A 131,746-nucleotide genomic window follows, 5' to 3' on the forward strand; every position below is an offset into this window, starting at 1 on the left:
CTTTATTCACAGCATGTTGGATATCTGGTCGAGTGAACGTGAGATATTGGAGGGCACCAACAATGCTTCTGTAGTATGTTGCATCCACAAGTGTATTATCGGAAATATGAGATTTATCCTTAAGAACCATAGGAGTAGAAGTAGGGGCACAATTAGTCATGCCGGTGCGATCAAGAAGGTCTTTAATATATTTGCCTTGTGACAAGGTGACGCCTCCTGTGAAGGGACTGATTTCGACACCAAGGAAGAAGCGTAGCAGACCAAGGTCCTTCATAGAAAATTCAGAACTCAGGTGAGATATCAATTGAGATACAAATGAGTCATTATTTCCGGTCACCAAAATATCATCTACATATATAAGAAGCAACACTGTGAATGAACTTTGACGATAAACAAACAGAGATGAATCAGCCTTACTGCAATAAAACCCGAGATGTAAAAGAAATCGAGACAATCTATCAAACCAAGCACGAGGGGCTTGTTTTAATCCATAAAGAGACTTATGTAAAAGACATACATGATCGGGTTTATTGCTATTAACAAAACCTGGGGGTTGCTCCATGTAAACAGTCTCTTTCAGGCTTCCGTGCAAGAAGGCATTCTTTACGTCAAGTTGTCGAATGCACCAATTTTGTGAAGTAGAAATAGCAATAACAAGTCGAATGGTAGTATGGCGAATGACAGGGCTGTACGTCTCATCAAAATCAATACCAGAAATTTGGGTGAAACCTCGAGCAACAAGACGAGCCTTCAGTCTATCTATCGAGCCATCTTCTCGGTGTTTAATTCGAAAGACCCATTTCGACCCAACAACATTCACATCTGAAGGGCGAGGAACGAGCGACCATGTCTTATTTAAGTGAAGAGCATTTACTTCTTCTTCCATGGCTGCTGTCCAACGTGAATCCTTGAGAGCTTGACGATGGTTCCGTGGTTCCACAAGTGACATGTCTTGAGTCAAGTAGCATTGGTAGTCCTGCAAATGCTTTGGAGGGTGTCGATTTCGTTGTGGATGAACTCTGACATCATTTGAGTTGTCAACGATATTATCGACATGACATATTACATCATTTGGCAAAGTAGCAGCTTGTATATCTGTAGGTTCAATGGTGGGTAATGCTTCATCATTTTGCAGCTCTTCCACGCCATGAGTAGTATCATGCTCAGAGTTTGAGGCTGACTCGTCAATAATTGCGCCGTTATCTGTATCACAACAAGTATCAGTATTTATAATAGAAGGTTGAACCGCTGATTGTATTACAGATTGAGTTTGTGTATTAACATCAGGTGTGATGTTAAACCACTCATCTAAACTTGGGAATTCAGCGAGCTCCAATTTTCTTGAATCTGGTTCTGCGGAAGCTTGTTGATAGAGAAATCTGCCTTCATCGAAAACAACATGTCTTGAGATGTAAACTCTCTTTGTTTGAGGTTCATAACATCGATATCCCTTGTGAATAGGACTATAGCCAATAAAAACACATGGATATGTCTTTTTGGTAAATTTATGTCCTCCTTGATATCTTAAAGAAGGAAAGCATAAGCATCCGAACACTCGCAAGCTTGTATAATCGGGCTCTCTCTGATATAGCTTGAAATATGGAGATTGATTGTGTAGAATTAAGGACGGCATCCTATTAATTAAATAGGTAGCTGCAAGAACAGATTCAACCCATAAGAATGCTGGTAAATTAGCATGAAATAACATGGTTAAACCTGTCTCGACAATGTGTCGGTGCTTCCGTTCGGCGACGCCATTTTGCTCCGGTGTACCGGGACATGAGACCTGTAACTGAATTCCACAATCACCAATAAGTTTGAGAAAAGCAATAGAGTTGAATTCTCCACCCCCATCACATTGAAAAACTTTAATCTTTCTATCAAACTGATTTTCTACAAGTTGTTGAAACTTGAGAAAGCAAGAATAAAAGTCTGACTTTTTCTTTAGAGGGTATAACCACGTGAACCTTGAAAAATCATCTATAAAAATAACATAGAACCGAAAACCTTGATTTGAAGCAACAGGGGCTGGTCCCCAAAGATCACAATGCACCTTTTGTAAAGGAAATTCAGAAATTTTATTATTCAAACTAAAGGGTTGTTTGCAACTTTTTCCAATTTGACAACTAGCACAAACGGAAAGCTTAGTTTGCCAATTTGTGACATCAATAACTTTTCTTCCTTTGAGCAGAGATATAATCCTCGCACTCGGATGTCCAAGACGTTGGTGCCACACCGAAGATGAGTTGCTTCCCTTTATTGCGGATAAAGCTTCATGATAGATAGAATCCAAAGCATATAGCTGGTTATGCTTACGCCCCTTCCCTATTGTTTTCTTGTTTCGATCCTTAATAACAAAATCAGATGAAGTGAACTCAACAGTACATGAATTATCAGCAGTTATTTTGCTTACAGAAATTAAGTTCTTCTTTAGTTTAGGAACAACAAGAACATTTTTTAAATTTAGATTGCCAACACTTGTATCACCAATGTGTGTAATACCCAATTTATTTCCGTTTCCAACATAAATAACATCATTACCTTTATATGGTTTTGGATCAGGCAACATACCTGTATCGTTTGTCATATGTGTTGTTGCTCCGGAATCCATATAAAGAGAAGAGTCATTGTTGTTCATGGTAAGCGCAGCTAAAGCCTGAGGCATGTCATCTGATTGATAAGAATAATCAAACCGATACCAGCAATCAAGAGCGGCATGATTTTTCTTTCCACAAATTTGACATACTGGTTTATCTTCCTTCTCTTGGTATTGTCTGACTCCTTTGGTTTCTTCTCTCATAGAGCTATTTGAAAAGGAGCCGTTATTGTAACGTCCCGCTGGGGTAAAACCTCTGCCTCTAGAGCTAAAGCCACCTCTAGAGCTAAAACCACCTCGATTTCCTCTGTTGGTTCGGCCGCGTCCACGTTGACCAAAGAAGGCGTGGTTGTGTTCAATGTAACCATTTTCTTCTTCCTTCTCGGTGGTATGCGTCAACTCGTATCCCTGAAGAGCAAGCAAAAATTGGTTAAAAGTGGGATAAGGTGGTTTTGTTATCATAGCTAGCCGAAAGTTTTCATATTTCTGTCCTAATCCTCGAGCAAATTGAAAAACTTTGTCGAGATCAGGTACTGGTTTCTTGATTGCTCCAAGATTTTCACATATCGATTTGAATTCTTTGATATAATCATCCAAGGGTTTTGATCCCTTTTTGATAGTCATTAACATATTTTTGAGAAGGCCCTCCTTTTCAATTGTAGTGGGCAGCAACTGTTCTTCTAATGAACTCCAGACATCGTGTGCAGTGGCATCTTCTGCAATAGATGGCTGAAATTCCTCCTTCATTGTGCCGAGTAGCCATGAAATGAGAAGTCCATCATTTGCCAGCCACAAGGAATATGTCGGGTTCTCTTTTCCATCTTCGAGCATGGCCTGGGGTTTTTCACCATCTTTTTGCAAGTGATGAAGCACGCCGAGACTGCGAGTTAGATGAAGAATTTGTGATCTCCAACTCAAATAATTGTTGGAGCCTAGTTTGACCGATATCAAACTGGAGCATTGATGAAAGGATTGAATTGTAAGCTTGGGTTCTTCCATAGCCGGATAAAAGGGAATGGAGAGAAGAATTGATTTTAAGCTTTGCGAGTTTCAAGGCTCTGATACCATGAAAAACTTCAAAGAACTTTGTATGTTTTTCTTTTCATGTTTTAAAATGAATACAGATACATATATTTATACAGGGCATATAAGAACTGAAAAGGTAATTAGCTCAATCATACAATATCTTTATATAGCTGCAATCTTCTTTGATTTTCATCTGTTTCCTTATTATGGTGTGGCTGTAATAATCTTTCTTTGACTTGCATGATTTTGATTATTCCATGCCATATTTAACTCTTGAGTAATGCTCCTTTGATTTGCTTCCTTATCACTAACTAACTTAATATACAACGATCTAATAATATTGTTGTTCCTTAATTGTAGTTTAATTACGAGCAACAAATGCATGATCATGTTATGAAGAATGTTGGAACTCGAAAGCAGACAGAAGGGCGTAATTGGCTAAACAATTGGCATATTCACCCCAGACAACGCTCCAATGGTAAAACTGATAAGGTATTAAATTGTTTTGTAACAATTAAACCGAACCATTCGGTTCAACCGATTCTATTGTGAATCAGATGTAATTAGTTCGGTGCGGTTTTCTATAAAAATTGGAATTATTGAACTATTTTAAAAGTTGTGAAAATAAAAAATATAGAACTTGGTAAATCGTAAATCTAACTAATTTTTGTGTTAAAATTATAGATATATTTATTCTACAATTAAAATATACATATTGTATATGTGTATTTTATTTTTGTTTAAGTACTTGAACCAGTAATTGCTGTAGGTTTTTAAAACATTGATATTTATTTCTTCATACTAGAGTTGCTGATTAATTATAGCAAATGATTAAAAATTGAAAATCACATTACTAAAAGAATGACATTGTGCAGTACTTTTACCACAAGGAAACCAATGTTATGTGTCGATCATTGGTGGAGGTTGATAACTATGAAATTCATGGGATTCGGCCAAGGCAAACTAAAAGGAAAAAACAAGAGCTTGGGAATCTAAATCAATTTGTAAGTTCTTATTTATGTTTTGTTTTTAATTAATTATCGTATTAATTCATATAATACTATTTTTACCGGTAGGTTATGCCTTGACACATAATAATAATGATAAATTTCTTGAAATGATGAATTACATCTTATTAAGCATTACATTTTATTAAGTCTAAAGAAAATTCTTGGATATATTTTTTTTGAAAGGAAAAGAAATTAAAATTAGTGCTTAAAATATTAATTTCTTGTATTGTATGGTTGCGTGATGTGTGAACCACTATTTTCAAAACCGAACTAGTACCTGAATTGGTGCGGGCATCAATTTTTGGTTTAATCAGTTCAACTGATCAAATATATTATATTAAAAAAATTCTTTTAGGCATAATGGTTTACGGTCTAACCAGTTGAACTGCCAGTTCAGCTGGATCAGCCAACGGCTTAATCGTCAATTTAGTTCAGATCAACCGGTTCAATCTATTCAAACCTGGTTGGAGTGGATTTTTGATTTTTAAGTTCCGTTGGTCGAGCTTCAATAGTCAATTTGATGACTTATCACCCAACTTGAATTCTATTGAACTCATAAATCTTTTTAAAAATTTATCGAATTTATCGAGATTTAAAAAAAACACGTTGTTTGAAATTTTCTATCGATCTGACAAAAAATTTAAGAGTTTAAAGAGTGAAATTGGATTCCACCTGGCCACATGTTACCAGATGACCGTCACTTCAGGTGTCATATCCTAAAATTAACATTATCAAAAGAATTCACATTGGGACTGCATTTGAACTATACAGTTTTAAAAAAATAGTTACCGGCGTTCATTTATAATATTTTGATAACTCAACTAATATTTAAAAAAAATACATGATGTTGTCCGCTCATTTGAATTTGGTTTTTGCTTATGTGGTAATTTATTTGATTATTTTTTATTGATTTTTTCTTACGTGGAAGGTTACCATGTTTCATATTAAGTAACAAGTCGTTAATTTGAAATGAATGAATTCCCTCAATTTCATAAATAACATTAGATGAGTTATAAAAATTATACTTCTATATTTTTAAATGTAATATTTGTTTGGTTAAAAGTGCGTAGTTCGGTAACCGTAAAAATCTTAACCCGTAAAATACTCCAATGTTTTAAATGTAATATATCATGTGCCAATTGAATAATTTTGAAGATTGGATTAAAATTGAAACAGATTTGCTTTTAATTTTTAAAATTAAACTAATTAGTAGTGTAAAATAGTCAAAATTTAAAATATTTATTTAATTTTGGTTATGTTGAATTTCTAGTTGAGTCATGTAATTATAGAATTTTATGATGGCAGCCAATAGGTTCAGTTTCTTCTGAAGGGTCTAAAAAGGCCTCGATGAAAATGAAAGGGATGATTTCTGAAAACAATGTGGATAATTTAACCACTTCCAAAGCCGAAATGCAAAAATATGTTGAGGATTTTCTAAGAGAAGCACATGAAAATCAGCTCAACCAAACTTCAAATGCACCAACCAGTACGTATTTATTTTCTATTTTTTCCAGTTATTTCAAGTTTCTTGAGATTTGCCTTCGATTTCTAGTTCAATTTAGTATTCAATCCGTCATGTGGTATTAAACACTTATTTTTATTTCGAGGGTACGTAGTACGTATTTCATCACTTTTTCCGATATGATGGCAACCGAGTGAATATATTCTTCGAATATATTGATATACCGGTCGCCATGTTGTGACATCTTAGATAAATGTATGTTTCTAGAATAGATTAAATAATTTCTTTATAGTCAAAAGTTGCAAAATAACTGTCATTTTTTTGGTTTTGTACAAATATCACTCCGTAGTAAAAAAATAGCATATTAACACCTGTATTTCAATTTTTTTGGTACAAATAAACATTGACGCTAACGGAGAATTAACTTTCATTCTTTTCAAAATGAACAAATATCACCCTTTAATGAAAAAAAAATATATTCAACTTTATTTATTGTTCGTGCTATTAAACTCACATCTTAATGAAGACAAATATTCCTTAAAATTTTAATAAAATTTCATAAATGTTAATATATATATATATATATATATATATATATATATTAACTTAACTTTATTAAGGCGAGAATATAATTGTCAAAAAAAAAATATAAGGTTTAATATATTGTTTTTTTTAGGGTTAAATTTTCTCTTTCTAAAAAGTATAATGGTCTTTTTATTACATTATTCATTAGCATCATGGTTTATTTGTACCAAAACAATTTAGTATGTGTTAATATGTTCATTTTTTACTACGGAGTGATATTTATACGAAATAAAAAGTATGATGGTTTTTTTAATATTTTTTTACCTTTTTTATATTTATTAATTTTAATCATTTTATCAATCCATAAAAAATAATAGTTTTCATATTTGTAAAACCTTGATACAATTCATACTTTTAATCCTTACCTAGGAATATATGGACAAAACATACTTTTATAAGTGCTTTTCATTTTCAGTTGAGACAAATTTTTTTTTCTTTTTTTTTTAAAGGTGAACGAACTCTAATAAGTGATGATGGCGAAAGAAACATTGGCAGCACTTATAGACAGAACCAGGACCAGGAAGATCTGCTTATGGAAATTCCCATCGACTTGGATTTTTCATATATCTGATTAATACACATTTTACTAATGAATTATAACTCAAATGGTATAAGCGCTCAGCAGCAAACTGTTTAATTTATGAGTTTAATTTTTTTCATAAATATTTTTCCATCCTCAGTTATCAAAAAAAATTAATATAAATTTTTATTTATAAATGTAATAATAATTAAATAATTTTTTTTTATAATTGAGGAAAAAGATATTAGAACAACTCAGCATCCAGCTGATCAACATCAATTCAAGTTCAGCACAAATCAGCATTCAGCTCAGCATCAATTCAAACTCAGCATAAATCAACATCCAGCTTAGGATCAATTCAAGCTCAACACAAATCAATTATATTGTTAAGTTAGTTAGATTGTCAAATCAGTTAATTAGTTAGGTTTGACTGATAGTTGGTTAGTTTAAGTTTGTCATCTTTCTGTTAAATACTTAACAGAATAGAAGTTACTGTTATGTATTTAACTCTGTTAGAATAGACAATATGGCCGTTAGAGTTAAAACTCTATATAAAGCTGCAAGTGAAGTTTAACATTTCTTTAATGAGAATTTCTCATAATTTCTTCAATCTATTCTTTACAATCTTTTCTTTGTAATCTTCTTCTTCAATCAAATACTTTCTTTATTCATAAATCTAATTTAAAAAATGCTTGTAGAAGGAAACGAATCCACGACCTAACAGATTTAATTTCTCAAAAAATCATGTTTGGAAACATTGGACTGATTTTCAAGGCTTATGTTTGACAATCCTAATTTGTTAGGACATGCAAAAATTAAATAAAATCATTCTACATGCTTACCACGTATTAGATTTATTATCACTAGATCTCAAGTATATTTACAATGTAAATATTCATAATTCACCGCTTAATGTATCCTTTAATTGTATATATCTTGAGATTGGTTGAATTAATAATTAATTTAATTATTAATGTATTTTTAATACATATATAAGCAACTAAATGGTATCATGAATAGATATAATTTTTTTTATTAAAATACCATCTTTCATATAGTTGCAACCTTTCTTTGATTATATTGCACCCTTACAATTCAAACCCATATATTTATTTCGGGTCAATTCGTCATGGGCGACCCAACTACATACTAGACCTGGCAATTTTAGACACGACACGATTAAATGATACGACACGACACGAAGTTAAACGGGTTTGGGTTTGATGTAAATGGGTTTGGGTCATAAACGGGTTATACACGCCTAACCCGTTTAAATACGTTTAAACACGATTAACTAATTTTAATTAAATATTGTTTATTTGTATAGTTTAAATATTATTAAATTCTTAATTTTAATTAAATTTTATATATCATATATAATTAAAATAATATTTATCTCAAAATATAATAACAATTCTTTTAATATTATATTAAATAAAGCTAAAAAAGTATTTAAATAATTAAATGAGTTTAAACGTGTCACTTTTAACGAGTTGATTTGTTAACACATTTAGATAAACATGTTTATACGTGTCGTGTCGTTTAACTCCTGTAATGTTCGTGTCGTGTTTGGGTTTTGTATATCAAACCCGTTTAATAATCATGTCGTGTTTAAGCTAATCGTGTTCGTGTCTAAACATGTCTGACCCGTTTATGACCCGCAGACACGAATTGCCAGGTCTACTAAATACCAGCATCCCCCATTTTTACATGACGGGTTAGATCTCATTACGAGATTCTTACTCTTTAAAAATAAATCATAATTATTCTTGCGGTATTCTATACTTATTCTTTTTAAAGGATAAACTTTAATCCCTTTTAGAGTATGTTAAAAAGCACATATACTTGTGTATTCATAATTAAATTATTTTCTTCAAAAAATTGACAAGATTGGCCCGGCAATGAAAACACTAAATCAAATCTTAATTTCTCAATCAAAATTTACAATTTTACACATAACTGCTTTTCTAGACATGTTCCATAGGTAGAATCATAACAGTAGGTTTCAAGTTAAGATAACAAACGCCATGAATAAAATATAAATAGTATTAAAAAGTATGACAATACAATCATAAACTAAACGGAATGGAGAAGTTCCGGTAGCCGATTTTTGGGAAGTTCTATTCGCTCAAACTACCTCATAGAGGATGTGATACCACTATCTTGGGTTACTTTCAATCATTTTGGACAAACAATGCTTTATTGATTTTAACTAATTTAAAAAATTAACTAAATTTTATGTTAAAGAAGAAATACAAATATAAATGAGTTTATAAGTATGAAGGTTCAACCATCTATTATGTAATACCCCGTAAGCTGTTACGATACTTTTAAGATACTAGGACATGCCACTTGTCCGAAATTAAGAAAGTTAGGATATGAAGATCGGGAATGAGAATCAAAATGAGAAGTGTTGTCGGAATAAGTATATTAACTGGATCGCGAAATAATAATTTTTAAGCGAAAATTACTATTCGGAGCAATTATTAGCGTGACTAAGGTAAAGTTAAAGTAATTAAAATAAAATAAAGTATAAGTCTCTGGCTAAAACATTTCACGGCAAGGTTCGTGATATATTTTTAAGAAATTATAGAAAAAATTTCATAATTTTTGGATATCGTTTAGATAAGCACGATGGTTAATTGAGAAGTTGAGTTAAAGTGCAAATTAGCCACTTTAAGAACTAAAGTGGACTTTTGACCATAAACTTCCGAAGGAAGTTGTGTTTTACTCTATTTTCTTAAGATAAGAAAATAATAACCATAAAATAATTATCGATAATCATTAAAATGAAATATTGGATGACATAGTGCAAGTTAGCTCAAAATGGAAATTTGAACGTTTTGACCATAATTATCGATAATCATTAAAATGAAATATTGGAAAGTGATATTATAAGATATGGGACTAATATTATTTATTTGAAAATAAATAATATAGAATTAATCGGACCTAAAAGTGTTCGGTGGATGAAATTGGACGAAAGAAAAGTTATGTATTAAGAAATAAGGAGGTGGCAAATTTAAAGACTAAAGTGGATATAAGCCAACAACTTGTTGAGTAAGTGATTGAGTGGCATAATTTCCAGAAATATTCATTGCTCATTCATTCATTAGCAAAGAAATAAGAAGAAAGAAAGAAAAGATGGAGAAGAAGGAAGAAAAGAGAAAATGGAGAGGTCATGCCAAAATCAAGTTTCGGAACTCGTTTGTCGACCAAATTCGATGCTTTCGGTGGCTATGGCTTCAGGATTCAATCCTCTACTCAGGGTAAGCATCAATTTCAATTTTTGTTGGTTAAATTTGGACGAATTGGGTTGATAAAGTGTTAGGTTTTTTTCGGCAATTTCATGAATTCGTGGTTGAATGTGTATTTGATGATTGTGGATGATTATAAGTTTTGAATTAGGTGTTTTTATGATGGAATTGTGAGTAATTATGGTTGTTATAATGAATAAGTGTTGAGGCCGAAATTTTGAAATTTTAAGTGATTAAATTGGATGAGAAATGGAAGATGAAATGGATAGTGATTTATGACAATTTTAATGATTTCATGTGTTTGAATGCTTGTTTGATGGTGATGAGATTTGATTATGAGTTTCATGAATAATTGGTGGCTGAGTTAGTTTAAGATAAACTAAAGAATAATGGCTAGGGTTTGTGGTAGAAGAATTGTTTGAATTGAATGATGATTTGTGATATGTATCTTAAAGCGGAAATGGATGTTTGTTCAATAATGATGAAACATTGAGCGTTTTGCTTCCTAGGTTCGGCAAATTTATCGACCAGCCATGCCCTTCCCCTACTAGGAGAGGAATGTAGACCTTAGGAGCCTTGTGAGAAGTTCTTACGCAACGAGAATAGAAGCATTCATCATTAGTTTAAACTCGACGAGCAACGGGTCGAGGTAAGTTTAAGGATTATAGTTCGATGTCTCCAGTTAAGTGATTGAATTGAACTTAGGTATGGTAAATGTTCAAGGCATTTGGCCCCTAGGCTAATATAATGGTGTATGATTAATTGCTAAGGTCTTAGGTCCCGATAAGTTATAAGTTACGAGATAAGTTTACGCAAACTAGTAGGATGTTATGCAGAAAACTATTATACAAAACAGCCCTGTTGCAAAGGCCATATCTCAAGCTATATAATTCCAAATTAAATTCCATTTGTTGGTACCAGTGTTTTAAAAACCGGACCGGACCGGCCGGTCGGACCGGTTGAATCGCGAACCGCCCAGTGGTCCGGTCTGAAACTATGAAAAACCGGATCTTTTGGTTGGACCGGATTGAACCGGTTGAACCGGATTCAACCGGTAAAAAATCGGATGTTGAACCGGATCAGACCGGATTGAACCGGTAAAAAACCGGTGAATCAGAATTTTTTTAAAATTTATTAAACCGGTTGAACCGGAAACCGGTGGCCTCACCGGTTCGGCCACCGGTTCGGTTTTAAAACACTGGTTGGTACGGAAACTTAAGGACATTATCTAAATATGTCTAAGTATAAGTTTATGCAAAATCGGAATCTAAGATGTTCATTTTGGACTGAACATTTTATTGTGCAGTCTACCCTGCACTTGTAATCAGCTTTACGGAAATGACTTCCGAGCTAATTTCCGACACCTTCGGGTGCTAATCGCAGTCCGAGACCTAAACGAATATTGTAAGAGACATTCTAAACTTTAAGAATGTTAAGTTTTTTATAGGTCGAACTGTTTTAAATGAGCGGTTTTGATAGCCGAAATTGGCTAGAAATTATGTTTTGGATATTTAGCTATAGTTAGAATGTTAATAATTTAGGTTATTATCAAATTTTTGTAGACTCATCGAGGCGAATACTAACGGGACACGGAACGTGACGAACGATATTGCTTTATTAATTCTAGAAGATTTTAGATAGGAAGTGGTGAGTTTACAACTTACTTTTGTGTGTTATTAATAAAAGCTATTTATGTTATGATTATTATTATTACAACTGCATCACATAAAGTATTATTATTTATAATGATTATTATTTTCATTGAATGTTTATTCTTTATAACATAAAACTAGTATAGTGATCCGAGGAAACGAGCTACCTATTGGGCGTCAATAGGCTGTGTGATCACTAGTGTTTGGGTCAGTCATAGAATTAGTTTCGATAGATGTTTGTATTTAAAAATATTTAATATGATCTCGTTACATGATGAATATGTTTGAGAATCGAAAGGAGGATTATGTTTTTAGTATATATGAGGTTAACTCGGTTGAACTATCTTGGGACTATGCCACATGGTAGCGGTTAACTCGGTTGAACTATCTCGGGACCGTACCATTTGGATTAAAATGATTTGTTACATGTCACGACCCAAAATCGAGGGCCGCGACCGGCGCTAGGGAATGGGAATTTTGGTTCCGAAACCCGTAGCAAGCCTAAATTTACCTAAAAAAATTTCGCTTTTCAAAATCATTATAATACTTAATAAAACCATTTTCGAAAAATCGGCAATATAACGCCTGTAAACTTAACAAACCACACCTGTGAAAACTCACAAACCACTCTGTATAAAATACCAATTAACCATATATTAAATCCCTGGATAATTCATTTTCCCAAAATACATCATTTTAGCAGGGCATAATATAAACATAAATCGTCTGCTACTAGCTAGGTCTACTATCATGACTATTGCAGCTCTAAGAAGAATAAGACCTCCCATAACTGAGACTTCCGAAACAATGAATGGAAGCTCGACCACATCGTCATATGTTAATCCTGAAAGAAAACACTGTTGGGGGGTCAGACAACGCTGAGTGAGTTCACAATTTACTAACGGTATTGTACTTAAAAATAAGGTCGCATTAATAATAAAATATACTTTGCTTTATGATCAATCAATAACTTAAAATTAAACATAATTCGATAATAATGATAGATTAAACATACTCGATGATAAACATAAAATATAATTAATAGTTTCCAATATCGGATCCGTTCGAAACCCTAAACCCAAGAGCTACGGACTTATTTGACATAATCGACGATCACTGTTTTTTTAATCATATTGTCCGAGTGGCCGGGTCCCGAGATAGTTCGACCGAGTTACCCGCTACCACGTGGCATAGTCCCGAGATAGTTCAACCGAGTTACATCATGCCACTACTTAATCTCAAGTTGTGGGTCCCGAGATAGTTCGACCGAATTACCCACTAGACACAGGTCTCGAGATAGTTCAACCGAGTTACCTTGTGTCTATCACATTTCTTTTTATCCTCCTTAATCCATTAATCGATCGATAATCATAATTTATTATTTCAAATTATTGACCATAGACGCCTAGACTCGTATCAGTACTGGTGATCACACAGCCTATTGACGCCCAATAGGTAGCTCGTTTCCCCCGGATCACTTATTGGGTTTAAAATATAAATCCGCAAGACAAACGATTTATAGTTCTTAAAATAAACATACATATAGCGAAGCTATTAAAATAACAAGTACTATAATAAAATTCTCAAATTCTCTATACTAATATACATGCTTAAAGGTATTAAAAGAATAAAGAGCATTAACTAAATAATACATGCTATTTTCAAATAAACGATGCTATTTCAAAGGCGATCTCACGATCTAGCCATCATCAACTATATATCGCATTATCCATAATAAAAATCAAAGTCGAGTATCAAACATTTTTTTCAATATATTTCAAACTCAATTTATGCGACCTTTAATAAAGTGTAATATATTTTATTCGTTTATAGCATAAAATAAACTATTAATAAAAGTCATAAACTTATTATTTAAAATATTTTAATGAAGCTCTATTAATATCAATATGAGTTCTATAAACAAATATATAAGTTTAAAACTAAAACATTCAATCAAATACATGTATCTATTTATAAATAAAAATAATAATACTCGAAAGTAAATCGCGAACTCACCTCGATCGCTTAATCCAATTTTTAAAAGTAAATATAAAATATCTCGTTGCTTAACCCTCCAAATTCTCTACTTCTCCAATCCAAATACGCGTACGATCTATAATACAAATAAATACTAAATTAACATCTTAATTCGTAGCTACTTTACTTTTAAAATTTCGCGTTTATATTCAAGCGTTCAAGCTTGAATTGGTTTTAAGTCCATTTCTTTTATTCTTTCCTCCTTAAGGACTTATTTAACCAATTCGACTTTCCACTTAACAAATCCCTTAAACCAACCATTTTAACTCTTAAATTTTAACACTTAACTAATTTCAAACTTTATTTTAAACTTTACCTTAAATATTCTAAATCATTTTGAATCCATTCATTCTACTCACAAAATATCTTAATCCCTCTTAAAAACACTTTAAATTTTATATTCAAGCACTTAGGCTTGAATTTGATTTATGCCATAATCTCTTTTATCTTCCCATTTGAAAATCACTTGTTAAAATCTAAAAATTTCCATTTTCAGCTTTTGTTTTTATACTTAACCCAATTTATTTAAATTTCCAAAAACACTATATTTTAGACAAAATTATTCGGCGACACGAGGACCCGGAGCGACTGGCTGGTCTGCTCATGGCTGAGCAGACACGGGTCTGCTCAGAAGAGCAGACCGTAGTCTGCTCAACTTGAGCAGACTGGTCAGGCCAAATGGCCTGACCGATCTTCTCCCCGGCCTCCACTCTCCGCTCCTAGCCCGACTCCAACTCCGGTTCTCCAAAAATCATATTTTAGCAACAATTGAAAAATTTCCAGCTTTTGGTTCTTAACTTTCCTTAACAAAAGTGATTGCTTAAACCCATCATCAATTCATAGCTTAATTGACCTTAAACTTCAAGAATTAACCAATAAACATCAATTTAACTATATGCAAGTTAAGACCTAATTGAATCACCATATATCCTAACTCTTATATTCAAAATTAGCTATGGATTAGAGAACAATTACCTCCAATTTTAGCTCCAAGTTTGATGGCAATTGATGGGTTCAATCTTCTTTAGGATTATTTGCTTGAAATTGAGTCAAACACTAAGTCCAACTTTTCTCCATATTTTTGAGCGTGATGTGAAGAAGATGAGATGGGAGAAGAAGTTATCTGGATTGTTCCTCTTGCCTAAGTTTAAAAGAAAATGATTTAGGCTTTCTAAATTAAAATGGGCCAACTTTAATCTAATCCTTTTCTTTTAATTACTCTAAAAAACCCATAACAATTAATCTCACGATTAACCACATCGTTGTTATGTCGGGCTAAAATCCAATTTTTATTAAACGACTATAAATTATACGGAGTCCCTTTTACTAATCCAAAATATTAATTATTGCCTTTTTCCTTTAAATTTTTATTATTTAACCGTATAATTCACTTGTCGTGCTTAAACCCGTATTTAAAAATAATATTCCAATTATTTATGGATTCTCTTATAATAATCCAAATAATAAAATTTGCGGATATTATTTAAATATCCATTTTAAAATCATTTATTTTATTTAATGGAAATTTCTCCAAATTTCCCATTAAATCCTAACAAGCTTATCTCAATATCAAAATATGAGATAAATTTTAATTCCGATTAATTTAATCTAATAGCATAATCAATCTTTATTAAATTTAATCGCTCGATAAAATTCTATTTTCCGTCTTATTTACAGAAATTCTCTTATTTTAGCTCCAATTGGCTAAAATAATATAATTAATCCAATTAAATACTTTTCCAAAAATATGGGGTATTACATTACAATATGAATGGATACAATATGAGTAGAATACGTATACGAAATAGTATGAATTAAGATTAAGGTTTCGATCAAATCTAATATTTGGTGTATACTATGTTCATATATATATGTTTTGTTTTAGATGCGATGCTATTTTACACAACACAATCAGTAAACGTAAACAAACAGTATTTCCCAAAATATTGACCCCCTCACAGTGTGTCATTTCAGGGTCATTATACTTCTATCCTTGTTCCAAAAGTTCGGAGTTTGTACAGAATCAGTAGTGCTGCAGTAGTCGAGTCCTAGTAAGCTTGTAATGGTTTGTCAAACGGTTTTGAATATATAAACTATACTCTGATATGTATGATAGATTTTGAAACTGCGCTTTTAAATCGTTTGTCAAAGGTGGAGCAGGCTGTGCTGGATGTGAAATATCGCATTATAAGACCCGTGCTCCTATGTAATGTTTTAAGGATTTTAGCTAGACGTTTGTATACGTCAAGAATGAAAAGGCTTTCATGAAAATGTTTTTGTATATGATTATGGTTTGTTTTATCAATTCATTCGCGAAACATTTATAGTCGTCTTAGGCTTGCTACGGTTTCGGAGCTAGCACTCCCATTTCCTAGCGCCGGTCGCGGTTCGAGATTTCGGGTCGTGAAATATTAAGTAGTTCTAGTTATTAGGTCATGATTGAACTTAAGCACATTTCATAAGCATGTGGGCTGTTACATTCTCACCAATTTATTATCAGTTATTCCTACCAATTAATCAAAATAATATTTCTAATATGGTATTAAAGCGGGTCTGGCCCGAAATCTTAATTACCCGGTTATCCGTCTGGATGTCCAATCCCAACGGCCCGGTCTGGTGTTGCCGTTGTGTATCACATCACAATTACAGTTTTTTTGGGGAGTTTTAGTTTCAAGTGACAACTGGATGCCCAGTCCCCGGTTGCACTTGAGGAAGGGTGTTAAAAATAATTATGTATTGCTTACAAGAAAAAATATAGATGAGTTTATAAGTGTGTTTCAACCACCTATTAACTATAGTTCTAGTTATTAGGTCATGGTTGAATCTAAGCACATTTCATATGCATGTGGGTTGTCACATTCTCACCTATATAAAATTAATTACTCCCACAAATATTTCTAATATGATATTAGAGCGGCTCTGGCCCGGATTCTTAATTTGTCGGTTGTCCGTCTGGATGTTCATTTTCAGCGGCCAGGTTTGGTGTTGCCGCTGCATCTTAATACAAAATTCAGTTTCAGAGGGAGTCAATTTCAAGTGACAAGTGGATGTACAGTCCCGGTTGCACTTGAGAGGGAGTGTTAAAGATAATCCCACATTGTTAAGAAATACAAATATAAATGAGTTTATAAGTATGAAGGTCCAACTACCTATGACATAGTTCTAATTATTAGGTTATGGTTGAATTTAAGCACATTTTATAAGCATGTGTGTTGATACATGATTACCAGTTTATAATCAATTATTCCTACCAATTAATCAAAATAATATTTCTAATATGGAACTAGAGCGAGTCTGGTCCAAAATTTTAACTATCCGGTTGTCCGTCTGGATGTTCAGTTCCAGCGGCCCGGTCCGGTGTTGCCGCTGAGTATCACATCACAATTACAGTTTCAGAGGGAGTTTCAGTTTCAAGTGACAATTAGATATTCAATCCCGGTTGCATTTGAGGAGGAGTGTTAAAGATAATCCCACATTATTTAGGAGAATAAATATAAATAAGTTTATAAGTGTGAATGTTCAACCACCAATTATCTAGTTTTAGTTATTATGTCATGGTTAGATCTAAGCATATTTCATATGCATGTGAGTTGTTACATTCTCACCTATATAAAATTAATTACTCCAATAAATATTTCTAATATTTTATATGCATAATAAGTATAACTAAATTTAAAAGAGAATTTTCTACACTACACATTTTCCTATTTTATTTACAACTTAATACTGTTTTTATTTTTCTAACTTTTTTTTTACAAAAAATACCTTCTTCTTTTTTTAATTTCATAAATATGTTTTTCACTTTTTGATGATCTATTCTTTTTTTCTTAGACTTTTTGCAAGTATGACTTTTTTTTTTATCATATGTTTAGTATAACTATGGTGTATAATAATATATCTATTATGTTTTTTTAGTGTAACTATGGTGTTTTTATAGTGCAACAAAAGTGTATATATAATGTATCTATAGTGCTTTTGTAGTATTTTTATGGTGTATACCATAAAAATACTGCAAATACAACATAAACATTGCAAATGCACCACATATATACTGCAAAAATGCCAGAAATACACCAAAAAAACATAAATACACTGAAAAACACCAGAAATATACTATAAATATACCAAAAATAATATAACGTAAATACATTATAAAAATACTACAAATACACCATAAATCAATTCGTTCTTTATAAAATCAGTAATATTAAAATAAATAAACAAATCTATAAATAAAAGAATGACAAAGTAATTATATGAATAATAGAACAATTTTATAAATAAAAAAAATCATAGATCTATAATAATTTAATTATAAAATATTTAAATCATCACAAAAACATTAAAAAATTATAAAAAATTTAAAACGATGTCGAGAAATCCATAGCGCGAACGAAAGAGACGAACGAAAAAGCGCGAACGGAAGAGACGAATGGAAAAACGAACGGAATAGATGAGAAATCCATCGAAAGTGGACGGACGGAAGGGCGAACAGAAAAGCGAACGAAATTGACGAGCGGAAAAGCAACCGAAAAGACAAACGGAAAATCAAACGGAAAAGAATAAAAAAAGAAGAGAGAATTTTGAGAGAGAGAGAGAGAGAAAAAGAGAGAAAAGAAACTGTGGCTAAGTAAAGTTTTAACATAAAACGAGATAAGACTTATATATATAATAGATATTTTATAAATATATTTATTATTAGTGTAGAGTGGGAAATTATGAAAAGATGAATAAATTTGTTGTAAATATATTTTAACCTTGTAGCAAAGGGTATTCCTCAAGCAGTATGTCGAAAATATTGTGTGCAGCTGCTCCTCCAATAAGTTTGACGTCGGCAGTATGTTTCAAGCAGGTTTGGAAGTCCGAAACTCCGCCAAAAATTAAATTCTTCTTATGGACAGCAATTCATAAAAGAATTCCATCTCTTTCGTTTCTTGCATCTAGAAGAATCATTTTAAATGACAATGTGGGATGTGGTATTTGTGGAAAAATTGAAACTCAAGATCACATTTTGCTTCATTGCTCATTCGCAAGAAAAGTTTGGTATGATTTGTTTAAGAAATTGGGTTTAGCTTGGGTTTTGCCTAAATCATTGGAAGACTTTTTCATCCAATAGATTGGTTTCATGCCGAATAGAGGAGGTTCTTCTCTCTGGACTACAACTTTTATCATCTTCATTTGGGAAATATGGAAGTGTCGGAATAAGAAAATTTTTCGGCAAAAGAATTCTTTCTCAGAGGATGTAATTTTCAGATATTTACATAGCATAGTTTTCTTCTATAAATGTAAACACCCTTCATTCGTTTATTCGGGTTCAGATATGTATAGGAATCCGGATAGCGTTTTATTGCTCTAGGATGTTTTCTTTTTGAGTTGTGTTTGTTTGGCCACTCCTTGTGGCCCTTAATAAAGCTTATATTCATAAAAAAAATAAGGTGTTTTGAAAATAATCCCTAAATTTTATAGAAACACAATATTGAGTGTAAATTACTAAATTCTAAATCTAATAAATAAAAATAATAAATTGAGTAATTTACTAAAAAAATGATAAATCAGAAAGATTTGGACAGAAAAAGACAAAAAGGAAGAAAAGAGATAGAAAAAAGCTATACATCTAAAAAATGTGAGTTTACATTCATTGAAAAATAAAAATATTTTAATTTTTTTTAGAGAAAATTAGGTAAAACACTCTATTTTTTAAAATAATAGTAAATTATACTTCAACAAGGAAAACATAGAGAAAATACCTCATCTTTTTAGCACTTTTATTTTTTTACTCTATAGTCTTTTTTTATTATAATAATACTTATTTCTTATTATTATTTATTCTAAATTTACTCTAACATATATATCTTTTTTTTGTTCAGATCTCTCTCTCTCTCTCTCTCTCTCTCTCTCTCCATTTTTTCTTTTTCTTCATTTTTTTCTTTCTTTATCACGCCGTCGTCGTTCCTTCAACGATCTGCCATCATTCCGCTGTTGCTCCGCCTTCGCTTTATCTTCGCTCCGCCGTCGATTCATCGTTCTTCCATATTTTAGCGATTTTTTTCTTAACTCGTGGTGATTATTACGATTTATTTTAACTCTCAGATCTAAAAAAATTGTTCTTGAATTTTTTCAGTTTGAGATCTGAAAATCTGCATTAAAAACGATTTTTAGATGAAAAAAACGATTTTCTGCAAAAAAACGATTTTTTTGCTGAAAACAGCGCCTGATTATCATATCGTTATCACTATGACGTTATCATATCATTATCATAACACTGTAAAGAAAAACGATTTTCTGTCAAAAAATATATTTGATTATCATATCGGTATCATTAACGTTAGCATGTCTTTATCATAACGTTATCATATCAGTATCATAATATTATACGATTATGATAATAGTATGATAAGGTTTATGATAATAGTATGATAATGTTATGGTATAGTAATGATAAAGTACGTTGTGATAATGTTATAATAATATTTTATGATATTCTTATGATACAGTTTATTATGATAATGTTATGATAATAGTATGATAAGGTTAATGATAAAAGGTTACGATACATCTATGATAAAGTACGTCATGATAATACTATGATAATATTTTTATGATACTGTTATGATAAAGTATATTATGATAATGTTATGATAATTTTTATAAAAACAGATGATAATAGTATGACAAAGTTAACGATAATAATATGATAAAGTACGAAAAATAATTTTTTTACAGAAATATTATGATACCGAGACGATAATGTCACTGCTGCTTTTATGATAATATTATGAAAAAATTTGTGATACCGATATGATAATATCACTGCTGCTTTTTTAGATCTAGATCTGAAATATCAAATTGCGAGATAAAAAATAATGATACATAAATAATTGAAAATTTTTAAAATAAAATTACAAGATTGAAGATGACGGAAAATTTAAAAAAAAAAAGTGAAAGTGAAAAATGCAGGAAGTGGAAGAAGAGGGGAAAAAGGAAGAAAGAAAAAAAAGAAAAATGGAAGAAGAGAGAAAAAAAGAAAAAAACTGGAAAGAGAAAAAAAGATAGAAAAGAAAAAAAGTGTCAGGTCATATATTTCATGTGTTAGAGTAAAATCATTAACTTTTTGCCACGTAGAGTAAAAATACAATATCTAGAAAGTTGTGATGTAATTTTCATAACTTTTCAGTGTTGAGATATATTATCCTATTATTCTTGTTTTTGAGGTAAATTTGTAAGGAGCCCTTTTTTTTATAATGCACTAGGCAATGTGCATCTAAGAGCCAAATACTTATTTTCTCTCTCTTTAGTTGGGAAAAGCTGAAAATTATTTAAATTAGAAAAAATAATTACAAAAATCCGGATGTTTTTTATTTATTGGGGTCAACAATTTAAAAAAAGAAAAATTGCTGCATTACTTAATTTTCAAAAATAATAACATCCAACACGTATCAATATTTTTCTCAAGATCTAGGAAGACCGGATACGGTCCCGGCGGCAGAAAATTAAAGAAGGCGACCCAAGCAGCAGAAGCTCAAAGGAAATAGTCGGCAGCAGCAAATCGGCGGACGAGGTCCAAGGCATCATCAGTTAAAAGAAGACGGTTCAGGAGGTAGTAGATCGGAGAAGGGATCACATGCTTTTGCGGTGAGCGGAAAATTATTTGGATATGACAGTGGTTTTTTATTGAAGCGTGGCAAAAGAGGACAAGATTGAACAATTTGAAGATTCAAATGCACTCGAAGAGAAGGTTAAGTAATTGAGAATCAAGCGTGGTAGTTGGAAAAGAAGACAGGTGGTGGGTTGAGAAGGTTGGTGATGATTATGATAAGAAGATGTTGAATCTTTATAATGTTGATAATACAATTAATGTTATGTTATGGCACTTGCAATCGTATTCCATTACAAAATCAATCCCAATTGCAATCTTTCATCAAAAACAGCTCAGCCAAACTATTGGTTAATTTATTTTAAAACTACAAAATATATATAAAGTCAAAGTATATATAAAAAATACACAAAATATACTTATTATTTTCTAAAAATAATATAATGCGTACATAGATATATACATAGCCTATATTTTTTTTATAAAATATACACAAAATATACATATAACATAACTATTATTATTTATAAAATATACACAAAATGTAATTATTTGCAAAAAAATACCAGATATATTAAAAAATATATCAAAATTAATTATTTTAAAATTGAAAAGTATACACAAAATATACATAAAATATATTATTATTTTAAAAAATTTAAAGTATACAAAAAGTATACAAAAAATATATATATATTAATTTATATACACATCATATAGTTATTATTTTAAAATTAAAAAATACACACAAAAGATACACAAAGAATACACAAAGTGTATTTATTATTTAAAAATAAAAAAATATACACAAAATATAAATAAAGTATACTTATTTTTTTTCAAAAAACAATATACACAAACATATTATTTTTAAATAAAAAAATTAAAATTTAAAAGTATACAAAAAGTATAGACAAAATATATTTATTAATTTATATACACATAATATAGTTATTATTTTAAAATTGAAAAATACACACAAAATATACACGAATAATACATAAGGTGTACTTATTATTTTAAAATAAAAAAGTATACACAAAATATAAACAAAGTATACTTATTTTTTTTAAATATACTTATTATTAAACAAATGTATACAAAAATATATTAAAACTAATTATTTTGGCGTTATAAAGTATGCACAAAATATATATAAAGTATATTTATTATTTTTTATAAAGTATACATAAAACATATACAAAATATACATAAAGTATATTCATTAATTTTCTATAAGAGAATATATCAAAACTAATTGTTTTGACGTTATAAAGTATACACAAAGTGTACATAGAGTATACTTATTTTTTTATACAATATACAAAAAAAAAATATAAAATATACATAGAGTATATTCATTGTTTTCTATAATGTATACAAAAATATATCAAAACTAATTGTTATGACGTTATAAAGTATACACAAAGTATACATAGAGTATATTTATTATTTTTTATAAAGTATACACAAAATATATATAGAGTATATTTATTATTTTCTACAAAGTATACAAAAAGTATACACGAACCATACATAAAATATGTGATTTCATTGTTGGTCTAATTCCTAGTTGCTTCATCTCTTCGAATACAGCTTGTTCATCTTAATATATATATATATATATATATATATATATATATATATATATATATATATATATATATATATATATATGGTAAATTTTATTAAAAATATAAAAGAGCACACATTACATATTAAAAAAGTGCCAGAAACAATTTTTTAAAGAACTGTATTGGATTTATGGCATATATTAATAAATAATATAAACTAATAAATTAAATTAAATATAAGATATGTATATATTTGGCATATAGAAAAATGTACACATTGTTTACTAAAAAAATGTATTAAATTTAATTATTTATATCTCATAATATATCAAAAGTATTTGTATTGAATAGCTGAAATATAAATAAAATATAATAAAAGATCAGTCTCTATTTTGTTACACCATTTTTAAATTTTTAGTGTAATTTTAATATACCGTCGTAGAATTTCAGTATAATTCTATATCAATCAAATACAAATAAACCAACTCTTCATTTCATCACCTTCTCCCACTTGTGACCATCTTATCATTGCACCTAATTATCTGAAACCACTTTAATATTTTTGTCTTCTTTCACCCTTTGTTTTTTTCATCCATTCATGCCCATAAAATAGAAAACACAAATTGATTAGAAATATGAAATTGCATATTTATACTTGATGAGGTAGAAATCTAACGACCACGTTAAATACTCGTTTAATGTCTACTACCGTCCAATCAAACAAAAAACAATAATGAAGAGGGCATGTTTTATTTTATCCAGCTCATAAAAAAATATAATAGCATAATTTTTATATTCTTGGTATTACTATCCTTTTATCATAGTATATAATAGATTTATTTGTATATTTTTAGTATATTATCTGTATATTTTTTGTTTATAATTTATATATTTTTTATGTATATAATTACTATTCAGCGCTGTACCATTTGAATTATGCCTCATTGGTATTGAAATGCAATTAATTAATTTATATGTTCAATACTTAACTTCTACAGGAAAAAATATATTTATTTTCAATTATACAATGATATATTATTTTAATTATAAGATCTGTGTGCTTTCAGTATACCGTAAACTTGTATTATAAATTTTTGAGAAAATTAGATTATTTAATTATTGAAAATAATTTCAAATTTATAAATTATTAAAAGATCCATCATCAAAATAGAAATCCAACTGATATGTTGATCTACTTATATTTTTGGTTAATGATGTAGTGGGGGTCATAATTTATTAATGCAGGTGGTGGCCAATATGGTCTTATTAGGGTGTTTGACTGGCAAGAGAGAGCAATCAGGTGCGGACAGATTTTAGTTTTGGGAATGAAAATGCCATGAAGCAACAAGGCAAGCAGAAGAAAGCTTTTAGAATGGCCATTACGTGTTGGATGTAAATTATTAAAGCCCATTACGTGTTGCAACAAAACTAAAACATTAAATGCAAATAATTAAACCATTACGTATTTATCAAATTATTTTATAAAATTAAGTGGTAGATATAATTTCCTCTTTTTCTTATCCTGTTTATTTCTTTTAATAAAATTAATTAAATTTAAAAAAATTATTTTCAACAAATATACCACTATACCCTCGTTCATTTTCACTTGAATGGTAACTTTTTTATTGTCAATAATATTATCAATTGTTTTCTAAATAATCCTTTACAAGTAATTTCTCTAAAAAGAGAAATATTAAATCAAAAATAGTATAACAATAAATTTCAAATCTGAAAGGATTTGAAAAGATACAGGGAACGAAAAGAAAACAAGCAAAACACAGTATACTTTTTTCTTAGAAAATGTCAAACTAATTAGAAAAATAAAACCACTTTAAATGTTTTTTTTGCCAATACATTAGACAGTATGCATGCATTAACCGACAATTTTTAAAAAAAATATACGCCTCTCTTTGTCATTCTTCACTGATTACTTTTTTTTTTTAATTCAACTTAACAAATTTAAAAATCCTCTTCAATAAATATGTCATTATCTACACTCACTAACTCACACTTAAACAATAACAACTTTTATTATTATCATTATTAATAATTATATTATCAAATAATTTTTAAAATCAAGTAATTTTTTCCAAAAAAAAAGAAGTTTAAAATCTCCATTTGACTCAAAAAGAGAAGAGAAAACAATTCTTCAGATTTACCAATTTTGCTACTAAAACGAATCAAGAAAATGATGTTTTGCTTGTAATTCTCAAATGTCTTATCATAGTATATACAAAGAGTTACCATGGATAATGTTTTTCTTAATTCCTCTGTTTATTCAGTTTTTTAATTTTTAAAATATATGCATAACTACAATTTGATAATCAAATTAAAAAAAAATTAAATTTGGTAACCATACTAAAACAAATCAAAGTTTTGTCACCAAAATAAAAAAAAAGTGATAATTTGGATACCTCTGAGATTAATTGCGTACTAGACTATATAGACTATATATGCATATGATTAATATCACTAAATTTAAAAAGAAAGACAATGTTAAATCGATAATAGTAAAGCAATACATACTAAATCCAAAAAAAATGGAAAGAAAAAGGAAATTAGAAGAAAACGAGGCAAAAACCTTTTTAAAGAATATCAATTTAAATTCACTAAAAAATTGATTTAAATGGTTTCTTTTTGCAATGGACTAGGCAATTTACATGCATGAACCAATAACAATTGTTAAATTATTTCTTCTTTTCTTATCTTTCTTCACTCATTTTTTTTATTCAATAAAATAAATTCAGAAAAATCATTTTAATAAATCTCTTGTAATCTATACTCACTCATTTTCAACTGAATGCAAAGATATTTTCTTTTGTTAATTGTATTATCAAATTTATTTCTAAAATCATGAACTATTATTGATAATTTCTCCAAAAAAAGTATGTATTAGTAAACTATCGTCAAACCTTCTAATCTTGGTTATTTATAATTCAATAATTTACGGTCTCTATCAGCCTCAAGAAAAGAAGAGAAATAAACTCTACAGGTCTACCAATTTTGCTGCGTCTCGAGAAAAGAAGAGAAATAAATGATACAGGTATACCAATCTTTGCTGTTAAAACCGTTTCAAAACGATATTTTGTCTAAAATTCATAAGTACTTTTTATCAAACTATATACAAAACATTATAAGGGGGAATGTTTTTACTTAATTCCTTTTTTTTTTCTATCAAAATGTATGCATAATCATATATATATAAAAGAAAATTATATCTTTTTTCATAGATTTATATTTTTCATATTTTGTTAAAATTTATTCACTGAATTTTGTTATGTTATTATTCAGGCATTGACATAATATATATATAAAATTATTTTTGTTTTATAGATACCTTTTTCACTTTATTGAAGTATAGAAGAAGAGTTTATAAATGATGAATCATGACATATACAATTGATATATTTATTTAATTTAGCATGAATCGAATTTTTTATTGTTGCAGAAACAGTTAAAATATTGCAGATTTGGATCCAACAGTAAGGAATTGGATTGAATGTGCATGGCGAAAGCTGATGAATCTTTCAGACTTGATGATATGGTACATTTTTTTTACACAATCTTCTTTCTTTTACATTTTTCACAATAATTCATTCATGTTCATGTTTATAGAGTTATACATAAAACATCCACAATTAATGAAGTATATCCCTAAAGGAATAGCTATTTTTTGACACTAAGTATATAATTTAGAAGACCGTAAATTCAGTATAAAAATTTCAAATGAGAGAATAGTTTATTAAATGTTGAAACATTATAAATTAACATGTTTTAAAATATGGGTTAATTACATATAAAATTATGACGTTTGCGCCAAGTTTCAAAAATAACATAACCGTTGAAACGTGTCAGTTATAGACACTACCTTTCATTTTTTTTCTAAAATAACATCAGCAATTTTTAGTGGCATTTTTGCTGACGTAGCATGACACGTGGCAGACTCATTGGCTGTCCAAGTCAGCAAAATTTCACCAAAAATATCCCCATGATAAACTTGAAAAAAAATGAAAAGTGGTGTCTATAACTGACACGTTTTAAAGGTAATGTTATTTTTGAAACTTGGTGCAAAAGTCATGATTTTATATGTAATTAATCCTAAAAATATTTTAATGAGTAATATACTATATGCATTTGAAAAATAATAGGATTGATGACACGTAAACATCACTAAGAGTTCAATCTATCAATTCAAAATGAGATTGATATTCAATATAATAAAATAATACGACCTTATATGTTTCAAATATTTTGATGGGTAATGATAGATTATAGATGCTATGGTATTGCACACGACATAAATTGTTCAACATGTTGCCTTCCTTATCTTATAATTATTAATTAATTTACGTACAATATAAAAAAAAAATCATGAATTTTATATGTTTTTTCATTTTAATCACGTAATTCAAAATTGTGTCATTTTAATCACAAACAACCACTTTTTAATTTAATATATTTTGATGCCACTAATTTTTTTATGAACGTTTCCGACATTAAAACCGGCTTCGGCCACGATCTAGCCCTCCACCAACCCTAGGACTCGTCCATCTCTGACCCGGAAACGGTTCGTCTTTCCCATGAGGAAGACAAACTGAGCTTCATGAGAGACGAACCCAGATCTGGGATTCGTTTTTCAGTTCCGGGTCAGAGGTAGCGGTTTTAAGGTCAGAAGTCGACAGTTGCGGGATGGTCAGAGGCGTTTTAATGCCGGATGAGTTTGACATTTTTTTATTTTTAATAAAATTTTAAAAAATTAATTGTGTATACTTTAGTTTTAATTAAATTATAATTTTTAATTAGTTTTTAAAGATAAACGATTTATTTATATTTTTTTGAATGGAAAATAATATAATTTTACCTTTATACTTAATGATTAGAATGATTTCATTCTTGAAATAAAAAAATTATTTTAAAATCAAAAATTTAGGTACAATTAAAATATGAAAATGTGAAAGTGGTAAAAATTGGTGATTTTCCACCATCATCAAGATAGAATCGAAAAAGGACTAAAATGTGGATTGAAAAAAAACATTATGCCTTTCCTATTAATATAATCTGATGTTTTTTTATAACTATAAATATATTTTGGTCAAAAAAGACAAAGAAACTTTTCTAAAAATAGCCGGTAAACTATTTAAAAAGATTTACATGTTATGTGACTAAAAATAACCATGTACAGTCTCTATGTACAACCGATTCTCTAATAATTAATATACATAGTGGACTAATTTTTTATTAGTTATTAAAAATATTAATATATTAAATTTATTAATGATTAGAATTATAAATTTTAAAATTATAGTCTACAGTATTTTTATATTTTTAAAATAATAGAATTCATGGCATGCATACATTATAAATATTCTAATGTGTTATCTTCTTATTCATATCATTTCAAAATGAGATCAATATTTAGTTATTGATTAAAATAATAATAACAAAATCACATGTTTCAAATATATTTATCACGACCCAAAATCTCGAGTCGTGACCGGCGCTAGGGAATGATAGTGATATCTCCAAAACCCGTAGCAAACTTAAAACGAGTATAAAGTTGTCACGACCCGATTTCATGAATCGTGACCGGCGCTAGGGTATGGGTATGGTCGTACCAAAACCCGTAGCAAGTCTTACGGAAAATAAATAAACATTTAAACCTGCAGAAAACTGCTCGGGGGCAACCGAGACTCCAACCTAAGTCTAGCAATTTATATTACAGTTCTTGTATAAATAACTTAAATATCTGGAATGCTCAACAGCATGCCTTATATATAATAATATCGTAATCCAGAGTAATCATGCCAAATATAAATAATCGAATATATCGACAATCCCAAAGTGTAATATCAAATGTAATAAATAAACTAGTTCTACTGCGGTCTAAGAGTTTGAAAACAGAAACTAGTTTAATAACATAAAAACCTCCGAAGAATCAAAAGAATCGGAGTGGACCAGCTTTCAAATCATAAACCTGGAAAATTTGGGAAAACAACAGGGTCAGATATACTGAGATGAGTTCGCAATACTATTTACATTTATTAAATTTAAAACCCTTAAATCAAAACAGTTTATACTAATATAGTATGATTACAGAATAACAGTATTGAAATGATCCCAACGTAAGTATGACATAGCATACTGAAAAATAAACCCAAAGTGGACGGGAGCAAATCCTCGTCAAATTACCAGCGTAAGCAAGACCATAGTCTGCCGATCCCAGAGTATATACTGGTGCACACAGTCTCGATACAAGCCTATCGAGTAGCTTGTTTCAATCCAGATCCATAATCGATTAAAACAATTCAAAAGCATTTATAATATTAAAATAAGATGTGGTACTTAATAAAGCGGTAAATAGCACTACAAACTCACTGCTTGCTTATCCACGTGAAACTTCGGCAAACAGCTAACCCTGATTCGACTCTGGAGTGCAAGTAGTCGAAGAGTTTAAAAATAAATCATACGTTAAAATCACTCCAACCCCTAACTCTAAGAATTCTAGACACCACGTAGGACTAGCACAACTAAATAAGCCAGATAAAATCACAGAAAAAAAAAACACAATTCTAAATTAATTTATAATGCCGTAAATAATTCAAGTCTATTGAGTCCTCACCTTAAAAACCACTTCAAAATATTATTTAAATAATAATTAAATAAATTCCTCAAATAGTGGGTTAGCCGAGTTTCTTAAAACTACCAGGCTAAACCCACATGTCGGCGACCCAAGTCTAAACCGACCCAATTGATATTCCAGAATTATAAACCACAGTTTATAATTATAATTAAATAAATTATTAATTAATATCAAAATGGAACTCAATAGCTTGAAACCCAAGTAATTAAAAATTACCGGCAAAATATCTCATTAAATAAATCAATAAATAAATAAAAGACTAAATTATAATTTTAGCCAAATTGGCATGCTAAGTCAAATTCTCTAAAATTATACATTAGATAAAAATATCAAACTCTTATTTATAATAAATAAAATAAATAATTTAAATTAAATTCATTTAATTTATAATAGGAGTAATATTATTTCTAGATTTAAACAGCTGTTGTCAAAATAATTTATAAATAATAATATTATCAATTTATTATAAATATGCTCAACAATTTGAAAGAACAAATTGTTGTCCACCGCCATCTTCATCAATTTCGATATTGACAAGATTTATTTACAGTAATCTCCAAATCACATTAACTAACATCAAGGAATCATTAAGGATCAAAGGTAATAGAGATCAATTCAAGACTAATATTATTATAGCAACAAGAATCATAGACCAAAGACATGGCAGTGAACACAAGAAAGCAAACAACAACAAAGAGTTCATGAACACGATAAAACCGAAACGGCAACGAACGGAAGAATCTATACATACCTTAATTGATTTCAAAGCGTAGAGATTAAGAAGGATATAGCCTACTGATGTAACATAGCAACAATCTCAGAAATTCGCTACAACATGAGGGATATTAACTTAGAACGCATTTGACGATAATGAATAGAATAATTGAATGAAACGAACGTAATTTACTTACTGAATGAAAAAGCTAATGATAAGGGATGATGGTAGAATATTTCAGAGTGTTTGAGGGTGAGGGAGTCGGCTAGGGTTGATAGAAAACAATAGACTATGAAAAATAGGGTTTTAAAAATGTAAGAGGTCTATTTAAATACCTGAAATCCCGTAACAGCACAGTGCACGTTCGTGAACTTGAGTGCACGATCGTGCACTCCATCTCTCCTCCAAATCGCTTCAAAATTTGATCCAACGGTCAACTTTTTGTCGTGCACTGCATATCCAAAAATGAGCCCGATCCAACGGTTCAATTGGGAGATATGAATGTTTTATCAAAACATGTCAGATTTAGAAGGCACACGAACACAACATCGATTATAATCCGGGTACAAATTAAATAGCCATCGAAAACTCACACGAAACATGCGACACATACAATATACAACTCCAACCCCAATTAAAGTTTCACACTTGCTAATTCCACCATTAATAATCCGAAATTAAGTCGGAAACACAACGAAACTATGACGGAAAAATACGGGATATTACAAAAGTTTTCGCGAATAAATTGATAAAACAACACTATAATCATATGCAAAAACATTTTTATGAAAGCCTTTACATTCTTAACGTATACAAACGTCTAGTTCAAAACCTAAAAACATTGCATAGGAACCTGAGTCTTATAGTGTAATGTCTCACATCCAGCACAGCCCGTTCCACCTTTACAAACGGTTTAAAAACGCAGTTTCAATATCAATCATACATATCAGAGTATAGTTCATATATTCAAAACCGTTTGAAACCATTATAAGCTTACTAGGACTCGACTGCTGCAGCACTACTGATTCTGTACAAACTCCGAACTTTTTGAATAAAGATAGAAGTCCGTCACATCTTTTACTGTGACCCTGAAATGAAACACTGTGAGGGGATCAGCATCTTGGAAATACTGAGTGAGTTTACGTTTACTAATGGTGTTATGTAAAATAACATTGCATTTAAAACAAAACATATATATGAACATAGTATATATCAAGTATTAGATTCGATCGAAACCTTAATCTTAAACTCATGATATTTCCTATACATATCCTACTCATATTGTATCTGTTCATATTATATCAATCATTTTAATCCGAGTGGTACGGTCCCGAGATAGTTCGACCGAGTTAACCGCTACCACGTGGCATACTCCCGATATAATTCAACCGAGTTAACTCATGCCACTGCTTAATCCCAAGGTGTGAGTCCTGAGATAGTTCAACCGAGTTAACTCACTAGATACGGGTCCCGAGATATATAGTTCAACCGAGTTAACCTCGTATCTACCAAACAAAATCCTCCTTATTCCCAAACATAGTCATCATATAACAAGCTCATATCAAACATTTCTAAATACTAACATCTATCGATACTAATTCTATGACTTACCCGGACACTGGTGATCATACAGCCTCTTAACGCCTAATAGGTAGCTCGTTTTCTCGGATCACTATACTAGTTTTATTTTATAAAGAATAAACATTCAATGAAAATAATAATCATTATAAATAATAATACTTAATGCGATGCAATTGTAATAATAATTATAAAATAAATAGCTTTTATTAATAACACACAAAAGTAATTTGTACTGGCCACTCGCTATCCAAAATTTTCTAAAACTAACAAAGCAATATCGTTTTTCACGCTCCGTGTTCTGTTAGTAGTCGCCTCGGCGAGTCTTCGAAAATTCGATAATAACTTAAATTATTAACATTCTAACTATAGCTAATTATCCAAAACATAATTTCTAGTCAACTTCGGCTATCGAAATCATTCATTTAAAACAGTCCGACCTCTAAACAAACTTAACATTCTTAAAGTTTAGAATGTCTCCTACAACATTCGTTTAGGTCTCGGACTGAGATTAGCACCCGAAGGTGTCAAAAATTAGCTCGGAAGTCGTTTCCTTAAAGCTGATTACAAATGCAGGTCATGGTTGTTCGAAAGCCATTCCGAACCTAGGAAACAAAACTCTCAACGTTTCATCATTGCCAAACAACATTCAAACACACACAAACCCGATATTGCCGAAGTCACTTAGTTCTCGTCCAACTTTAATCATTCAAAATTTCAGAACTTTCAGCCATAACACTTCTTATATAGCAACCCTAGTCTAACAATAATTCAACCATCAACACTCATAATTCATAATTCAAATTCATCAAGCATAATCAAACACATGTAATCATCAAAATTTTCACAATTTACCATCTAACTCATCATCCATTTTTCATCCAATTTAGTCACAAAAATTTCCCTAATTTCGGCCTCAACATTCAACAACATTAATTACTCCACAATTTAATCACTAAAACATATAACTCAAAGCTATAATCATCAATAATCATCAATCATCAAATTGCCGAAAAACCTAATCCATTTGTCAATCAAATTCGTCCAAAATAACTCAATAAAAACTTAAACAAATGCTTACCTTGAGTAGAGAATTGAATCCCGAATCCATTGCCACTAAAATCATCAAATTCGGTCGAGAAACGAGCTCCGTAGCTTGATTCTACCAAAAACGCTCCAAATCTCCCTTTTCCATGACTTTTCTCCATTCTTTCTCTTTTCTTTCTTTTATTATTTTTATGCTTAATGAATATGAGATAAATATGGGAATATGATGGAATCAACATCTTCTTTGGTAAATTTTGGATTAAAGTCCATTTTATTTCTTTAAATTGCCACCTCCTTACTTTTAAATCTATACTTTTCTTTCGTCCAATTTAGTCCGTCGAACACTAAATCTTTTAGGTCTGATTAATTCCATATTATTTATTACCAAATAAATAATATTTTTCTCATATCTTATGATATAAATTTCCAATAATTTTATTTTGGCAATTTATTTTTGGCCAAAACGTTTCAAATTTCCAACTTGCACCTTTTCGTCCAATATTTCATTTTAATGACTATCGATAACCACTTTACCAATATTATTTTCTTACCTTAATAAAATAGAGTAAAACACAACTTTTTTTGAAAATTAATGGTCAAAAGTCCACTTTAGTCCTTAAAGTGGCTAATTTGCACTTTAACTTAACTTCTCAATTAACCGTCGTGCTTATCTAAACGATATTCAAAAATTATAAAACTTTTTCTATAATTTCTTAAAAATATATCACGAACATTGGCATGAATTTTTTTAGCCCGGGACTTATATTTTATTTATTTTAGTTACTTTAACTTTAACTTAGTCACGCTAATAATCGCTTCGAATAATAATGTTCGCTTAAAAGTTATTATTTCGCGATCCAATTAATATACTTATTCCAAAAAAACTTCTCATTTCGATTTTCATTCCCGATCTTTATATGCTAACTTTCTTAATTTTGGACATGTGGCACGTCATAATATCTTAAAAGTATCTTAACAGCTTACGGGGTATTACAATATTTGATCAAGTCCAAACTCATATTTTTCCCTCTGTATTATAAGCTTTTTATCTATTTGACCCTTTTTAAAAAAATTATTTTTATCTAGTTTATGTACTTAATTTATTTTGAACTTTATGTTCTTTCTCGGATAAAAACATGAGTGTGCATTACACTCGCTCTAAATAATGTTAGATTATAGATGTTCGAAACTCTAAAATAAAAAAAAAATATTAACATACACATATTAAAATTGCTCAATTTGTCGCAGTTCTCATGATAAAATTATTCATTTATTTATCATTTTTATTAATATATTGAATGTATTCTATAATTTTAAGTAGATTGTATATAGGTTTAGCTTGACAAAAGGCCTCTATATTTTCAAATTTTCATTTATTTATTCTCTCGTTAAAGTTTATTATTAAATATATATCTATATACTATTCATTTTTTATTTAATGTTTCCTTTAATTGACATAAATTTTGATGGTGTGGCTGAGCCAGCATTAGCTGCATTTGTGAATATCTGTATTCTGGTAAAAAAAATCCGAGGTTAGTGATATGACGTGTGTTAATATAAAAATTAATATGAGATACATAGTCAACACACACTACCACATAAGTCACTTTCAGCAACACATGCAAGGCAACACTTTCAATACTGTTGCAATAGTATGTATAAGGCAACAGAAAGGTTACAGTTAAAAACTGTTGCAAAGAAATTAACAAAAATCACGAATTTGCAACATAAGGTAACAGATATAGGTAACTGCTGCATTAGCATAAGCAAATGCAACAGTTGGACTGAATCTAGCAACACTTTTAAACTGCTGCCTTTTATTACATCATATCAAATACATTTTTAACTATATTATAAGTCTTAATAAACAATAAACAACTCAAAATTACAGTAAAAGTTTAAAATCAGTAAATAACTTGATGAGACCATAAAAAAATTATAGAAGTTCATTTCATTTAAAGACCACGCTTTTATTCCTACATGGCAGGAAGATATTTGAAGACCACGTTTTCCAGAAACTCTTGTTAGCACCTCAACACACATAAGAATGACTGCTCCAGGATCTGGATCATTATGAACAACGCCCTTTGATTGACTATAGAAAATTAACGGGCTTTGCGAGTTCAACCTTAACAGCCCGTTAATTATAACCTGAGGTCACTAAAGAAGCAACGTTACAGCAAAGTTCTCTATATTATAACCTGTCACAAGTATAGTATTAATAACTTAATGTTTGGTTTCATTTCACTTAAAGCTTTTATCTAAATTTGGTTTCATTTTAGTTAAAGTTTCATTATTGTCTAATTTTGATTTTTCATTTCAGTTAAAGTTTCAGTTAAAGTTGAAGATTGCAAAGGAGTATAGGTAGTGCACTCCACTTGTTTGATACAATGCCACACTCAGAATTTCGAAGTCCGGTAAGTTATAGGCTTCAATGTTAACTTCACTTAATTGCTGCTTTGTTTTCTTTGCAATTTGTGTTTGAATTGTGTTGTAAAAAAATCTGTTTAGCTCTTCAAGTTATTGTATTAATTTGTTAGATTGATTGTGCCGAATGTAGATCATAGGGCTGCTTCCTTGTGATTTTTGAACAATAAACATGAAAAATGGCAAACTGATTAGGAATATCTGATTCTTGAATTCCTTGTGATTTTTGAATCTAGTTTCTAATTTTCCTCAAGTTTTATCATGTCTATTGAGTACAATGACACAGCAGGTTGGGTAACTACTGAAACATTTACCCTGAACAAAAACTACTTCCTAAATCACTTACATAACATGTTCACCTTCACCTTGATGTTTTTGAGACTGATCTTGATGTTTTTCTTCCTAACATGTTCACCTTCTTTCAAAACAGATTGCTGCAAATATAGGTGTTGATGACAAAAGTTGGATGGCTCTCCCCCATTCAAGTCTAGAGTTTTCTACCGGAGTAGAATATTTTTTAGACAAAGCATTTGAAAGAGCAGCTCAAGGAGATGAGATTCTTTGTCCTTGCATAAAATGTAAGAATCGTTATTGGGCAATAAGAAGCGTGGTGAATGGCCATTTAGTTTATCATGGTTTTGTTAAAGGATATACACAATGGGTTTTTCATGGGGAAGGCTTCACACCCGAAGTGCCAAAAGTGACTGAAGATATAAGTATGGATGATGGAGATGACATTGAAAATTTGTTACAGGATACTTTTAGAAATATGTCAGATGGTCCGACAGCCGATGCAATAAAGTTTTTTATGTTAGTTAAAGAAGGGCAACAAGAGCTTTATCCCGGGTGTAAGAATTTCACAACTCTTTCTTTCACTATTCGGTTATATCTCTTCAAGTGCTTGAATGGATTAAGTAATAAAGCTTTTGGTGATCTCTTGGAGTTGTTAAAAGAGGCCTTTCCTGATGCAAAATTTCCAGATTCTTTTAATGCAGCAAGAAAAATTATAAGGAATTTGGGTCTCGACTATGAAAAAATACATGCATGTCCTAATGATTGTATGCTATTTTGGGATCAACACAAAGATGTTAGTCATTGTTTGACTTGTGGGGCATCTAGGTGGAAACTTGATAAGAATGTCCAAGGCGATAATACTGATTCTTCTTCTGCTAGCCAATATCAAGTTCCAGCTAAAGTCTTGAGATACTTTCCTTTAAAACCGAGGCTTCAGAGGTTGTACATGTGTTCTGAAACGGCCACTGCAATGAGATGGCATGCGATTGAGCGTCCTAAAGATGGAAAACTGAGGCATCCTGCTGATGGCCAAGCTTGGAAAGATTTTGATTCTCTGCATTCTACGTTTGCACAAGATCACAGGAATGTTAGATTAGGTTTAACTAGTGATGGGTTTAATCCATTTCGGACTATGAGCATTTCTCATAGCACATGGCCGGTGGTTTTAATCAATTACAACTTAGCACCATGGATTTGTATGAAACCAGAATATTTCTTTTTGTCCTTACTTATTCCAGGTCCAAGTTCCCCTGGAAAGGATATTGATGTTTATATGCAGCCCTTGATCAAGGAATTGAAAGAATTGTGGGAGGATGGAGTTGAAACATATGATGTAAGTGTGAACCAGGCCTTTTTCTTGCGTGCAGCCTTGACGTGGACCATTAGTGATTTTCCAGCATATGCAATGTTGTCAGGTTGGAGCACTAAAGGTAAATTAGCATGTCCTTCTTGTAACCATGAAACTTCTTCTCAATATCTCAAGTATAGTAGGAAGACTTGTTATATGGGTCATCGGAGATTTTTAGATGCTAACCATATATGGCGATTTGATGATAAGTCTTTTGATGGTCATGTTGAGTTAAGAGGTGCACCTTCTAGTTTGTCAGGAACCGAAGTTGTAAGAGAACTATCAGATTTTGAAAATGTATTTGGAAAAAATCAAAAGAAGAAAGCAAATGATGGCCCTTGGAGAAAGAGATCAATATTTTTTGAATTGTCGTATTGGGAACATAATACTTTGCGACACAATTTAGATGTCATGCACATTGAGAAAAATATATGTGATAGTATTTTGGGCACATTGTTGGATATTTCAGGAAAGACAAAAGATCACTTGAATTCTCGATTTGATTTGAAAGAAATGGGAATAAGAGAAGAGCTTCAACCTATTTTCTTAGCTGATGGAAAAGTTAAGTTGGCAAAAGCAGGGTTTTCAATGACAGAGGAAGAAAAGATGCTCTTTTGCACTGTTTTAAAGGAAGCAAAATTACCCCAAGGATGTGCATCAAATATATCTCGATGTGTGCAGCTTAAGGAAAAGAAAATTTCTGGGTATAAAAGTCATGATGCTCATTTTATCTTGCATTTTCTGATTAAAGTTGCTGTGAGGAAAACATTGCCTAAACCCATTGCAATTCTATTAATCAAGTTCAGTGACTTCTTTCGAGGTGTATGCAGTAAAGTCATAAGCTTAGCGGACCTAGAGAAATTGCAAGCAGAAATAGTTGAGATACTTTGTCGACTTGAAATGCATTTCCCACCTTCTTTTTTTGATATAATGGTGCATTTGCCCATACATTTGGTGGAAGAAATTAAACTTGGTGGCCCAGTTCATTGCCGATGGATGTATGGAGTTGAGAGGGATTTGTGTATATTGAAGGCAAGTGTTCGTAATCGTAGTTGTCCAGAAGGTTCTATTGCAGAAGGTTATCTAGCTGAAGAGTGCCTAGTGTTTTGTTCTAGATACATGCATGATGGTGTGAAGACAAGATTTAGTAGATATTGGTGGAATGATGATAGAATTACATCCATCGATGTATCATTGCCTATTTTCCCTAAGATAGGTCATCCTATTGGAGGGAAGAAAAAAAGACAGGGGAAGGCATTTGCTTTAGATCATAAATTACTAGAGCAAGCTCATCGATATGCTTTGTTCAATTGCCAAGACAAAATTGTTGAGAAATATATAAAGTAAGTTGTAATTTTTTTTTACTTAATCACATGTCTGTTTTGAATTTTGCATAATTTTAACTGTGTTTTTAAAATTATAATTTTTTTATGTAGGGAACATCAAGACTTAATTCAACGTCGAAGAAGGGTAAGTAGATGGGCAAGAGAAAAAATCCATAGTCAAGAATTTGCACAATGGTTTCAAGGCAAAATTACAAATGTAGAAGTTCCAGAATATATTCTATGGCTATCAAAAGGACCAAACACTGTTGTTAAGAGGTATGCTGGATATTTCATCAATGGGTATCGTTTTCATACTAGGAAAAGAGATGCTCGGTGTAAGACTCAAAATAGTGGAGTTACTTTAAAAGCACTTACCCCTAGCTTTGCAAGTTCAAAGGATTCGAATCCTGTTGTTGGAGACGTCACCTACCATGGAGCTATAGAGGAGATCATTGAGCTTGATTATTGGGGTTATTTTAGTGTGGTTTTATTCAGGTGTGTTTGGTTTCAAGTGGAGAAGGATGAATATGGGCTGAATTGTGTTAACATCAACAAACTTTGTTATCCAGATGATCCTTTTGTCATGGCTTCTCAAGTCCATCAGATATTTTATGTCAAAGACCCAATTGAAGAAGCACTCTATTATGTCATTGCAAAAGTTCCTAGAGATTTATTTGACCTTCAATATGAGAATTGTGATGCAGAAACATTTTGGGGAGAGCCTAATGAATTGATAAGTGGTGATTCACTTGCAACGTCTAGTGATAATCCTATAACTTGGATTAGAGAAGATGCTTTTACTGATATTTTGGATGTGCCATTACATATATTAGAAACACAGCTGCCTTTAGATAACAATGATGAAGATTCAGATTTTGATGATACTGATTGGGATTGGATGAGTCCAAGTGACTGATATTTAGATTTTTCTTCTTCTTCTTGATAAGGTATTTTCTTTGCTTTTGGTTTGTCGACTGAATTGCGTCCAGATTTGATGTTCATGCTGGACAATATGGTGATGAAGAGTAGAGCCTCATTTTTTGGAATTGTGGTCCTAGTGGAAGAATGTGTTAAAAGTCTGCATTTGCTTGCCTGTGACTGAAACTGTTCTTGCTGCTGTTTATAAGGCTTTGAATGATCAGCATGTACTTCTTGAAGGCACTCTTCTTAAGCCTAACATGGTTACTCCTGGTTCAAGTGGCCCCAAGGTACTGATATATTTATTCTAGGAAATTTTAAACATTGAGACATGTTTTAAATATTTTATTTTTAATTAATAAATATTTGCAATTTATTTTTAAAAATTTATTTGATTTTTATTATTTTATGAATTTTAAAATAATAAAAATAAATAACTAACACTGCATGAAAAACTAACACTGCATATTATTTAAAAATAATATTTAAAAATATACACACTATTGAATTTCACACTATTGAATTTCATGAAAAAATAAATAACTAACACTGCATATTATTTAAAAATATACATTGAATCAAATATTATTGTAATTTCATTGAACTATTATCTTTTGATGTAAAATAGGATTACAGAGTTGTACATAAAATGGGATTAGTTTAAACCAAAGCCATAGTAAAGATTGGCTGTTTGACCCAATATTTCAAACTTTACTCTAAATGCTGCCGTTTTGGTCCAATGCTGCCGTTTTGGTCCATGGTAGGTGACGTCTCTCCAAAATTTCAAATTAAACACCAAATTTCAAATTAAATTTCAAATTTCATCTCTCCAAAATTTCATCTCTCCAAATTTCATCTCTCCAAAAAATGATAATCATGATTTGTGTGAATCTCAGCTTTGCGATTTAGGTAACCTTCATGATTTCGTCTCTTTCAATCTTCCATAGCCATCGTCATCTTCAAAGGTAACCTTCGTCTCTTTCAATCTCAGCTTTGCGATTTAGGGTTTCTCTTTCAATTTTTATTTTCATTGCTAACATCTCTTTCTCTTCTAGGGTTTACTGATCTCTTCAAATGTCTTCTTTAAGGTTTGTATAATTTACTGATTCTTCTTTAATCTTCAATGTAATTAGGGTTTACAGTTTGTGAAATAAATTCTTATGATTGAATTTGAAAATTAGAAAAGTAGGTCTGATATTAGTCGTGATTCCTTAGGTCTGATAATTTATTTCACAAACTGTAAATTCTTATGATTGCATTTGCTTTAGATCCTTCTTTTAGTTGCTTAAAATAATTGAACATAGAGATAAATGACATCTTAACTTGTGAATATTTCATTGAACTTAATAAGGACTAGGAAATATGTTCAGATGTGAACTATTGTTATATGATTTTGCATATCCGAAAATAAGCATCATTGCTGTGAGTTGCTTCCTCATCATCTTCTTACAAGGTTAGTAAATGAATAAGGCCTAAATACTCACCATTTCTAACTCTTCTTGTACATGAAAAACAATATGCAGTAGCATAATTATACTATAGTTTCATTTATTGTATTGATTAGTCAATGCCTATGATTAGGGTTCATATTGTTTCTTTTAAGTCAATGCAACAACAGACTAATAAAAAATGTAAATGAGTTAAAATGTCGAGTTCATATTGTTTCTTTTAAGTCAGGAACTTGGCCTTTTTATGCAAAGTTCATGGGGAAAACTATACTTTTGTTGATATATTATGTAAAGGATTATGTTTCATTTTTTTTTGTATTATTTGGATCAATGATCTATGTAATTTAAAAGATTTATTGGTTAGTTTTTTTGTGAATGCTCTTAGTTAAGTTTGAGTTATAAGTGTAGTTATTTTCTTTGTGAAATGCAGGTCTGGCTTTCATCCAGATAACTTGAAACATTTTAAGAGAAAGAAAAATGGAAAGAAAAATATTGTTGAAGTGAGGTCAACAAAAAAAATATACTGCCACAGATTTGCAGCCAGGCCTAAGAATCAAAATAGTCAATCGACTCATTCTTATTCAGGATCTAGGACTTCAAAGGAAAAAAGAACTAAAGAAAAAAGCGGTGAAGTGAAATCCACGGGAGCAGCTCATGCAATTGAAGAGGATTTAGTCGATGATGCTATTGTTAGCGAAAAGCAAAGAGAACAAGAACATCTCGAAAAGGATACGGAGGAGCAAGAAGAAACCGAACATCTTGATGAGAATATTGAAGTACAACCGAATGAAGAGACAAGTTCAGGTATCAAAGATTCTTAGTATTATTAGTATCAAAGATTCTTAGTATTATTTTGTCAAGTGTGTGCTGCTTTAAATGCATGGTGCCTGAAGCTATGAAGAGCATGGACTCCTTTTAGCATTAGAGATTTTTTTACAGATTATTTAATGGTCAGCTAGGCAGCTTGGGGCTCTTGTTACTGCATTGTTCTGAAAGAATAATGTTATATCTGAATCTGATCATTGCATTTTTTTGCTGAATTACAGAATAAAGTTCATGTTAGTGTAGATATGGTAGCTGTTTGTTCACATATTATAACTCGGATTTGTTATGATATTGAGTATGCTCTCAACTAAATTAAGCTTGTGATAGTCTTCTGTTTAATCACCGGTGTGTTCATAGAATATTTCATGAGATTTTCTCTTCAGGTTGTCTATTTCCTTTTCTTATTTGGCCATTTTTCTATTGTTATGATTCTGCCAAGTTGGAGGTAAAAAATGAACATCAACTAAAAGATACATAAGTTAGCATAGTAGCATGTCTGATATGACCTCAATCTTGCTCAGTTCCCTGTTGTTTAGCTAAAATTTATCAAACATAGAAATTGTTTCTTGACAAATCTGCATCTTCTGCCTGTTCCATTTAGGAAAAGAGCCCAAAGAGAAAAGAACTAGAGGACCTACTACATTGAGTAAGGTACACTCAAGGAGAATGGAAGAAAGAAAACCAATAGTTTTAAATGTTCATTTTCAGCCTGTTGGTCCAGATGATTCCACGCTCAATGAGTTTAGTAGCTTTCTCGGTACAATAGCTCGCAATTCCGGACTTGCTCCTTTGAACTATGAGAGCTGGCGTAAAGTACCTTACAAGAAGGAACTATGGAAGTATGTTAAGGTATGAGTCCGATTTTACTCATTTGGATTTGATTCTTTTCACGATTAATCATTGAGTATGTTTTAATTTATTTACTGTTGAAACTCTATTGCAGAAAAGGTACATAGTTCCCGAGGAAGGCAAAAGATGGGTTTTGAAAACTATCGGGGATAACTGGAGAGTTTATAAATGCAGATTAAAGAAGAACCATTTTTATAAGTTCAAGACCGATAAATCAAGACTTGCATCTCGTCCATCCCAAGTACCGGAGACGCAATTTAAGGCTCTTATCAACTATTGGAATACTGATTTTGTAAAGGTATTTTTATTTATCTTATTAATATTATTCTTTTCTCAAGATTTTCTATTAAATAATCAGCTTTCATGCCTCATATTCCCCTTGTCATCTCCATCTTGTCTTTTGACAGCGCATTAGTGAGATAAATGTTGAAAATCGGAACCAACAGAAGGATATGCATACTGCAGGGCCAAAAAGTTTTGCTAGAATAAGAAAACAATTGGTAAGATTTTAAGTTAATTGATTTGATTTGATTCAAACTATGACATGATTTTCACCAACGGTTTTATAATTCCATGTTGCAGCAAGATGAAAAGGAGGATAAGGCTGATCCGACTTTGGCGGAAATGTTCATTGCCACGCGCAAGAGAAAAGCGGGACGTTCATACAAGGAATCAAGGGAAGATACAACTAGCAAAATTGTAAGATTCAATTTCGCTTCTACTTTTTAGAAATTTGGTTATGTAGAATGTCGTTATTTATGTAATTAGTAATCATCCCTTAGAATGTTTGTCCTTTTTAGTGAATGTTTTCCATTTTGTGTAAATTCAAGTCTTGTGTTTTTATGTTCTGTTTTGTGTAAATGCAAGTCTTTGTAGTTGTTAGTTTGTCATATTTCTGATACTATATTCTGTCTTATTTGCCTGCAGTCCAAATTGCAGGAGCTCCTAAACAGTGGAAATGATTCTTTTTCCACTGTTATAGGTGAGAGGCCTCCCGGTCGTGCATTTCTGTATGGAAGAGGGGTTACAAGAACCAATTTGAAGAACGGAGTAGGATGCAGTTCTTCAATAATTGTACCCGAAGAGCTTGTGCAATCTATCACGGACAAGATAAGGAAAGAACTGAAAGATCAATTTGACAAGGAGATGGCTGGGTATAAGGCGTTACTTGAAAGTGTTATGTCTCAAGTGAACCCGACAGTAGATGAACCAAGTGAAAATTCTGATTCTGAAAGCGCTCAATTTTGATTGAGAGCTCCTCTAGTTAAGTACCAGTTATGTTTTGTAGTATAATCGTTATGTTTGATGAATACATTTTCTTTTTGTGATGTAATAGATGGAATTTGAATTCTATGAATATTTCCGTCTTCTAATTTTAGTAAATATTTTATGTTTGTCCTTTTTAGTGAATGTTTTCTGTTTTTAAATTTAGCGAAATAGTTTCCGTTTTTAATTCCTGTTCTTTAAATATAAATTGTTGCGTATTCTATATAAACTGTTGCTTCAAGTTAAGCCAAACCATTGCATCAGTATATATAAGTGTTGCTTAAAGTAATATCAAATTGTTGCCTTACAAAAACAAATGTTGCCTATAATATTATAAGTGTTGCTTAAAGTAATATCAGTATATATAAGTGTTGCTTAAAAATCGTTGCCTTATAAAAGTAAATGTTGCCTAAAGTACTGTACAAACCGTTGCCTTAAAAAAATAAATGTTGCCAAAAATGCATTACAAGACTGTTACAATAGTTGTTTCAAACCGTTGCTTTTGTTATTAATTGCAGCGATTTTTTTTCTATTACAATAGTATAAAAAAACTGCTGCAATAGCTATCAAAGCCTACTGCAGCGGCCGCAAATGTAGCTGATTGAAAAGCGTTGCAATAGGCCTAAGGCAATGGTTTTTACACATATAGCAACACTTACCTAGTGTTGCTGAAAGTGACTTATGTGGTAGTGACATAAATGAATGTGTTTAAAGATATACATGCAACTATGCAAGTGTGGAAAAGAGAGAAAATTAAATAATGCATGCTAATAATGATTGAATGCGTATTGAGATATTTGATAATAATACCCATGTAATAATAAAAATTTGATCATAGGAATAATGGGTCAATATGTGGAATTAACGTGTATGAGAGTGTGGTTGAAGGTTTGTTATGGGTTCCGAAACTACAATTTTTATTTTCTAGTGCCGTTTATGGATCATGAATCATGTCGTGATAATATATTTATTTTATTTTTATATTGGATCGATTTTTATTTGTCAATTTTAAATTTTTATATTATCTTTTTGAACATCAAAAAGTTTTTTCATTTGCTTAACATTTTATTTTGTTTAATTTCAAGTAATAAAAGAATAATATTGCTAGATATTAGTTCTCAGCTCATCTCATTATATGGATCAATGTAATGTTTAGTAATTAGTATTCTTGAACTTGTACAAGTAAAATATATTTTTGAGAATGAAAAAATATACCCCATTTTTTTTGAATTGGTAATAGTTATGATCATCTTGAACTCTGTAAGATATTGGAACAACTTTAATGGCAGCATAGGAGTTTAGTGCTTCATTTGAGCTTCCTTCCACAAGTTCTGTTTTTTTTTTATTCTGGCGTCTGCTTTTGGCAAGCATGATATAGAGTCATAATAAGGACATCCAAAATAAAATTATAGTAATTATGTAGCAGAAGCTAAGAAAAGAAACAAAAATTACTTGTATCATTTTATTTTAATAAGTACTTTTAGTTTTGGTAATTCAAAACAAAAGATACCAATGTTTCATAATTTAACAAACCGAGCAATGATAAAAAAAATCCATAAAAAATTGAGGTTGAAAATAAACTATATATTACCATAATACTATTCTAGTATAAAATAAATAATTAAACACCGGTCGTATTTTGATGACAATCCTTCAAGAAAATAACTCTACAAGAGCAACAAAATATAACCTACTTATATCAACTTATTGCTTAAATTAAAAAGAAACTCATTAGAGTATTTATGGTGTTAGCTTGTCATCACTACCACATAAGTCACTTTCAGCAACACATGCAAGGCAACACTTTCAATACTGTTGCAATAGTATGTATAAGGCAACAGAAAGGTTACAGTTAAAAACTGTTGCAAAGAAATTAACAAAAATCACGAATTTGCAACATAAGGTAACAGATATAGGTAACTGCTGCATTAGCATAAGCAAATGCAACAGTTGGACTGAATCTAGCAACACTTTTAAACTGCTGCCTTTTATTACATCATATCAAATACATTTTTAACTATATTATAAGTCTTAATAAACAATAAACAACTCAAAATTACAGTAAAAGTTTAAAATCAGTAAATAACTTGATGAGACCATAAAAAAATTATAGAAGTTCATTTCATTTAAAGACCACGCTTTTATTCCTACATGGCAGGAAGATATTTGAAGACCACGTTTTCCAGAAACTCTTGTTAGCACCTCAACACACATAAGAATGACTGCTCCAGGATCTGGATCATTATGAACAACGCCCTTTGATTGACTATAGAAAATTAACGGGCTTTGCGAGTTCAACCTTAACAGCCCGTTAATTATAACCTGAGGTCACTAAAGAAGCAACGTTACAGCAAAGTTCTCTATATTATAACCTGTCACAAGTATAGTATTAATAACTTAATGTTTGGTTTCATTTCACTTAAAGCTTTTATCTAAATTTGGTTTCATTTTAGTTAAAGTTTCATTATTGTCTAATTTTGATTTTTCATTTCAGTTAAAGTTTCAGTTAAAGTTGAAGATTGCAAAGGAGTATAGGTAGTGCACTCCACTTGTTTGATACAATGCCACACTCAGAATTTCGAAGTCCGGTAAGTTATAGGCTTCAATGTTAACTTCACTTAATTGCTGCTTTGTTTTCTTTGCAATTTGTGTTTGAATTGTGTTGTAAAAAAATCTGTTTAGCTCTTCAAGTTATTGTATTAATTTGTTAGATTGATTGTGCCGAATGTAGATCATAGGGCTGCTTCCTTGTGATTTTTGAACAATAAACATGAAAAATGGCAAACTGATTAGGAATATCTGATTCTTGAATTCCTTGTGATTTTTGAATCTAGTTTCTAATTTTCCTCAAGTTTTATCATGTCTATTGAGTACAATGACACAGCAGGTTGGGTAACTACTGAAACATTTACCCTGAACAAAAACTACTTCCTAAATCACTTACATAACATGTTCACCTTCACCTTGATGTTTTTGAGACTGATCTTGATGTTTTTCTTCCTAACATGTTCACCTTCTTTCAAAACAGATTGCTGCAAATATAGGTGTTGATGACAAAAGTTGGATGGCTCTCCCCCATTCAAGTCTAGAGTTTTCTACCGGAGTAGAATATTTTTTAGACAAAGCATTTGAAAGAGCAGCTCAAGGAGATGAGATTCTTTGTCCTTGCATAAAATGTAAGAATCGTTATTGGGCAATAAGAAGCGTGGTGAATGGCCATTTAGTTTATCATGGTTTTGTTAAAGGATATACACAATGGGTTTTTCATGGGGAAGGCTTCACACCCGAAGTGCCAAAAGTGACTGAAGATATAAGTATGGATGATGGAGATGACATTGAAAATTTGTTACAGGATACTTTTAGAAATATGTCAGATGGTCCGACAGCCGATGCAATAAAGTTTTTTATGTTAGTTAAAGAAGGGCAACAAGAGCTTTATCCCGGGTGTAAGAATTTCACAACTCTTTCTTTCACTATTCGGTTATATCTCTTCAAGTGCTTGAATGGATTAAGTAATAAAGCTTTTGGTGATCTCTTGGAGTTGTTAAAAGAGGCCTTTCCTGATGCAAAATTTCCAGATTCTTTTAATGCAGCAAGAAAAATTATAAGGAATTTGGGTCTCGACTATGAAAAAATACATGCATGTCCTAATGATTGTATGCTATTTTGGGATCAACACAAAGATGTTAGTCATTGTTTGACTTGTGGGGCATCTAGGTGGAAACTTGATAAGAATGTCCAAGGCGATAATACTGATTCTTCTTCTGCTAGCCAATATCAAGTTCCAGCTAAAGTCTTGAGATACTTTCCTTTAAAACCGAGGCTTCAGAGGTTGTACATGTGTTCTGAAACGGCCACTGCAATGAGATGGCATGCGATTGAGCGTCCTAAAGATGGAAAACTGAGGCATCCTGCTGATGGCCAAGCTTGGAAAGATTTTGATTCTCTGCATTCTACGTTTGCACAAGATCACAGGAATGTTAGATTAGGTTTAACTAGTGATGGGTTTAATCCATTTCGGACTATGAGCATTTCTCATAGCACATGGCCGGTGGTTTTAATCAATTACAACTTAGCACCATGGATTTGTATGAAACCAGAATATTTCTTTTTGTCCTTACTTATTCCAGGTCCAAGTTCCCCTGGAAAGGATATTGATGTTTATATGCAGCCCTTGATCAAGGAATTGAAAGAATTGTGGGAGGATGGAGTTGAAACATATGATGTAAGTGTGAACCAGGCCTTTTTCTTGCGTGCAGCCTTGACGTGGACCATTAGTGATTTTCCAGCATATGCAATGTTGTCAGGTTGGAGCACTAAAGGTAAATTAGCATGTCCTTCTTGTAACCATGAAACTTCTTCTCAATATCTCAAGTATAGTAGGAAGACTTGTTATATGGGTCATCGGAGATTTTTAGATGCTAACCATATATGGCGATTTGATGATAAGTCTTTTGATGGTCATGTTGAGTTAAGAGGTGCACCTTCTAGTTTGTCAGGAACCGAAGTTGTAAGAGAACTATCAGATTTTGAAAATGTATTTGGAAAAAATCAAAAGAAGAAAGCAAATGATGGCCCTTGGAGAAAGAGATCAATATTTTTTGAATTGTCGTATTGGGAACATAATACTTTGCGACACAATTTAGATGTCATGCACATTGAGAAAAATATATGTGATAGTATTTTGGGCACATTGTTGGATATTTCAGGAAAGACAAAAGATCACTTGAATTCTCGATTTGATTTGAAAGAAATGGGAATAAGAGAAGAGCTTCAACCTATTTTCTTAGCTGATGGAAAAGTTAAGTTGGCAAAAGCAGGGTTTTCAATGACAGAGGAAGAAAAGATGCTCTTTTGCACTGTTTTAAAGGAAGCAAAATTACCCCAAGGATGTGCATCAAATATATCTCGATGTGTGCAGCTTAAGGAAAAGAAAATTTCTGGGTATAAAAGTCATGATGCTCATTTTATCTTGCATTTTCTGATTAAAGTTGCTGTGAGGAAAACATTGCCTAAACCCATTGCAATTCTATTAATCAAGTTCAGTGACTTCTTTCGAGGTGTATGCAGTAAAGTCATAAGCTTAGCGGACCTAGAGAAATTGCAAGCAGAAATAGTTGAGATACTTTGTCGACTTGAAATGCATTTCCCACCTTCTTTTTTTGATATAATGGTGCATTTGCCCATACATTTGGTGGAAGAAATTAAACTTGGTGGCCCAGTTCATTGCCGATGGATGTATGGAGTTGAGAGGGATTTGTGTATATTGAAGGCAAGTGTTCGTAATCGTAGTTGTCCAGAAGGTTCTATTGCAGAAGGTTATCTAGCTGAAGAGTGCCTAGTGTTTTGTTCTAGATACATGCATGATGGTGTGAAGACAAGATTTAGTAGATATTGGTGGAATGATGATAGAATTACATCCATCGATGTATCATTGCCTATTTTCCCTAAGATAGGTCATCCTATTGGAGGGAAGAAAAAAAGACAGGGGAAGGCATTTGCTTTAGATCATAAATTACTAGAGCAAGCTCATCGATATGCTTTGTTCAATTGCCAAGACAAAATTGTTGAGAAATATATAAAGTAAGTTGTAATTTTTTTTTACTTAATCACATGTCTGTTTTGAATTTTGCATAATTTTAACTGTGTTTTTAAAATTATAATTTTTTTATGTAGGGAACATCAAGACTTAATTCAACGTCGAAGAAGGGTAAGTAGATGGGCAAGAGAAAAAATCCATAGTCAAGAATTTGCACAATGGTTTCAAGGCAAAATTACAAATGTAGAAGTTCCAGAATATATTCTATGGCTATCAAAAGGACCAAACACTGTTGTTAAGAGGTATGCTGGATATTTCATCAATGGGTATCGTTTTCATACTAGGAAAAGAGATGCTCGGTGTAAGACTCAAAATAGTGGAGTTACTTTAAAAGCACTTACCCCTAGCTTTGCAAGTTCAAAGGATTCGAATCCTGTTGTTGGAGACGTCACCTACCATGGAGCTATAGAGGAGATCATTGAGCTTGATTATTGGGGTTATTTTAGTGTGGTTTTATTCAGGTGTGTTTGGTTTCAAGTGGAGAAGGATGAATATGGGCTGAATTGTGTTAACATCAACAAACTTTGTTATCCAGATGATCCTTTTGTCATGGCTTCTCAAGTCCATCAGATATTTTATGTCAAAGACCCAATTGAAGAAGCACTCTATTATGTCATTGCAAAAGTTCCTAGAGATTTATTTGACCTTCAATATGAGAATTGTGATGCAGAAACATTTTGGGGAGAGCCTAATGAATTGATAAGTGGTGATTCACTTGCAACGTCTAGTGATAATCCTATAACTTGGATTAGAGAAGATGCTTTTACTGATATTTTGGATGTGCCATTACATATATTAGAAACACAGCTGCCTTTAGATAACAATGATGAAGATTCAGATTTTGATGATACTGATTGGGATTGGATGAGTCCAAGTGACTGATATTTAGATTTTTCTTCTTCTTCTTGATAAGGTATTTTCTTTGCTTTTGGTTTGTCGACTGAATTGCGTCCAGATTTGATGTTCATGCTGGACAATATGGTGATGAAGAGTAGAGCCTCATTTTTTGGAATTGTGGTCCTAGTGGAAGAATGTGTTAAAAGTCTGCATTTGCTTGCCTGTGACTGAAACTGTTCTTGCTGCTGTTTATAAGGCTTTGAATGATCAGCATGTACTTCTTGAAGGCACTCTTCTTAAGCCTAACATGGTTACTCCTGGTTCAAGTGGCCCCAAGGTACTGATATATTTATTCTAGGAAATTTTAAACATTGAGACATGTTTTAAATATTTTATTTTTAATTAATAAATATTTGCAATTTATTTTTAAAAATTTATTTGATTTTTATTATTTTATGAATTTTAAAATAATAAAAATAAATAACTAACACTGCATGAAAAACTAACACTGCATATTATTTAAAAATAATATTTAAAAATATACACACTATTGAATTTCACACTATTGAATTTCATGAAAAAATAAATAACTAACACTGCATATTATTTAAAAATATACATTGAATCAAATATTATTGTAATTTCATTGAACTATTATCTTTTGATGTAAAATAGGATTACAGAGTTGTACATAAAATGGGATTAGTTTAAACCAAAGCCATAGTAAAGATTGGCTGTTTGACCCAATATTTCAAACTTTACTCTAAATGCTGCCGTTTTGGTCCAATGCTGCCGTTTTGGTCCATGGTAGGTGACGTCTCTCCAAAATTTCAAATTAAACACCAAATTTCAAATTAAATTTCAAATTTCATCTCTCCAAAATTTCATCTCTCCAAATTTCATCTCTCCAAAAAATGATAATCATGATTTGTGTGAATCTCAGCTTTGCGATTTAGGTAACCTTCATGATTTCGTCTCTTTCAATCTTCCATAGCCATCGTCATCTTCAAAGGTAACCTTCGTCTCTTTCAATCTCAGCTTTGCGATTTAGGGTTTCTCTTTCAATTTTTATTTTCATTGCTAACATCTCTTTCTCTTCTAGGGTTTACTGATCTCTTCAAATGTCTTCTTTAAGGTTTGTATAATTTACTGATTCTTCTTTAATCTTCAATGTAATTAGGGTTTACAGTTTGTGAAATAAATTCTTATGATTGAATTTGAAAATTAGAAAAGTAGGTCTGATATTAGTCGTGATTCCTTAGGTCTGATAATTTATTTCACAAACTGTAAATTCTTATGATTGCATTTGCTTTAGATCCTTCTTTTAGTTGCTTAAAATAATTGAACATAGAGATAAATGACATCTTAACTTGTGAATATTTCATTGAACTTAATAAGGACTAGGAAATATGTTCAGATGTGAACTATTGTTATATGATTTTGCATATCCGAAAATAAGCATCATTGCTGTGAGTTGCTTCCTCATCATCTTCTTACAAGGTTAGTAAATGAATAAGGCCTAAATACTCACCATTTCTAACTCTTCTTGTACATGAAAAACAATATGCAGTAGCATAATTATACTATAGTTTCATTTATTGTATTGATTAGTCAATGCCTATGATTAGGGTTCATATTGTTTCTTTTAAGTCAATGCAACAACAGACTAATAAAAAATGTAAATGAGTTAAAATGTCGAGTTCATATTGTTTCTTTTAAGTCAGGAACTTGGCCTTTTTATGCAAAGTTCATGGGGAAAACTATACTTTTGTTGATATATTATGTAAAGGATTATGTTTCATTTTTTTTTGTATTATTTGGATCAATGATCTATGTAATTTAAAAGATTTATTGGTTAGTTTTTTTGTGAATGCTCTTAGTTAAGTTTGAGTTATAAGTGTAGTTATTTTCTTTGTGAAATGCAGGTCTGGCTTTCATCCAGATAACTTGAAACATTTTAAGAGAAAGAAAAATGGAAAGAAAAATATTGTTGAAGTGAGGTCAACAAAAAAAATATACTGCCACAGATTTGCAGCCAGGCCTAAGAATCAAAATAGTCAATCGACTCATTCTTATTCAGGATCTAGGACTTCAAAGGAAAAAAGAACTAAAGAAAAAAGCGGTGAAGTGAAATCCACGGGAGCAGCTCATGCAATTGAAGAGGATTTAGTCGATGATGCTATTGTTAGCGAAAAGCAAAGAGAACAAGAACATCTCGAAAAGGATACGGAGGAGCAAGAAGAAACCGAACATCTTGATGAGAATATTGAAGTACAACCGAATGAAGAGACAAGTTCAGGTATCAAAGATTCTTAGTATTATTAGTATCAAAGATTCTTAGTATTATTTTGTCAAGTGTGTGCTGCTTTAAATGCATGGTGCCTGAAGCTATGAAGAGCATGGACTCCTTTTAGCATTAGAGATTTTTTTACAGATTATTTAATGGTCAGCTAGGCAGCTTGGGGCTCTTGTTACTGCATTGTTCTGAAAGAATAATGTTATATCTGAATCTGATCATTGCATTTTTTTGCTGAATTACAGAATAAAGTTCATGTTAGTGTAGATATGGTAGCTGTTTGTTCACATATTATAACTCGGATTTGTTATGATATTGAGTATGCTCTCAACTAAATTAAGCTTGTGATAGTCTTCTGTTTAATCACCGGTGTGTTCATAGAATATTTCATGAGATTTTCTCTTCAGGTTGTCTATTTCCTTTTCTTATTTGGCCATTTTTCTATTGTTATGATTCTGCCAAGTTGGAGGTAAAAAATGAACATCAACTAAAAGATACATAAGTTAGCATAGTAGCATGTCTGATATGACCTCAATCTTGCTCAGTTCCCTGTTGTTTAGCTAAAATTTATCAAACATAGAAATTGTTTCTTGACAAATCTGCATCTTCTGCCTGTTCCATTTAGGAAAAGAGCCCAAAGAGAAAAGAACTAGAGGACCTACTACATTGAGTAAGGTACACTCAAGGAGAATGGAAGAAAGAAAACCAATAGTTTTAAATGTTCATTTTCAGCCTGTTGGTCCAGATGATTCCACGCTCAATGAGTTTAGTAGCTTTCTCGGTACAATAGCTCGCAATTCCGGACTTGCTCCTTTGAACTATGAGAGCTGGCGTAAAGTACCTTACAAGAAGGAACTATGGAAGTATGTTAAGGTATGAGTCCGATTTTACTCATTTGGATTTGATTCTTTTCACGATTAATCATTGAGTATGTTTTAATTTATTTACTGTTGAAACTCTATTGCAGAAAAGGTACATAGTTCCCGAGGAAGGCAAAAGATGGGTTTTGAAAACTATCGGGGATAACTGGAGAGTTTATAAATGCAGATTAAAGAAGAACCATTTTTATAAGTTCAAGACCGATAAATCAAGACTTGCATCTCGTCCATCCCAAGTACCGGAGACGCAATTTAAGGCTCTTATCAACTATTGGAATACTGATTTTGTAAAGGTATTTTTATTTATCTTATTAATATTATTCTTTTCTCAAGATTTTCTATTAAATAATCAGCTTTCATGCCTCATATTCCCCTTGTCATCTCCATCTTGTCTTTTGACAGCGCATTAGTGAGATAAATGTTGAAAATCGGAACCAACAGAAGGATATGCATACTGCAGGGCCAAAAAGTTTTGCTAGAATAAGAAAACAATTGGTAAGATTTTAAGTTAATTGATTTGATTTGATTCAAACTATGACATGATTTTCACCAACGGTTTTATAATTCCATGTTGCAGCAAGATGAAAAGGAGGATAAGGCTGATCCGACTTTGGCGGAAATGTTCATTGCCACGCGCAAGAGAAAAGCGGGACGTTCATACAAGGAATCAAGGGAAGATACAACTAGCAAAATTGTAAGATTCAATTTCGCTTCTACTTTTTAGAAATTTGGTTATGTAGAATGTCGTTATTTATGTAATTAGTAATCATCCCTTAGAATGTTTGTCCTTTTTAGTGAATGTTTTCCATTTTGTGTAAATTCAAGTCTTGTGTTTTTATGTTCTGTTTTGTGTAAATGCAAGTCTTTGTAGTTGTTAGTTTGTCATATTTCTGATACTATATTCTGTCTTATTTGCCTGCAGTCCAAATTGCAGGAGCTCCTAAACAGTGGAAATGATTCTTTTTCCACTGTTATAGGTGAGAGGCCTCCCGGTCGTGCATTTCTGTATGGAAGAGGGGTTACAAGAACCAATTTGAAGAACGGAGTAGGATGCAGTTCTTCAATAATTGTACCCGAAGAGCTTGTGCAATCTATCACGGACAAGATAAGGAAAGAACTGAAAGATCAATTTGACAAGGAGATGGCTGGGTATAAGGCGTTACTTGAAAGTGTTATGTCTCAAGTGAACCCGACAGTAGATGAACCAAGTGAAAATTCTGATTCTGAAAGCGCTCAATTTTGATTGAGAGCTCCTCTAGTTAAGTACCAGTTATGTTTTGTAGTATAATCGTTATGTTTGATGAATACATTTTCTTTTTGTGATGTAATAGATGGAATTTGAATTCTATGAATATTTCCGTCTTCTAATTTTAGTAAATATTTTATGTTTGTCCTTTTTAGTGAATGTTTTCTGTTTTTAAATTTAGCGAAATAGTTTCCGTTTTTAATTCCTGTTCTTTAAATATAAATTGTTGCGTATTCTATATAAACTGTTGCTTCAAGTTAAGCCAAACCATTGCATCAGTATATATAAGTGTTGCTTAAAGTAATATCAAATTGTTGCCTTACAAAAACAAATGTTGCCTATAATATTATAAGTGTTGCTTAAAGTAATATCAGTATATATAAGTGTTGCTTAAAAATCGTTGCCTTATAAAAGTAAATGTTGCCTAAAGTACTGTACAAACCGTTGCCTTAAAAAAATAAATGTTGCCAAAAATGCATTACAAGACTGTTACAATAGTTGTTTCAAACCGTTGCTTTTGTTATTAATTGCAGCGATTTTTTTTCTATTACAATAGTATAAAAAAACTGCTGCAATAGCTATCAAAGCCTACTGCAGCGGCCGCAAATGTAGCTGATTGAAAAGCGTTGCAATAGGCCTAAGGCAATGGTTTTTACACATATAGCAACACTTACCTAGTGTTGCTGAAAGTGACTTATGTGGTAGTGACATAAATGAATGTGTTTAAAGATATACATGCAACTATGCAAGTGTGGAAAAGAGAGAAAATTAAATAATGCATGCTAATAATGATTGAATGCGTATTGAGATATTTGATAATAATACCCATGTAATAATAAAAATTTGATCATAGGAATAATGGGTCAATATGTGGAATTAACGTGTATGAGAGTGTGGTTGAAGGTTTGTTATGGGTTCCGAAACTACAATTTTTATTTTCTAGTGCCGTTTATGGATCATGAATCATGTCGTGATAATATATTTATTTTATTTTTATATTGGATCGATTTTTATTTGTCAATTTTAAATTTTTATATTATCTTTTTGAACATCAAAAAGTTTTTTCATTTGCTTAACATTTTATTTTGTTTAATTTCAAGTAATAAAAGAATAATATTGCTAGATATTAGTTCTCAGCTCATCTCATTATATGGATCAATGTAATGTTTAGTAATTAGTATTCTTGAACTTGTACAAGTAAAATATATTTTTGAGAATGAAAAAATATACCCCATTTTTTTTGAATTGGTAATAGTTATGATCATCTTGAACTCTGTAAGATATTGGAACAACTTTAATGGCAGCATAGGAGTTTAGTGCTTCATTTGAGCTTCCTTCCACAAGTTCTGTTTTTTTTTTATTCTGGCGTCTGCTTTTGGCAAGCATGATATAGAGTCATAATAAGGACATCCAAAATAAAATTATAGTAATTATGTAGCAGAAGCTAAGAAAAGAAACAAAAATTACTTGTATCATTTTATTTTAATAAGTACTTTTAGTTTTGGTAATTCAAAACAAAAGATACCAATGTTTCATAATTTAACAAACCGAGCAATGATAAAAAAAATCCATAAAAAATTGAGGTTGAAAATAAACTATATATTACCATAATACTATTCTAGTATAAAATAAATAATTAAACACCGGTCGTATTTTGATGACAATCCTTCAAGAAAATAACTCTACAAGAGCAACAAAATATAACCTACTTATATCAACTTATTGCTTAAATTAAAAAGAAACTCATTAGAGTATTTATGGTGTTAGCTTGTCATTCTCGAATTTGAATATATTAAGTAGTTTTTACTCGGCGTAAAATATTAGTAGGCTTAGGAGGAATCTAATTAAGCTTACTGGATATTTTTAGAAGTTTTTATACATTGCCGAAACCATATTTAGGGATCTGTATTGTCAAATTTTTGTTTATCAGATCCTTTTTTAAATTTTTACCTTTTTCTGATTCTTATACCTAACTTATTTTAAACTTATTCGTCTCTTTTGGGTGTTCGAAACTCTAAAAAATAAAGACTTAATCTATCAAAAGCCCTTCATATTTTTAATTTTTTTTATTTATCTGGTCACTTCTCAAAGTTTGTTATTCAATAGGTCCGAATATTATAGTATTGTTTAGTTAATACACTTTTTACGGACGAAAATTGTGAACACATGGCCTGACTGTTATTAAATGATGGCCTAACTCATCTTAATACTTCTATATTTTTATTTTTTTTGTTTATTTAGTCTTTTTCAAAAAAAATTAAAAAGTACCAAATAAATAAAATCCGAATGTACAGGAACCTAAAGATGAATTTAGCCTTGTATATATATAGGAAAGAAAAACTGCTAAAATTATCCAGTAAGCTTAAATAGATTTTTTTACTAATTCTAGTAAAAATTTACGTGGGCTAAAAGTTACTAAATATATTTAAATTTGATTGTGACAAGATTCATGACTAACAAACATCATGAATAAATACTATAGTGAGTGTCATTTTAATGCTACCAATATAGGTTATGTTAAGCAGGTTAGATTTTGTTGCTTCTGTAGAGTTATTTTAAAGAAGGATTGTCCTCAAAATACGACTAGTATTTAATTATATATGTAATTTGGAATAATGTTGGGTAATATATATTTTATCTTCAATCTCAATATCTTATCAATATTTTTTTTTATTATTTCTCGGTTTGCTAAATTAAAAAACGTTATTAATTTATGTTTTAAATTACCAAAAATAAAAGTACCTATTAAAATAATATAATATAATTGATTTTTGCTTTTATTAGCTTCTGCTACATTATTATAATTTTATTTTTGAATATCCTCATTGTGACTCTATAATATGCAAAAAGTAGTCACCAAGACCAAAAACAGAACTTGAGGAAGGAAGTTCAAATAAAGCACTAAATTTCTATGCTGCCATTAAAGCTATTTCAATATCTTACAGAGTTCCAAATGATCATAGCTATTACCAACTCAAAAAAGATGAGGTATATTTTTCCATTCTCAAAATTGTATTTTACTTGTACGAGTTCAAGAATATTAATTACTACACATTATATTGATCCATATAATGAAATGATATGAGAAATTAATAACTAGCAATATATTACTCTTCTATGATTTGGAGTTAAACAAAATAAAATGTTAAGCAAATAAAAAAATGTTTGACATGCCAAATAAAATATATAAATTTGATATTTATAAATAAAACTATCCAATATTAAAAAATAAAATAGATTGTTACGACACGATATCGCGCTCCATAACCGCCTCTAGAAAATGGGAGTTGTAGAGCCGCAATCCCTAACAAACCTTTAACCATACTCTCATCTCATGCATGTAAATTACACATATTGACCCATTGTTGTTATCATTAAACTTTTGTTATTCACATGAGTATTAGTAATATCTCAATACACATTCAATTATTATTAATTAGCATATACTTTTTTATTTTATTTTTCTCTCCACACCTGCATGCATATCTTTAAATACGACTATTTACATGTAGACTATTTTTCTCGTATTTTTATTTTTGTACTTGCACATGTCATATCACTAACACCGGATTTTAATTGGAATGTAAATGTTCACAAGTACAGACAGTCTCAAAATTATATACTAGTCCCACTAGAATTTGCTTAGAGTCCAAAAATGATGTATATACATACATCAATACATGCAAATTATTTTTGTGAAGAAGAGATCGGAAGTCGATTTCATGAACTATACACTTCCTTAAAATTGAGATAAAAAATCAGCGGACCAAAATAAATTTAAGTGAGTTCATATTATTACTAAAAAAATTAAGTTTAATAAACTAGAAATCTCATAGGTAATACTTTTAACCAAACACAGATTCAAATAAAACCCTAATCATTATTAGATTAATTTTTATAATACTCAGTATCAATCACATGATCATCTTACCCGAAGAGGGCACAGTTTCGAGAAAATGATGCTCTTCGAGTTTACTGTTGTCCAACTATTAATCCACAACTTGTTCATCCCAAGATATCATAGCTTTACCGAGTATAACTCACTGCAAGTCTTGGGAGGCTTTGCTCTACTGAGTTTAAATTATAAGATAAAGGTCTTGAGTGATAACCCCACCGACTTTAATTCTCTCATGAGTCCTAAGAGACTATTTTAAGGAGTTAACCTTGTACCTAACATTTTCATTTGTCCTTTCCCATATATATATATATATATATATATATATATATATATATATATATATATATTATATATCTCATTTCTAGGCTTGATTTTATGTAGATGTCCAATAGGTAGCTCGTTCCATCAGTTCTACACTATTAGAAATTTGTCATTTAGCGATGGATTTTTCCGTCATTCAATGACACAAATCTGTCGCTAAATGACTTTAACGACGAATTGAATCCGTCGCTAAATTGTTCGTAGCTAAACGAATTTTAATCCGTCACTATTTTTAATTAAATCGTAAAATGAAATATTATTTTGTCACGACCTAATTTCTCGAGTCGAAACCGACGCTAGGGAATGGAAATGGTAGTTCCGAAACCCGTAGCAAGCCCAAACTCACTAAAACCTTTTCGCAACTATCAATCATACAATGACCTTACAAACGAAAGCATTTATACAAATACACACTTATACACTAGTAAACAATCGATATAAATACATGGGCTTACTGTTTCCGTATCCTATACGTACCAGCCCATTACATACTAGTGTATAAGATTACCTCACATGCACCTACCTTTGTGGAACAAAACATGCTTATCGTAGCCAACTAAATTCATATATGTAAAACACCAATGGAAAACAACATATTACACTGCTGAATATGCCACGACTCGATCAAAACGATATACTATTACAACAACTAGGGAAGTCGGGATTGTACATAGAAAATTGACTTCCGGTCAAAGGATGGACTTCTAGCCAAGTCCAGAGTCTAGCTACCTGAAAATATTTTTAATAATAGGGTCAGCTTTAAGCTAGATGAGATATTTGTTATTTAACATATTATCAGAATAGGCATCGCTTTTTAAAACATTTTACACTTTTACAATCATAGACAATTCACTTAAACAAGTATTTCATCCGATCATAATCTTAATTCTGGACAATTCTTAACCTAGATATCTTCCTAGACTTATCAAGAGTACTAATTTCTCGTGTCCTTTTTGGTAAGATCCCGGGATAGTTTGACCGCGTACAATCTATACCCAGTGATACAGTCCCGGAATAGTTCTACAAAATTCAACTCGTATCACACTCAATCCATTCGATTCAAGGTGAGTCTCGTGATAGTTCCACCGAGTTCAACTCCCTAGACACATGTTCCGAGATAGTTCCACCGAGTTCAACTGCCTAAACACAGGTCCCGAGATAGTTCCACCAAGTTCAACCTCGTGTCTATCGCGATATAAGTTAGTCTATTTTGATCTATTTCTATCGTCTAGACTGACTTGACTCTGTGATCATATAACTTATTCAGATTGTATACAAATTCACATTTTCTAACACAATCGTCAAATAAGCAAAACAATACAATCCAATTCAAATATAACTCAATCCAATTTATTCAATACAATCCAATACAAACAATTCGATACATATATTTTATATGATGCATTTACATACTATTCATATAGTATATCAAATAATTTCAATACGATAATACGCGTAAGTAAAATATACTCACTACTTGCTATCCAATTATCACAATAATTTTACGTCGGCCGAATTTCGTTATGCCGATGCTATTAATCGTAAAGCTCGTCGATATGTCTATCGCAAAATACAATCAAATACGTTTAATTAATAACCGTATAATCAATATAATAATTCCTAAGTTATAAACTTAGGTCGACTTATCTCAATCTTGACTTATCACTTTAACTCAATATCGTTTTACTATTAACTCCTAATCACTTTAACTCGACTTACTATATTGACTTAACTTTAGTCTTTTTATAACTTTCATGCCTTACAATTATCATTTAGAATGATTTATGGTTTACTTAGAATTATTTAACGATTTATCACTAAATCATAAAACTAACTCCCGTTGATTCAAATTGTAATTACTACACGTAGGGACTAAATGTTATGGAAACCATTTTTTCTTTATCTTTACAATCCAACCATTATATTCAATCCTAACACTTCACAATCCATATCTTAATCATCATCCTACTCATTTCAACATGAATTTAACAATAAGGCCGAACCATAATTCAATTTCCAATCAAAGTTTAACATGAGATACAACTTTGATTAAGCTATACTAACTCAAATCCAATGCTTATAGCATATCAATATACCTTAATCATGGACCTAAGACCATAGCCTAACCCCCTCCCCCCCCCCCTTCTTTTTCATTTCCATTCAGTAACAACACAATTCCTTAATCCATGATCATTTATAATCAAACACCATAATTCCATACAATTGCTGAACCTTAGGCTAATTTCTCGTTCAATCATTTAACAAAAACCTAATCAAGTTCATATTTACCTTCACCTTAGTTGATGTTTCTTTACCAAAGGTCGAAACTCCAAAATTCACCATCAAAATCCTTCAAACAAACTCATAGTCATCTTACAAACATCAATCACACAAATCAACATCATAATCACCCAAAGCCGAAATCAAAAGCTCAGAAACCCTAAATAGATAATGAGATCCTTATCTTGATTTTTTGGGCTATATAGATAGAGGATTCTCTGCTCGTTTCGTGATCGCAAGAATTGCTCAATTCAAATGAGATTTGAGAAAATTATGACTATTTGAGATTTTGGTGAATGTTGAATTGGGAAAGAAAACATACGGGTTTTATTTTGTTTCAGCTGAAGAAATGATATTTTGCTGAATTACAATCAATTGGATTTGATTTTAATGGGTTTGGCTAAAGGTCCTTTGATCCTTCAAGAAATCGACTTAAACCGTTTCGATTCCTAACTTACAAATTGCCCAATTTCATCGATCAGTTACCCGATTTCTTAACCTCAACAGATTTTATATTATTTATTATTCAAATAAATAATATCACCTCTGTATCTCATAACTCCATTTCCGATAATTTATTTTAATAAATTTCGGCAAAAAACACTCAATTTCCAATTTGAGATAAAATGCTTATTTTCTTACTTTTTTCGTTCATATTTATCTTTAATAAATATCGATATCCAATTAATCGATATTATTTTTAAAAATACTAATTCCCGTTAATAACTTATTTAAATTATATTTTTTCGAAATAAATATATTATTTTCCAATTTTGAGATTAAATACACTTATCCATTTCTCCATATACTCCTTTTAAATCCAATTCCATTTCTTATATGGAATTTTAATATTGAAATTTCCTTATTAGAATTTTGAGAAACAAACAAAAATATTGCAAAATACACAAATATTACTCAAATGGCCAAAACCCAAATTCTTTACATTCATGACAAAACAAGGAGAAAGTTTACATTTTCTAACCAACTACTAAATAATAGACAAATGACAAACTTAAAGTATAAAAAAAGTCAAAAAAACGTGTTAACAGCACTCAAACAGCTGTCAAAACGCGTCAAAATATGACAGTAACGCGTCTGACACGCATGTCAGAAAAGCGTGCCAAAATTATTTAAACACGTATCGTTTATGTATCTGTTATGTATAATTAATGTATCAAAACATATTTGCAACTTAATTTCAGTTTTTATGATTTTATTTGGTCAATTAATCAACCAATTTCACTAGTTAGGCAATTGTCTAAATTTTTATTATTGGATGAATCTGTTTCAAGTCTATAAGAACCTAGAAACTTGGATTAGGTGAGAATGTGGATTTTTCATAATGGGTTCTTTAAATAGAATATTTGAATTATTTTTGTTCATCGAAAATAATGCATCGACGATGTATCTACAATGTATCAGTATCTCCAAAATTCATTCGTTGAAAATAATTATTATGGGTTTAAGACTGTCTGGAAGTTATAATAAGCAATGTATTAACGATGTATCAATATTGTATATACTATGTATTAGACTGTCTAATATATATACATAATAACATATACATAAAAACTGAACCAATTTAAGTTTTATTTAGATATAGCTATAAGTTTAAGGCAGATCAAGCAATATGTTGTTAATAAGAGCATATGATTTTAAGATTTATCATCTATGGTGTATCTATAAAATTTATTTCATTAAAATAATCAAAAAAATAAAATTTGGATATGCGATGTATCAGTTGTGTATCTATAATGTATCGATAACTTATCTACAATGTATCAATAGTGTATATATGATGTATCATTAATGTATTCAATATATATACATAGTAAACTGATCAAGCAACTATATATGCCTTCATTGATTTTATCATCAGTTAACGTTTATCTTACATATACGAGTTTATATTGAAAATGTAAATATTTACATTTTTTTACTTTACATAACAAATTAAATTTCAGAAATAATTTAGATACATATGAGAAACAAGCCATGTGCATTTTAAATTTTTTTAGACACATCTCAAAAACAACGCAGATAATGTATCATCGATTTATCTACAATATATCAATAGTGTATATACAATATATTTTAAATGTATCCAATATGTATATGCATAATAAATTAAACAAATAATTATATAATGCCTTCATTAAATTTATCAACAGTTGAAGTTAATCTTGCATACGAGTATATATCAAAAATATAAGTATTTATATTTTTTTAATTTACATAACAAATTAAATCTCAAAAATAATTCAGATACATCTCAGAAACAAGTCATGTACATTTTAAAAACATTTCATATACATCTCAAAAATAACATAGATACGTCTCACAACCAACCCAGATACATTTTTCAAAATAAAGAAAGTAGTCTAAATTTTTTGCAAAAAATATTGATGAAACAATCAAACTACAAAACAGAAGAAAAAAATCATTAAACAAAAATAAAGATATTTAATCAGCCATGTCGAAAAAAATAAGTATATATATATATATATATAAATGTATTAACCATGTTTATATTTACATTAGAAACACAATAAAGTTAATCTCAAAAATAATTCAGATGCATTTCATAAACAAATCATGTACATTTTAAAAACATTTCAGATACATCTAAAAAACAACGCAGATACGTCTCAAAACCAGCTTAGCTACATTTTTCAAAATAAATGATGTAGACTAAACTTCTTGCAAAATATATTGATGCAACCATCAAACTGCAAAACAAAAGAGAAAAATTAGTAAGCAAAAACAGATTAATAAATATCACGTAATACATATAAAAATATAAAAATAATACATTTCAGATACATCTATAAGATACACCTAAAAAACAGTATAAATACGTCTTAGAATTTCAAAAAGAATCATAACGTTCTACGTCTCAGAATTTCATAGTAAAACGAAGTATTTCAAACATCTTACAGCCAAATAGCAATTTTTTCGCATCGAAATAGCTTCGCAAAATCAGACGTATGTCATTCCTCAAACATTCTAGGAATCATTTGGCTAACTCATTTTGTGCATATCCAGAGATAATAGTATTTCAAATAAAACCAAATTTCTCTCAGACATTCTATCAAACAACTTATATGCATCACTAATTATTCTATATTTAAAATATATATTTACGACCTCACTTATAACAAACAAATTTCAAAAAAAACTCCGGTCATAATAATTGTCAAATAGTTATTATTTAGTGAGTGAATAAAAGGGTAGCTCTACAACAAGATAATATTGATCATAATACATAGACTACGCAATTAATAATTTTAATTGGAAATATGCACAAAATTAAACCCATCACACACCAAACCAAGAAATGAAATAATGGAAAAAAAAAAGAAATTAACCATGGTGGGCTTAAATTTTCCTCTAGGATTCCAGGTGAAAGCTTAAAGCGGTGGCTGTCGATTTTTGTCCAACCATATCGGAACTAAGTTATTGGCGGTCAGACTATAAAAAAAGAAAAAAATTGGCGGAAAAATATATAGCGAATTTGACAGAGCAATGAACAAAATTAGATGATTGAAAGTATGAAAAAAGAGGGAAAAAATTGACATACTGAACTTGACTGTTGTTTTAGATGACGTTGATTACAGTAACAGTCCTTTCATTATGCTTTTTTTTTAATCAAACGCTGTAGACATGTGTGAGTAATTAAGAATGGTTAGAAGATGAAATAATTTGAAACACTAAGTTATCAAAAGTAAGAAAAAATAATTAGAAAATGTAAAAAAAAATAAAAGTGGCTAATGGAGTAAAAATAAGCGTGAATGTAATATTCTTGTATTTTTCTCTAGAATTTTAATATCGACCTTCTCGAGTCCTCTTTTATTTAACTATTCCGCTAAATTTTTATTTTTTCTCATTTTGACAATTGAAAATGAGACGCACCACTTACTTACGAAACACCAAATTTTTGGGATATTACACATTTAATCTATATCCCACGATTACCCAACCACTCGCGATAGATCACCCACTGTCATCCTCATGCGATTTTCGCACACTTCCTAATAGGTCACTCATCCTTTCATTGCTCCCACACAATCTCTTTAACCCTGTACTCCCCCATAGGCAACACCATTTCAACAAACTCAAATTCTTGATATATATTTATGTACATTATTTTCAAATATAATTAAAAGGAACAAATATTTACTCCCACATTTTAAAATAAGTATTTTCACACTAATTATTGTTTAAATAAATAATTAATAGATAATTTTGTTTTTAATAATTTTCTTCATAAAACAACAAATTATTATTTTTTGCACTTTACTACTTTATTTTAATATAATTACTTCTTTTCAAATTAATTGTTAATTAAAAAAATATTTTGTAAAAGAATACATTTTTAATAAATTTTTTATATGTAATACTTTTTTAATAAGTAGTAGCTTTTTAGTAAATAATAATTTTTTTAATAACTATTTTTTTTAATAAATAATGTTTTTTAATAAATTATAATTTTTGTTCATACCCGACTTAAAGAAAAGTTCATTTGTACCTATTTTTTATTTTTCGTTAGGATTTAAATAGTGCATGCAGGTCTAAAAACAAAAACAAAAATGGGAACCATATCTCCGTTCCGATCCATCAGTACGTCACCGTATTGACTCTCCCGCCTCACCAAGTTGTGTATTAAATTAAGATAAAAGTAACTTGTTACTCGGTTTGGCTTCAGTTAATGTATTTGGTAACCGTCAACCTTCAATAATACATTGCTTCTCTAACTTAATTAATCTTTTTCTAATTGGGATTCTTATTCCATTTTTAGATGTGTTTTTTCAAATCTTTGATCCTCTTCTAAATACTTTTTATGTTCTTCTTCATATATATATTTAGATGAACAGTAAGAAATAGAAAAATAAAATGGATATGACAGAGGTATCAATGATGCATCATGTGGGTATTGTACTCACTCTGCTTGGGTTACTTAATTACTTGGATCGATGCCACCCAGTTGCCTTTTTTATTTCTTTAATTTATCTTTACTCGGTAGGTTATGTTTTTAATTTGGATTTAATTTGGTTAATTTTTGTGTTAGGTTTTGTTTGTGTTTTTAATTGTTTTGATGTAATTTTTGTGTTGAAGATTCATGAGAGGTATGTTATGAGATTGATAAGGAAACTGCAGTACCAGGAAAGAAAGCAGGCCAATCAGAAAAGAGTAATTTTTCCACTTTTTTTTTTGTTTTTTTGGAATCTAGAATCATGAAAATTATGCTGTTAGGTACTTTTTTTATTTGTAAAGTTTAATTTGAGTTCAAAGAGTAGGTATATGCTTGGATAATGTATGATTTGAGTTGTTATATTCTTCTTATTGGAAGTAAATTTTGTTACTTTTGAATATATTTTTCTTTTGTGTTTTTCCCCCTTTGTGCAGTCACTTTCTGATTCTGAAAGTGTTAGATGGTTGAACCATGCTGTGGAAAAGATATGGCCCATTTGTATGGAGCAAATTGCATCCCAGAAGATTCTACTTCCCATTATACCTTGGTTCTTAGAGAAGTATAAACCATGGACTGCTGTAAGGTTTTTTTTTTTGATTTCATACTATAATGCTACTGTCTGTTGATTTTGATTCCCCTTTAGTCCTTTTCTTTCCTAGTTTCCTCCGCATTTCGTGTTAGATTGATATCTGCAGGCATAACTAAGTCACATTAATATTTACCTGAAAGATCTCGTGATGTTAGAGCTCAACACTCAGACATCGGTAATACAGAAAAAGACTGTTTTACTAGACCCAAATTTTGTAGGATAGTGGTTACTGACTTCTGTATGTATGTTCAAGTAGCATAGGTGATTCTTTTGTATATGTAGAGCAGATGTTGAACTTTAATCGCATTTTATTCCCCTTTCTAGCCGTGTGGCCTATTTGCTAGCTAATGTGCTAATGAAAGAGCATGAGAATGATGGAATTGTCAATTGACCAATCTTGTGGGATGTGGTTATCGGAATATCATGTTGCCTCATTCGTTTTTTTTTTTTTCGAAGTATGTTTCTGTTTTAGATTGTGAGTGGTTGCTGGTTGCATTTGTTGAATGTGCAGAAAAAGGCTGTCGTTCAGCATATGTATTTGGGAAGAAATCCACCATTGTTCACTGAAATGAGGGTTCTTCACCAATGTTCTGGTGATGACCATCTGGTATATATCATCAAGCATGCTGATCTTTCTCGTTTATCTTAACCTTTTTGGTTTCAATTTTTATTTTTTCCTTTTAAATGGTACAGTTGAAGTGTGAAAAATGCAGGTGATGGAATTAGGCATGAATTTCTGCACTGCGGATGATATGAGTGCTGTACTCGCCGTCAAGTTAAGGAGAAGATTGGGATTTGGAATGTGGACAAAGTTGCATATGACAGCCATGCATGTTGAAGGGAAGGTATATTGAATTTCGTGCTTTAAAGAACTTGTTATAGTTTAACGTGAACTAATTTCTGAAAGCTGTGTTTGGAACCACGTCTAATTGTGTAAAGTAAAACATTGTTAATCATCTGGAGCTTTGTATTTATTTCTTTAGAAATCCTTACAAGATGCAATGCAACTTCATGATGAGCAACTTTTAGCAACTCTACTTATAAACATATCCATATATTCTCACAATTGGAAAGTACAACTCTATGTTACATTTTGAATTGCCATTTTAAGCAAGTCATCTCAATCTATTTACTGCAATTTTTGCATAATTTTTTTTCGTCTCTTTTAGGTCTTGATTGGAGTGAAGTTTTTAAGCCACTGGCCTTTCGTTGGCCGTTTGAGGATATGCTTTGCTGAGCCACCTTATTTTCAAATGACTGTTAAACCTATTTTCACTCATGGGCTTGATGTTACTGAACTTCCTGGAATAGCTGGATGGCTAGTAAGTTATATATAGATAATTTTTCAGTACCATTCTGTAGATTATAATTGCTATATTTTTTTTATTTAATTATTGTTTTTGTATTTCTTCTGTTTTCACTCTTGTATATAAAGAGAACACCCATACACAGATATGGGTATCAACTCACTGACTCTATCCAAATCTTACATGGACTATTTTTTTTATTAGGACAAGCTCTTGTCAGTTGCCTTTGAGCAGACACTTGTTCAGGTATAGCTCTCAACTGCTGAGACTTTTTTGAATTGAGTTCTGATCTTTAATTATGGAATACTTACCGAAAACCCAATAATTTTGGCCTAGTGCACACTCCATTCCAGCCTTAAGCAAAAATTGAACATCTTGGTCATGCTCTATGCAATTCCATGCTTTAGTCCTTTCATATGTTAAGTGGTATGCCTTTGACAAAAACTATGTGAGTTTTGACTTTATTTAGTCAGTATAGATGAATTAGTTGACTTTCATCAAATTAAAGACTGACAAAACCAATTTGAAGCAGAGTCATTTATGAAATGGGCTGACAATTTTCTTCATATTTATGAAATTGTTTTTAGTATTCTTAGAAGTGTGATATTTTTCCCCTACTTGCAGCCTAATATGCTAGTTGTGGACATGGAGAAATTTGCTTCACCGAATCCAGGTGATTACCAATTTGAATTGGTTTAACAGGACTTTACAGTACTTTGCTATCATGAGTAAACGTCACTAGTCTTTTGGCACATCACTAGTCTTTTTACACATCACTTTGCCTGTAAAATTGTTTCAATTATTTGAATAGAGAAGTTGCCTCCTTATTTATCATTGTTATTGAGGAAATTGCACATATTGAACATAGTTTTCTTTTAAGTCGAGCACTCGTCCGATTCTTTTTTCTGTTTATTTTTTCTAGAACAATAATTTTAAATAAATTCCAGATCCGCTGTCAGCATTCAATATTTTTTTTGGGTTGTATGTATTTTCCAGATATATGATTCAGTTCACAATGATGGTTTTTACTGCTGTTTTTCTTTATTAAAAATTCAGAAGTCCATTTAAATCTCAGAAGCTCATTTGTTTGTGTTGTGTATTGAACATGCTCTTGAAGGACTATTTGCTGCTTTACCTTATGGTATGTGGATTGTAAAGATGTCCTCTGAAACATTTAATTAAATAACAGTAAAATTTGATTTTTACTTTATTATGCTGTTAACTGATAGATTAGGAGTCATTGGTCTTATCGGAAAGGATTCATGTAAAGGGTATCTGTCATTTGGAAAAAACAAATGACATAAGAAGCAGCAGTTTTTTTTTCTTGGATTGATATTGCGGTGATCTATTGTGAGCAAAGCTTAGTTTGTGGATGAAGTACCTTTCTATGTTCAAAGACTTTACGGTTTTGTTGTTGTTTTATTTCCACGAGTCATTCTAGAAGTTATTTGACAATGTGATGGTAGCATAAATGCATTCGTGTGAGCTATTGTCTTAACCTGCTTAATAATTGTTTACTTGTCAGAACGTTGGTTTTCTGTGGATGAGAAGGAGCCCGTTGCTTTTATAAAAGTTGAAGTTGTGGAGGCAACTGACATGAAACCCTCTGATTTAAACGGTTGATACTTATTTTATCTTTTAATGTCAAATTTTAACGTTTCTCATGTATTGGTAAAATAAGTAGTTTTTGTTTTCAGGATTGGCTGATCCATACGTGAAAGGGCAACTTGGTCCTTACAAATTCAGGACAAAGATACAGAGGAAAACTTTGGCTCCAAAATGGCTGGAGGAATTTAAGATCCCCATTTGTTCATGGGAGTCGCCCAATGTGCTGGCTATTGACGTTCGTGACAAGGACCATTTTGTTGATGATTCCCTTGGGTTCGTCTCTTCCTCTAACTATACAGTTGTATTTTTCATTTTTGCTTTGGGCCAAGCAATATAGCTTTCTGTGTTTACTTTTTGTATGGCTGTAACTAATTGATCTTCTGCTGTTATCTGCAGGGACTGTACCATCAACATCAATGATCTTAGAGATGGTCAGAGACATGAGATGTGGCTACCTCTCCAGAATATCAAAATTGGGAGGTTACGTCTTGCAATAACTGTTATTGACGAAAATGCTAAGGTATTTTCCACATATCTATTAACAGTAAGGGATGCATATGTTGCCCAGAAACTTCTCAGGTCCTACATTTAAGCGTTTTATTTCTATTTCCATAAAGTCTTCTGAAACTTATAAATTCTATATTATCTTTTTCCGTTTTAATTTCAGCGTTTTTCTGTGCCACGTAGTGCTGATTATTTATCTTCAGAGAGTACATTTTTATCATGGAGGATCTAAAATTAACCTGGAATTTATTTTGTTCAGGTTGGTGCTAATTTTTTTGAAGGAGATACATTGAGCAAAGAGGAAATACAAGATTCCTTTGAAAGCGTGTCTGGGAATAGGGATTCTTTTTCATCATCCTCAACAGCAGACAAGTCTCCAAGAATGCGAGATAATTTTGAGCCGATTAACATTGAAGGGCAAGAACAGACTGGGATATGGGTTCATCAACCAGGAAGTGAAGTGTCACAACCATGGGAGCCAAGGAAAGGCAAGAGTATGCGCCTCGATAGTCAAACCCGTAAAGTTCCTGGAGATTCATTTGGCAGTACTAATTTGCCTGTTTCCGGACCCCTTAACAATGATAGCAGCAGTACTGACGAAAATGGGGAAGGTAAAGATCCATTGAATCGAGTCCAGCGGGGTTTACGTAAAATTAGCTCAGTATTCCATAGAAGTTCTAAAAATGAAGATAGTGTGGCAAGCAATGGGGATACCATTCCATCTCCTTATGCTAACATTAGTGCAGTTAATCAGAGGAAAATCGGTATGAATTTCATAATGGAAGACAGAATTTCTGGATCCACGGTGGTTAAGAATTCAGACGATGTTATTTTGAGCCCGCATGGAAGTGATCCAGAAACTCCAGGCAAGGGAAATGTAAAAGAAAGGGCAAAGAGCTTTTTGAAATCTGCTCGCGGAATAAAGCATGTACTTTCCAGGAAAGGATCAAAAAAATCTCGAGGTGATTCTTGTGTGGTGACGGAACTAGAAATTCACCTGGAATCTGACCCTTTTGATGGTGAAGATCTTTCACCCTCGCAAGTTGAAAAAATCCCAGTTGTCTCCTGTGCTACATCTCCTGGCTGTGGCGAAGACGAATCTGAAAAAAATAAGGACGACACTGCCCAGGCTGGTTCAAGTGACCTCGTTTCCGACAGTGAGAGTGGAATGAAGAAGGTTAATGTTCAAACCCTTGAAAGGGTAGATGAAAATGCTGTGAGCACGAGTGGAGAAAATGAACCGGTGGTGGTAATAAAACCTGAACCCTCTGAAGAGAAAGTTGAAGGAGACGAGGTTAAGTAACATTTGGCTTCAGTCTTTGCTCGGACATGGTTTGTTGTACATTATTGCCCCTATACAAGTTTTATAGAGTATTTGTACGGCTAAAGTTTTCTGAATTCATTTTGTAAATTCGCTATAGAGTTTAAAGGATAGAATGTGTGCAGTCCGTCTCTTGTTCAGGAATTTTTAATAATGTAAAACAGTTTGTTTATATAACAAGTTATATAAAGTCGCTAGCAGGAAGAACGTTAGTTAAGTCTAGCCTCATGTCAATTCCTAGCTATACTATCCAAACGTCCAGCTTATTTAAAGATGCTTGTACAAATATTGATAAGCTTTGTCTTTCGGGGTCTAGTTCTACCAAGAAGAAGACGAGTCTCATCTCTTGGGATAGGATCTGTCAACCTAAGTCGTGTCGTGCTCGATCTTACAATGATGTGTTCCTTATGAAACTGGCTTGGGGTCTTCCTACTAGAGGCAAAATATTGCAAATTTCCTCTTATCAACTCTAATCTTAAGCTGGGCACAGCTCTTCTCCTATTTGGAGAGGCATTGTGCGCAACTGGAACCATATTAAAACAGAACTTGCTAGTCCTTAGGGAACGGAAATTATGTTCTCTTTTGGATAGATCAGTGGACGGGTTAGATCATCCTATTAGTTATTTCACTAGAGAAGTCCTATGTCCATGATTAAATTTATTTTTAGACCAGCCTAACAAATTTTATCTAGCTTTTAAAATCGCCCTGTTTCAAATAAGACTTCACAAACTTTATCTTGTTTCCAAATCCAATTTTCCACATTCTTTTTACGTGCGGATGTAGCTAAGTGTTGGATTCTATTGGTCATAGTTTTCTGTTGTTACGGCTAGTGCTCATTTGCGCGCGTGTGAACCAACACAACAAACTAAGAAAAGGATGCCTCTCCGGGCATTTGAGAATGATTTGAGCCGTATGAGGAAAACTTTCGTGTACAATTTTTTTTTATTTTTTTTATTGGGGTTGGGGGGCCGCGCATATAGTTTTGCCGTAACACTAACTCTGAACCAAAATGGCTGTACCGAAACTCATAGCTAGTCTCGCGGATAAGCACACAACATATAAACCTGCAAGAAAACCACTGCTCGGTGACAACCGAGACTCGGGATGTTTTCTATGATTGTCTAAGTTTCTGTTTTTCCTAATCGGACCTTAAGATGTTCATTTGGAGCAGAACGTTTTGTTGTGCAGTCTGCCCTACAGTTTTAAAACAGCCCCTAGGAAATAACTTCTGGACTAGTTTCCGACATCTTCGGGTGCTAATCTCAGTCCGAGACCTAAACGGAAGTTGTAGGCGACATTTTGAACTTTAAGAATGCCAATTTTGCGTAGACTCGGCGAGGCGACTACCAACGGGAACCGAATGTGACGAACGTGACATCACTTTGCTATTTTCGAAAATTCGGGATAGCAAGTGGTGAGTACACGCTACTCCTGCGTATTATACGCTATAGTTATTATTTTCTCGTTATATATATGACTTTTATATATCGAATTATCGATTAATAGCTTGTGAAAACTAGTATATGATCCGTGGGAAACGAGCTACCTATTGGGCGTCAATAGGCTGTGTGATCACCAGTGTCCGGGTAAGTCATATAATTAGTCTTGATAGATGTTGGTATTTGGAAATGTTTGATATGAACTCATTATATGTAGACTATGTTTGGGAATGAAAAGAAGGATTATGTTTGATAGATACGAGATTAACTCGGTTGGAAATATCTCAGGACCTGTATCTAGTGAGTTAACTCGATTTAACAATCTCGGGACTCACACCTTGGGATTAAGTAGTGGCATGAGTTAACGCGGTGGAACTATCTCGGGATTATGCCACGTGATAGCTGTTAACTCAGTTGAACTATCTCGGGACCGTACCACTTGGATAAAAATGATTTGATACGATGTGAGATGGATATGATACGAATAGGATACAGATAAAAAAATGGTATAGGTTTAAGATTAAGGTTTCGATTGGATCAATTACTTGAAATATATAATATGTTCATAAGATATACACTTGTTTTGTTTTGAAATGCGATATTATTTTGAGTAGTACCATTAGTAATTTTGTACTCACTCAGCATTGTCTGACCCCGTTGATGTTTACCCCTTTCAGGTGGCTAGTGTCAGATCAGAAAGTCAATATCTTTTGTGCCGGAAGTCCTTGGCTTGCACAAAGTACGAGTCCCCTTAGCGCTACAGTAGTATACGGTGATAGAGTCGTCACCTGGTATAGTAGGGTGTTTATATGTCAAACTTATGTCTATACCTGTTATTGGTTTATATCGTGATTAGGCTACATTATATGATGTCGATGATATGATCGTTTGATGTTGTTTATGTTAACAGCTTTTGTATAGATCGATAGATGGGTTAGTACGTACAAGTTAAAAAAGTGAAATGCCCATATGTATCGTATAGATCGAATAGTATATATATATATACACACGTTAATATGTTTGCTTCCTTTTGTATGGTCATAACATGTTTGTTTATTTGCGAAAATTTATAGTGATTTTTGGCTTGCTACGGGTTGCGGAGCTAGCACTCCCATTCCCTAACGTTGATCTCGGCTTAATAATTTGGATCGTGACAAGAACATTCTACTTTTGTGCCATAGGTGATGGATATGTATGGTAAATCGATAAGATTAGTAAATCAGCAAGTCTGTAATCATGTCAAAAAAAAACAATTTGAAAATATTTTTCGATTTTGTAAATTTAAAATAGGTCTTGAAAAATTCCTGGTGGAATCTCCACCGTGAGTGATGGATGTTTTTGGGGACACAACGGAGGAGCCCTGTTCGCTCAGACTTATGGAATCTACTGTTTTATTTGAAAATGGAGTCACCACCTAACTTGCTAGGAAATAAATTTTCTACCGACTAGACATCCCATTCGCTTGTGAATGCATAAGACGCCGTGCATCGGACCGAAAGATTCGGTCTCGTGGACACAATTAACTCTTGCACTTGGTTAATTAATTTTATCAATTTAGCAGGTATATCTCAAGTAGAATAAATCATGTTATACATGCAATAACAGTCTCATAAAATAGAACATCCAAAAATAAATACTAGAAAGTAAAGACTAGAAATAAATGCGGAAATAGATATAAACGTGCATTACATTCATGACTGGGATATGACTCAATCTGGACTAGCATGGTGAGTAAAAAACAAATACTCTTTCTCAAGCATCTAACCCTAGAGGTTTCTAACTGATATCAGTAGAATTAATTCTATTCCTGTAGAGTATTTTGGTTTCGTTATCACGATTTAATTGCACATGTTTGGTATTCTATGTCTTATTTTATGTTTGAGCTTTGTAGGAATGGTAGCGGACGTTAATCAGCGTATTTTGGGAGTATTTTGGAGCAGGGTTTTAAAAATCGGACCGGAACGGCCGGTTCAACCGGCTACCTATCCGGTCTTACTACCCTTGAGAACCAAAACTACGGTCCAATCAGATTAAACCGGATCAAACCGCCGAAACCGGACAGAATCAGAACCAAAATTCCAAATTAAACCGGATGGTTCAATTAGAATCAACACAAAATAGATATTAATCAAAAACAAAAAAATCTTATATATAATGAAAAATATGAAGTGTGCAATTAAAAGAAAGGTGACAAATAAATATAGGTTTTGAGAACAAACCCAACTTAATTAGAGGAAGTATGATAACAAATAGAAAATATATTTTTATTTTTTTAATTTCTTCTTCTTGGATTATTTTCTTGGAGTAAGGCATCAATTTTTTTTATTTCTTTATCTCTTGTATGCAGCAGATGTGGTCTTCATATGAATAGAATTTATTCATATTGTAAATTTGAAAATTGAAAGAGTTGAGCTGATTTTGATTGAAACGGTAGGAACAAAGTATCAATTCACCCCCTCAATTTGGCACGAAATATCAAAAAAAGTCATTTTTGAAGAAAGTGGATCAAACTAACCCGCAACTTAACACTTTAGCATCAAAAAAGCTCTTCCATAACCTTTTCCTAGTCGCACCCCCTAGAGTGAGTTTCACTCTCCACTGAAAACATTAAAAAAAATTTCAAAAGACCCTCAATATTTTGTTATTTTTCAGATTAACATTTAATCATTTCTAAATTTTATGTACAATATATTTTGTCTATTCCTCAAATTAACATTTAGTTGCATAGTTTAGCGTGAAGTTTGGTCAATTAGAAAAAAGTTTGGATGATTACTATTCCATCTATGTCCAGACTGTCACTTGTATTTTTAGTTGCGTAACTTGTGTATAGACCTTCACTTGTACAGTCTATATAATTATTATGAATTGTGTACTATCCGATATTTATTTTCTTTAACAAATTTTAGAAACGGTTCAACCAGTTGAACCGGAAACCGATGGTCTCACCGGTTTAGTAATCGGTTCGGTTTTTATAATATTATTTTGGAGCATCGGGCAAAAGCGGAATGAATAATCTAGAATTGAAGGGCGAAAGATTGGTCCAACCAAATCAGGTCATGGCTCGATCGAACCATGACCAGTTCGATCGACCTACACCCCATTTTCAAGGCAGTAGTTGTTTATTTATGTCTGGTTCGATTGAACCAGGCATAATTTCAGGTCTGAGCTAACTTTTCTATTTTTAGGTCTATTTAATCTTTTTGTACTTCTAAAATTAGACTAAGGTTTGAATAATTTTGTTTCCTATTTTAGAAATCTTATAAATATCTTTTTGTAAGGGATTTGGAGCGAGACATTACATAGCATTTTTTTTTACCATTTTTAGCTAGTTAGAGTACTTTCCAGTTTTTTAGTATTATTGTTCTTGAACAAGTTTGATGGTTATTATTATTAATGAAGACTTATCTTTTTACTTGAAGATTATTTTTTATTGCAATTCAAGGTATTTTTATTATGTCGATTGATTATTATTATTATTTCCATAATTGTGTTGTTGATAATATGAGTGGCTAAATGCCAAGTTTAGGGGTTGTTATGAATTGGCATTATATGATTATTGATTGTGGTTAGATTAGTGTTTAATTTCATGTTTTGATTATTAGGCTAATGCTAGGGTTAACTTGATCATCTAATACTTGATTTGTCTTTGGTTAATTAATTGAGAAATTGTTAATCAAATAGACCTAAGTAATCAAATGCGTAAAATATAATTAAACCTCTGAAATAAATATTTAATCAAAATAACATGTAAAAATAATCAAAAACTACATAACCACGGATCTAGAAGTGAAATCAAGACAATCATGACAAATTACTCAATAACACGAAGAACCCTAATCATGCATACTAATGAATCAAAATTAAATACGAATGCAAAAGGATACCCGTGTATGAAGGGACTGATTAGGATCCTCAGAAGTACCGTTCTGAGTTCTTGGGTCATTTTTTAGTGATCCGGATGTAGAATCTAGTGTAGAATGGTGTGCAATAATTGATTCTTGAAGAATCGAAGTTTAAAAGCTTAGTTCGATTAATCAAAGATGGTGGAATGGACGTGATATGAGTAGAATTACTCCTATATTACCGTAGTTATAAGAGTTATTTACGTGTGTTTAGTGATCATTTTTAAGCATATGGGGTCTCATTTCTTATTTGAGTGTTACATGTACTACCACGTAGATTTCATGGAGTTTCGGACCAAATTGGAGCAATACGGTGAAATTGAAGCAAGACCAGAGTCGGATAGGCATTTCGAGTCAGTTTCGGAGTTGTTTCTGAAGATTGAGTTTGAGGGAAAATGGAAGGCGCGATGGAAGCAAAGTGCCTCGCATCGTGCCCCTGTTGATTTTGATCCTACAGGTTTAGGGAAGATGGAAGGTGCGATGGAAGCAAAGTGCCTCGCATAGCGCCTCAGAAGAAGAACATGAATTTGTTGCAAGGCGCGATGGTTCCAACGCGCCTCGCAACGCGCCTCCCATCGCCCCTATTTGCTGGATTATTTGGAATAATCGTTTTTACCTCGTGACTTCATTCCGATGCCTAATTTATGAAGGGACAACTTCGGGACTTCACCAATATTTAAGTCTGACAGCGGGTATATATAGTGGTTTTTACAACTAAATTAGGGTTCTCTTACCATTGTATTAGACTAAAAAACAATATATTAGCTTAATTTCAGATTAGTTCATCGTTGTTCGATTTAATTACTCTTTGAGCTGGATTTTTATCTTCGATATTATATTGGAATTTTTATGCAATTAAGGTACGATAACTTAGATAGATCTTTATCATTGTTTATCTTAAAAAATTATGAATTCCATATATTATATTGTTGGTTTATCTTCGATCATGAGTAGCTAAACCCATCGTACGGGTTATTAATTGGATTTATGTCTTTTTAGGTTGATTGGATTTGTGGATAGCTGTTGTTATTATATTTTAATTATTGTTCTTAACGCTTGAATTTATTTAGCCAATTTAATCAGTGTCCTGTGTTTTGGTTTTAGCTCGAGAGAGTAAAACTGGAATATACCAATATAATTAAGAATGTAGGAGTTAATTGTGCGAGAGTGAATTAACGAGTACGTGTTCATAGGGCTTACTTCATAAACATCAATTAATTAGTAATTAGGTTAATCATTGTGCGAGAGTGAATAATTAGCCTACCTTTAGTTTGTTGTATGTTTTTGCCTGCAATTGCTCGAGAGAGAATTTTAGGTGCTTTCGATTAGCCTGAACCTTAGTAAAACAACCAAATTCATGTTCCAATTTGATTGAATAGCATAATGAAAGTTAATGATCCCTGTTTTTCCATTATTGTTTAAATCCTATTTTCATTATAGCTTTACTTAATTTTAGCCATAATTATTATTTCAGTTTATTTAGTTTAATTACAACATTCAAATTATCTTTTTGCTATCCAAATCGAGTCTCCTAACTGGTTGTCTTTAGTAGCTTTCCCTGTGGATACGATATCTGGACTTCACAGTCTGTATTATAAGTTGACACTGTACGCTTGCAGTATTCTGCCAACAGGAGGCTGGCAATCAGTGTTTTGGTGGCTGAGCTTTTGTTTGTCTATGCAAATTAGAGTTTTTGTATTAATTATGTGTGTTTAAGGGTAATGTGTATAGGGTTAGGTATTCTCTGAGTATGGGTTAGATTAAAATTCTTATTGTAGGTTAGTTCAAAGTCAAATTCGGAATTATCAGTGTATGCCATAAAAAAAAGCGGTAGAAAGTCATTTTTGGTCCCTATAAGTGTCAAAAATGCCTTTGGGATATTTTTTTCGTCAAATCTATAAATTGGCCCATAAACTTTTAAGGCATTGTAATTAGTCAAATTTCTTATACTGTTATCACAATCCCTTTATATTTTCATTGTTTATTTGCGACAAATACGCTTCTGTCCATTAAATTTGTCGATGTACATCGATCTAGTCAACTTGAATTCTAGCAAGTGGATCGCTAGCTCGTCACCCGTATGTGTCTCTGAAAATCATCATTGGACACTTCAGCCCCTTATCACTTTTCTACATGTCTTAAAAAGAGGTGTATACAGTGATTGTATATGATTTTTTTCATTTTAGTTATTAAACTTTGATTTTATTTTAATGAGAGGTTCTTCGGCTAAAAATACATATATAGAATAATTTGATCTAAAACTCTCCTCCGAAATAAATTTTTGCATATGTGACAAGTTTTTAAGACAAAACTAGTAAAATATAATTGTTACGTTTCAAAATCCGATTGTTACATATGTATATGACCGGAAAAAAAAACTCATTTAAATCAAATTTTAGTACAAAATGAAATAAATCGAAATATGATCACTAGTTTGGCTAACCTCATGACCAATTACCCACAAAATATCAAAAATCAAGTCCAATGCAATGGAACAGTTCGACTATATTAAATGAGTGTCTAATCTCTCCCTACTTTTGTGGAGCTCTCTCTTTATCCTATTTTTCTAGGGTTAGGGTTTTCTCTTCAATTTTGAAGTTTTTCCATCAGTTTTTCGATTTGATTACGCCTAGACATAGTGCGTTCCCATTTCCTTGACTGGTGTTACGTTTACGTGTGGTTTTGGCGATGGAGGAATGTTTGATTGCAGCTTGTTCTCAGCTACGATCAACTGAGGATGAACAAGAAACTATAACCCTAGAGGATGTTGTTGATGACAACGCAGATGAGAAGGCCGAGGTGTGTTTGGTGGGAAAGCTTCTAACGCATATACCATATAACTTATCTCATATGAAGAATGCTTTCACGAGTGCATGGAGGTTGGCCAAAGGATTCACAGTCCGCGATGTAGGAGATGAGTTGTTTGTTTTTAAATTTACATCGAAGATAGATAAGACGGGATTATTCGCGAGGGTCCCTGGAACTTTGATAAGAAATTAATTCTTTTTGAACCAATGTCCGGCAACATGCAACCTAATAATATGGTCCTTAAACACTGTCTGGTATGGGTCAGAATTTATAACCTGCCTATGAATTGGAGAGGATTTGTCACACCCGTACTCTAACCTTACATTATGCATTCATTAAACATTCATTATCATGCATTATAATGCTAGAGTCTATTTAGAATGTCAATTCATTGGTTTGAGAATTTATAGGACTCGATTGAAAATGAACTTTGTCGGTAAACTAGGTTTATATGGTTTGTGTGAAATGAATTAAAACTTCAAGGTTAAATTGTATTTATGATATTATTAAAGGACTTAAAGAGATCTTTTGGTGGCTGAAGTAAGAAGTATGGAGTTATATAATTTCATTATAAATTGTATATATATACTAAAGGTTAAAAGTCACCTCTTCCTTATTTTCTTTCAAAAGCAAAATCAAATTTCTTTGAGGTATTGAGAAGAGGGGAAGAAATTCAAAATTTCCTAAACCTAAATCAAGCTCAACTATCATAATTAAAGTTATGAATCAAGTTTCAAGTTAATTGGTAAGTTATTCCTTGAGTTGTACTCAATAGAGTTAGGGTTTCATGTTTTCTTTCGCTATTTCTATTGCTGTCCGAAATTTGTGCTCTAGTATTTCTGTGATAAATCGATTTCTATACCTCCAAATTAAGTAATTATTGATTCCAATGAAACTTTAGAGTGTCTACTATAACTTTTTCTCTTTGCGTTTGATCTGATTCTGGCGTTTTGATATCAAAAATGACTGCGACATTTTATTATTTCAACTATAAAAACAGTTTGACCTCACCTTACTAAAACTGATATACCTCATTTCTTAGATATTGAAATTATGATTTTTTTTTTTGATTTGGATTCTAGACTCAAACGGATAACCTTTCACTGAAGGATTTGTTAAAATTATGTCTATACTATTCACAGGACATGTTTGAATAGAGGCTTAATGTTCTGTCTACTAAGGCAAATTTGTTGCCAAGTTCATAATCATATATAAACCATATAGAAATCCATTTGTAGGAGCTGTATTTAGGTTATACGAGTATTAGATATATGTATAAGTTTGTATATGTGATTGTGATTGTGCTTTGTGATTTACATTACTCATTTACGTGCTCGTTTTGGCAACGACGGTGCAAATAGGAAGTAAGGCAGCTTTTGACGATATTCTGGACTAGTTTTGGTTGTTGTGTGGTGAGTAGATATACTAGCCCTTGCTACTGAAATAAACTTGATATTTTGATATTCAATGTGTTAAGGTTTATTGTGTTTTTAAATGTTTATACATGGTAGTTTTGATAATGCACGAAAGGTGTTCGATAAAATGTTTCTTTGAACGTTTTAAATGATACATTATGCAATGTGGTTTATAAATGAAAGATGTGTTGATTTAATCAATATGTGGACTTGATTATGGTTAAGTTTTGAATGATAATTTGAAATGGTTTTGTTATTGAATCGGATTGCGCTTTGATGAAATAACTTGAGATTTTTTTTATGTGGTATGTCTACTCTGTAACGATATATTTGGGAGGTGCTGAGTTGTGATATGCACCTCGTTATGTGCTGAGTTAGTTATATGCGCATGTAAAATATTGTGAGTGTATATGCACATTTGACACAGGGCACTTGATTGATGGTCAGTGAAGGGAGAAGGGCTGAGCCGTGCTAATGATGGAGAAGGGTTAGCCATCATGTGTTCCTAGATATGTTAGTTAGACTGTAGATCAATGTTGTGTTCCTGATTACAGGTCTATGGTTTATATTGTTGTTACAGGGTAATATATCAATCTTATAATTGATGATTGATACAAACTACATTTCATATTTAAAGTGAAATTGTTTTGATATCGTTTATATTTGTAAATGTTTTCGTGATGAACTTTACAAGTATTTTGTGTTGCATTGAACTGTTTTCTTGTATACGTTATTATATGATATACTTACTTTAAGTATATAAATGTTTTATGCTTGTTATGTCTATTCACTGAGCTTTCGCTCATTTTAGTTGTTTTAAAACCTTTTCAGTTAGCAATGCAATTTACAGTACAGTTGACTAGAGAAGGAGTTGGGCCTAGATAGAGGTTGGCCACATCTCCGAGTTTTGAAATGCCTTGATGTTTTGGTTTATAATAAACGTATTTGTACTTATAGATATATTTTGAATCATATGTATAAAAGTTTGTAACAATACTTAGTTTTTATACAATAGTTTAAATATAATGTTGAATAAAGGTTTTTCATATATTTGTGCTTAATTATTTATAGAACACATTTTAAAATGTTGATTTGGAGATAAAGATATTTTAAATAACCGTCAATCTCGTGCTAAGTAAGGCGAGGTTTGACAAGATTGGCAGCTATTACGAAGATAGGATCAAAGTTAGGGAGAGTGGCGGAGGTTTATGGTGTGAGCGGAGAGTGCAATAGGTATGGCAGGGTTAGGGTTAACCTGGATGTAACGAAGCCAATCTCTAGAGGGACGAAGGTGATAAATCCTCTATGTGAACACTGCTGGATTTCGTTTAAATACGAACGGATCAAGAATTTTTATTACTGGTGTGGAATGCTGGATCATCTCATGGCAGAATGTGAAGAAAATCCAGAGGAGACGGAGGTTTTGGATTGGCCATATGGCCCCAGCTTTACGGGCTACGCCTCGTAAAAGGAGTCTGATGAGTAATAGAGTGTCTTCTAAATTGATGTACAAGGGTATGGAAGGTCAAACAACATCGAGTTCCCATTCTGACAATAGTGAGATGTCAAGAACTTTTAGAAGGAATCTGAATCTTGATGAGAACATAGGGATGATATCACTGTTAGAGAAAATCCTGTTCTACAGTAAAATGCAGTTCCTGAAGTAGGGGACAGTAGCGAAAATAACCAAACTGCTTTGGGAGGGAAAGGAAGAGGTGAGTTGCATGGTATTGTGGATGGGCTGGTGGATGTTTGTATTCAACAGGTTCAGGCAGGAGAAGGTGGAAAGTGTGATAGTGTGAAAGAGATTAACCCTAGGGCTCACAATTCTGTTAGAAGAGGGGGAAAAGTGGGAATGGGGAATCGAAAAAAAAAAGTGGTAAAGGTGTTGGCCATATAGCGAAGGAGGGTTCAAGTAGGAAACAGGCAACTAAAAGAAACCATAGTATGTTGACAGTGGAGGATTCAATCGACCTTTTCTCGAACAAATCTATAGATGGGCTTCCGGATCAATTTAAAAAAATTGAGATATTAGTGGAGACTGTCGATCAGTCCTGTCGGATGCAATGAAACTCTTTAGTTGGAACCTCCAAGGATTGAAGAATCCTTGAACAGGGCGCACGCTGAAATTGATTATCATAAATAATTCCCCAAACATTTTCTTTTAATGGAGACAAAGTTATTGCAAGACGAATTTAGTAGTACTAGTAGATTTTTTGATTCTTTTAATTCTCTCGTAGTTAGTTTAGAAGGTAGAAGAGGTGATATTGCCTTATTTTAAAGGAAACAGATTGATGTTCAGATTGGAAACTCTTCCATTAATCATATTGATTTTGTTGTCAAGGATGTAGCCGCTAATTTTGTTTGGCGAGGAGTGTGTGTGTATGGTTTGCCGGAGACACATAATAAGCATCGGACCTGTGATCCTATTAAGAGTTTTCGTGGAAATAGTGATCAGGCTCTATTGTTATTCGGTGACTTCAACCTCCATCTGTTTCATGAAGAAAAAGAAGGAGGTAGAATGAGTGACCAAAGGGAGATGGATAAGTTTAAGGAAGCTCTCGATTTTTATAGCGTGGAGGACTTGGGTTTCTCTGGCAACTCCTTCACTTGGTCGAATAGGAGAATCCATGAAAATCTGGTTCAGATTCGTCTCGATAGATTCTTGTCCAACTCGCAACGGAAAGATTCTTACCTGACCTGGTATGTTTCTCATCTCGCTCGTTATAATTCTGATCACTGCCCCATTATTCTTAACACATCCAGGCCCTCTATAACACACGGCGGTGGCAAAACAGGTAGGTTTTTTTTTATTTGAACAAATGTGGATGACCCACGAAAATTTTGACGAAGCTGTGTTTTATGCGTGGGATGAAAGTTGTAGGAATGCACCTAAGTTCATGACCATAATTGAAGTTTTCGGGGCTAACCTGCATATACAAACTTTGGCAATCTCAACAAACAAATGAAGTTGAAGTTGGATGAGCTTCATTTGCTGCAGAACAGTACTTATCCACAAAGATGGAAGTCGGGCTGCTATGGCTTCATCACAGTTAGATGATCTTCTCGCTAAGGAAGAAATAACGTGGAAACAACATTACCGGGAAGATTGGTTGAGGGAAAGAGACTGTAACACCAAGTTCTTTCACTCTAAGCTTCAAACCGTAAGAAGAACAGTTATATTCAACGGATTCGTGATGAAAATGGGGTTTGGAGACATGGTAAGAAAGTCCATTCGGTTATTGAAGAGTTTTACAAGAAGCTCTTTACCACTTCAGACCCATCAAACCAAGACAAAGTTATTGAATGCATTAACTCGGCAATTTCTACAAAGCAATCAGCTTCTCTACAAAGGTTGTTTCATGAAGGAGAAATTATTACTGCGCTTAAGCAAATAGGCTCTCTGAAAGCTCCGGGTCCTGGCGGGATGCCTGTGTTGTTCTACAATTTTTACTGGCACATTATTGGGCGAGATGTAACCAAATGTGTGCTTGATTTCTTGAGTTCGGGGGTGATGCCTAGCAAGGCGAACCACACTTTTCTCACTTTTATCCCGAAGGTTAACAATCCAGAGTCATTGAAAGATCTACGCCCAATCAGTCTTTGTAACGTCATCTATAAGTTAATGGCGAAAGTCATAGCTAATAGGCTGAAATGGGTCCTCTCTGATGTTATTGACGAAGCTCAGGGTGCTTTTGTTCCAGGCAGATTAATCACAGATAATGCCATGATCGCCTTCGAGATGTTTCACTCTATGACCAGCTGATCTCAGGGGAAAGCGGGATATATAGCTCTAAAGTTGGACATGTCGAAAGCTTATGATAGGGTTGAATGGAGCTTTCTCGAATTGTTAAAGAAAAAAATGGGGTTTCGGGTCCATTTTATCAAGCTCATAATGACTTGTATATCATTTGCTTCTCTCACTTTTTTAATTACCGGAGCACCTACTGGGTTCCTACAGCCGCAACGAGGTCTTCTCCAGGGTGATCCCCTATCCCCGTATTTATTTCTTATTTGTTCTGAGGGGTTCTCTGCTCTTATTAAGCGTGGGATTCGTAATAAGGCTATCTCGGGTGGCAGAATTTGCAAAAGTGGCCCTCGCATCAATCATCTACTGTTTGCGGACGATAGTGTGCTATTTATCAAGGCTACGGTTCAGGAGGGCGAAGCTGTGAAGCGTATTACTAGCTCCTATGAGCAGGCATCCAGTCAGATTGTCAATATTGACAAATCTGGAAAACATTTCAGCACTGGAGTCAGTCAAGCTAGTAGAGAGGTTCTTCACCATCTGTTGGGGTTCAGGGTGGTCGATCGTTTCAACAAATATCTTCGTATGCCTATGTTGATTGGTCTTTCAAAGAAGCCAATTTTTGCTTTTATCCGTGATCGCCTGCACAAACATATGCTCAGGTGGAAAGAAAGATTCATGTCAAAAGCATGTAAAGAGGTTCTAATTAAATCCATAGCTCAGTCTATACCGACCTATATCATGAGTTTCTTCGCGCTTCCGGTTTCTTTTTGCAATGAGATGCGCGGGATCATCTCGAAGTTTTGGTGGAGTGGAACGGATGACAAAAAAAATATTGCTTGGGTTAGTTGGAGCTTTATCTGTAAACCGAAGAAAGAGGGTGGTCTTGGTTTTTGCAATCTTCGAGCTTTCAATCTTGTTATGCTTGCTAAGCAAGCCTGGAAATTGATTCATAACCCTTAGCCGTTATGTGCTCGGGCTTTCAAGGAAAAGTACTACTCGAGTACTGCATTTGAGCTGGCCGGTCTGAGACAAGGTTCAAGCTTTATCTGGCAGAGCATAATCGAAGAGAAGCGTGTTCTTGATACCGGGCTTGCATGGAGGATAGGGAATGGAGAATCTGTTGACATTTTGAATGACAAATGGATTACTTCAGCGAACTATATGAGACCGATCGGCAGTTCAAATATTCATACTGGGTGCAAGGTTAATCACTTCCTTAATAGTGATGGGTCATGGGATATTGATAAGCTGACAGCTTTGTTTTCCACCAAGGATAGGGAGAACATTCTGAAGATTCCTTTTAGTAGGAACCTCCCTCTATATAAACTATTTCGGACGTATAAAAAAAATGGTTTTCTCTATAAAATCTGGGTATTATCAAGCGTGTAAGGTTTTAGGGAGAAATCAAGCGTCTTCTTCCTTTTCCAGGCCCACCGGCGATGAATTATGGACAAAGGTGTGGAAGTGTTCAGTTCAGCTCAAGGTTCGCCAATTTTTGTAGAGGATCCTTCATGATTATTTGCCTGTCAATGTGAAACTTGCCCACAGAATACCAGACGTCTCCAAGTTTTGCCCTATGTGCGGTGTCGAAGAAGAGACTCAGCTGCATGTAATGAAAAACTGTAAGGTGGTCTGGGGTCTTTGGATGTTATCCCCGTTGAATATTCATGTAGATAGGGCCCACTATGCGAGCGTGACAGACTGGATAAAAGAGTTGTTCTCAGCGTTGAAGGAAAAAGATGCCAAGGTTTTTGTTTTGAGCTTATTGACGATATGGACTGATCGCAATAATCTGGTTTTTGGAAATGTTAGACCTCCTCCCATGTCTCTATCCAGGCACATTGTTCCCATGCAAATTTCTAACTCGGACTCTCACCGGCTGTCAATGGCGCTTAGACCAGAAGTCGCTCCCAATTGGATTCCACCCCCAAGTCGCTCCATAAAGGTCAATACTGATGCAGCTATGTCAAATAGAGGCAACTTTTCAATGGCTAGTGCTGTATGTAGAGATGAAGACGGGACTGTTCTTAGGGGTGTAAACGAACTGAGCCGTTCGTGAGCAGCTCGGTGTTCGGCTCGATAAGAGCTCGGTTCATGATCGTTTGTATCCTAAACAAACCGAGCTCGAACTTGATTTTATGTTCGTTAATATAAACGAGCCGAACATGAACATAGTGGTGTTCGGCTCGTTTACGTTCACGAACAGCTCGAATAAAAGTTCGTGAACAAGCTCGTGACAAGCTCGATTAATAGTTCGTGAACGAGCTCATATATAGTTCACGAACAAGCTCGTTTAGAAACTCGATCAGGTGTTCGCGAACTAATTCATATTTAAATTAATTTATATAATTATATTTCTAATTTATTCAGCTCATATTCGTGAACGAGCTCGATTAGTTTGTTTTTAATTTATTCAGCTTGTATTCATGTTTGTTCGTTTAAAATCTCGTGTTCATTCGTGTATCTGCTAAACAGTCTGCTCGCAAACGAGCTTGTTTATTACTTATCGAGCTTATTCGTGAACAAGCTCGTTTAGTACTTATCGAGCTCGTTTGAGCTCGTTTACGAACTTGTTCATTTAGCGGCTAAACGAACGAACACGAGTTGAACACGAACCGAACATGAACACTATAAAATCTAAACGAACCGAACATGAACACTCTGTTCAAAAGCTCGACTGAATATGAACTGAACATGAACACTTGTTCGCTAAAACGAGTCGAACATGAACACTACAATGCTCGGCTCTGCTCGGTTCATTTACACCTCTAACCGTTCTTAGATGGGGAGTCGCTATTTTTCATGGCGTGACGGACGTATAAACAGCAGAAGCTTGTGCTGTTCTTTTTGGTAAGACTTACCTGGAGATGTTGTCTATTGTGAGTCAGATGCAGCTACAGCCAATATCGTTAAACGACTCCTTAACCCTACTTGTGCTATCGATCCAATTCAGCTTATCGTTGACGACTGTTCTATTGCTATGAGAGCTCGCATGGGTCAGTTCAACCACGTTCGAAGACAATGTAATCAAGTAGCTCATGCTCTTGCTAAATGGGGTATATTCATAGACGGTGAAGTTCCTTTCTCGGTCAATGAACTTGTTAATTACGTTACTTAATTAATAAAGCTCTCTCTTTCCTCTCAAAAAAATAAAGTTCAATGCAATACAATGAGGGATTGCAGTTTAAATTTTAAATTATGTTGACTAAATTATTAATTGAACCCTAAACTTATACGTAATAAGTAATGAACACCAAAAGTAATATTTTCTTTATCGACTTATTCATTTAGGAAATAACTCCCCTCAAGTTCAAGCTTTCTCCATTTCTCTTAAATCCATTTAGATAAATGACACCTAAATAAAACAACAAAAGAATTATTACATTATCATTTTTGCTTAGATGCCATCTTTTTAAATAGAATTGAGAGAAATGGAAGGAATTTTGCACTTGAAAGCCATTTCCCTCCTAATTATATGTATAATAGAGGAAATTACACCATTTACCAAAAAAGAAAAAAAATTACAAAAATACATATTGACTTTTTTCATTTACAATAATCTTAGTTGATTTAAAAATATTTACAAAATTACCAAAAAACTAAAAAAATAATTACAAACATATGGTGTATAATGTTGGTATAATGTCACTATACTAATAAACTAAAAGTATATTGACATTATACCAACATTACACCAACACTATACTAACATTATACATATCAGAACATACTGAATTTTATTAATATTAAATAAAAAATTTACCAAAATTACATCAAATCGTATACTAAAAATTAAACTAATAATATACTAACAGTATACCAAGAGTATACATAGCAAAATATATTGAAATTTTATTAATATTGGATAAAAATTACACCAACATTACACCACATCGTATACTAAAAATTAAACTAACAATATATTAAAATTATACCAACAATATACAAATTCTCTAATACATTACCAACTACAGTCGACCCTCTAATAGTTAATATTCTATAAATTAATAATTCTAATAATTAATAGAAAATTGAGAGAACCAACTTCGTTCCACGTCGGATAATTAATAATTCTATTATTTAATAATTAATAAAATTTAAGATATATTCTACATGAATATTAATTATTAGAGAGATTTTTTTGAAAGAAATATATAACAATTGATGATTTATTTGAGGCAATACTAACCTTAATTCATAAAGTGGAAGTTAAAATACCATCAAATTATGACTTTCTTATTTTTTTGAGAAATTTTAAAAGATGTTATTAGATAAACAAATTAAAGTAAGTAAAGTATCTCTAGTATAAAAAATATTAAAAATTATTTTACTTTATGAATACAACTTTTTAATAAAAATTATTTCTTTTAAATTGAGTGATTGTAAAGTGTATTTAGTTATTTTTTTATAATATTATATTAATATTGGGTCTATTAATGTAGATGCTTTAAAATATCTTTTATAATTTTTTTTTATATAAATTCAATAAATTAATAATTCTAATAATTAATAAATTTTTGATCCACCATGTGTATTAATTATCAGAGGGTCGAGTGTATAATAAAAAATACATATAAAAAAAATGTACATGTTATCAACTAGAAAATATATATTAAAAAATTATTATCGATATACCGAAATTATACTAAAATTATACGAATAATAAACCAAATACTATTTTTAAATTCTTTAGTTTATAGTTTTAATATACCAAATTATATCATAATTATACCGACATTATGCATAACGTACTTTTGTAAATAATTTTCATTTTTTGGTAGTTTTATAAATGATTTTAAATCAATCGATATTTTTATAAATAAAAAAAAATCTATGGGTACTTTTGCAAATATTTTTAAAATTTTAGGTAATTTTGTCATAATCCCTATGTAATAAGCAATTAACCCTTTTTATCAGTGTTTTAAAAATCGAACCGGTGGCCGAACCGGTGAGGTCACCGGTTTCCGGTTCAACCGGTTTAACCGGTTCAATGACCGGTTCAACCGGTTTAACCGGTTCAATGACCGGTTCAACCGGTTTAACCGGTTCAATGACCGGTTCAACCGGTTTAATAAATTTTAAAAAATTGAAAAAAAATCTGTTTGACCGGTTTTTTACGGGTCCAATTCGGTTCAACACCCGGTTTTTTACCGGTTCATACCGGTCCAATCCGGTTCAACTCGGTCCAATCCGGTCCAACCAAAAGATCCGATTTTTTGCTTTTTCAGACCGAACCACTGATCGGTTCGCGTTTCAACCGGTCCGACCGGCCGGTCCGGTCCGGTTTTTAAAACACTGCTTTTTATCACTTAAATTTTTATCACGTAGCCCAAATAATTTCCTTGGTCAATTACATACTATAGTTATTTTCAAGATTATTACATTTGGTCTAGTTGATAAAAAAAAATTAATAAGTTCAAGAGACCTAACAGATAAAAGAATTAATTTTGATTTTGATTGTCCATCACATGCATATAAATTCAAGAAACAAATTGCTTAAATATTTGCTTAAAGGAGAAAAATACAGTATATGAGACTATACAGGTGTTATTGATAATTTTTTACAGGGCATGAATAGATATCAATCGCTTTACATAGAATACAATAAATTGAGTTACCTAAATCTGGGGAACTATCAAATTAATAAGTGACGTGGAAATGAATTGTAAATAATATTACTGTTTCTTCTTCTTGCCTGCAAGAATGGGTTGAATTTGTAAATGTCTGTTGAAGGCTTCATTGAAAAGAAAACGAGTCTGGAAAGCTGAAATGATAGGAAGCCAAGCCAAAATAGCAATAGGAGCAAACAGAAGCACACCCATTCCATAATCATATGCCTTTGCTAGAACCAGGGCGAACTCCCATAGTGCCGTATTCTCGATCTTCGGTCTTACGGCTTGTGCAATCTAAATAAACGACAGAAATAATTTAAAATCACCGAAATGTACAAAGATATGTTATAAGTATGAAGTTTTGGAATTTCGGAAGGGTTTCTGATAACAGAAATGAAATACCAAAATGTACCACTCGATAAGTTCCTGTGCAATATGATCATAAAAACGCTTACCAATATCAAGCCCCACCCGGTGGGTAAAAATGCTAGACAGCACACGACTACATCCTTCAAGGATAGCTGACAAATAAGAGAAAGTGTGATTGTAATGGACACAACAGCAATGAAGAGAAATGCCTTGAAAAGTCTGAACACTAAGTGATAATTAGTGCTGAATTGTTTCCTTCCCATGTTCACGGCCTGCATATGACAACAAGATGTAACTGAAGTAAATCGTGTATGATGTCAAACAAACAACAAAGATTATAAGCATAGATGCAGACGTTTTTGCAGCTGCTAATGAAATTCCTAAAATATACATGTTATCTCACTCTTGATAAATGAAGTACCATGTATCAACCTCAAGTTAGCAACCAACGGAACATATTACCTCTTAAATTAATCGCTGTTGATGCAATTGCTAGTAGGGCTGAGCAAAAATCGAATTCAACCGTTACTTCAAACCAAATCAAACTGAAGTCTATTATGGTCTAGTTAACCGGTCCATGCCGAGAGTATTTCTCTTGGGCAAATAAACCATCACTTATCTATTCTACAAGTCCTCATGTCAAATCCTGGTAACCTTACTAAGCCATGAATCTCTTTTGAAGAAGGGAAACTTCAGAGCAAAGCTAAATTGAAACAAGGCCTAAAGCTAGAAAGGCAGTCTACAGTAGACTTTATAAATGCACATAAGACTAGAGAAATGTCGGTAACTTATAGTTATTTGCTGTTGAGCACTTGCTCAATTAGTCAATTATTATGACTCATAATTCATACAACATGTATAAATAGTTATATAAACAAGTGATAAAAAGATCTGGAGTGTTGTCCAAAGGACTTAAGTATCAATTTATCCCTAAACTTGCACGCAATAGGCAATTAGCATCAGTATTAAATTTTTTATCAATTAGTTCCATAAACTTATTAAATTTTATCAATTAACCAATTTCTTTATCAATTAGTCATTTATTTTCAAAATTGTTACATCAGAGCATTTGGTAAAAAACATGGTTTTGCTAGTTGAACATGATCGACATTACATGATGGTTGTAATTTGTAAACACATGTGAACTAGAACATAAATAATGTAGAGAGAAAGAAAAGTAATGATTTACCTTGAACAATAAGAAAAATGCAAGGAGGACAACCCATGAAAGCAAATAAACTAGAAAGTTTTTGCTGTGCTGAGAGATGTCCAGGTGATACACCAGACCATACTGATACATGAAAAATCGAACAGAAAGAAGCATCTCCAAAAATCTAGCTTCCAGCCCTGAGCAACGGAAATGTGCTTGTTCATCATTCCACCAAGACTGCCAACTTTTGTCCTGTTGAATACCTATACCACCTTGCTCCCTTATCCATTTATTCCAATCTTTCCAGTCGTCCACTATTTTGTCCCAGCTGAATCCAGAAGGATTGAATAGAAATGGAGCAAATAACCAAGTAATTGACATGAACCAAATGGAATAAGTAATTAGCACATATGCCATGCTGCTTTGGTACGACCGTCGAAACAAATCGTAAACAATTAAAAGGAGCACTACTTCAAATCCTTTAACAAAATGGCTTCTAGAATATAATCTGTAATTTTCAGTGAAGCTGGCGTGAAACACCACAACCTTACGTCCAGTAGGTCTGTACTTAGCACCTCCATACAAAATTGTTCTACCGTAATAATGAATTTTTGATCCAAGTGAGAAAGTGAAGAATACAGAAGCTAGCTGCAATTGCATGAGGATAAAATCTTTGAAGGCTGTCAGAAATCCTTTCTCAAGTCCAATCTCCATTACCATGGGTAAGCCAGTTAGAAGACCAAGCTGAATAAATGACTGAGAGGCAAGAGCTGTTTCCAATGATTGTATGTTATGCATTCTAGCCTCAAGAAGTAATGCTCTTTGAAGCCCACTTAGGACAAGATAAAGCTGCCCGTAGAGGAACACATAAATTCCAATTACTGAGATCTGCATATTCACACAAAATAAAATTTAGATCACACATTACATAACAAGGGGACAATGACATAAATTAAAGCAATTTAATGTTTTATTTCAGAAAAGAACAAGATGTCTATGATAACTACAATGCATAATTAAATCCAAGTGAAGCAAAAAAATTCGTATTAGCTATTTTGAAGCAGCATGCCGCCACTTCACTTAATAACTTCAGCCAATGCCTCAAGGGAAATAGCAACTAGTACATTATTAATGCAAGAGAATTGTGAGATTTGCAAAAGGCATCAACCAAAACGGTGGCTTGTGAATTTTTCTATGCAAGGGCATTGTGAATATTGCAATCAATTACAATACAATACCCTCGGGCCATGTTTGGTTTATGGAATGGAATAGATATTCCATAAGAAATGGAATAGCTATTCTTTAGTTTTTGAGAGGAGTGTTTATTCCACAAAATCATGGAATGACAATTCCATAGAATAACTATTCCATAAACCAAAGCAAAGAATAGTCATTCTATTAGGAATAGCTATTCTATTCCGCACCTATTCCATGAACCAAACACGGCCTCAGTGGAAAAGGTTTGGGAGTTTTACCTGGTTTCAGGTTCAAATAAAATAGGGTGGTAGGTTGAATGTTAGAGAATCCATATTGAGCAAATTCTTTAATATTATAAAATAAGTTTTTGCAGCTTTTCTGCAGATCTTCCCGCTGATTGTTTGTACCATCCTGTCTTTTCTCATGCAGTCAAAAACTAAATGGTCTTAATTACTTGCCTAGTTAATATTTAGCCATCTGTGGGTAAGTTAATAAAATTGATTCAAGCCAATGGGGGAAAATTCTAAATTTTCTATTAGAGAAGTTATAAATATATTCACTTTCATATATCCTATGGACCGAATGGAGGAAAATGATTCTCATACCAACCCCAATAATTTGTGGTTAAGGCTTTAGTTTACACTAGTCTGAGAGAGAGAGATCCAGTTTAAGCAGGAAAAAACAAGTTACCAGGTTACTGAAGTAAAACCCAATTGTTGTGAAGTAACAAGATAGCATCCGGAAGAAATCAAACCATTGTCCAAGCCGGTATACGTCACGACTTATAGTTTGTTCACTATTTCCATTTCCTACTTTGGCTTCAAATTTTGAGATCTGATTTAGGCCAACATCACGCCCTTTACCAACTTGCAAGTACTCATGGTAACTGATAGAGCCACGTCGTAAGGTAGAATTAAACCCTGCAATATAACCAAAGTGTCTTTTAGCTGTAAGCAAACTCTCTTGGCAGATGCACCTCTCAAAACTACTGATTCTTACCAGCAAATACATCTTCACTCAAATTTATTGTTTTTGATGCTTTGCTTATGCCACCTCTTGTGATGTGAAATATCCTGTCAAATACATCAGGGTGTCCATAGTGGAACCTTACCCTGAAAAATTAAGATCCAACGAAATAAATTGATTATGTGATGATCATGACTAAAACTGGTAACATAAATCACATTAAAGGCTTTGACAAAAACTACTAAATAATTAAATAAATGAATTTTGCATTATAGATATTGATTTCAACCTTGATAAGATTACTGGATTATCATGCTAAAACCCTTCCCCCTGTTCTTTTACAAAGGAACTAAGTTCTCTCGATAACAGAGATACAGTTTCCTTAGCAAAAATATATGTCAAAGTAGAGCCAGGATGTTGAAACAGACAAATATGCAAATATCATAATTGACTTAAATATTAAGAATGCCCACAGGGGCATCTATTACCTGAGAGGATTGGCAAGAAGCCTTTGACCGATGGTGACAAAGCTTGTCTCTTGATATGACATGAACCATGCTAAAGAAGAAACACTGCATCATGGGAGACAATGTAACAGTTAACTTAAAAAACAACCACTGATAAATAAACAAAAAAAATAATATCAACATGAATGTCTTATTTACTAATAAGAAGGCAAAATACCGCTTATGGTACTCATCACAGGTCGATAAACAGTAATTTCCTTCAGTTTCTTTAATCCAACTTTAATTGTCAATCATGTAAAAGATAGATCTCCCACACTTCAGTGCATATGACACTAATTACAGGTTAAAGTAGTCATAAATTTTCAAAATTTTAACTATTGATAAAAACACATTCATCCAAGATCTCAGTATATCTAGAAACTATAGACGATAACTTGGTAAGATCTTTGGTGAGGTTATAGTGAAGTCTTTAAAAGGGAAAATACATTGACCCTACCTTGTTTAAAGGAAATTCGTGAAAGCTAAGTCTTTTGCAATAACAAGAAACTACCAACCCCTTCAAGCTTATATTATGTCGCATGAGAATCAATGGTCCTTGTTAGAATAAGAATAAATTAGAAAGTAATATATGCCAATCAATTAGTATCCGTGATTGTAGTGATTTAGTCAATTGGGAAAACTTTCAAATCTAGTATATCTAGAGTTGCATATATACCCTTGTAGATTGATGAATAATATGAAAACATTATCTTTCTATCTCTCTTTACATGGTATCAGAGCCTAATCAGCTCAAATCTAGCTTACTAGTTCTTCAGTTCTGTAGAATCAAGCAGTTGGATGTCAAATTTTACTCACTTTTCTAAAGTGAGATTCTGTCATCACCGCTCGTACACGAAGGAGTGCGGGGTCCAGTAAGGCCGCGAGTAAGCTACACTCGCCGATACAAATTTCTAAGCCAGAACCACGCGCTGATACAATTTTCTGAGCCACAACCATGCGCCGGCGCAGGAAGGAGCATCTGTTGCAGTTTTGTCTTGTCTGGGTTTGTACAACCCATATATGTTATCCGTTCTGTCAAAAATAATTTATTTGCATGCTGTCATCACATCATGTTGAAATTCGCAAACTTTTTTGACTTTTAAAAGGTAGGATCTCTGTAACCATCTGGGTTGTTATTTTTTGGTTTGGTGGCCTACTAAGATTTCTTTTACCCTTCAATAATGACTGATATTCGTTTATATTACTTTGTTGGAGTAAAAGTGTTCGTTTTTACTTGCGGAGTATTGATAAGGATGATCATTTCACTGATGATCCACCTCAATATAATACACAATAGTTATGGCTGAGAGATGATGCTAGACTGTTTTTGCATATTCGAAATTCTATTGACAGTGAGATAATTGGTCTCAATAATCACTGGAAGTATGTTAAGGAATCGATGAAGTATCTATAGTTTTTTTATTCTGGAAAAGGAATCGTATTTGTATTTATGATGTTCGTAATACCTTTTAGTCAATTAGGAAAACTTCCTAATCTAGTATATTTAGAGTTGTACAAAATATAAATAACCCTGGTTTATTGTGGAATAAAATATATAAAACATTTTCTTCCTATCTCTGTTAACAGTCCTCAAGCCATTTAGTGGCCATCTACATACCCCAATCATTTGGAGAGTCTCAGCTTGGACATACTCAACCCACACTGTCTTTTGTGACCACATACCTTCTATCTCTAACATCCTTGAAAATCTGACATTTCCTAAATCATTTCACTCTCACCATTGGCACTCTCATTAATATCCTAAAAATATACCTTTTAAGACACCTAAGCAACTTTGCACTACCTAAGAGCTATGACCTACACTTGTGTTTATTAGTCTGGATAAATTTTCTTTCATGTTTTACTCGATGTAACTCGTCCTCAGCAAAATCATTGAGTGAAATAATCTGCCAGACCCTATAGATAACACTTTAAAAGCCCACCCTCTACAGACACGCAAGTCAGCAGATATAATTATGGGTTAAGTGGATAAACCTTCCGGTAAATATGTGCTCCCTCAAGCCCAGTATAGTTGGAGGTCGTCGCCCATGCTGTCGAAAAAATTCTTGTAGGAGGTTTCTCATTTTGAAAGCTTCTTCCAAATAGTTGTCCTGTAATTCTGGAAAGCGTGAGGATGAAACTTTTTCATACATAAATTGTTTAGGTAGTAGAGGGAAATCATACCTGGTTCATATCAATAGCCTGAAGAGCTTCACCACGCGTGAAGATTATAGCATGATTTTGATTTTCAGGTTTTCCTTCTCCAATGTTTGGTGAACCAGGAAGTTTAATTCTATATATCTCCTGAAAAGGACAACAACATATTCATCCAAAAGTTACTATTGCGCATGAGACTGGTCATAAAACCTCGCCTCTTCTCGATACCTTTTTCTCCTTTACTAGCCATTTCTATAAGAATCTTTTATTTTTCTTCAGATATACAACCTTCATGAAATAGCCTTTTAAATTGCAATTTATTTATAAATTAAGTAATAAGTAAATTTTATTTGGTAACAACCGAATTTCACTGCTCTATTCTAACTAGTCCAAGAGATCTGATTATCATCAGTTTTTCACATGATAGACAAACTTGATTTTGTACCATTCTCAATTCAGATGTGCTAGCTACAAAATTTTCAGACGAGGTGAATATAAAATACTCCATTAAGCTTTCTCCACAGTGGAAATGGTAACCCAATTCGAAGATTTTCTTATTCAGGCGGATGACGTATTGCATCAGACAAGCCTTTCAAATTTTAAGCTTCAACGACTTGTGTTGGAAAGGACCTAGCACCTATTAAAGCATAAGTGAAGCTAGAAACTAAGAGGTGGAAGAAAACATAACAAACTGATGAGAAGGTACATGCTCATGGCCAATTCAGAGTAGGTTGTCTGCATGAACAGAACTTGCAAGTTCAGCTAAAACCGGAACTTACATATTAATTTCATATGTTCCCCATATCCAAATATTGATCCTCATAAAGTTCACTGGACCTATAATATATCAACCATACTCTATATAGAGCATGAACTTTTGAATCATTCATCTCTTGTAATTTTCTCTTAAGATTAAGTTGCAATGTGTAACCTAATGAATTTACATTTGCGAACTCTATATAGAGCATGAACTTTTGAATAACTATTCTCTTGTAATTTTCTTTAAAGATCTTAGATTATGTATGACTAATGACTGTTGACCCCCTTTTAACCTAATAAAGTCTTATGGCATAATTATCCAAAAATACTTCATCTTTTCGACTTTTTTTGTTTATATCTCAAACATTCAAAATCGTCAATTCTACCTTATTTTCCAATTTTTAATTTCAATTACCCATTTTTTCAAATTAGAGTTTTCCACTTCGAAAATGGTTCAAATGTCCTTCATATTTGACAGTCTCAGTTTAGTACTTTTTCAAATATTAAAGACTTATTTAGACTAAGTGTCAAATATGACAGACATATTCGAACCTTTCTTTAAAATGAAAAAACTCCATTTTGAAAAAGCGGGTACAATTGAAGCTGAAAATTGGAAAATGGGATAAACTTGACGATTTTGGAAGTTTGGGATATAATGAAAACAGTCGAAAAGATGGGGTATTTTTAGATGATTAGGCCAAATCTTATTAATGGATCAAAAGCATGAACTTCCTATTCTAGAAAAAAATGACCGATCACCTTATAAAACCTTATAAAAACTTTAGACGTATATAACCTTATAAAAACATCCCATTTTTTTTATCTTCTTCTAATTATTTACAAAAACATGATTATATATTACCTGATCAAGACCATTGACAGCTTTAACCAATACTGAAGAATAAACCTTCCTAGGTTTATTATTCACGATCTCCTCTTTCTCCTCAACATAAGCAACACGGACAGATGGATATCTTCAAGAATAGAAGTTTTAGTCATATTTTGATGATTTGATTACTTCAACATTTTGTTTCCTTTCCTGTTATAGATTACCTGTTCATCAATTCAAGAATGTCATTTGCATGGGGATCTCCAGATGCCTTCTGTGATCCATATATTTGGCAAGAAATAATGTAACTGAATTTCAGGTCTGCTAGGGCATCTAGTTGCGCAAACAGTGTACGGTTATTTCTTTCAGCAGTAGCATAACCTTCAAGGATATCTGGGAATATAGAGAATTAGACAAATTATGAGATTATTATTAGTGAAACTGGTAAGTCAAAAATCTAAGTCACATAAACCAGCGGTAAATCAAAATGAACAAAATTCAAAAATACAGACCTTCGCCCTCAGCCATATCAAGAAATGCTTGAATCCTTAAGGCCTCTCTATAGTACATCATTCCTCTAACTATCACAAAAAGGGGAAAGAAGATTGAAGACCATTTCTGTGATTAGTATACTATCTAGCTGATTTAGATCTAAGGCCAGCGATAAGAACATTAATAATTTTTGTTCTTTTACCTGTTCTGCTCAATGTTTGACCCCGGAAAGAGGCCCAATTTCTCAATTCATCCTTCTTGCTATCATCTTTTAATATGTCAGAATCATCACACTCCAAACGCTCCAAAAAGTTTTTCCATTCATCTAAAATGAACAAAAAATGTTCATGTCAATTTTACATTCAAAAATATACGATATAAATATTAAAAAGAAAATCATACTTCTAACCTGGATATATTTTTTGCATATAAAATAAGATGGGAACTTCCTCTTTGCTTGAATTTAGCTCCTTCATTGAGTAATTGATATCCTCCATGTAGTGTGGAGTCATCACACTGAAAATACATGAGAATATGATATCAACTTCAAATATTTCCATGTAAAGAAGTCCTAGTTTTCGCATAGTCTGAGTTCAACGAAGTTATTTGATCTTTCCTTGGATCCATGTATATGAATGATAACTACAAGAAATCATAATGATGCTTGTGTAAGAAGTCCTTGTTTTCACATAGTCTGAGTTCAACAAAGTTAATTAATCTTTCCCTTGGATCCATGTATGTAAATGATGACTACAAGAAATCATCATGATGCTTCTGTACAAAACATGACAGTTAAATCATACAACTCAGGAACCACCCTCATTAAGTGCTGATTAAACTATCATAAACTGCAAGAAATGTTAAAAGTAGTGTGGTGCAAAGCAGTTGCCTCTCTTTAAATCCAAATAAATGAGGTCTTTTAAGGATATGAACTAGAGTATTCATAACTCATGACCCCATAATATGCAGGCTCAACATGCAGAAAAATATCAAGCAATGACAATGAGCAAACAAGAAGGAAGATGAACGTTGCAATAGAAACTGACAGCACAAAAAAGACTGCGGGTTTAAACAGCAGCAGAGCTCTAGATCTTTAGCAGTACAGGTACTTTATCAGCTTGCACTTTTCTGATCCTCAAATTCTAATTTAGTGAAATCAAGTCCTTAAAACAAACACAGTAGTTACAATCAATCAAAGCCTTTTAGGTGACTGGAACTATTAATTATAACAAACTAAAGCACAGTTTTGCGTCTTATTATCTAAGTAGATTTGTATTAAGATCCTGAATAAACAATGACATGGCTCATTAGACTTGCCACTTTGAATCCAACCAAAATAATGATTCCAAAGCAGTGTCAAAGTTAAGAATGAATATGTCATAGGTGCATGTCAGCTGTAATGGAATTTACATAATTAATACTGATTGATTCATATTTCACTCAACTCCAATTAGGATGTCTTTTTGTACATCAAGAAGGTGTATGAATGTTGTGGAAAGTTGTTTTATTTATGAACAAAGGGTCAACGCGCCCCCTGAACTTGTGACACGGGGTCATCTAACCCAATGTATACTTTTTTGAGCAACTAACCCTAAAACTCTTCATTTTTGGGTCAAATAACCCCATAATTGTATTTTAAAAATGCGTAAAATACAAATCGGAGGTAAGAGATGAAAAAATGTAATTAAATACTTCTCTAATTATTGCGATATGATTATCCTAAAGTCATTTTTTTAAATAAAAATATAAATTATTGGGTTATTTGACCCAAAAATGAAGAGTTTTTGGGTTAGTTGCTCAAAAAAGTATAAATCGGGTTAGATGACCCCGTGTCACAAGTTCAAGGGGCGCGTTGACCCTTTGTTCTTTTATTTATTACAGCTGTAACAACAAAGTTCCTATTTGTTAGCTAAAATCTAGAATTTTAACTAGGATGTAGTTTGTTTTCTATTATTAAGGAAGTATTATTATGCTTATTAGGAATCCTTCTTAAGTAGGGAATTTTTTTTCCTTTTGTAATTTTGATTGTTCTCGAGAAGACTATATTCTAAAGTAATCAACAATTCAGTCAAAAAATAAAGAAAAGGAGAGTTGGTGATCTCTAGAACAAATCACCATTAAAATCTCAAAAATAGGTTTATCCAAGAACAGAAAAAACAAGGGAAACCAACGAGATTTTCCGGTTAATAGACCTGTGATGAGATCCTATTCGCAAGACATAACAATGCCATGTAATAGAATTTCTCAGTCAGCAAATTATGACATAAAAAACTCTTATTTATTCATTGACAAAGTTGTAATGACCTAAAATGTATACACCACCCATTTTCACTTGATTGCACCATTTAGATATGGGAGACCAACATGTAAATAGAACAGGGTATAATTTGTGAACTTGCTGAGAGTTAGAAATAAAATAAAGAGATGCAACATTATGTTTAATCTGACCACTCAAAGTAGTGCAAATTTGAAGATGGAGACATCAATAGACTTCCCCAACAATATTCAAAAATAATGGATGTCAACTTTTTTATAATAAAATTAACCCATTTGCGCGTGCCAAAAAAAACCTAAGAACCTAATATAAGTAAACTTGCCAAGCTATCCAAAAAAAAGAAGGGAGAGAACAACCAAACTAGTAAATCAAACTTTAATAACATAATAAGGCGTCCATACCAGAATATCAAATCATATAAGTATGACACTTGAATGGAGAGAATAAACATATTAAACAAGAAACATGAAAGACAACATTAAGAAAAGACGATAGAAATGCATGTTTCTGTTTGTCTGCATTGATATATGATTGGTAGGAAATATTTTTCGAATGAAAAATATTACAGTCCCTCTAGTTATTCTCTGGATCTTTTAGCCAGCAAGATAAAGCATTCTAGTTAAATAAAACTAGCAAGTTCATTGGGTGAATGTTTTCATGATAATCCTGTCGAAAAATATTATCAAACTAGACTTGGATTAATATTGGGGGTTTGCTACTATTTTCAATACATGTGGTACATGCAGTATCCATAAATCCCCCTTTTATGGATAAGTGACAAAATTTACATTGCTAGAGCCATAAAATGCAATTTGTTAAAATTAAGATGCAGAACTGTTGTGTATAAAACAAAAGAGGAACAGAAGTTCAACCTGAAAGATAGCATATTGCGTATTTTGGGAGCAATGGGCATATTAGTGAAAAGTGAAGTAGCAAAGAATGAAATCCGTCTCCGAGCTTCTAAGTTTGCAGGTACATCCATGGCCTCATCTTTCACGGTAAGCAACAAATGAAGACGCTTAATCTGCCATCCAAAGTTTGAATCAGTTTAGCTATTTTATATTTCAGGTTTGCAATGCTGGTAACTTGCAAACATTTTATCAATAAAATTATACTAGGTTTTGTTATTATCAATATCCAACAATGCGCTTCTCTTCAGCATATGTACTTGACATTGTTCCAAATCCATATGGTGGTGGAATTGGTATATACTTGTCTTTCTTCTTTCCCACTAACAATTTCACAGAAAAAGATAAACAAATAAAACCATATCTAGAAGTAGTTCATGCACAATGGGTGTGTGTTGCCATATGTTATTCCACATAAAGCTATCCACTTAATATTAATTTTATTTTCAGTTAGTATAGCCTGATTTTGTCCTACCTATACTGGCCTCGATCTTGCTATTCAACAAAATTCAAAGTAATACGTGGTGGTAAAAACAGTAAATTAGGAACAAACTCGACAATAGAAAATGGAAAAAAAAAAACATAAGAACTTGGAGTGTTTATGGCAGGGTAAAAATTATAGTAAATTTTTCCAGAAGCTCAAATAATTATTTGGAAAACGCATATAAGTCTAACTTCATAGTTTTTCACTCTTTGGTTAAAATTAAAGTGAGCAAGATTTGATCAAATAGTGATTAGATAAGTGGTGATCATCTAACATTAATCAATATGATTGTCTCTTCATGTAATAGCAAATACTAATATAAAGGCAACTACCCGAGGCATAGAAAAGTAATTGAAAAAAACAAAAACGCATGACAAAACTATATAAACTAAAAACATAAAATTTTGAATGTTACTGCTCGCTTGTAATTTAAAAGAAAAGGTTAGTATTGACATCAAAAGTAAAGTATTCATCATACATCGAAGTTAGTTGTGAAATGAGCACTGCATACGAAGAGTAATATTGGTATTCAAAAAATAAAGACACAGCTGGATGAGAACAGACTTTTATTATAGTGAATAGAAAATGTTATGATTGGGCTAAAACTTAGCCAAGAATATAAAGGAAAAGGGCAGAAGGAAAATATGGGAGGCAATGTTCACCTGTTCACTAAGAGGGTCAGTGTTGGGCAGTGGAAAGTGGATGGAACTATCAGCAGCTGATTCAAATAATTGTGGTTTAATCTCTCTAGAAAAATATGCAAAATTCTCCTCCTGTTCAGAATGGTGGAGCAAAACTAATATCCTACACAATGAAACAAAATGAGAACATGTAAACCATTTTAATAGATATTAAAAATTAATTAATTTCAGAAGGGGAACGGTCTTAAGAACAGCAAACCTTGAGCTATTTGTCATCATATCATTCGTTACAAGCTCAAACATATCCTGGAGAACTTTCACAACTTTACTGTAATGGTCTTCATTTCCCTCGATCTCAAGAAAAAGTCAAGCAAAAAATCACTAGGGCACCAAAGACTAACAAATAACTGCCATCTCCTTCGTAAATTTAGTTTTCCAAGGTTATACTTACCAGAAGTTCAACTAATTCAACGCATTTGGCTTGCAGAGCCGGAAGCTCACTGATTTTGAAATCGTCAAGAAGAGTCAACCTTCCTATACTTTCTTCAATTTCATTTAGTATGGAGGACACAACCCTATAAGGAAGGATTCAAATAATTATAGGCTAAAATTTAGAAGAAAACATGACGACACCACAGTTTTACCCTTCATTTGCCTAACTCTGCTACAGAAAATTTCAACTAATGTACTTAATAATGTGTGAGTTTCCCTACAAGATATTTGAGTGAATATAGGGATAAAACCAATTAACATAACGTAAATCATTCTAATGATTTGACCAAATTCATCTAAATTTTGTAAGCCTGCTAGCACGCTCTTGTGTTGTACTAAGCCTACTTGACATATATCAATATAAATCTGTCAAACTTTGTCAAACAAAATTAGGTTTGATTGAAGATATCGACATCAGTACCTCTTCTCCAGGTCCCCTACTATGAGAATTTCAAGTACATACTTGAGAGACTCGTAGCACTCTTTGACAGCACTGTACATATACTTGTCCTTTTTAATTTTCCAAAGAAGAATCTCATCCTTCCCTACAAAGTCTCTAGCGATGCTTAGTGCTGTTGAAAACTACAAAAAAATACAAAGGTTTAGTAATAATGAACAACAGGAGAAATCATTCATAATAAGAAGAAAAATGTATATCTGAATTCAAAGGCCAAACCTTATTTGCAAGGAGAAATATAGGCCAGCGAACCATGCCAGAAAATAGCTCTGAGGACATAGGTATGCTCATTAAATCCAACTCCCTACAAGGGATATATATCATTATAGCAGATCTCATAGCAACAATCATGGAACAAATTTAAGATAAATCCTACCTGTTGCTTATCAAGTCCTCTAACCGAAAAGTATTGACTATTTGATTCCATACAAGAACAAATTTAGGAACTCCATTTCCTCCAGTTTCAGACACCTGAAAAAATGAACACCGTTCAGTCACCAAATAGAAAAAACAAGTGTTTAATTAGGATATAGCAACATCGACAAACTCATTCATTCATACCTTGTGAAATCTCTTATTGAAGAAATTTCTTTTTTTCTGAACATTTTTTGCAGAGGGTGGGATCAGGCAAGCGTTGAAAGCAGAAGGCAAAGTATGAAATCTACTTCTTAGCATTCCCAACGTCCTAATCTACAAATGACAAAAGAAGTAAGTCTTGCACTTAATTACTTAGATAGAAAAGTACAGCTCACCTCTCCAAGATGATGTATAATGCCATAAACTCCACCAAAGATTGTACAGAAAACAGAATACCAAATCTGAGTGTCCATAAAATACACCTGAGACAAACATCTAAAGCAATAAATAAATGATGTATTATATCATGCTGACATAAAGTAAATGGCCAAACAATTGCTCGATGTAATCAGTATCTCAAATTTCTGTTTATTCCAGATGTTCACAAAAGTGTTTCACAGTGACAACAGGTGATAATACAGAATTGTTTCCTACACCCGAAACATTACAGCTCAATCACACTTGTAGAGCCTATAACCTTATTAAAGGAAACAAAACAGAGAAACTACTAACAGACCCTACAGAGACATAAGTTTTGCTTAGTAGGATCCTGCTAGAATGACTTAGAGAATAAGTAGAGTTGTAATTTGTTAGTGACTTTAAGTCAGGCTTGGGTAACAGATATTACCACTAAAGGCAGGAAGCTATACTACTTCTAGAGGTTTAGATGTTAGGATATCAATAGTATTTTAGTGACAATAATGGTGCTTCACAAATAGTGGTGGTGATATCAGTAAAGGTTTTCAGTTCACATAGCTTCTGTTGGTGGAGTCCTGGTGAAGGTAGTTTGCAACTGTGCCATAGTGGCTATTGTAAAGTTTTCTATTTCCAACTTTGCATGACATCTTAGATTTTCTTGTAATTCTTCTTGTCGAGCCCTATCTAATTTCTGTTTAGGAATTTAATTTACTGTAAAGAAATTATAATAATTTTCACAGCTTGGGACTTTCATACTCAGAAGTCAGAATCAGTGGGATATTATTATAGCACCATTACCACCAGCTTCACCAGAATTGTAATGCCAGCGGTGATTAGCAAAAGATGAATGGCAGTTGCTCATATTGATTCCATCTTAAAACCAATTATTGTTAAGTGGAGGTGCCCAACTAATATTTAAAACACATGTCCATTCACATAGTAACGAACCGGTGAATCATGTGATTCACCCGATTAATATAGCAAAAAAATCAAAAATTAAGAAAGAATAAAAGAAGAAATAACATTCAAAAAATGCCTTTTCATAAACCATTAATCAAAAGAGAAAAGAATATGAATAAAAGAGGGAAAAGAAGAGCATAATTAAATAGAAGAACTTGAAAGTGACTTATCTTCTTAAATCAAAATCAGTATAATAAAAACACTAAAGCGCTTAACTTCGCAATCTCAAACAAAGTATAATAAAAACACCATCGCTTAACTTTGCAATCTCTAACAAAGATCTGCCTCTTTTTTGTTAGATCTTTCTTCTTCTTTCCCTTTTATTGTGTATATTTTATTAATGAAAAATAACAATAGAAACACAGAATAGCTTTTCATCAATGTATGAATTGTTTTGATTAAAAAGAGTTATCAGGGACATTTTTTAAGTGTCAATTAAATTATATCCATTGCACATAACAGTCACTTAAATAAGAGTTAGTTTGCTAAGCACTTCTGCTAAAAGTACTCTAATATTATTTGTTAAGACTATTTCATATGTTAAACAATTAAATAGTTCAAATTTAAAAAATCAAATTATAATTTATGCAAGTGTATAATTTTTAAATAATATTTACAAATATAAACCGAATTTTACGATTCTATTCAATTCGATTCCTGATACTCAAATCGCTAATCAAGCATTTTGATTCTTGATTTGAATCTCAATTTGACAACTAAAGGAGAATTTTAAGGACTTCCATATGTAAAATCTTCCTTTATGAAAACCTTAAATTTATCTTGTAAACTTCCTATCTAGTAAATCTCAAACCATTTAATTTTTCTAGTAAATTTATAGTATCCAGATAATTAGTTATTTTCTGTGAATTTTGATAGTGGACATAGTAGTTTGATTTGGTTTAGAAACCTTGATAATTAGTTATTTTCCGAACATGTCTTGACAATTGTTTATAGTATTCCCAGCAACCAGAAAATTATCTATTTTTCCTACTCCAGTAATAACCATCTATTGTTCAAGACCCTTACTTAGCTACTTTAAATAATAACTCGGCTATAAAGCTTCGCTAAGAATAATAGAAGATACATTAATTCTATTAATTCACACAACAATAATGTCACTTGGTTAATTTTTTACTAATATTGCTCTAGTACAACCAAAACTACTCTGGAAATAGCAAGACGTTACTATTAATTTATCTCAGAATACAGAAGGAAGACAATCATATTTCTCGTCCAAAGATTTAAGTGGAAACTTACAACAATAATTGGAGACCATATAGCTATAATTGCCCCCGCATTACTCTTCACTGTAATAGAACAACATAATTTTAGGAACTTCAGAGGAGATAGTGTATGACTAAGAAAAACAAATCGGTTATACCTTTGGGAAAAAGCTCGTGCCATTCGTAATTTTTCATACCAATTTTGAGGATTAGTCTTGTTGGTTCAATGAGTGGTCTAATCTGCATTTTGTTAATCATTTCACATTTAAAAATTTATGAAATGGATTTCTTCTCACATTCTGATCATGATAAGTAGCAGAACAAGAATACAATACGTTTTCACCAAATTTTGGAAGAGGTAGAACAGTTTCTACAGAAAATAATGATTTATGTAGCTACTATAAATTATAAAGAGAAAAACATTATAGCAATCTTTCTTTTTATCCTTATTCCGTCCATTTTTCTAACCACCATACAAGAAGGGCCCAAAATCCAGAAAGAAGAGTTGGCTGATAGAGGGAAAGAAACTTTCAACACAAGTTCAGTAAGCAGCTTGAAACTACAAAACGAAAGTGTAAAACTAAATATAAATTTTAATAGGTTAAAGAGGTTTTCAATCCAGATGATCTGAACCTGTCTTTGTCTCTTATACAATTGTAGAACCCTAGTAACTCCAAAATCCAATCTAATGTATGTTCATGCTATAAAATTTCTAGTGTCTTGAAAACAAAGTCTTCCATGAAAAAATTAAAATAAAATTTAGATAGCCCAGGAAGCTCATTCAATATCATATACTAAATCTTAATCCTGGACGTTACTGTAGCCCGCTCACCTCAAAACTATAGCTGAAGACAAATTTGGTCGCAAGCACCAACACCCAAAACAATGTATATCTACATACATGGTAAGAAGAAGTTTCAATATAGGAAAGACATAATAAAGAACTTTATAGCAACAAAATATTTCAGAAAGGAGCTTGATAATACTTTAACACTGAAATTTGGGTTTCTTGCATCCCACGTCCAACATATAATCTTGGCTGTATGAAGCAAAAGACTTAATTAACAGTAAATACAATTTTAACAGCACATATGTAAATGCCATGAAAATAGTCTTCCACTATCCAAAAGTGAAACCAACTCAATTATAATGGAATACAAACTTTTCAACAAGCTAATAATAAAAAAAAGATAGAAGAAAAAAAGCATCTATAGTACATAAGGTTCCTTGCTTTGCAAGTGTTCAGAAAAATCATCTAAGGTTTGATTGTGAACATAGCATTAAACAAATAATGTTCAAATCTTTGCATGTGTTTTAGATGACAACATCAAAATGGCAGAGACTAAAACCAATGATTTTTATTATATATTTCTTGCTAACAATAAAATAACATTTGAGATTTACTAGAAGAACAATATTTGTGTGCAGAAAAGTACAAAACTTGCTTATGACATTTGTTTTGATTTGTATATAATTTTCTTTACACATCTAAGATTCAGCATACTAAGCAAGAGTTACTCTTGTATGATGCGAATATACAAGTTTGAAGATCTCATGTATATAGTGTTGTTACTTTTTTTCAAAGCAGTTTTTAATTTGAACATTTGTCATTTGTTTTAGTTTTTAATCACCCTCCATCATTCCTATGTATTATATTTAATTTCTTATTTAAACGACCATCCTCCATTGTTCCTACAAAATTCTTATTTAAACATCTAATTTGAAACAAAAGAACTCATTAGAACTTTTCTAATGGCATTAGTTTCTATACTTTGTATCTACAAAAGTTAAATAATGAAATTTCTAGGATAGATAAAGTATCTAGGAACTTAATGCTGCATAACACAATTGAGCAAAAATTTATCCACAACAAATCATAACAGGAATCATACGTTGCAAATTTTTAAGAATCATACCTGTGTCCACCAAGAGAAAATTTTACATATGCGACTATTTGAGATCTCAATATATTTGCTGACGACGGGAACAAAAAATAAGATCATCTCAACTGCATTTGTCATCAGGTAAATTGCAACTGCAACCATATAAGAAGAGATACATAATTGCCAACTTCCATATTGTGTAGAATAACATGTGTACTTCCTCCTGGATTTAGCATAATATACAGGAAGAACAATTGTCCAGATGATTGCAACAACTAGCTTCAACACTTGTTTCCTTTTCCTTGAGATTTCCATCGTCACTCTAGCTTTCCATGTAAAAATAATTTCAAGAATTGCTGTACCCAGAACATGTAATAATTAATTACTTTTTGCTTTTTATAATTAATATGCACCAAGCTAACACATTTACGAGCATAAAAAGGGAATAAAAAAATTAACTAATAGAAAAAACCACATGCAAGAACTAACAATAGAGGCAACACAATCGAAAAGTATCCAAGTTATTGCAAAATGGTTGGTTCAATTTAACAAAGTCAACCTCATAAAATTAAACACTATAAATATGTTAAAACTACTATTTTATTATTATCAAGCTTCCACTTTGAAAGTTTTGTTACAGACAAAACAACCTAATGGAAACATTTATGAATTTTAATTTAGAATTGTAGAATCTCCATGGACCCTGAGAGAAACTACTATTTTTTTGCTATCAAGCTCCAATTTGAAAGTTTTGTTATAGTTAACCAAACTATTTGAGGGCAAACATTTTATTTATTTTAATTTATAGTTGTTGAATCTACATGGACCGCGAGAGTAGATATTGAAACTCGTCTTGCACAAAATCAATGGTTTTTGCTAACTACTATTCGCCAATAGACTGTTAATAATGTTAGTTTCCTTATATTATTATTGTTGATTTACTGCTGATTTCTATATATAGTTGTATTAATTTTACTGATTTGTTTCCATGAATAGCAGCTAGATTTTTAAGGCATAAATAAGGTTCCATTTAACTTGAATTCTCCTTTTTGGTTCATAAGCCTTGTATATAGCAGAAACCCTACCTCATTGAGGGGATACTTCAACCAAATTGACACTCTTAACCTCCACTTACAAGTCATGTAAATTTTTCTTAATTATTTAATGTGAAATTTATTAATAGCTCAAACACTCTCTCAGTGCAACTGGGCCACAACCAGTTATCACTTACTTAATATGGATGGACACTCTTACATCCTTAACACTTCTTGGTTGGTTTGTCTCTACGAGGTCTGAGATCAATAACGAGCCTAGCATCTTTTGCGAACACAACTTCAGGTCTTCAAATACGAGCCAAAAAACATCCAACGATTAAAATATTTGATACTCTGATACAATATAGAATCCACATGGACGCTGAGAGGGCTAGATCAAATGACAGATAAATGGATTGAAATTCCTCTTGCACAAAACCAATTGTCATGTGCTAATATCATTAACCTCTATTTATAAATCACTTAACTTTCTCTTGATTATTCGATGTGAATTTTTATTTATATCTTCAACAAGAATATACAATCAATTAATAAATTTCCTTAATTTTAATTTTTTTTTGTTAACAGGTTGAACATCAACATGTAAAGTATTATGGATCACAGATTACAATGAATAAAATGGATATTGCCAGCCAACTCAAGTTAAACAGGTTTACTTATCTTAGAAAACTTGTAATGCGTGTCATTAAATTGAAATGCTGAGGTACCAAAATGACTGCGCTAAATCCAATTATGTCACTATATATCCTATGCAGATAGTACTGTTGTATTTATTGCACATTTGCACTTACTCGTAAACTACTAAGATGAGTAGCTAGCATAGTTATAGTAGTTTAAAATTCAATATGAAATGGTTAAAGTCAAACCTTATGACTTTTTAGCTATAAAAATTCATGACATGCCTTTTGCATACACCCTTACTTGTAAGGGATAGTGATGTACCTTGTATGAGTTTAAGAATGGCAGATGTAATGAAGATGCTCATGACATCTTCAAATATTACAGCATCAAGTATTTCAAGTGGAGATCCCAAATCATGGCAAGCCATAATTATCATTGCCTGCAAACACATCATTTTGACAAATGAATATGGTATTAATATATCTGGTAGACAAGTTGTTACACTGTTTTAACAAACCTGAAGGGATAGGATAAAAAAGCTCCACATTCTATCAAAGCTTCTAAATAGATGCCAAAATGAACGGATCTCTACAAAGTTTGTCTTCCCCAACCATCTTGGTTCACAATGACCTTCTACAAAGGCCTATTAGAAAGAAAAAACAATTTTAACATAACAGATCAAGGAGTTAATCACCATGAACAAATTGAGCTACATAAGTAACTTTATTTATCTTGCGTCTTAGTATAAAATAAGAAAATTTGGCTTTTTGGCTAGTTTTTGTCACTAGAAGAAAGAGGGACTAATACAAAAGGAAAAAGGCAGTCATCAACTGCAAGCATCAGAAAGTATAATGATCCAAGTACAGTTTGAGGAGATTTTGATAATCCCGTAGTCAAAGAGTAGCAAAAGTCAATTCAGCATCTTTTCTTTCGCTGTTATCATTACGCGTCTGCCATATAACATCAAAAATCAAGAAAATGTATCCATCTTTTCCTACTTTCCTAATAGGTTTAAAAAATTACTAAAATTGGAAATTGTGTGTCAATAACTGCTATACACTTAAGGTTAACGGTTTTAAATTTGAAAGGAAAAGTCTCGGGCTGCAAAGCGATGGAACATACACCAAAAGCACTAATAAATCATGAATGTTTCACCTTGCAGAACCTTTTTAAGACATCATGATGTCCTATTTTACTTCGGAAAAAAAAAAAGTAAACTTGCATTCTGTAAAGAATAGAGAGATAGGATATAAAGAATGCAGTAGAACTCAACAGTTCATGTATGTATGTCTCCACACCAGATCAAGAATCATTGGCTCCTGTGATTTCTAAAGAATTCAGCATTAACAGTCCACAATATCTGCAGCAAGCTAGAACATGTGATAGCTATGGTCCAAAACAGATTAATGGACAGACGAAATATTGAAGACTTTAATTTGCTTTGTTTTAAAGTGCAAAATGAAAAGAGGAAAAAGGTAGGAAGAATAAGATAAAAGAAAAAGTCATGATCCTCTGAATGTACCCCAGTCTCTTCATCTATGTTTAGTCCCAACTCTTCATCTTCATCGTCTTTTGCTTCTGTCTTCATCTTTTTATTTACAACTTTTTTTACTTTGTTTTTATTTGAAGGCTGTACACAGAAAAAATCATGATCCAGACGCATAGGCCAGCCTATCTGAAAACAATCAGGAGACCTGCAGGAGTATATCAGTTTCAATAACCTATCCAAAAAGTCTTGCATCTTTAAATTGACAAACATATCAAATCTTGATCTGACCAGAAATACTCATTTAGATCATCATAATTTCTCCATGTAGAATGATCAGCTGTCCCACTTTTGCCTTTTGCAGATTCCTTCACATTTAATAAGAAAAATGAGATTTATAACTGGAAAGATATACAGAACTATTATGAAATTGTAAAAGTACCTCATAAATAACCCTGTATATAGGGGTAATCACATTGGTAAGATATGATTCAAATCCTCCTCCATATGCGGGCATGACCTTTTCCCCAGATATCAAGCTGACAGCCCCTGTTAGCAATCCATGCAATTCATACGCCATCTGAGAGCAAACAAGATCACAAACATAATACATTACAGATAGATAAGTGATATGTACTAGAAATATGATATTCATTAATAGTAATAAAATTTATGACAAGGGATAAACAACTAAATCAAGTTTTTAGGAAGATGTCATTTTGATTAGCAAGTAGCAAATCTATGGAAACAGACTACTTGTACCAAAAGCAAAATCAGAGGGATTCTGATTTCAGCTCGAAATATTGCAAATTATAGAAGTTAAAAGGAAAATGGAAAGAAGAATTTTCAATTACGACGGGCGTCTTTGAGTTGAGCTTATATTTCTGCCAACATGAATCGTATAAGAGTTGTAAGGACATAGGTAAAAGAAACTGTTCATGAAAGATATGTTAATGTCTTAAATGCGGTTTGAGCAAAACAGAGAAAGTAAGTATCTATACCCAGTACCTGTACACGACTTAAAATCTCCCAAGACTTATTTGTAAAATTATACTGGATGTCAATATTCTATTAATCATGATTTGTGACAGTAAAATCACAAATCTACAAAATGCTGGTTTATTTTCTCCCACGCATTAAGTTAACAAAATTATTATCTTATCTTTCAGACAGCCGAGTGCCTGATAATGCTAAATAATTGCAGGAAAAGTATAAGGAACTAAACTGTTTCAATATGTCAAAAACAAGTGCACGGATAATTGCTCCTATAGTTTCTATGTGTTTCTCAATGAGGATCCCTTTCACAAGGCTGAGATGTCAGTCATGCATCAAGCCGTACCACACAGGATTTAACATGAAAGAAACATGTTGTATTCCATATAGAAATATGGAATGAAGTACTGATTTAGAATTAAACATATTTTTCCACTTACATTATGAAAAATATAACATAGGCATTCTGGCATAAGCCGTAAGTTTGCCGCCTCTCCCCATATGAGAAGGTAAAGCCCTATATATAGCAATTTATATTGCTGGGCTTCTTGTTTCACACAAGGTAACCTGCAAAAGACAGACAACTAATGAATCAACTGGAAGAAGAAGGCGAAGCAAAAAAATATAACAAAACATAAAAGCGTTGTTGTCAAATCCCAATTGAAGCAGTAACTTAGAGGCATTGCAGCACATAAATAAAATAAAATAAAAAGTGCAAAGCTGACCAAAGAATTGGAAACATACAAGAAAATGATAAAATGGGATAAAAAAAAATTGAAGTTTATTTAGTGCAAGGAACATCAAGGATCAATACTTTTACCGTATGTTATTTGTTCTCCGCAGATATTTGCACCAGTTAGTATAGTTCTTGAAAAACTTTTTCATCAGTTCATCCACAGCTCCATCCCCCAACTGATATTTAAAGACTAGCATAAATTTCAAATTATAGACACGAGAAGAAGTTTAATAGAATAATCAAAAGAATACAAAAGCTGAAAGACCTTTAAGACAGATGTCTGCTTATGAGATTGCCTAATATGGGTGTTAGCAAGAAGTAAAATTAGATGCTCCCTCTGGTTGGCTACATTTCCTTCCTGGTGCAGGAAACAACATATGAACAAGATTAGGTCCTTCATCTCATACATAACCAATTTCCCAACTGCACATATTACATATGATATGAAAGCGAGAATATAATACAGTTTACAGAACAGAGAAAAACAATTAAATACACAACAACATAAGCAAATAACCTGAAACCCAAAGCAGCATTGAAGAAATTCAAACAAGTCAATCAAAGGCCCACATTTATTGAAATCTTGAGCTGAAGGTAAACCACGAACATTTCGAACAGCTGCAACTGCAGCTTTAATCTGCATCATTTCATAAGTATGTCAACATGATTATTACATTTAATCAGACCTCGGGTACGCATACTGCATCGCGATAATTTATAGCACTTGGTGCATAAATTCACTAACAGGTAAAAAAAAAGAAAAAAAGACTTTTATGGTTGAGAAAAAGAAGCACAACAACAAAACAACTACTCAAAGTAACAGCTTGAAAAAATTAAAAGAAAGTAAAAAAATTGTGTTTCGTTCCTAAGATTTAAAAATAATGAAATCATTCAAATTATCCATAATGCATCAAACCTCAGGGAGTTGCATAATTGCTTGCTGAATACCTCCATGATCTAGAGGAAGAATGTTATATGGTACATAGAGCTCAGATCTTGCTCGGTTACTATCCCTGTCAGCAAGAGCCTGAAAGAGGAAATCAAGTCAAAGTGAGAAGATAGATGAAGTATACTCAAAATCTACAATAAATTTTTCATGTCTGATTACTATAAAGTAGGGTTAAGATAGAAACAAACTGAATAAGTAAATTAGAACCTGATGACCAGCAGCTTCTGTCACTGTCTTTAATACTTCAAACAATACAGAAGCAATTCTTCGTGCGTTAATCAACATCTCTCTATGACTAGTTTAGATAAAAATCCAACATGTGAATCAATGAAAGCTTTGAATTTCAGGTGTGTATCTACCTAAAGCTAATGAGTAAAAGGTTAGCAGATGTCCGCAAGGAAGGGTGCATTACCTATCATCCAGATCAAAACCTCCAACATTTTTAATAATAAACTCCTTGTATGCATGATAAACTCGTTTAAGTTCTCTTATATCACTCTTCTCCTTACGTTTCCTTAAGGTCGTTTCTTCATCCTAGAAAGTCAACAATAAGAAAAATAAGTCATGAATTTGATAAAAACTGGAAGTTAGTTTCCAAATCCATTATTGCAAACTCAAGATAACTTAAAACCAATACAATGAGAGTGTACAAAGGGATACATGAACATAAAAGCTTTTCAATAACCCATGTTTAGGAGTCTTTCTTATCCTGTTAGTTGGATGCCAAACAGCAATAAAGTACAAAATAAGTTTGAAGCATAAAATCTAAAAGTAAGCATTCACAGAAATCCATATGTAAGTGCTAAAAAAGTTTCATAATTTAAAGCATAAAAATCACAGTATAAGGATTCAAAGAAATACGGTGCCTCCTAAGGTTATTTTGTCTAAACTAAAATTACTTTATCCATTTATCACCATTGGATGAATTATAATCAATTTCATCCAATTGCAAAATAGACAAAGTACGCTAAAAACAAAATAACAATACATAAAGCCTAGAAATGCATATCAAAGTGTCAAAATAATCCATATTTTGAAGCATAAAATTCACAGTATAAGCATTCATAGAAATGCAAATCAAAGTGCCAAAATAATCCACTTTTGAAGCATAACAATAGCAACATAACAATTCATACAAAATACATTTCAAAAGTGCCGAAATAATCCATATTCTGAAGCATAAAAATCACAATTTATGTTTTCATACAAAATGCATATCAAAGTCCCAAAGTAATATCATATGCCATACATCCTTAAAAAATAAATCATCCTTTCATTTTAAAGGGAACAATGAGCAGCTTAAGGATAAAGTCCGAGGATAAGAATGAATAGTAACACGCATATGTCCGTCTAACAAAAACACTCAACAATATTATAAAGCACAATAAGTTTATATGGGCATCGTTTCTTCAAATCTAACAATCATTTCCACATTTTGTAACAAAAACATGACATGTGGTCTAAAATTAGCTGCTTACTTACATGTTCAAGCCGGCGAAGAAGAGAAGTTTTGAATTGTCGGACACCTCTTCCATTTGAATTGCGGTCCATATTATGAGCTATTTCAAAAGCTTGAAACCGGCCTGCAAAACAAACCAACATTATTTTACATAAACGTCCATAATCTTGCACAAAAGTTACATAAATTTGTCTATACCTCTTCCTTGGAACAAAAACACATGCAAAATCCTACTACATTGAATTTTTCCAAAATCAAGTCAATTTCAACATGAATTCATTTCTTATCCTTCAAAACGCCTTTTCAGCTGAAGTCTGAGTGTTTATCTCATACAACAACAGTTATGTCATTTATAATAGGAAATCTTTAATTATTATTTATTTATTTTATCATTAAACATTCCAACATGGCAAACGCCTCATTATTTGTTGCGCGAATGACATGGCACAAAAGTTGTGTTTTATAATTTTCCTTCAAGTCTAGCTTAAAATGAGCTTGCTAAACAATTTTTAAAAATTAACTAAACTAAATTCTAGCTCTGTTAATGAATGAGAAAACAAATTAAAAATATGTTAAGTTAAGTAAAGTGATTAAAAACTCGAAGAAGGCTTACAAAGATAGGCAATGCGAGGCTCTTGAGACTGAATCAAATTGGCAATACGAAGAAACCGTTGGATTTCTCTAGACAAAGTAGGAGGCAGTCTCTCACTATCAAAAGGCAGAGGATCATCAGCATCGTCGTTGAGAGAACAAGACGACGTCGTCGTGATGGCGTGGGTATTATCGTCATTGTAAGGCTGAATAATAGGGTCTGCAACCACAATTTCTGAGGATGAAGAGGCCATTGATGCAAATTAGAGAACGGTGAGGTTATGATTGGCATTGTTATTAATATAATGAAGCTTTTGATTTCTTAATGAGAAAGGAGTATCAGAGAGTATGTGCGATGGGTTTGCTTTTTGGTTCGATCTTTTTAGCTTTTGCTTTTTGAGTTTGGTTTTTGTTTTATTTTGCTTTATGTTTCAGAGTGGAGAAGAAAGCAGCAAAGTGAAGACTGACGATGACACACTTTTGAAACTCCAATAAACGTTGGGGTTAATAACTAAAAACCCCGTCAACTTTACCTTCTGTGCAGGATTATGAACATTTCTGTAATTTATAATATAAATAATTAATAATTTTATTTTCATTTTTTTTATTTGTATGTTAAAAATGGAAAAATTTATGAATTTCAATTGTTATTAAGTGCTACTTGTGAGGGGAGAGGGGGTTGGTACTCGCCCAAACTTATAGTTGACCTCGATCTGGTTAGTTTTGAAATAATGGAATCATGATCTAACTCAGTTAGGAAATACTTTTTATACCTACTCACACGCTTATAGATGAAGAATCATGTATCGGACCAAAAGATTAGATTTGTGGACACAACCAAATCTTATTCTTTGCTTATAAATTTTAGACTTAATCACCAAAAAAAACCTGCACCTTTTTGCCCCTTTTCAAATGCACTCTGATGTTGCAATTTTGTCAGCTGTACCCTAATTTGCACCTTTGATTTTCAATTCCATCCTCAAATACTAAATTGATCTCTTCTCCATTTGAAAAAATTAAAATAAGTCATCCATTTTTAGTTTTTTGAGTGGAAAAGAGTTCAAACGAGTGCTCTATAAGGGTTTTTATGAATTTTTTCCGAGTGAAAAAGAGTCCAATTTAATTTTGAAAGTGGAATTGAAACCCAAAGGTGTGAATTAGGGTGCAGCTGATAAAATTGTAACGTTAGAGTGCAACTGAAAAAGGGCTAAAAGGTGGGATTTTTTGTGATTAAGCCTAAATTTTATCGATTTTAAAAAATATATTTCGGATAGAAAGACATCGCATTAAAGCAAGAAATCCAAATACCAGCATACTGAAAAATAAATGGATGGAATTGTAAATAATTGAAAACTAGAAAATGAAAAATTGAAAAGTAAATGTAGAAATGTAAACATGCATTACATTAAGACATGTATATAACTCAATCTGAACTAGCATGTGGACAATTAGCAAATATTTCTAAACAAATCTAAAATCATGGGATTTATGTTATGTAAGAGATAAATGTAGATTGTATTCCATTTGCATGCATAAAACTTTAATCCATATGTAAAATGTGAGATTGATTTTAGATTTATCATCTCTTAAATTCTTATACAACCACTAATTATAAATTTTATAGCAGTGTTAAGATTTCTATATGATTTCTTAGTTTTGAACTAAATTAACGTGATTAGTTTAACCCTGTCAATAATGGATTTAGACATACACTCACAGCAATAAACAATATAAACATATCCAATTGCAGATGATATGCATATAAGGTTTAAATTACTTTTAAACCTCTTTTATAGTGTGTGTGCCAGTTATCTGCCCTTTTTGTGCATGCAGTCGGATTCAGCATCTAGTCAGATCGCGGAAGTTGTTCCTCCAGTCCATACGAATTAACGGGTTCTAACTAAAGTCAATTTCGGATCTGAACAAAGCGGAAAACTGCTACGAAAATTGTTAGTCCAGCGGATGAGCTTCGAAACCCATGGTGACATGCTCGCTGATGTGGCAAAAAGATTCTGACCCGGATGGGTCTGAGAAACTATATTAATAAAGCCTACAACTAATTACTAGTCTGTGAGTTCAAACAGAGCCTAATTCCAAGTTCAAACGAGCCCGAAAACAAAAAATGCAGTTTGAAAGCTGGTTAGAAGAACTGGGAGAGCTGGAGATGAAGAACGAGGATGCTAGATAAGCTGACAGTGGTGCCACCAAAACCGAGTCTGAAATGGGTTTCAGATTTCGCCCGAAAAACATACAAAATAGTGAAATACCATAATTAAACATCTCAAATTCAAAAATAATCAAAATAACATGTTAATGACAATAAAAACACCCTAAATACGGATCTAGAACGAAAAGCATGAACAAAATAGTTACGGCAGTTAATGGCAAGAACAATAAGAACTACTAAACATACATCCTAGCAATCAGAGTTGACATAATATGCATAAGTAATGGTATAAAAGTGATATTAATTGAAATTGGGACCTCAACGGCAGCGTTTTGAGTCTTGGTGTCATTTTTTGGTGATATGGATGTAGAATCCAGCACTGGATTGAAGTGCAATAGTAAGCTTGATTGACTGAATCATATAAACTTGATTTGGCGGACAAAAATTGACTGGAGTTTGGTGTTTAGGGGCTGGTTTAGTTCGACTATGGCCTCTAAAAATTAGGGTTCTTGTTGTTCTTTTGTACGTATGTGTTTTGGTAATTAATTATGTGTCTCCCTCTTTAATTAGGGTTTATAATGTGGTAGATTAGAGTTTAGGGTTTATAAAGTGTCTACCTTAAATTCAAACTGTGTTGTTAGGTATTAGCGTCGAGTTAATGATTTATCTTAGGTCATTTAATTACAATTTTTGGAATTCTTAGTGTATGCCATGAAAAAGGTGGCAGAAATGCTTCTTGAAAGTGTTAAAAGGGGACTTCCAAGACTACTAAGACTTGATTTTGGGCAATTTAAACTGTCAAACTTATAAATTGGCACATAAACTTATAAAATATTGTAATTAATCCAATTTTTTAGATTTATATCACAACTCCTTTGGATTTTCATGGGCTATTTACGGCAAATTACGATTTAATCTTTCAAGTTTGCCTCTGCGCATCAATTTAGTCCGCTTGAATTCTAACATGCGGGATCACTAGCTCCTTAACCGGACGGGTGTCTCTGAAAATCATCATCGGACGCTTCCGTCCCTTATCACTTCTCTACCTATCCGGAAAAGCAGTGCCTACACGTGTAGACACCTATTTTCCGGACAGGTAAAAAGTGATAAGGGACGAAAGCGACCAATGACGATTTTCAGAGAAATCTATTCGGGTGACGAGTTATCGATTTGCTTGCTGGAATCCAAACAGACGTAATCAGTGTATAGCTGCGAACTTGAAGGATTAAAGCGCAATTAGCCGTAAATGGCCTATAAAAAATCCAATATCTTATAAGTTTGTGGGCCAATTTGCAAGTTTGACGAATTAAAATTGACCATGTTCAAATCTATAGGGGCCTAGGAAACGTTTTAAACACTTTCGGACACCAAAAATGACCTTTAAGCATGTTTTACTTAGCTACCAAGTTTTAACACGAAATTTACTTTCTTAAATATAGTTTTTCCTAATCCAAACTTTATTATTAATTATCTCATGAACATTAACTATTAATTAAAATGGTAGAACAGTAATTTAACTGTAACCTAACCCTAGAAACCCTAGAAACCCTAGGTCATCTCTATTCTCTATAAATACTACCTTTAGACAGTCTAGCTAGAGGTCGGTTGAGAAATAGCAAATTAAACCCTAGGGAATTTGCACCCTAACCCTAATTTTCAAGTGTTAACCGAACATATCACACACACATGTTGGTTTTCTAAGTTCATAACACAGCAGAATTTCAAAAAAATTATCAAAAACCCAAACCAAGATCCATGTAATTCGAATAAATAGAATAATAACATAATAATACTTACTTGTATGTCGAATTCAAACAGAAATGTAGGAAGAAAAGAGGTGATTCACTGTGGTGATACCTGACCTCGGATCAGAAACGCCTCTAAAAGAACGCGTCCTCTATGAGTATCCACACGAACGGACCTTTAGCCAAAACTAGTGCTTGTGTGCTAGCACTATTGCTTCATAAAGCAATTCGAATTATTTAGTGATTGTGTTTTATGTTTATTTCGAAAAACACATATCTCAAAACCCCAGTCTTAAGAGTCTATTTATGGGAAAATAGGACATCTAGGGTTTACTCAAAAACGTGTTTTACAATCATATGCAAACACTTAGTTTTTGATAATTCTTTTGAGTTCATATCTATCAAAAACTCTTTTTAATAATTACACATATATATATATATTAATTATTATTATTATCTTCAAAGATAATACCTTAAGAAAAACACTTATCCTTAAATTTTAAATTTCAAATTTCAATTAATATATATTTATTATATATATATATATATATATATATATATATATATATATATATATATATATATATATATATATATATATAATCTATTAATCACTTAATTTCATGGAGCTTTTACAATCCATAACTGTTTTAGGCCTGTTCTTAGTGTGCGACCCTGTAGGTTCATATAATGTTGGCAGTAGGCCCAAAATCCCTATTTCGGCCCACAAGTCATAAGTGGCCTTTAACAAGACATTATGACTACCCAAGTTATACGTATATCGATAATCCGATTTAACCATTTACAATAATATTTTAATCCCTTTGTCTCTCGATATTCTGATTGAATATAAGACATAGTCATGTCATCCTTATAATATTCAATCGTTAGTTTCCTGATTCTAAGTAGACTGAAAATGATAACTCTTTATCAATTCATTAAGTATGGCCATGCATTTCTTTCAGTCTATCTTCTTCAAGGGGCCCATAGATATCTTACTCAAATAAATGAGGGACAAATTCCTTCTCAGTCACTCACATTTCTCACATAGTTACTTTCATATCCAATGACAATCTATTCCACTATCCTGTTAAACATAATGTAAGACTGTATCAAAACATGAAATAACTATGTACAAATCCATGATGATTTTAAGGTCAAAGGATTATACTAATAGAACTGCAATGAGAATTACTTATGACTGTTATCTATGTAGTATTCTCAAGGTGGGTTATCCAGTGCCTTATTTCTCAAATAGCACATATGATTTGACTTTATATCTCATATACATAATTAGTAAAACATAATCATCAGTCAACATCATACTAGTCTCAATGTACTATTAAGACTAGAGATAGATGGAATATAATTCTTTTATAAAACCTAAAGGTTCCACTATCAAGTCACATATTTGATGACTTTAGAAAGAATTAATCATTCAAGTATTTTAATCATAATATAAAATGATAAAAATTGTCAATCAATAAATAAAAAAATGATAAAGTCAATACATGGTCAAACATGATTGACCTAGTGCATATCACTAACAACACACACACACACCAAATGTCATTCAATTCGAGTCCGTAAAACTAGCTTAACGCCTTAATCAGCCAAGAACGAAGTTTCTACGCGCTATTCAAAGCTAGATTCTGCATCCACTTCGAAATTAAACGAGCCAATGAACGGTATTTCTTAGGACCCAATCATATATTTATCAATTTTTATGCAATAACTGTCAATTTATTATGTTTACGATGCATACTAGTTTAATTTAATAATTTTTGCCCAAAAAACTATCTTAATTGTCATAACTGCTGCTTTTAATGTTTCTATTATAATTGCCATGTAATTTGGTTAGGAAGTATTTTTAGGTCTGCCTTAATGTTTTATAATTCAATAAATTCAAAATATATTCAATTATGGTATTTTAGGACGCATGTTTATACCGTTTTTACTATTTTTGTCATAAACTACTTTTGCTACTTTTTTGATATAATTGCCATAAAAAACTCGCTTATTAGTTTGTTTTGGGCTGCCCAATCATGTTTTATGTGTTATATTCGAAATTCAATCGATTTTGATGCCTAGGTTGCATATTAGAAGCAAATTGCCATATTTGGATATTTGTGGCGTTCTTGCTATATTTTGCTTGAAATCAGTCCAGAAAGCATGATCTAGGTTGATTAATGCATGTTTGATCATTGTTTATAAATTTAAATATATTTATGTATGATTTTCCTATTCGGTTTTACGCGTTTTGAATGATTTTGCATGATAACCCGAGTTGAAACGATAAGACCAACGAAGTTGATGCCCCTCCAGACGACGTCGCCGCCTGCCGCCAGAGCACACTTCCGGCATTGGTAGTGCACAGTAATTCAGTCGGCATTGTGAGTGGCGCCTTTCCTCGTCCGCTGACCGCCTCCATAATCGATTCCTAAATCTTCCAGACTCTGATCCAATTGTACTTTTGTGTTTCCGAGTTTGTTTTGAACTCGGAATTGGGCCCTGTTTGAGCCCACAGATTTGTAATTAGTTGTAGTACATTATTATCTGTTGTAATGGGTTAAACCCAGTTTAGATCGGGCCCATAATCCCAAAATTATAATCTTCCACGTCGTCCGGGCTTTGAAGCCTAAGCTAGCTATGGACAACAACTTCTAGAAGCGATTCTGAGCTCATCCAAACTCAAAATCGACCGTCGTTTGAATCAGAGGATCCGTATCGATAAGACAAAGAATTTTCATCGAGTACCGAACACACCGATGGTCAAAACTATATCCAGTGCCAGACATTCCGGTTCGACAAGGTTTAAAAGTATTTCTAACCTTATATATATATCAACTGCATACGGCATGTTTATATTGTTTACTGCTTTTAAAATGATTCAGATCAAACATTAACATGATAAAAGGATTAACCACATTAAAATTAGCTAAATCAAATCAAATACAAGCAGTCACTTAAACATTGTAGGACTAACATAAAAATGTAGTAACGGTTGTATATGGCATTCAAGATCATCTAATAAAATCAATCAAACTTAGACTCCCGGTTTAGGCTTTGTGCATGTAATAAATCCAAACCAGCCAGACTTTTGCTATTTGTTAGAAACCGCCATATTTAGATGTATGCTTAGGACTACATGCTACTTGCTTTGCATGTCCAGTCCAGATCGAGTCATATACGCGTCAAACATGTTCACTTCTTTTCTAGTTTTGTTTATATTTCTACCACTATATCATGTGGACTGCTAAATCGAATGTTGAAATGAGATAAAATGAATATGTCTGGTAAATAAAACCAATAACAATAAGTCAAGCACACATGTCTCGGGGAGGTACACGAACCTGGTCTTTTGGTCTGATGCACGATAATCTTACACATAAGCGAGTAAGGTTACCTAGTCGGTATAAAATACATTTACTAGTTGAATTAGATGGCGACTCCATTTTTAAACCATTTCCAGATCAAAAAGTCAGCCATAAGCTTGGGCGAGCGTTCCCGGAACCTTCTCCGCTCATAACACTACTCTCTTTCAATGAGATATAGAAAAATTGATCTTATCGAGTATTTAGTTATTTGAAAATTAATGAATCCTCTTAATAAATAAAATAGTGTGATCAAGTTTTAGAAATTAAAAGAAAAATCGTTTAAACGAAAAACTGAAATAATAGACAACAAAATATTTTATTTATCAAAAAAATATACTTTTTTGAACTAATGAGGGTAGTTTTATTATTTTTAAACGAGCATAAAAATTATATTCGAATCCCATCAATTTTAGGAATTATAGTGAGTATAATAATTTTAATGAAATTTAAGATGATTGTTTTAGTAATTCATGAAACTCAATTCATACCACATAAATATTAAAGTTTTGTCTCATTGTTTTATGATAACTTAATATTTTATTCTTGTTATTTTCTTAAATCTTTAACCTTACTAGTAATACTTGTAAAACTTTATCATTTTAAATCTTTTTAATTTTAATTTTGGCAAGTAACAAAAAATATTATAATCATATTATTAATGTATAAGATCATTGTAAAAGACTTTCCGTGAACACGACATTCATAAGTCGCGAGTAAGGGCGAACAATCATCTTTATAGGCACGGCCTAGAGGCATTTCAGAACCGTAAAAGACTACGATAAGTTTGTGGGTGCGAGGTTTATGGGAACGAACCACATGACGGCTGAAGGGTGTAACAGACATATTTGAATTCTCTAATAAAGGTCTGACACGTTTCAATAACAGTTGGAGAATTCAGACAAAAAAACGAGGTTGCGTGTGCGACCTACATGTGATAGTAAAGAAAATTTTCACTCAACAAGGAAAAAATATAAAGGGTCTAGGTTTGAGTATAAATATATACTCATTTGGATAGTTTCAAGGTTAAAAACATTTAAACCTTGATAAATTTTAAAGCTCACAACTATTCAAAATTAAAACAATAAAGTGTCAATTTTTATTGATTGTTTTAGTTTCTTTGTTGGTGAATCATTTATTGTTCTCATTACTTGTGAACTTTTTATTAGCCTTGAAAATCGACTTGGTGAATTAGGACTTTAGCTGTGTGAAAGTTCCATTTTATAAAGTTAGGCGTTAAGCTATGAACACCAAATTGTAGGGTAATTTATTCCGGAGGTCGCTCAACTTACCAAATCTATCAAAAAGGTCACTAAACTAAAAAACGCTACAAACTGTTCATTGAACTTTATTTTTTGTGTCACAGAGAAGTCACTTAATGAATTCCGATCAAATTTATTCAATATGACAGCCAAACTTTACTTAGACCACATATCACAAGCCACATCACCTGAAAAAATTAATTTGCATTATTCAATTTCTTTTATATAATTTTAAAATAAAAAATGAACTTTTTTAAAAAATCCTACCATCTCCCTAAATTCTTGTTATTATCGTTTAAACTCAAATTCATGAACCCACTCCTTATTTCCATTGAATCAGGAAAACATAATAGCAACCACGGGTTAAGACAAACGATTTAAAAAATATATTCCTACAAAAAGGATATGTCGTAGAATTTAACAAGAAAAATAAATTTAAAAGCAAACATTAACCATGCAGTTTTTTTAATTTGGTGATTTACAATGAATCAAGGTGTGATAAATTTTAAAAACCACCTGTCTAATCCAAACAACAAACCCAAACGAAGAGAAAATTTCCTTCTCCATAACCACCCGCCTCCTCCAGACAAAGAGGAGTTTCGTCCGGTTTAAACCCAGACAAAGATTTTGTCTGGGTTTGAGCCATATTAAGAGATCTTCGTCTGGCTCAAACCTAGACGAAATCTTCTTCTGGGTTTGAACCAGACAAAGCTTCTCTTCGTCTAATTCAACCCAGATGAAGAGTGGGGGCTTCATATAGGCGACAGCTAGGCATGGCTGTCACGATCCAAAATCAGAGATCGTGACCGGCACTAGGGTGTGGGTATAGTTGCACCCGTAAATAGCCTCACGTATAACCACACAATACAAATAAATATGTAAAAAACAAATGCTCTGGAGAAACCGAACTCCAACCTTATTCTAATAATTTATATAAACAATTATATAACCAAATGCTTAGCTCAAACCCGAGACTCCAGCAGAATGTCATAATATAAATAATTGAATCCAAAGTAACATGCCAATAACATAACAAATCAGTCGAACCAATCCGACAAACTAAAGTATAGATAAACAGTAAAAGGTAAAGTAGTTCTACTGCAGTCTAATAGTGTAAAACGATTGACTAATTTTAAATAGGCCTAATCATTTAAAAACCCTCACCTTTAAACGTTTTTTCAATTCCACCCCGACGTTGAAAAGTTGTCCATTTTATCCACTTTTAAATTTTTCGTTTTCAATTGTACCTCAATTTTTAAATTTTTTTTCTTCAAGGATGAAATTATCCCAATTTTTGAATTCTTGGAATTATATCTATAATTCCCTTATAGTTTGAAGGATCGTTTTTACGACAAGAGCGATTCAACATTTCAAATCTATCGCTTTATGTCGATCTAGTCCTTGATTTTTTTTAAATATATCACTAGCTCGTCATCTGAACATGTTTTCGTCAAACACATTGGCCGCTTAAAATTCTAATTACTTTACTGGTTGTTTGAAAAAGAGATATCTACAAACACAAATTTTAAATTTCAGCAGTGTGAGACACGAACTATTATTAATTAAATAGATATTGTCGTATAACAAAATAAAAATACAATATTTAAATTTAATAAATTTTAGTTGAATTATTTTAAATTTCTTTCAAATAATATTAAGTATAATTTACTAAAAGAAAATATAAAAAGCTAATAGCCTAAGACTAAAACAATTAGGGACTAAATGACATATTTTTTATGCTAACAATGGAGGGGCTCATTTTTAATAAAAGTAAAATACACACACTTAAATTTAGTGAAAATAGTTGGGATCTAAACATGTAGTTTGCCTAAAAACAAAAAGAAATGGAGAATACCAATCAAAATAACAAAAGAGTGCACTACCCCGCTAAGGAAAATAAAGACAGGATTTATTATATGGTGTTCTTAGGTGAAAATATATTTAAGAATAAAAAGTATATTCAATTACCTTTATTCCTTGCCAATTAAGAATTAAAAAGAGAATGTGCATGTTTATATAATAATGTTCATGGCTGCTTTTCATTTCTTTATTTTATGGCCTACATAAAATTTGACTTTCATTGCTTATTTTCTTTATTTATATACTTTATAAAAATGCCAACTAATATAGTTGCACCATTTTTATGTTTTTTTTTTGTATTGCATAGCTACTTGACACTTGACAGTCCAAGATGAATATTAAAATATAAAAAAAGCTGGTAAAAAGTTTAATAACCTTGCCTAGCTACTGGACACTAGTCCAAGATAAAAAAAATTAAAATATAATGAAAGATTGCAAAAAATTGCATCATCTTTTTAAATGAATCTATGTATTCATAATTTAAATTGATTATATTTAATAAAAACTAGTCATTTTGGTTTGCCAATTTTCTTTAAGTCGTCGTTACATATTTTATCTAAACTAACTCCCGTTAATCCTTCTAACAAATGGAGTAGGTCTATCTCTGTCAAAAAAAAAACACCAATCAATGTTTTTAGTATTTCATCATGCATATCTTATCAAATCAATGTCCATAAATGGCTAGAATTTTATCTTTCGCAAGAGACCATCCGATTGAGACTCTAATATTGATTAATTTGAATATGAAAAATTTCAAAATATTATCTTATAGTTGAGATTCGTTCAGATCACCTCATGATAATATCAAAAAGAAAGAATAAATTACTTTAAAGTCGCCCACACATATATTATAATTTACACTTTTGTTCCTTTTTAACAAAATTAAATTATTTAGTCCCTCACTTTTATTTTTTCCGTCTATTTTTGGTTTCTGTTTTTGTCTATAATTTTGTCCCTCAAGTTCGAAATATCGATGTAGTCAAAACAAACTGAATTTGTCGAAACTTTCAAATTTTTTGCATGGTCTGATCGTTAAACCAGCTGAGAGAAGCCTCCTTGTTGTGTTGATCCTTACAATGAGATGACTCATTTGTACGGGCGGCTCATGAACCGACTTACTGCCAACAAAAGCACTTCAAAGCTCTAATTTTGACCAACAACACTTTGCAATCAATTTAACATAAAGATGTGTTTTGAAGGTGGCATGTAGCTTCTGGCATTTTGAGTATATATGCAAGCGATGTTTGATACAAATTTACTAGTGATCTTTTTATTCAAGAAAAGCAATTCAAGCTTCTTTTTTTGTACTTTATTGGGCTAATAATCACCGACGGTCCTCGACTTTTACCCTAACCTTTCGTAAACCCCCCAACCTTTCAAAAGTTTCCCTAAACCCCCCAACCTTTGTGGCGGCGCCATTCACGGCCCTTATAGACGAAACTACCCTTTTGGTTTTGGCGGCTGTCCTTTTTTTTGGAAAAAACAAATAGTGGCGCCACATGTTAATTGACACGTCATTTAATGTCAAAATAAAATTGAAACACCCAAAATACCCCCTAAAAAATTAAACCAAATCAAATTTACTTAATCAAACCCAACCCACGGTCAATCCGCCCGCCAACCCGAACCACTCACCGCACCCGCCGCCGACCACCACCCGCCGCCCGCCGCGGACCCATCGGAATCTGCTCTTGGAGAGCAGATCTGAATCTGTTCTTGGAGAACAGATTCAGATCTGTTCTTGGAGAACAGATTCAGATCTGTTCTCCAAGAACAGATCTGAAATCTGTTCTCGGAGAACAGATGCACATCTGTTCTCCAAGAACAGATGTGCAGAAGACGAGCAGCAGCTCGTCTTCTGAAGCAGCTCGTCTTCTCAAAAACGGAGAAGACGAGCAGCAGCTCGTCTTCTCAGGGAAGACGAGCTGCTGCTCGTCTTCTCACAACCGGAGAAGACGAGCAGCATCTCGTCTTCCCCTGAGAAGACGAGCTGATGCTCGTCTTCTCAGATCTGAGAAGACGAGCAGCAGCTCGTCTTCCCTGAGAAGACGAGCTGCTGCAGCTCGTCTTCTCAGATCTGAGAAGACGAGCAGCAACTCGTCTTCTCAGATCTGAGAAGACGGTCGTCTTCTCAGGTGAGAAGACGACGAGCTTGGTCGTTTTCTCACCTGAGAAGATGACCGGAGGCGGGTTCGGTTGTGGCGGTTCGATTTCGATAATTTAGTGGTTTGAATGGGTTGATTTGCTTTGATTTTTTATTTTTGTTTTAATTAAATTTTAATAGTTGTAAGGGTGTTTTGGGTTTTTTCAATTTTTTTTAGATATTTTGCCACATGTCAGATGACACGTGGCGCCGTCTTTTTTTTTTTTATAGAATTGTAGCCGCCAAAAAAAAGACGGCGCTTAGGGGTATTTTCGTCCATAAGGACCGTGAATGAGCGCCGCCATAAAGGTTTGGGGCTTTAGGGAAGCTTTTGAAAGGTTGGGGGGTTTACGGAAGTTTAGAGCAAAGGTCGAGGACCGTCGGTGATTATTAGCCTATTTTATTGTCAATTTTTAAGCTTCTGACTATTAAATTTTTAATCATGCAATGTAAATTTACTTTAATTTATTTTGCTCATTATTATTTAAGTTTGAGCTTAAAAGCGAAACAATTTCGCAAGTCATGAGCCAAGGAGAAACACTTGCTACCACCTTCTGTTAAAAAAACTTCAGCACAATTTTCCGTACAGGTTAGAGAAAATCAAAGTAAGTAAGGGTGTCATCTCATCTCAGGGTAGGCCCATAGAGCAAGAGGTATGATAATGAGATGTCAATATTTTATAGAGGATTAAAGATTGAATTAAAATTACCATAATCTAATATTTTACATGCGTGTGAAGGTAGATTTTGAATTAAGTTCTTTTTTAACAGAGTTGTTAGCAGAAATTAATAAGAGTTAATTTAGATATTCATTTTTTAATTCCGTCCACTGCAGAAGGCTGGGTCTAATCCAAGACCTCTAAAGGATAACACAGTGTTTAGGAGTTTTGCCAATCAGGCTAAAACTCTCTTGCATCCTAGTACAATTCTGAAATAGTATATGTATTTTAAATTTCAACTCTAACTAGTCGTACTCCTGGCGGATTTGCACGAGATCAATAAATGATATATGTTTTTTGATTTTTAATAATAATTTTTGTATTAGATTTATTATATTTAAATTAAAAAATATTATATTAGACGACGTCTTAAATATTTATGTGATGAGAAATATTAATTATTTTATTATAATTTTTTTTTATAATTTTTTAAAATGGAAAAATACATAAATAAATTAATTTTAACTAATCTAATTATTATTATTTTCTTAATTTTTATATTTGTTTAAATGGCTTATTTTTGTGAGACGGAGGAATAATATTAAAAGGTTTGAAGAGTTTACTAAAACAATTTGGCATTTTGCATTCAGTCCTTTAATAAATGCCAATTTTGGACTCTCAGACTATTTGCAGTTGTTTTTCCATACGGTATGAGTAGTTTTTGTAATAAAAAAATAGTAAAAACTTTAGCCTAAAGAATTAAATATTTACAAAATTTAACTCCTAAACTGCATAGTGTTACTCATGTCTCAATACGTCAAAATCTTTGTTTTTCACTCCACAGTTTTAAATAGTCAAACAATTTTTAAAAATTATAATTTAAATGGTTTTTAAAACCTCAATTTGCAACCATTTTCAGTTTATTGAAAGGTTTCAAAATATTCTCAAACAGTTTCTAAAAAACATATTTTTAACAACAGTTTTTAAAAATGGAGTATTTTTATAAACTTTTAAATAAAAAGATAAAAAATAAGTTTTTAAATTCGGAGTATTTTTTATATTTTTTTACAAAAACTTTTTGATGAATATTCAAAATTTTATGAAAATAGTTTACGAAAAATGGGTTTAGATAGGGGTGGCCACAGTTCAAGAAATTTTTGAACCGACCCGAAACCATCTCTTGAACGGTTCTATGCCGGTTCGGAACTGGCCGGTCCCGGTTCATATTTCCAGTTTTAGCGGAGAAAATTTAAATATTTTAAATCAAATAAATATAAAAAATAAATTTAATATAAATAATTAATTATACTTAAAATTAAAAAATCCATTTAATTTACCATAAATTTTGTTAATTAATTATTTACATATGGTTGATATATTTGTATATAGCATAAAATAAAATAAAGTTAATGATTAGTATTTAATGAAATAACAAATTAATATATATTAGTATTTATAATTATAGTAGTATATATTATTAAATAAATATAGTATTAATAATTAATTATATGTATACACATATATAAAATAATTTAAAGTACATATTTTA

The 131,746-nt window shown here is 32.2% G+C and overlaps 7 protein-coding genes and 2 long non-coding RNA genes across 15 annotated transcripts; 6 read left to right on the top strand and 3 right to left on the bottom strand.

Moving 5' to 3' along the window:
• Positions 1–12,718: 12,718 nt before the first annotated feature.
• On the bottom strand, positions 12,719–15,245 carry LOC126670603 (uncharacterized). The gene is made up of 3 exons (XR_007638759.1): positions 15,121–15,245; positions 14,125–14,221; positions 12,719–12,965 (listed from the first exon to the last, which is right to left on the bottom strand). It is a non-coding gene; the product is annotated as an uncharacterized LOC126670603 (long non-coding RNA).
• A 13,820-nt stretch (positions 15,246–29,065) lies between these two features.
• Positions 29,066–30,172, bottom strand: LOC126670005 (uncharacterized). The gene is made up of 2 exons (XR_007638611.2): positions 29,689–30,172; positions 29,066–29,287 (listed from the first exon to the last, which is right to left on the bottom strand). It is a non-coding gene; the product is annotated as an uncharacterized LOC126670005 (long non-coding RNA).
• A 5,263-nt stretch (positions 30,173–35,435) lies between these two features.
• LOC126669179 (uncharacterized) lies at positions 35,436–52,444 on the top strand. Its single transcript, XM_056104820.1, has 7 exons — positions 35,436–35,503; positions 35,617–35,710; positions 36,151–38,705; positions 38,799–39,634; positions 39,752–39,763; positions 50,548–50,766; positions 52,355–52,444. The coding sequence occupies exons 2-4, from the start codon at positions 35,684–35,686 to the stop codon at positions 39,601–39,603; spliced, it is 3,387 nt and encodes a 1,128-aa protein (XP_055960795.1). The 5' UTR covers positions 35,436–35,503; positions 35,617–35,683; the 3' UTR covers positions 39,604–39,634; positions 39,752–39,763; positions 50,548–50,766; positions 52,355–52,444.
• On the top strand, positions 39,681–44,132 carry LOC126669181 (uncharacterized). Of its 2 annotated transcripts, XM_056104821.1 has the most exons (8): positions 40,432–40,570; positions 40,661–40,693; positions 41,484–41,857; positions 42,480–42,727; positions 42,822–43,025; positions 43,135–43,227; positions 43,310–43,426; positions 43,655–44,132. In XM_056104821.1, the coding sequence occupies exons 2-8, from the start codon at positions 40,680–40,682 to the stop codon at positions 43,973–43,975; spliced, it is 1,371 nt and encodes a 456-aa protein (XP_055960796.1). In that variant the 5' UTR covers positions 40,432–40,570; positions 40,661–40,679; the 3' UTR covers positions 43,976–44,132. The 2 variants fall into 2 exon arrangements, with proteins under 2 accessions (XP_050218532.1, XP_055960796.1); XM_050362575.2 differs by lacking the exons at positions 40,432–40,570; positions 40,661–40,693 and adding an exon at positions 39,681–39,895.
• On the top strand, positions 46,307–50,529 carry LOC130014575 (uncharacterized). Its single transcript, XM_050362571.2, has 4 exons — positions 46,307–46,374; positions 46,488–46,581; positions 47,022–49,576; positions 49,670–50,529. Exons 2-4 carry the CDS (start codon positions 46,555–46,557, stop codon positions 50,472–50,474), a joined length of 3,387 nt encoding a protein of 1,128 aa, XP_050218528.1. The 5' UTR covers positions 46,307–46,374; positions 46,488–46,554; the 3' UTR covers positions 50,475–50,529.
• LOC126668519 (uncharacterized) lies at positions 50,559–54,846 on the top strand. The gene is made up of 10 exons (XM_050361710.1): positions 50,559–50,573; positions 50,617–50,766; positions 51,386–51,441; positions 51,847–51,929; positions 52,333–52,728; positions 53,351–53,598; positions 53,693–53,896; positions 54,006–54,098; positions 54,181–54,297; positions 54,526–54,846. Exons 1-10 carry the CDS (start codon positions 50,559–50,561, stop codon positions 54,844–54,846), a joined length of 1,683 nt encoding a protein of 560 aa, XP_050217667.1.
• Positions 54,847–65,995: 11,149 nt separating this feature from the next.
• LOC126668900 (C2 domain-containing protein At1g53590-like) lies at positions 65,996–71,866 on the top strand. 3 transcript variants are annotated; one of them, XM_050362126.2, is made up of 12 exons: positions 65,996–66,367; positions 66,464–66,538; positions 66,755–66,898; positions 67,421–67,516; positions 67,623–67,754; positions 68,079–68,231; positions 68,421–68,462; positions 68,841–68,889; positions 69,742–69,834; positions 69,914–70,097; positions 70,221–70,344; positions 70,588–71,866. In XM_050362126.2, exons 1-12 carry the CDS (start codon positions 66,242–66,244, stop codon positions 71,629–71,631), a joined length of 2,262 nt encoding a protein of 753 aa, XP_050218083.1. In that variant the 5' UTR covers positions 65,996–66,241; the 3' UTR covers positions 71,632–71,866. The 3 variants fall into 3 exon arrangements, with proteins under 3 accessions (XP_050218083.1, XP_050218084.1, XP_050218085.1); XM_050362127.2 differs by lacking the exons at positions 65,996–66,367; positions 66,464–66,538 and having other exon boundaries at positions 66,806–66,903; XM_050362128.2 differs by lacking the exons at positions 65,996–66,367; positions 66,464–66,538; positions 66,755–66,898 and having other exon boundaries at positions 67,437–67,516; positions 67,603–67,754.
• Positions 71,867–85,018: 13,152 nt separating this feature from the next.
• LOC126668520 (uncharacterized) lies at positions 85,019–88,082 on the top strand. The gene is made up of 5 exons (XM_050361711.1): positions 85,019–85,804; positions 85,925–86,335; positions 86,466–86,963; positions 87,440–87,494; positions 87,820–88,082. The coding sequence occupies exons 1-5, from the start codon at positions 85,019–85,021 to the stop codon at positions 88,080–88,082; spliced, it is 2,013 nt and encodes a 670-aa protein (XP_050217668.1).
• Positions 88,083–90,443: 2,361 nt separating this feature from the next.
• Positions 90,444–117,458, bottom strand: LOC126670544 (putative callose synthase 8). Of its 4 annotated transcripts, XM_050364295.2 has the most exons (41): positions 117,011–117,458; positions 116,421–116,521; positions 115,351–115,472; positions 115,146–115,233; positions 114,906–115,016; positions 114,507–114,626; positions 114,255–114,347; positions 114,074–114,165; positions 113,694–113,820; positions 112,703–112,840; positions 112,552–112,628; positions 112,297–112,468; positions 111,292–111,417; positions 111,096–111,213; positions 109,132–109,454; positions 108,202–108,254; positions 108,048–108,108; positions 107,374–107,455; positions 107,250–107,299; positions 105,011–105,097; positions 104,820–104,948; positions 104,635–104,729; positions 104,478–104,562; positions 104,223–104,383; positions 103,761–103,884; positions 103,569–103,663; positions 103,331–103,472; positions 102,149–102,300; positions 99,411–99,517; positions 99,204–99,326; positions 99,022–99,090; positions 98,734–98,902; positions 98,543–98,654; positions 96,949–97,068; positions 96,760–96,875; positions 94,747–94,830; positions 94,292–94,404; positions 93,983–94,212; positions 92,135–92,983; positions 91,032–91,217; positions 90,444–90,870 (listed from the first exon to the last, which is right to left on the bottom strand). In XM_050364295.2, the coding sequence occupies exons 1-41, from the start codon at positions 117,240–117,242 to the stop codon at positions 90,640–90,642; spliced, it is 5,865 nt and encodes a 1,954-aa protein (XP_050220252.1). In that variant the 5' UTR covers positions 117,243–117,458; the 3' UTR covers positions 90,444–90,639. The 4 variants fall into 4 exon arrangements, with proteins under 4 accessions (XP_050220252.1, XP_050220253.1, XP_050220255.1 ...); XM_050364296.2 differs by lacking the exon at positions 117,011–117,458 and having other exon boundaries at positions 116,417–116,498; XM_050364298.1 differs by lacking the exons at positions 115,146–115,233; positions 115,351–115,472; positions 116,421–116,521; positions 117,011–117,458 and having other exon boundaries at positions 114,938–115,016.
• Positions 117,459–131,746: the final 14,288 nt, after the last annotated feature.

The sequence above is a fragment of the Mercurialis annua genome, linkage group LG2, assembly GCF_937616625.2.
Source record: "Mercurialis annua linkage group LG2, ddMerAnnu1.2, whole genome shotgun sequence".
NCBI lineage: Eukaryota > Viridiplantae > Streptophyta > Magnoliopsida > Malpighiales > Euphorbiaceae > Mercurialis > Mercurialis annua.

Excerpts from the sequence above, each read along its gene's own strand:
- LOC126670544 (XM_050364295.2), bottom strand. The coding sequence starts at position 117,242 with ATGGCCTCTTCATCCTCAGAAATTGTGGTTGCAGACCCTATTATTCAG. Across the intron at positions 115,473-116,420 it reads TTCTTCGCCGGCTTGAACAT|GATGAAGAAACGACCTTAAG; the intron begins GTAAGTAAGCAG and ends TTGACTTTCTAG. Across the intron at positions 94,831-96,759 it reads GAGCACATATTTACCGGAAG|TGTTTCTTCTTTAGCATGGT; the intron begins GTTTATCCACTT and ends CCCATGATGCAG.
- LOC130014575 (XM_050362571.2), top strand. The coding sequence starts at position 46,555 with ATGCCACACTCAGAATTTCGAAGTCCG. Across the intron at positions 46,582-47,021 it reads ACTCAGAATTTCGAAGTCCG|ATTGCTGCAAATATAGGTGT; the intron begins GTAAGTTATAGG and ends CTTTCAAAACAG. Across the intron at positions 49,577-49,669 it reads ATTGTTGAGAAATATATAAA|GGAACATCAAGACTTAATTC; the intron begins GTAAGTTGTAAT and ends TTTTTTATGTAG.
- LOC126669181 (XM_050362575.2), top strand. The coding sequence starts at position 39,822 with ATGATCAGCATGTACTTCTTGAAGGCACTCTTCTTAAGCCTAACATGG. Across the intron at positions 39,896-41,483 it reads CTGGTTCAAGTGGCCCCAAG|GTCTGGCTTTCATCCAGATA; the intron begins GTACTGATATAT and ends TGTGAAATGCAG. Across the intron at positions 42,728-42,821 it reads AACTATGGAAGTATGTTAAG|AAAAGGTACATAGTTCCCGA; the intron begins GTATGAGTCCGA and ends ACTCTATTGCAG.
- LOC126668900 (XM_050362126.2), top strand. The coding sequence starts at position 66,242 with ATGGATATGACAGAGGTATCAATGATGCATCATGTGGGTATTGTACTC. Across the intron at positions 68,232-68,420 it reads CTGGAATAGCTGGATGGCTA|GACAAGCTCTTGTCAGTTGC; the intron begins GTAAGTTATATA and ends TTTTTTTATTAG. Across the intron at positions 69,835-69,913 it reads GAAACCCTCTGATTTAAACG|GATTGGCTGATCCATACGTG; the intron begins GTTGATACTTAT and ends TTTTGTTTTCAG.
- LOC126668519 (XM_050361710.1), top strand. Across the intron at positions 52,729-53,350 it reads GAATGAAGAGACAAGTTCAG|GAAAAGAGCCCAAAGAGAAA; the intron begins GTATCAAAGATT and ends TGTTCCATTTAG. Across the intron at positions 54,298-54,525 it reads AAGATACAACTAGCAAAATT|TCCAAATTGCAGGAGCTCCT; the intron begins GTAAGATTCAAT and ends ATTTGCCTGCAG.
- LOC126669179 (XM_056104820.1), top strand. The coding sequence starts at position 35,684 with ATGCCACACTCAGAATTTCGAAGTCCG. Across the intron at positions 35,711-36,150 it reads ACTCAGAATTTCGAAGTCCG|ATTGCTGCAAATATAGGTGT; the intron begins GTAAGTTATAGG and ends CTTTCAAAACAG. Across the intron at positions 38,706-38,798 it reads ATTGTTGAGAAATATATAAA|GGAACATCAAGACTTAATTC; the intron begins GTAAGTTGTAAT and ends TTTTTTATGTAG.
- LOC126668520 (XM_050361711.1), top strand. The coding sequence starts at position 85,019 with ATGTCGAAAGCTTATGATAGGGTTGAATGGAGCTTTCTCGAATTGTTA. Across the intron at positions 85,805-85,924 it reads ACAAAAAAAATATTGCTTGG|CCGTTATGTGCTCGGGCTTT; the intron begins GTTAGTTGGAGC and ends CATAACCCTTAG. Across the intron at positions 86,336-86,465 it reads GTTTTCTCTATAAAATCTGG|AGGATCCTTCATGATTATTT; the intron begins GTATTATCAAGC and ends CAATTTTTGTAG.